At 15.1% G+C, this 137,631-nt stretch overlaps 21 protein-coding genes and 1 non-coding gene across 22 annotated transcripts in view, besides 287 other annotated features; 16 read left to right on the top strand and 6 right to left on the bottom strand. All coding sequences in view use genetic code 6, as the record gives it.

The window, feature by feature from the left end:
* Positions 1-208, bottom strand: part of IMG5_051500 (parkin coregulated gene protein, putative) — a gene marked incomplete at both ends in the record, with an annotated part of 1,104 nt that extends 896 nt beyond the window's left edge. Inside the window, 2 exons of the mRNA XM_004037410.1 lie at positions 1-47; positions 94-208. The exon at positions 1-47 is cut by the window's left edge and continues 120 nt beyond it. Coding sequence (XP_004037458.1) covers positions 1-47; positions 94-208 — 162 coding nt within the window. The remainder of the gene's footprint in view (positions 48-93) is intronic.
* A 126-nt stretch (positions 209-334) lies between these two features.
* Positions 335-382: a microsatellite.
* Positions 383-445: 63 nt separating this feature from the next.
* Positions 446-489: a microsatellite.
* An 87-nt stretch (positions 490-576) lies between these two features.
* Positions 577-629: a microsatellite.
* Positions 591-615: a microsatellite.
* A 90-nt stretch (positions 630-719) lies between the features above and the next one.
* Positions 720-759: a microsatellite.
* A 123-nt stretch (positions 760-882) lies between these two features.
* Positions 883-935: a microsatellite.
* A 5-nt stretch (positions 936-940) lies between these two features.
* Positions 941-973: a microsatellite.
* Positions 974-1,570: 597 nt separating this feature from the next.
* Positions 1,571-1,638: a microsatellite.
* Positions 1,639-1,871: 233 nt separating this feature from the next.
* Positions 1,872-1,914: a microsatellite.
* A 265-nt stretch (positions 1,915-2,179) lies between these two features.
* On the top strand, positions 2,180-4,482 carry IMG5_051510 (protein kinase domain protein; the record flags this gene model as incomplete). Its single annotated transcript, XM_004037411.1, has 3 exons — positions 2,180-3,305; positions 3,998-4,315; positions 4,358-4,482. Coding segments are annotated over 3 exons (1,569 nt in total), but the record flags the coding sequence as incomplete, so codon positions are not given.
* Positions 3,483-3,535: a microsatellite.
* Positions 3,692-3,846: a microsatellite.
* A 235-nt stretch (positions 4,483-4,717) lies between the features above and the next one.
* Positions 4,718-4,748: a microsatellite.
* Positions 4,749-4,807: a microsatellite.
* Positions 4,808-4,880: 73 nt separating this feature from the next.
* Positions 4,881-4,921: a microsatellite.
* A 105-nt stretch (positions 4,922-5,026) lies between these two features.
* On the top strand, positions 5,027-5,950 carry IMG5_051520 (hypothetical protein; the record flags this gene model as incomplete). The annotated part of the gene is made up of 1 exon (XM_004037412.1): positions 5,027-5,950. A coding segment is annotated over one exon (783 nt), but the record flags the coding sequence as incomplete, so codon positions are not given.
* Positions 5,897-5,950: a microsatellite.
* A 213-nt stretch (positions 5,951-6,163) lies between these two features.
* Positions 6,164-6,201: a microsatellite.
* A 4-nt stretch (positions 6,202-6,205) lies between these two features.
* Positions 6,206-6,277: a microsatellite.
* Positions 6,206-6,278: a microsatellite.
* Positions 6,208-6,288: a microsatellite.
* Positions 6,289-6,736: 448 nt separating this feature from the next.
* Positions 6,737-6,794: a microsatellite.
* A 126-nt stretch (positions 6,795-6,920) lies between these two features.
* Positions 6,921-6,956: a microsatellite.
* A 128-nt stretch (positions 6,957-7,084) lies between these two features.
* Positions 7,085-7,144: a microsatellite.
* A 243-nt stretch (positions 7,145-7,387) lies between these two features.
* Positions 7,388-7,427: a microsatellite.
* Positions 7,428-7,794: 367 nt separating this feature from the next.
* Positions 7,795-7,848: a microsatellite.
* A 125-nt stretch (positions 7,849-7,973) lies between these two features.
* Positions 7,974-8,021: a microsatellite.
* Positions 8,015-8,065: a microsatellite.
* Positions 8,066-8,155: 90 nt separating this feature from the next.
* Positions 8,156-8,236: a microsatellite.
* Positions 8,169-8,316: a microsatellite.
* Positions 8,175-8,247: a microsatellite.
* Positions 8,216-8,308: a microsatellite.
* Positions 8,228-8,323: a microsatellite.
* Positions 8,257-8,296: a microsatellite.
* Positions 8,324-8,873: 550 nt separating the features above from the next.
* Positions 8,874-8,939: a microsatellite.
* Positions 8,888-8,956: a microsatellite.
* Positions 8,891-8,958: a microsatellite.
* Positions 8,891-8,959: a microsatellite.
* A 678-nt stretch (positions 8,960-9,637) lies between these two features.
* Positions 9,638-9,665: a microsatellite.
* A 400-nt stretch (positions 9,666-10,065) lies between these two features.
* Positions 10,066-10,108: a microsatellite.
* Positions 10,068-10,108: a microsatellite.
* Positions 10,068-10,120: a microsatellite.
* A 492-nt stretch (positions 10,121-10,612) lies between these two features.
* Positions 10,613-10,688: a microsatellite.
* Positions 10,689-10,998: 310 nt separating this feature from the next.
* On the top strand, positions 10,999-11,600 carry IMG5_051530 (hypothetical protein). Its single transcript, XM_004037413.1, has one exon. The coding sequence runs from the start codon at positions 11,048-11,050 to the stop codon at positions 11,459-11,461; it is 414 nt and encodes a 137-aa protein (XP_004037461.1). The 5' UTR covers positions 10,999-11,047; the 3' UTR covers positions 11,462-11,600.
* A 341-nt stretch (positions 11,601-11,941) lies between these two features.
* Positions 11,942-12,013: a microsatellite.
* Positions 11,942-12,022: a microsatellite.
* Positions 11,962-12,027: a microsatellite.
* Positions 11,964-12,026: a microsatellite.
* A 604-nt stretch (positions 12,028-12,631) lies between the features above and the next one.
* Positions 12,632-12,794: a microsatellite.
* Positions 12,795-13,828: 1,034 nt separating this feature from the next.
* Positions 13,829-13,905: a microsatellite.
* A 23-nt stretch (positions 13,906-13,928) lies between these two features.
* Positions 13,929-13,974: a microsatellite.
* A 97-nt stretch (positions 13,975-14,071) lies between these two features.
* Positions 14,072-14,151: a microsatellite.
* Positions 14,074-14,141: a microsatellite.
* Positions 14,075-14,133: a microsatellite.
* A 46-nt stretch (positions 14,152-14,197) lies between the features above and the next one.
* Positions 14,198-14,236: a microsatellite.
* A 1,257-nt stretch (positions 14,237-15,493) lies between these two features.
* Positions 15,494-15,539: a microsatellite.
* A 404-nt stretch (positions 15,540-15,943) lies between these two features.
* Positions 15,944-15,971: a microsatellite.
* Positions 15,972-16,426: 455 nt separating this feature from the next.
* Positions 16,427-16,469: a microsatellite.
* Positions 16,470-16,907: 438 nt separating this feature from the next.
* Positions 16,908-16,963: a microsatellite.
* Positions 16,964-17,058: 95 nt separating this feature from the next.
* Positions 17,059-17,096: a microsatellite.
* Positions 17,097-17,133: 37 nt separating this feature from the next.
* Positions 17,134-17,180: a microsatellite.
* Positions 17,147-17,181: a microsatellite.
* A 295-nt stretch (positions 17,182-17,476) lies between these two features.
* Positions 17,477-17,541: a microsatellite.
* Positions 17,515-17,550: a microsatellite.
* Positions 17,551-17,983: 433 nt separating this feature from the next.
* Positions 17,984-18,023: a microsatellite.
* A 119-nt stretch (positions 18,024-18,142) lies between these two features.
* Positions 18,143-18,191: a microsatellite.
* Positions 18,150-18,195: a microsatellite.
* Positions 18,153-18,193: a microsatellite.
* Positions 18,196-18,274: 79 nt separating the features above from the next.
* Positions 18,275-18,332: a microsatellite.
* Positions 18,333-18,606: 274 nt separating this feature from the next.
* Positions 18,607-19,147, top strand: IMG5_051540 (nucleoside diphosphate kinase, putative; the record flags this gene model as incomplete). Its single annotated transcript, XM_004037414.1, has 1 exon — positions 18,607-19,147. A coding segment is annotated over one exon (519 nt), but the record flags the coding sequence as incomplete, so codon positions are not given.
* Positions 19,148-19,172: a microsatellite.
* Positions 19,148-19,189: a microsatellite.
* Positions 19,151-19,190: a microsatellite.
* A 327-nt stretch (positions 19,191-19,517) lies between these two features.
* Positions 19,518-19,565: a microsatellite.
* Position 19,566: 1 nt separating this feature from the next.
* Positions 19,567-19,621: a microsatellite.
* A 1,796-nt stretch (positions 19,622-21,417) lies between these two features.
* Positions 21,418-21,478: a microsatellite.
* An 882-nt stretch (positions 21,479-22,360) lies between these two features.
* Positions 22,361-22,385: a microsatellite.
* A 149-nt stretch (positions 22,386-22,534) lies between these two features.
* Positions 22,535-22,594: a microsatellite.
* Positions 22,561-22,650: a microsatellite.
* A 70-nt stretch (positions 22,651-22,720) lies between these two features.
* Positions 22,721-22,850: a microsatellite.
* Positions 22,721-22,852: a microsatellite.
* A 427-nt stretch (positions 22,853-23,279) lies between these two features.
* On the top strand, positions 23,280-25,392 carry IMG5_051550 (hypothetical protein; the record flags this gene model as incomplete). Its single annotated transcript, XM_004037415.1, has 5 exons — positions 23,280-23,367; positions 23,421-23,492; positions 23,689-23,799; positions 24,161-24,776; positions 24,879-25,392. 5 exons carry the CDS (start codon positions 23,280-23,282, stop codon positions 25,390-25,392), a joined length of 1,401 nt encoding a protein of 466 aa, XP_004037463.1.
* Positions 23,803-23,838: a microsatellite.
* Positions 24,113-24,159: a microsatellite.
* Positions 24,116-24,159: a microsatellite.
* Positions 24,118-24,157: a microsatellite.
* A 105-nt stretch (positions 25,393-25,497) lies between the features above and the next one.
* Positions 25,498-25,522: a microsatellite.
* Positions 25,523-25,531: 9 nt separating this feature from the next.
* Positions 25,532-25,575: a microsatellite.
* Positions 25,573-25,600: a microsatellite.
* A 283-nt stretch (positions 25,601-25,883) lies between these two features.
* Positions 25,884-25,920: a microsatellite.
* Positions 25,890-25,931: a microsatellite.
* A 1,438-nt stretch (positions 25,932-27,369) lies between these two features.
* Positions 27,370-27,418: a microsatellite.
* An 83-nt stretch (positions 27,419-27,501) lies between these two features.
* Positions 27,502-27,575: a microsatellite.
* Positions 27,510-27,552: a microsatellite.
* Positions 27,576-28,264: 689 nt separating the features above from the next.
* Positions 28,265-28,371: a microsatellite.
* Positions 28,273-28,353: a microsatellite.
* Positions 28,372-30,016: 1,645 nt separating the features above from the next.
* Positions 30,017-30,067: a microsatellite.
* Positions 30,068-30,088: 21 nt separating this feature from the next.
* Positions 30,089-30,147: a microsatellite.
* A 1,021-nt stretch (positions 30,148-31,168) lies between these two features.
* Positions 31,169-31,278: a microsatellite.
* Positions 31,170-31,290: a microsatellite.
* Positions 31,170-31,296: a microsatellite.
* Positions 31,170-31,301: a microsatellite.
* Positions 31,302-31,684: 383 nt separating this feature from the next.
* Positions 31,685-31,807: a microsatellite.
* Positions 31,779-31,807: a microsatellite.
* A 292-nt stretch (positions 31,808-32,099) lies between these two features.
* Positions 32,100-32,157: a microsatellite.
* Positions 32,120-32,148: a microsatellite.
* Positions 32,120-32,149: a microsatellite.
* A 702-nt stretch (positions 32,158-32,859) lies between the features above and the next one.
* Positions 32,860-32,923: a microsatellite.
* Positions 32,924-34,191: 1,268 nt separating this feature from the next.
* Positions 34,192-34,234: a microsatellite.
* Positions 34,235-34,981: 747 nt separating this feature from the next.
* Positions 34,982-35,086: a microsatellite.
* A 504-nt stretch (positions 35,087-35,590) lies between these two features.
* Positions 35,591-35,622: a microsatellite.
* Positions 35,623-36,220: 598 nt separating this feature from the next.
* Positions 36,221-36,255: a microsatellite.
* A 122-nt stretch (positions 36,256-36,377) lies between these two features.
* Positions 36,378-36,438: a microsatellite.
* Positions 36,439-36,709: 271 nt separating this feature from the next.
* Positions 36,710-36,807: a microsatellite.
* A 504-nt stretch (positions 36,808-37,311) lies between these two features.
* Positions 37,312-37,409: a microsatellite.
* Positions 37,317-37,359: a microsatellite.
* Positions 37,410-38,382: 973 nt separating the features above from the next.
* Positions 38,383-38,431: a microsatellite.
* Positions 38,432-38,502: 71 nt separating this feature from the next.
* Positions 38,503-38,559: a microsatellite.
* A 176-nt stretch (positions 38,560-38,735) lies between these two features.
* Positions 38,736-38,792: a microsatellite.
* Positions 38,741-38,806: a microsatellite.
* Positions 38,789-38,891: a microsatellite.
* Positions 38,892-39,878: 987 nt separating this feature from the next.
* Positions 39,879-39,934: a microsatellite.
* A 165-nt stretch (positions 39,935-40,099) lies between these two features.
* Positions 40,100-40,133: a microsatellite.
* A 255-nt stretch (positions 40,134-40,388) lies between these two features.
* Positions 40,389-40,481: a microsatellite.
* A 202-nt stretch (positions 40,482-40,683) lies between these two features.
* Positions 40,684-40,748: a microsatellite.
* Positions 40,749-41,098: 350 nt separating this feature from the next.
* Positions 41,099-41,131: a microsatellite.
* Positions 41,106-41,137: a microsatellite.
* A 274-nt stretch (positions 41,138-41,411) lies between these two features.
* Positions 41,412-41,469: a microsatellite.
* A 205-nt stretch (positions 41,470-41,674) lies between these two features.
* Positions 41,675-41,976, bottom strand: IMG5_051560 (hypothetical protein; the record flags this gene model as incomplete). The annotated part of the gene is made up of 2 exons (XM_004037416.1): positions 41,675-41,788; positions 41,839-41,976. 2 exons carry the CDS (start codon positions 41,974-41,976, stop codon positions 41,675-41,677), a joined length of 252 nt encoding a protein of 83 aa, XP_004037464.1.
* Positions 41,977-42,118: 142 nt separating this feature from the next.
* Positions 42,119-42,158: a microsatellite.
* Positions 42,141-42,219: a microsatellite.
* Positions 42,220-42,287: 68 nt separating this feature from the next.
* IMG5_051570 (hypothetical protein) lies at positions 42,288-43,222 on the bottom strand (the record flags this gene model as incomplete). Its single annotated transcript, XM_004037417.1, has 3 exons — positions 42,288-42,334; positions 42,445-42,749; positions 42,810-43,222. Coding segments are annotated over 3 exons (765 nt in total), but the record flags the coding sequence as incomplete, so codon positions are not given.
* Positions 42,351-42,436: a microsatellite.
* A 320-nt stretch (positions 43,223-43,542) lies between the features above and the next one.
* Positions 43,543-43,575: a microsatellite.
* A 188-nt stretch (positions 43,576-43,763) lies between these two features.
* Positions 43,764-43,816: a microsatellite.
* A 607-nt stretch (positions 43,817-44,423) lies between these two features.
* Positions 44,424-44,461: a microsatellite.
* Positions 44,462-44,475: 14 nt separating this feature from the next.
* Positions 44,476-44,505: a microsatellite.
* An 821-nt stretch (positions 44,506-45,326) lies between these two features.
* Positions 45,327-45,382: a microsatellite.
* Positions 45,383-46,249: 867 nt separating this feature from the next.
* Positions 46,250-46,339: a microsatellite.
* Positions 46,340-47,193: 854 nt separating this feature from the next.
* Positions 47,194-47,246: a microsatellite.
* Positions 47,247-47,421: 175 nt separating this feature from the next.
* Positions 47,422-47,456: a microsatellite.
* Positions 47,457-47,772: 316 nt separating this feature from the next.
* On the top strand, positions 47,773-49,002 carry IMG5_051580 (protein phosphatase 2 catalytic alpha isoform, putative; the record flags this gene model as incomplete). The annotated part of the gene is made up of 7 exons (XM_004037418.1): positions 47,773-47,898; positions 47,950-47,989; positions 48,029-48,246; positions 48,294-48,429; positions 48,558-48,673; positions 48,723-48,841; positions 48,927-49,002. The coding sequence occupies 7 exons, from the start codon at positions 47,773-47,775 to the stop codon at positions 49,000-49,002; spliced, it is 831 nt and encodes a 276-aa protein (XP_004037466.1).
* Positions 48,434-48,557: a microsatellite.
* Positions 48,436-48,513: a microsatellite.
* Positions 49,003-49,006: 4 nt separating the features above from the next.
* Positions 49,007-49,045: a microsatellite.
* Positions 49,046-49,497: 452 nt separating this feature from the next.
* Positions 49,498-49,583: a microsatellite.
* Positions 49,504-49,583: a microsatellite.
* Positions 49,509-49,582: a microsatellite.
* On the top strand, positions 49,582-50,778 carry IMG5_051590 (k506-binding nuclear protein, putative; the record flags this gene model as incomplete). Its single annotated transcript, XM_004037419.1, has 1 exon — positions 49,582-50,778. The coding sequence occupies one exon, from the start codon at positions 49,582-49,584 to the stop codon at positions 50,776-50,778; it is 1,197 nt and encodes a 398-aa protein (XP_004037467.1).
* Positions 49,913-49,953: a microsatellite.
* Positions 49,945-50,099: a microsatellite.
* Positions 50,000-50,079: a microsatellite.
* Positions 50,072-50,110: a microsatellite.
* Positions 50,160-50,240: a microsatellite.
* Positions 50,209-50,246: a microsatellite.
* Positions 50,209-50,264: a microsatellite.
* Positions 50,215-50,288: a microsatellite.
* Positions 50,438-50,505: a microsatellite.
* Positions 50,440-50,517: a microsatellite.
* Positions 50,452-50,517: a microsatellite.
* Positions 50,464-50,556: a microsatellite.
* Positions 50,551-50,591: a microsatellite.
* Positions 50,569-50,661: a microsatellite.
* Positions 50,725-50,770: a microsatellite.
* Positions 50,779-51,196: 418 nt separating the features above from the next.
* IMG5_051600 (ubiquitin interaction motif family protein, putative) lies at positions 51,197-52,695 on the top strand (the record flags this gene model as incomplete). Its single annotated transcript, XM_004037420.1, has 10 exons — positions 51,197-51,247; positions 51,312-51,434; positions 51,495-51,548; positions 51,596-51,662; positions 51,739-51,803; positions 51,864-52,029; positions 52,073-52,179; positions 52,261-52,364; positions 52,475-52,517; positions 52,573-52,695. The coding sequence occupies 10 exons, from the start codon at positions 51,197-51,199 to the stop codon at positions 52,693-52,695; spliced, it is 903 nt and encodes a 300-aa protein (XP_004037468.1).
* Positions 52,194-52,230: a microsatellite.
* Positions 52,372-52,478: a microsatellite.
* Positions 52,374-52,464: a microsatellite.
* Positions 52,385-52,458: a microsatellite.
* Positions 52,696-53,240: 545 nt separating the features above from the next.
* Positions 53,241-53,304: a microsatellite.
* A 1,166-nt stretch (positions 53,305-54,470) lies between these two features.
* Positions 54,471-54,505: a microsatellite.
* Positions 54,506-54,526: 21 nt separating this feature from the next.
* Positions 54,527-54,585: a microsatellite.
* A 94-nt stretch (positions 54,586-54,679) lies between these two features.
* Positions 54,680-54,837: a microsatellite.
* Positions 54,838-55,053: 216 nt separating this feature from the next.
* Positions 55,054-55,094: a microsatellite.
* A 245-nt stretch (positions 55,095-55,339) lies between these two features.
* Positions 55,340-55,379: a microsatellite.
* Positions 55,380-55,658: 279 nt separating this feature from the next.
* Positions 55,659-55,706: a microsatellite.
* Positions 55,707-57,742: 2,036 nt separating this feature from the next.
* Positions 57,743-57,777: a microsatellite.
* Positions 57,770-57,840: a microsatellite.
* Positions 57,813-57,864: a microsatellite.
* A 705-nt stretch (positions 57,865-58,569) lies between these two features.
* Positions 58,570-58,636: a microsatellite.
* Positions 58,571-58,625: a microsatellite.
* Positions 58,590-58,654: a microsatellite.
* Positions 58,655-58,756: 102 nt separating this feature from the next.
* Positions 58,757-58,801: a microsatellite.
* A 400-nt stretch (positions 58,802-59,201) lies between these two features.
* Positions 59,202-59,243: a microsatellite.
* A 269-nt stretch (positions 59,244-59,512) lies between these two features.
* Positions 59,513-59,622: a microsatellite.
* A 2,381-nt stretch (positions 59,623-62,003) lies between these two features.
* Positions 62,004-62,038: a microsatellite.
* Positions 62,039-62,782: 744 nt separating this feature from the next.
* Positions 62,783-62,887: a microsatellite.
* Positions 62,786-62,863: a microsatellite.
* Positions 62,888-67,642: 4,755 nt separating the features above from the next.
* Positions 67,643-67,734: a microsatellite.
* Positions 67,647-67,749: a microsatellite.
* Positions 67,750-67,777: 28 nt separating this feature from the next.
* Positions 67,778-67,816: a microsatellite.
* A 567-nt stretch (positions 67,817-68,383) lies between these two features.
* Positions 68,384-68,413: a microsatellite.
* A 70-nt stretch (positions 68,414-68,483) lies between these two features.
* Positions 68,484-68,540: a microsatellite.
* A 310-nt stretch (positions 68,541-68,850) lies between these two features.
* Positions 68,851-68,885: a microsatellite.
* Positions 68,858-68,908: a microsatellite.
* Positions 68,909-68,927: 19 nt separating this feature from the next.
* Positions 68,928-68,967: a microsatellite.
* Positions 68,968-71,279: 2,312 nt separating this feature from the next.
* Positions 71,280-71,313: a microsatellite.
* An 11-nt stretch (positions 71,314-71,324) lies between these two features.
* Positions 71,325-72,707, top strand: IMG5_051610 (hypothetical protein). Its single transcript, XM_004037421.1, has 4 exons — positions 71,325-71,551; positions 71,696-72,111; positions 72,179-72,322; positions 72,426-72,707. Exons 1-4 carry the CDS (start codon positions 71,443-71,445, stop codon positions 72,600-72,602), a joined length of 846 nt encoding a protein of 281 aa, XP_004037469.1. The 5' UTR covers positions 71,325-71,442; the 3' UTR covers positions 72,603-72,707.
* Positions 71,629-71,674: a microsatellite.
* Positions 72,329-72,389: a microsatellite.
* Positions 72,361-72,422: a microsatellite.
* Positions 72,708-73,139: 432 nt separating the features above from the next.
* Positions 73,140-73,190: a microsatellite.
* Positions 73,191-73,751: 561 nt separating this feature from the next.
* Positions 73,752-73,796: a microsatellite.
* Positions 73,797-74,484: 688 nt separating this feature from the next.
* Positions 74,485-74,520: a microsatellite.
* Positions 74,521-74,715: 195 nt separating this feature from the next.
* Positions 74,716-74,776: a microsatellite.
* Positions 74,777-74,795: 19 nt separating this feature from the next.
* Positions 74,796-74,843: a microsatellite.
* Positions 74,796-74,848: a microsatellite.
* Positions 74,814-74,848: a microsatellite.
* Positions 74,849-75,483: 635 nt separating this feature from the next.
* On the top strand, positions 75,484-76,800 carry IMG5_051620 (leucine rich repeat protein; the record flags this gene model as incomplete). Its single annotated transcript, XM_004037422.1, has 7 exons — positions 75,484-75,630; positions 75,711-75,807; positions 75,862-75,959; positions 76,007-76,291; positions 76,335-76,556; positions 76,621-76,686; positions 76,732-76,800. 7 exons carry the CDS (start codon positions 75,484-75,486, stop codon positions 76,798-76,800), a joined length of 984 nt encoding a protein of 327 aa, XP_004037470.1.
* Positions 75,637-75,688: a microsatellite.
* Positions 75,638-75,678: a microsatellite.
* Positions 76,801-77,285: 485 nt separating the features above from the next.
* Positions 77,286-77,331: a microsatellite.
* Positions 77,288-77,339: a microsatellite.
* Positions 77,307-77,347: a microsatellite.
* A 2-nt stretch (positions 77,348-77,349) lies between these two features.
* IMG5_051630 (hypothetical protein) lies at positions 77,350-79,171 on the top strand (the record flags this gene model as incomplete). The annotated part of the gene is made up of 4 exons (XM_004037423.1): positions 77,350-77,630; positions 77,685-77,780; positions 77,822-78,585; positions 78,669-79,171. The coding sequence occupies 4 exons, from the start codon at positions 77,350-77,352 to the stop codon at positions 79,169-79,171; spliced, it is 1,644 nt and encodes a 547-aa protein (XP_004037471.1).
* Positions 79,172-81,956: 2,785 nt separating this feature from the next.
* Positions 81,957-81,998: a microsatellite.
* A 393-nt stretch (positions 81,999-82,391) lies between these two features.
* Positions 82,392-82,448: a microsatellite.
* Positions 82,449-83,125: 677 nt separating this feature from the next.
* Positions 83,126-83,182: a microsatellite.
* Positions 83,126-83,191: a microsatellite.
* Positions 83,192-83,343: 152 nt separating this feature from the next.
* Positions 83,344-83,376: a microsatellite.
* Positions 83,377-83,426: 50 nt separating this feature from the next.
* Positions 83,427-83,506: a microsatellite.
* Positions 83,476-83,570: a microsatellite.
* Positions 83,482-83,554: a microsatellite.
* Positions 83,485-83,557: a microsatellite.
* Positions 83,490-83,544: a microsatellite.
* Positions 83,493-83,557: a microsatellite.
* Positions 83,571-83,629: 59 nt separating the features above from the next.
* Positions 83,630-83,674: a microsatellite.
* Positions 83,675-83,865: 191 nt separating this feature from the next.
* Positions 83,866-83,912: a microsatellite.
* Positions 83,873-83,921: a microsatellite.
* A 1,055-nt stretch (positions 83,922-84,976) lies between these two features.
* Positions 84,977-85,033: a microsatellite.
* Positions 85,034-85,386: 353 nt separating this feature from the next.
* Positions 85,387-85,445: a microsatellite.
* A 206-nt stretch (positions 85,446-85,651) lies between these two features.
* IMG5_051640 (ubiquitin protein ligase, putative) lies at positions 85,652-87,370 on the top strand (the record flags this gene model as incomplete). Its single annotated transcript, XM_004037424.1, has 5 exons — positions 85,652-86,192; positions 86,309-86,395; positions 86,451-86,726; positions 86,793-87,004; positions 87,057-87,370. The coding sequence occupies exons 1-5, from the start codon at positions 85,807-85,809 to the stop codon at positions 87,368-87,370; spliced, it is 1,275 nt and encodes a 424-aa protein (XP_004037472.1). The 5' UTR covers positions 85,652-85,806.
* Positions 86,194-86,281: a microsatellite.
* Positions 86,202-86,276: a microsatellite.
* Positions 86,737-86,771: a microsatellite.
* Positions 87,371-87,376: 6 nt separating the features above from the next.
* Positions 87,377-87,440: a microsatellite.
* A 663-nt stretch (positions 87,441-88,103) lies between these two features.
* Positions 88,104-88,168: a microsatellite.
* Positions 88,169-88,280: 112 nt separating this feature from the next.
* IMG5_051650 (methylisocitrate lyase, putative) lies at positions 88,281-89,564 on the bottom strand (the record flags this gene model as incomplete). The annotated part of the gene is made up of 6 exons (XM_004037425.1): positions 88,281-88,395; positions 88,452-88,704; positions 88,792-89,034; positions 89,075-89,223; positions 89,411-89,474; positions 89,513-89,564. The coding sequence occupies 6 exons, from the start codon at positions 89,562-89,564 to the stop codon at positions 88,281-88,283; spliced, it is 876 nt and encodes a 291-aa protein (XP_004037473.1).
* Positions 89,565-90,054: 490 nt separating this feature from the next.
* Positions 90,055-90,139: a microsatellite.
* Positions 90,062-90,136: a microsatellite.
* Positions 90,062-90,138: a microsatellite.
* Positions 90,064-90,200: a microsatellite.
* Positions 90,091-90,208: a microsatellite.
* Positions 90,092-90,193: a microsatellite.
* Positions 90,167-90,210: a microsatellite.
* A 149-nt stretch (positions 90,211-90,359) lies between these two features.
* Positions 90,360-90,384: a microsatellite.
* An 8-nt stretch (positions 90,385-90,392) lies between these two features.
* Positions 90,393-90,426: a microsatellite.
* Positions 90,427-90,932: 506 nt separating this feature from the next.
* Positions 90,933-90,987: a microsatellite.
* Positions 90,988-92,263: 1,276 nt separating this feature from the next.
* Positions 92,264-92,326: a microsatellite.
* A 1,513-nt stretch (positions 92,327-93,839) lies between these two features.
* Positions 93,840-93,901: a microsatellite.
* Positions 93,902-94,797: 896 nt separating this feature from the next.
* Positions 94,798-94,837: a microsatellite.
* Positions 94,838-95,058: 221 nt separating this feature from the next.
* Positions 95,059-95,105: a microsatellite.
* Positions 95,106-96,200: 1,095 nt separating this feature from the next.
* Positions 96,201-97,278, top strand: IMG5_051660 (hypothetical protein; the record flags this gene model as incomplete). Its single annotated transcript, XM_004037426.1, has 6 exons — positions 96,201-96,564; positions 96,643-96,744; positions 96,794-96,904; positions 96,956-97,006; positions 97,053-97,137; positions 97,184-97,278. The coding sequence occupies exons 1-6, from the start codon at positions 96,223-96,225 to the stop codon at positions 97,276-97,278; spliced, it is 786 nt and encodes a 261-aa protein (XP_004037474.1). The 5' UTR covers positions 96,201-96,222.
* Positions 97,279-97,419: 141 nt separating this feature from the next.
* Positions 97,420-100,045, bottom strand: IMG5_051670 (phosphatidylinositol-4-phosphate 5-kinase, putative; the record flags this gene model as incomplete). Its single annotated transcript, XM_004037427.1, has 5 exons — positions 97,420-97,683; positions 97,744-97,959; positions 98,084-98,172; positions 99,299-99,447; positions 99,495-100,045. The coding sequence occupies 5 exons, from the start codon at positions 100,043-100,045 to the stop codon at positions 97,420-97,422; spliced, it is 1,269 nt and encodes a 422-aa protein (XP_004037475.1).
* Positions 98,949-98,986: a microsatellite.
* Positions 98,962-99,017: a microsatellite.
* Positions 99,179-99,275: a microsatellite.
* Positions 99,180-99,276: a microsatellite.
* Positions 99,188-99,277: a microsatellite.
* A 2,123-nt stretch (positions 100,046-102,168) lies between the features above and the next one.
* Positions 102,169-102,215: a microsatellite.
* Positions 102,173-102,233: a microsatellite.
* Positions 102,234-102,680: 447 nt separating this feature from the next.
* Positions 102,681-102,714: a microsatellite.
* Positions 102,715-102,761: 47 nt separating this feature from the next.
* Positions 102,762-102,814: a microsatellite.
* Positions 102,815-104,401: 1,587 nt separating this feature from the next.
* Positions 104,402-104,441: a microsatellite.
* Positions 104,442-104,763: 322 nt separating this feature from the next.
* Positions 104,764-104,794: a microsatellite.
* A 2,872-nt stretch (positions 104,795-107,666) lies between these two features.
* Positions 107,667-107,721: a microsatellite.
* Positions 107,722-107,760: 39 nt separating this feature from the next.
* Positions 107,761-107,875: a microsatellite.
* Positions 107,775-107,892: a microsatellite.
* Positions 107,893-108,306: 414 nt separating this feature from the next.
* Positions 108,307-108,378: a microsatellite.
* Positions 108,338-108,405: a microsatellite.
* Positions 108,406-108,464: 59 nt separating this feature from the next.
* Positions 108,465-108,518: a microsatellite.
* Positions 108,519-110,050: 1,532 nt separating this feature from the next.
* Positions 110,051-110,077: a microsatellite.
* A 135-nt stretch (positions 110,078-110,212) lies between these two features.
* Positions 110,213-110,245: a microsatellite.
* A 2,102-nt stretch (positions 110,246-112,347) lies between these two features.
* Positions 112,348-112,386: a microsatellite.
* Positions 112,387-112,937: 551 nt separating this feature from the next.
* Positions 112,938-112,966: a microsatellite.
* A 260-nt stretch (positions 112,967-113,226) lies between these two features.
* Positions 113,227-113,282: a microsatellite.
* Positions 113,283-114,245: 963 nt separating this feature from the next.
* Positions 114,246-114,275: a microsatellite.
* Positions 114,276-115,353: 1,078 nt separating this feature from the next.
* Positions 115,354-115,985, bottom strand: IMG5_051680 (hypothetical protein; the record flags this gene model as incomplete). Its single annotated transcript, XM_004037428.1, has 2 exons — positions 115,354-115,396; positions 115,453-115,985. The coding sequence occupies 2 exons, from the start codon at positions 115,983-115,985 to the stop codon at positions 115,354-115,356; spliced, it is 576 nt and encodes a 191-aa protein (XP_004037476.1).
* A 520-nt stretch (positions 115,986-116,505) lies between these two features.
* Positions 116,506-116,583: a microsatellite.
* Positions 116,506-116,584: a microsatellite.
* Positions 116,585-116,976: 392 nt separating this feature from the next.
* Positions 116,977-117,055: a microsatellite.
* Positions 117,056-117,339: 284 nt separating this feature from the next.
* On the top strand, positions 117,340-118,044 carry IMG5_051690 (hypothetical protein). The gene has a single exon (XM_004037429.1). The coding sequence runs from the start codon at positions 117,451-117,453 to the stop codon at positions 117,913-117,915; it is 465 nt and encodes a 154-aa protein (XP_004037477.1). The 5' UTR covers positions 117,340-117,450; the 3' UTR covers positions 117,916-118,044.
* A 1,684-nt stretch (positions 118,045-119,728) lies between these two features.
* Positions 119,729-119,782: a microsatellite.
* A 251-nt stretch (positions 119,783-120,033) lies between these two features.
* Positions 120,034-120,086: a microsatellite.
* Positions 120,047-120,085: a microsatellite.
* A 2,560-nt stretch (positions 120,087-122,646) lies between the features above and the next one.
* Positions 122,647-122,741: a microsatellite.
* Positions 122,672-122,741: a microsatellite.
* Positions 122,742-125,407: 2,666 nt separating this feature from the next.
* Positions 125,408-125,446: a microsatellite.
* Positions 125,413-125,447: a microsatellite.
* Positions 125,448-125,673: 226 nt separating this feature from the next.
* Positions 125,674-125,711: a microsatellite.
* Positions 125,709-125,750: a microsatellite.
* A 3,340-nt stretch (positions 125,751-129,090) lies between these two features.
* Positions 129,091-129,130: a microsatellite.
* A 142-nt stretch (positions 129,131-129,272) lies between these two features.
* Positions 129,273-129,316: a microsatellite.
* Positions 129,286-129,337: a microsatellite.
* A 179-nt stretch (positions 129,338-129,516) lies between these two features.
* On the top strand, positions 129,517-130,050 carry IMG5_051700 (ribosomal protein-serine acetyltransferase, putative; the record flags this gene model as incomplete). The annotated part of the gene is made up of 1 exon (XM_004037430.1): positions 129,517-130,050. A coding segment is annotated over one exon (495 nt), but the record flags the coding sequence as incomplete, so codon positions are not given.
* A 1,490-nt stretch (positions 130,051-131,540) lies between these two features.
* Positions 131,541-131,599: a microsatellite.
* A 146-nt stretch (positions 131,600-131,745) lies between these two features.
* Positions 131,746-131,814: a microsatellite.
* A 125-nt stretch (positions 131,815-131,939) lies between these two features.
* On the top strand, positions 131,940-132,012 carry IMG5_051710. Its single transcript has one exon. It is a non-coding gene; the product is annotated as a tRNA-Phe (tRNA).
* A 14-nt stretch (positions 132,013-132,026) lies between these two features.
* Positions 132,027-132,102: a microsatellite.
* Positions 132,037-132,130: a microsatellite.
* A 315-nt stretch (positions 132,131-132,445) lies between these two features.
* Positions 132,446-132,505: a microsatellite.
* Positions 132,506-135,563: 3,058 nt separating this feature from the next.
* Positions 135,564-135,622: a microsatellite.
* Positions 135,623-135,933: 311 nt separating this feature from the next.
* Positions 135,934-135,997: a microsatellite.
* Positions 135,941-135,997: a microsatellite.
* Positions 135,964-136,013: a microsatellite.
* Positions 136,014-136,308: 295 nt separating this feature from the next.
* Positions 136,309-136,373: a microsatellite.
* Positions 136,332-136,412: a microsatellite.
* Positions 136,413-137,393: 981 nt separating this feature from the next.
* Positions 137,394-137,508: a microsatellite.
* Positions 137,509-137,631: the final 123 nt, after the last annotated feature.

Below are 137,631 nucleotides of genomic sequence, written 5' to 3' on the forward strand. Positions count from 1 at the left end.
TAATATTGGTTAAATTTTTAATCTTTTTGCTGCTATAGATGAAGAATCTTGGATACAATAAATATATATATATAAATATGTATAAATAGTTACTTCCTCCGCAACCTGCAAATTTAGCAGAAACATTTGTTAAATTACTTCTACTATTGCAATAATATGTTTAAGATTTTGTTGTATTAGAATTATAGAAAAAGCTGCTAGCGATCATATTTATTTTAATAATTTTATGATTTTGTGGTTTATAATTATTAACTAGAAAAAAAGGTGTTTTATTAATATATATACTTGAAATGAGAAATATATACAAATATAATTATGTAATTTAAATATAGAAATATATTAATATATATATATATATATATATATATATATATATATTATACTTTTTATATGATTTATTTATAAGTTTTTATTTTTATATATATATATTTATGATTAATATATATATTCTTTTATGTATTTTTTATTATTTTTTTTTTTTTTTATTATGTAATATAAAACAATCTATTTTAATTTTTACTTTCATTTAAAAATTATAAGAAATATATTAAAAATATAAAATTTTTAATAATTTAATATTCATATTCTTATATTTTTTATTTTATTTTTTATTTTTTCATTATTTTTTTCTTCTTTAAAACATTTATTCATTTTTTTAATAGCGCTTTTAATTTACTTTTAAGAATTACTTATATTATCACCATTTTTATATTAATTGTTATTATTAATAATTTTATTTGTATTATTATTATTTTTATTGTTTAATTTATTTTAATATAAATTTTAATTATTTTTCTTTTTTTTACTTTCTTAACTTGATATCGATGATGAAGATGATTATATCCTTTTTTTTATATATTTTTAATTGTCTTAATTATTCACAGAAGAAAAAGAAGAAGAAGAAGAAAAAGAAGAAGAAGAAGAAAAAGAAGAAGTCGAATTTTTATTATTTTTTTAATTATTTTATTAATTAGAAAAAGAGCTTTCTTAAGAAGAATAATTTTTTTTTTAATTTTTTTAAGAAGAGCTTATTTATTCCATATCCGAGCTTTATATATAATTAGAAGTTAAACTACTTTTGCTAGAAGAAACAGATTTTTTTTTTTTGTATTTTTATTAGAAATTTTCAGAACTAATATCACTACTTTCAGTTAAAGATGAAGAATTGTAATCTTATTTTTTGCTATTTTTAAATATTTTCTCGTCTTTTTCATATGATGAAGATTAACTTTTAATTTTTTCTCTTGAAGAACTTGATTCTTAAGAAGAAATGCTTAAATTTATAGGATTATTTAAATTTTAGGTTTTTTGATTATTTTAAATCATTTTTTGATTTATAGTCTTTTATTCGTATTCAGAAGATGTTATACTACTAGATGATGAATTTAATTTAGATTATTTTTAAAATTGCTTTGGTTTTAAATCATTTTTTAAATATGTTTTATTTTTTTAGTATTAAAAATAATTATTTATATTCATTTTTATTATTTTTAATATATATATTTTATATATTTAAAAAATATAAAATATTTTATTTAGATTTTTAACTTAAATTTTATTAAAATAAAAAATAAATATATATATATATATTTAATTTTACTATTTATAAATATATATATATATATGTATTTTTATATTATTAACAGATTATTTATATAAATTTTAAATATATATTATATTTTTTATTATCAAAATATATTTTTCTTAGCAATTATTTATTATTTCATTAATAAAGTATTATATTTAATTTATAATATTTTTATATTAGATTAATTAAAGTTTAATTAAAATTAATTTATTTTAAAAATACAAAGTAAATTTAAATAAAATTTTAAAAATATTTAATTTAATCAAATAATCAAACAAATAACTAATTTTTAACAAATAAATATTAATATTTAAAAAATAATATATATATAAAAAGAAAGAAATATTTATATAAAAAAATTTAATAATGGGATAAATACAAGGTTAAATTGGTTAACAAGATTTTCTCGAATTTGAAAAATACTACCAAGAACAAGAATAAACCTCCGACTAGCATTATGGAGAAGTAAAAATATTTGAAAATCTCTCCTAAATATAGCCTGAGAAGAAAAAAAAGCCTCTATTATACCAAAAATGCAAAAAATTAGTTTTAAAAGAAACATTATTCTAAGAACATCATATATTACAAAAAGAATAATAAATAATGTAAGAATTAAAGTGTTTAACATAAATAAACCACGATTAAAATACTACAAATAATATAATAGATGTATATGCATATTTTATATTATCTGAAGAATAATTATGCAGTAGTGTTTAACGCATGTAAATTATACTAGAGTACTTATAAAGGGACTTATAAGTAGAAATTAAAACTAAGAAATTATAGAATTAGAGATTTTAAGTATAGGAGATTTATATTATAGCTTTTTCTTGTATAAACGCATTGTCGAATTTGTAAAAATTTAATCTAGCTTATGGGGATTTGAATACTTTTAATATTTTAGTCTCTGAGTTTTTTGAAGTAAAGCTTTTGCATCCTTCTATCAATAAAATAATACCTTCTTATTTAAAGATGATTTCTTAGACAGATTTTTAGACTAAAGGAGTATATCTTTCTCCTTTGCTTGTAAATGCAGTTTTTAATAAAAATTATCATCCAGTACATAATCCATTTAAGTCTGATGTTTTTACTTTAGGGGTAATTCTTATTGAGTGTTGCTTTTTGAACTTTTGTGATGAATTGTATTGTTATGAAAATGGGGAGTTCAATTTGGGAGTTTTAAATGATTATCTTTTGAAAATTAAGGCTATTTATGGAAACGAAGTATTTTCGTTGATATAGAGAATGACTGTTTATGAAGAAAATTAAAGGGAAGATTTTATTTAGTTAGCTCAGGCATTCAATGTTTAAAACTTTATGAATTAAATACATATATAAATCTAATTAATGATGGATTAAAATAGAGGTTTAAATATTAATGGAGGGTATTAATTATAAATATAATAATAATAGTAGGGAAGATTAGGAGTAAGTTTGTATAAGAATGGTTAGGAGGAAGATGAAAGTGAGATAGATGAAGAAAAAAATAGTTTTTTAAATGAAAATTATAAAGAGTAGTATACTTTTTAAAATTTAGATTAAAATTAAATTAGCACAGAAAATTAATTGTATAATCGTGATAAAAAATTTTAAAATTCAAATAAGTTATTAAGTTAAAATGATAAAATTAATACTAATTAAATAAAACATTGTAATATTAAAAATAATTAAAATATTTGTAATAATATAAATAATACTAATAGCAGTAATTATAGTAATAATAGTTAATATAAAATGCCTGAAGAAATTTTTCACATAATAAATGAAATAAAAGATAATTAAAAAATAAATGTACCTTTATAAGATAATAATCGATTCTGAATATACCTCAAATGTAATAATAATTATAATAGTAAAATAATATTTCTTATTAGAGTGTATAACATTTATCAATAATAATAATAATAATAATAATAATAATAATAATAATAATAATAATATAATGTTTTAATTCAAAATCAATTAATAATAATAATTTATTAATAATGTTTCTAAATTAAATTCAAATTTATTATATTAAAAAGATAATAATAATAATTTTATTAATAATTAACCTTATTTCCCATCTAATAAACAGTCTTATAATATAATAGATTCATTATAAATTCCTTTTTAATAATAAATCCCTATTTAATAATAAATTCCTATTTAATAATAAATCCCTATTTAATAATAATAAGTTCTTTTATATTAATAATAAATTCCTTTATTAACATAAGTTCCTTTATAATAATAATAAATTCCTATTTAATAATTGGCTCAAAATTCTTAAAATATTAAAATTTAATAACATTAACCTTTATAATTATCATAATTAAAAATTAATAACACATAATAACTTCCAATTTAATAAAATCGTATTTATTTTTTTATATATTTATAATATTTTTATTAAATAACACAAAGATAATTATGAAAATACACATGAAATTTATGATGATAATTCATATTATATAGGCGAAAAATTAGATGGATTAAGGCATGGAATAGGTAAATTTTATTACGCAGATGGTGGATATTATGAAGGTGTATGGGTTAAAGGTAGAATGGAAGGTATGGGAACTTTATATTATCCTTCAGGTGCTTTAGCTTATATGGGATAATGGAAAAATGATTAATTTAATGGAAATGGAACTGTATATAATGAATAACCTGCTTAAATAGATGGAGATTTTGATATTAGTAATTTTGATAATTTAGGTGAGTTTTGGGATAAATATGAAGGTATTTTTTTATATATATGTTTTTTTTTATGTATAATAATAGGAGATTTTATAGATGATAATAAAGAAGGTTAGGGAGTTATTTATTTGTCTAATGGTGATAGATTTTAAGGCAATTTTTAAAATGATTTTGTACATGGATAAGGGACTTTTTATAAAGGAAATTAGGTATTTTTAAAAGGAGTTTGGGAATATAATCATTTAGTTTAATGATTTTTTGATGTTTTTATTAGTATTATATATTATAATTGTTTTTATATTTATTAATAATGATATATAAAGATTATATCATTTTTAAATATGTTTTTTTTATATATATCTTATTTTCTATTGTTATTATAATATTTATTTATAAATTATTTGGTTTTGAAATAACTGTATTTATCTATTTTAATATAGTTTTTTTTTTTTTTTTCTATTTTTTTTTATTCTATATTATTTATATATAAATTAAAAAACATTATTATATATATTTATTCAAAAAATTACTTATTGTATTTTTTTAATTTATAAGAATATTTATGTTATGAATTTTAATATTATTATTTATAATAAACAACAATAACGAATTTAATAATAAAATATAGAATTTATCTATATAAAATATTAAAAACCAACTAAAATAATAAAAATAATTATTTATTTATTTATTGAATACATATATATATATATATATACAATAAAAAAAACAGTAATTTAAATATAAAATTTTAATATTCCAAAAAAAAATATTATAATTATTAAATATAATAATAATAACAAAAAAATTATAAATTAGTTGTTTAAAATATAAATGCTTAAAATACTATTTTTATCTCTATTAATAATTTAATCTTTCCAATTTAAAGAAGATGACCAAAAAGTAAAAGTTGAGTTATATTTCGAATCCTTATGTCCTGGTTGTCGTGAATTTATAAATTCATAAATTTAAATAACATTAAATACAAAAGACTTATTAAAAATTTTAGACATAGAATTAGTGCCATATGGAAATGCTAAAAAAGATTCTTAAGGCAATATTACGTGCTAACACGGAGAAAATGAATGTTATGGAAATTTAATTGAAAATTGTGTACTTTCTAAACTCGAATATCCCAAAAATATTAAGTTTGTGTATTGTATAGAAAATAAAATAGAAGATAATTAATTAGATTTTAATAAAACATTACAAGATTGTTATATAGAACTATAAATAGCATAATAAACTTAAGGAAGTATTTAATAATGTTTGACTTCTGATGAAGGCAAATAATTAGTTATTAAGGCCGGAGAGAAAACTGATTAATTAAGTCCTAAGCATTAGTTTGTGCCTTGGATTATAGTAAATGGAATTCATAATGATGAAGAATAATAAGCCGCATAAGAAGATTTACTTATTTATGTATGTAGTATTTATAAAGGCACTATTAAAATCGAAGCTTGTGATAAAAGATTTAAATGGTTCAAGAAATACCTTAAAAATTAATCTTCTTTAGAATTATGTTATGATAAATGAGTAATATTTTTGTTTTGTTTTTTTGTTCTAATATATAATAAAAGAGTACTAAATATATTTAATAAATTAATAATGAATTTATAATAGTTTGTTTAAATTAATAAAAGTTATTTTTTTGTATAAATAAATAAAGTGAATTTTAAAAATAAATAAAATTATAAATTTAATTAAATATAAAGAAAAAAAAATAATTTTTTTTTTTTAAAAAAAAATATATATATATATATACTTATATATAAATAATTTATTTTATTATTATTAATTAAAAATTATATATTTTTTTATTGATTATACTATATATAGAAATAAAAATTATATAATTATTTCATTTTTTATTAATATGATGTTTTATTTTATTTTTTTAAATTTAAATAATATTTTTTTATTCAAATTAACTATTAGTTTTTTACTAATTTATTATTGTATATTATTTTATTATTTTTATTATTAATTTAGTTTTTTATATTATATTAGTTTTTGGAATTATCTAATATAATTTTCAAATAATTACTTCTAGAAGTTTTAATTGATTTATCATTTAGCAACGTTTTATAAATATTATTTTAATACATATTTCTATCTGTAGAAATTTTATGGCTTTTTAATAAATGATAATTCTTGCTTAGTTTTTATAATCTTTTATGTATTTCTTTTATTCTTTGATTATGAGAAGAAATATTTTTGGATTCATATATATATTTTTAACTTTTAATATCAAAGTTTTTCTAATTTTTTTAGGAATTAATATCTTAATTATTTTATTAAATAGTTATATTTGAAAATTCACATTTTTAAAACACTTCTTTTAAATTTAAAGAATAAAATCTTATTTTTTTATTTTAATTTTAAATAAAATTAGATTATTTTTTTCCTAATATTTTATTTTAATCTTATAAATTTAAAAAAATCGAGTTATTGTTATTTAAATATTATTATTATTATTATTATTATTATTATTATTATTATTATTATTATTATTATTATTGCTCATTTATTTTTTTATTTTCATAAAAAGAATCAAATATTTTGTTCTTATTTTCTTTTTCTTATTTTTATACTATATCTTAAAAATCTATATTCTTTTATCTAAAATCTGAACTTTTACACATTCTTTTATTTATTATTTTTTTTTTTTATTATTATTTTTCATTAGAATTGCTTTAATATTAATTTTTATTGATTAATATCTTTTCGTTAGTTATTTATTTGTCATTAATTTTTTAATAAACTTTTTGATAGATATGATATAGTTTAAATTTTTTATTTTATTATGGAAAATTTTATATTTTAAGTTAATTTTATAAATTTTATAATATTTAATATTTTTAATTTTATTATACATTATTTTCTTCCTTATTTTTTAAATAAGATATGGATTTATTTTTAATAATGTTGGAATTTTTTAAAAATAGTTTCTCTTTTTTTTAAAGCAATTGTTAATTTTGGTAAAAAAATAAGGTGTCATTAAATATATTTATTGGAACTTTATTATTATTTTTACTTTTATTATCTTATTTTATATTTGTTTAAAGTATTTTTTATTCATAATCTTTTAATATTTATAAATTTTCAAGCTATTATTTATTTATATATACATATTTTTTTATATAAAAATATTAATATTATTACTTTATTCTTTGTTTATTATTCCTATTATTCTAAATATTTTGTTTTTTTTTGTATTTCTTTTTCTTCATTTTATTATATAATATACGTTTGTTTTGTATAATCTAAATTCAATATTTTTTAAGACGATTTAAATGAAGAAGAACGTTCACCTTTATTTGTTAGAGTCTTTGAAGAATTACATTATGATTATTATTGTTATTATTAAATAAATAAAATATTTTTAGGATTAAATTATTATAAAAATTAATTATTTTTTTATATTTTTTCTATTTTTTATTTTTAAATTAAATAAAATTAATTTGTATTCTTAATAATAAAGTCTTCTCTTTAATTATACCTTAAATAAAAAAAAATAATATTAAATATAATTTATATTATTAAATTATTAATAAAATATTATTTTATTAAATAATTTATGAGAAATATATAAAATATAAAATATTAAATATGAAACCAATCTTATTTAAACTAGGATTACTAATTCAAAATATTTAAAGAATTTTCATCAAATATTGTTTAAATAAATAACTTAATTTAATATATGTATATATAGAAAATATAATATATTGTATAAAAAAAAAATTATATTAATTAAATATATTTTATATAACTTAAAAAATTATTATAAAAAATAAAGAAAATAAATTTTATATATTTTAATTTAAATATTATATATAAATATATTTATAAATCAATTTAAAATTTAATATATTAAAAAATAATATATTTGATATATTTTAAATATAATATATAATACATATTTAAATATATTAATCAATAAATATATTATAAATATTTTATAAATATTTTTATTAAATAAATTTATATATATTTTATAGAAATATATTTATAATTTATTTTATATATATTAAATATATATTTTTACTTCATATTTTACGAAATATATTTCTGCTTATTATTTAACTTAAACACTATGTTATCTTACATCTTTTTTTAGATATATTTCCAATTCTCCAAATATTTAATTTTAATCAATTACATTAATAATTATTTTTTTTTTCTTAAAGAATTTTGTTTTTATTTCATAGTATAATTAATGTCATTTTATATATCTTCATTTTAATTTTTTACTTTTTTTAATTATTTATCTTCAATCAATACCGTTTTTTAAAGTTCCACTTAACCATTTTTTATAAAATAAACACCATCAATACAATCTCCTTATTAATAAATTATTGATTTTGGAGGATATTTTTTTATTTAAAATTCTTTTAATAATTCATTCATTTATTTTGGAGCAATATTTTTAAGAAAATTAAAACTTTATAAAAAAACTAACTTTTCATTTATTTCTTATTGTTAGTGTAAACCATATAAGAATTCAAATTCTTATTTACTTATCATTAGAAAATGACTATCTTATAAACATACTATAGTAGTTGTTCTTTTTTATAAAATAAAAATATGTATTTAGATATATATAAATAAATATATATATTATATATATATATTATATTTATATTTATATTTATATTTATATTTTATTTATATTTATATTTTTTAAAAACAAATTACCTTTTTTCTTATGTTATTAATACTATCTCTCCAAAAGTATCTCCTTAATTATAAATATAATTTATATTATATTAATAATATTTCTTTTTTATTAAATTAATATCTAATTTTTCTTTTATACTATAAATATTATACTTTAAAAATAAATATTAATGAAAAAAAAAGAAGTTTTTATACTATTATAAGTCGTTTTCGAAGTTTTTATTATCAATAACTGCATTATTTATTTATTTTTGGGGAATTTTTATCTATAATGCAAAGTTCATAATAGCTTTTTGATTTTTAAGTTGTTTTATTAATCTTTTTTATTTTGTTCTATTAAAGTATTAAATAAAAATCGTGTTTCTTCTTAGCTTATTTAATTAAAAATTATCTAACTTATTTTTTTATATATTAAAATATACCAATATATTTATTTAATATATGATAAAACATTTTTTAGCTAATTCATAAATTATTATTTCTTTTTTTGATTTTCTATATTTTATTATTCTTTTAATATTTAATCTACATATTTATTATCAGGGATCAAGCAACACACTTAACCTTATTTTTTTATATATAAAAAAAATAAAATTAAAATATAAAAGAAATAAAAAACCTTTTAAAATTATATAAAAATCACTTCCTTCTTCTCCTTTTATTACGAAAAAATAAAATAAAATATATATATATATATATATATATATATTTAAATATAAAAAATAATAAAAAACCGAAATTAAAAACTTTATCATGTTTAAATAATTTTACATATTTAAAATGTTTAAGAAATTAATTAAAACAATTTTGAACGAATGAAATGTTGTTTTCTTTGAATAATTATAATTCGGAAATTTATTTTTATAAAAAATGAATTTCTTATATTGTTTTTTTATTAGGTTTTTGCATTATTTAAATACAAAGCTTTTTTTTTTAAATAAAATAAAATAATATTTCTATATATTTTTTTTACGTCTCCTATTTTTGGATTATTTTTTAAATTGAAACTCGCGTTTTATAAATAAAATTAGATTCTTTTTTATATTTTTTCTGATTTGGTAATTTAAGTAATATTGGATATATATTTTTATTATTCATTTTCAATTTCTTTATTATTATTATCATTATTATTATCATTATTATTATCATTATCGTTATCGTTATTGTTTTATTAATTGTTTTCATCTTCTTATTCACAAATGTTTTCAATATATTTTTTTTATTGTTCATCTTAAAGAAATTGTTTTTTTTTGAAAGAAATAAATTCTTAATTTATTTAATAAGTTTAGCTTTTATATCGATATATTTAATTTTGTTAATTTTCATTTACAAAATTTATTTATAATTTGTTTTATTCTTAAATTTATCCAATTTATTAATTATTTTATGCCATTTTTTCTTAATGTTATAAATAAATAAAACTTATAAATAAAAAATATTCGTTTATTATCAATATAATTTAAATTTATTTTTATTTTTTAAATAATATTATTTTTATGTTTTTAATTTTTAAAATAAAGTAGAAATAATAACATATTTTAATTATTTTAGAAAATAAAATTAAATAAAAAATAATATTATTTTTTTAAATAGTTAAGAAAATTAGAGTAAAATAAAATTAATATTATTTTTAAATATAAGAATTATTAAATTACTTATATATATATATTTATATGTATATATAAATAAATATTATTTAAATATTAAATATAATATATATTATTATATATATTTTAAAAAGAAAATTATTAGAAAATAAATATATTTATTTTAATAATATTTTACCTTTTTTATATATATAATAAATTGCCATTTATAATATTATAAAAAAAAATCAATAAAGATCAAATTTTTGGAGCTAAAAAATAAATTTAAAATAATTAATTAATTTAAATATATATAAATATTATTTAATATATCTATTTAATATCCAAATTTAATAAATAAAAAATATTTAATTGGATAATTAATAAAAAGATCGGATAAATATATTTTTTATTAATAATAAAATATAATAAAGCAAGCTATATAAATATATAATAAATATTAAATAAAATAAAATAATAAAAAAAAACAAAAACCAAAAATAAAATGAACACAGCCGGAAAAGGTGGAAAAGCCAAAGGAAAAACTGCATCTTCTAAATAAGTATCAAGATCTAACAGAGCTGGTCTTTAATTCCCTGTAGGAAGACTTTCAAGATTCTTAAAATAAGGAAGATATGCCTAAAGAGTAGGAAGTGGAGCCCCTGTATATATGGCCGCAGTATTAGAATATTTAGCTGCTGAAGTACTTGAATTAGCCGGAAATGCTGCCAAAGATAACAAAAAAAGTAGAGTTGTCCCAAGACACATTTTATTAGCTATTAGAAATGATGAAGAATTGAATAAATTAATGTCAAATACTACTATTGCTGATGGTGGTGTTTTACCAAACATTAACCCAATGTTATTACCTTCAAAAACTAAAAAGTCAGAAACTGGATAAGCTTCTTAAGATGTTTGAAAAAAATAAATTAATAGTTTATTTGAAAAATATAAAAAATAATAATAAACACAATTAAAGTCGATTATATAAATATATATATATATATATATTTATATTGTTTATTTATTTTTTAATTTTTTTTAATATTCATTTTTTACTTTTTTATAAAATAATAATTATAAAAAATATATATAAATGTGTATATTTTATATATATAGAATTTATATATTCTTTTTAATAAATATTCTTTTTTTAAAAAAAAACACAAATAAAAAATATAAAAAAATTAAAAATTTAAATGTATATATTAGTTAAGTTTTAATTTATAAATTAATTTAAATTTATTTAAATTTTTTTTAGTAAAGTATTTGTTTTACATAAAAAATTTTAGGATTTTATAAGAATAATGAATTAATTAATTTTATAGATAAAATTTCATTAAGATTAATGATAAATTTAAAATTTTATTTATAAATTTTAATATGAAAATTTTAATTAATAAATAATAAAATATTAAAAAATATATATAAATAAATATATAAATATATAAATATATAAATATATAAATATTTATATATAATATTATTTTAATATCATTAAATTTATTCATAAATAAATATATATCAAACAAAATAAATTATTATACCTATTTATATTATAATTATTTATTAATATATTTATATAATAAATAAAAAATAAAACAGTCCATAAAAGAAAAATTAAAAATATAATAAATTGTTGAAAATAAAATTTATATATATATACATAAAAAATAAAAATAAAATATTTTAAAAATGAAAGCTGATAGATTTATTTTAAAAAGAATTTACTTAGAAAGAAATTAATAGCGTGAATTTAAAAGTCATCAAAAAAGACTAGAAGAAATAAAAAATAATCCTACCGAATTAAAAAAGTAAATAAAACAAATCCAAACAGAATAAGAATCAGCAAAGCTAGTCATGAGAAAGCACAAAAATTCTAAATTTAAGAAAAGCTAAGAAAATAATAAGTAAGTGATTAAGCATTATTAAAAAAATAATGGATATAAATAATACTAATAATTAAAATATCAAAAGTAATAATATAATATAAATTATAGAAAATCAATAATCTTAAAGCGTTAAAAATAATATAAATAAAAATAATAAATAAGATAATGTAAAAAATTCTTAAACTATAAATAATGACAATAATAATAATAAAAAATTAAACAATAATAATAATAGTAATAATAATAATAATAATTATAATAATAATAATAATAATAATAATAATACAAATAATAATAATACAAATAACAATAATAATAATACAAATAACAATAATAATAATACTAACAACAATAATAATACAAATTAACTTAATAGTAGTATTGAAAGTATCCGAGTTAAAAATCGTAGTTCATTATCAAATAATGGCAAAACAATAAACTATGTTTCTAATAATATTGATATTAATAATAATAATATATCTAGATCTTAAGTAAATATAAGTACATCATATAAATTAAAATAAGGTAGTTAAATAATTGGAACCAGTCAAATTTTAAAAAAAAAGAAGATAAAAGAATACTTATAGATAATTTGAATTTAGCAAATCGAATATCTAAATTACCTCCAGTTATATCCGTTAAAAAATAAAACGATGAATATTAGAAAAATAAATCTTTTGGTGACAAAATCTTAAGATTTCATGTTTTAAAAGAAAAAAAGAAATCGAATATGAAAGATAAAAGAAAAAAAACTAATAGAAAATGTAATTGATGATGGTTTTGATTCTGATGACGATGAATTAATGAATTAAAGAGTACATTTATTAATGACTGTAAAAGATATTTAGTTTGTTAATTTTTACCTTAAAATAGTGAATATGAGAAGTATTTTTTGGAAATTAAAGCCGGAATTAGGTAAAGTAGAAGAACTACTCCTGAATTATATGATGATTTTGCGAAATCAGTCATAAATGAGTTTTTTTATTTGAAAGATTTAAGAAAATCCAAAATTATGTATATTGCTTTGTATTAAACTAAAAATGAGTATTTTTTTTTTATTATAAAATAATTTTTAAACATTTTTATTTTATTATAGAAAGGAAAAATTTTTAGGAGATTTTGAAATTGATCTAACTCCATATTTTATGGAAGGTATTTAGAAATTAGTTTCTTTAGAATTAAGAAATTTTAGGGAATTTTATAAAAATCCGAATCATGTTCCTACTGATATGAGAAGAAAAGGAACATTGGAATTTGACTTATTAATAAAATCTAAAATTAAAGAATATCTATTAGATTAATAATAAAAATAAACTAATTAGGAAGGATTAGATATTGATAAAAGTAAATAAAAAAATTGGAATAATATATGATTTTTTTTTATGAAAAAAAAGATATTATAAATATATATATATATATATATATATATATATATATATATATATATATATATTTATATATATATATATATTTTTTTTTTTTTGAAATATAAATAATTTAATATTTTATATACAATTAATTTTTTTATATATTTTAATATCAAAAATATTGCTTATAATAAATATAATTTCGTCTATTTTTTCTATAATATTTATATAATAATTATGTTTAAATCCTTTTTTTTATACTTTATAAGTTATATTTAATTATATTTTTAATTTAAATTATTTTTTATGTATTAATTGTATTTTTTATTTAAATTTATATATGTATATTATGTTTTTATATAGTGTTTTTGTCAAAGCATTTATATTTTTTATAATTATTATTTTTTAATTTTGTATTATTTTCTATAATTTTGTTTAGGTTTATTATAATTTTTAGAAATTAACAATTACATTTTCCTAATTTTTTTTATTATGAACTTCATTTCTTATACCTTATATTTATTTTTATGTTATTATTAGTAGAAGATATTTTTAACAATTTTTTAATTCATATAAATATATTAATTATCATTATAATATTTTTTTCCTGAGCAAAATTAAATAAATACAAAATAATAAATATAAAAAATACAAAGATACTATACTATATATTGTAAATACATAGCTTAAAATAAATTATAATAGACAATAAATTATTTAAATTATATTTCCCGGCTATAAAATACTAGTATTTTGTTGATATTGCTGAAATCAAACTCGTCTCAAGGCTTTTATTATTGTGAAATTTTCATAAGAGTATTATTATCAGAGGGCTTTAGTTTCCTTTGAGTTTTTCATTCTTATAAGTTTTTAAATATTGCCTTTTTTTTTTAGAGTACCATATGTTTGTTTATTATACTAAATAAATAACACGATCATTATACTAGACTTTTTAGGGTTATCTAGAATAAATATTATTGTTCTTATTAATATATTATAATTTTCATATTATATATATTATTTTGCTCTATGGATTGAAAGATATAAATAGTTTATTATTACTTACAAAAAGAAATATATCTAAATATTAAAAAATTGATTTTATTAAATATACAATATTTCTTAATTTATTTACTAAACTGTCTTTTTGTTTACGAGATGATAAATAATATTTAAAGGATTTAAAGAATATATAATTAAAAAATAATTTTATTTAGTGAAAAAAAAAACTTTTTCTATAAATAGAAAATTCTTTTATATTAACTTTTTTTTTTTTTTTTTTTTTTTGAGATTTTAATATTTTTAAATAGGTTAGGTTCAGATAGTTTTTTTTTTTTTTAAAAATTTTTATAATTACATAATTACCGAAAAAAATATATTTTATTATTATTTTTTAATTAATATTAAATATCTATTAATTCATTAATTACGAATAAATATAATTATCATTATTTAAATTATTATATAAATGTAATAAAAAGTAAGATATTTAATATATATATTATAATGTATTTAATCATAATATATATATGAAATTATTAAAATTAAATTAATTATTATATTCCATCATATATCATATTTTTAATAAAATGAAAAAAAAATCATAATAAATATAAATCTATTTCAAAAAAAAATATATAAAATAACTCGTTTTTTTATTATTAATAAAAGGAAAATATCAAAAAAATGTTTAAAATTTTAAAAACCTTAAAAAAATTTCAAATAATCTAAAAAAATTCATTATTTAAAAAAATAAAAGCTTATACTAATTCTCTAGTTAAGAATAAAAAAACACATTTTTAGACTAAAACTTTGGTTTATCAGAAAAAGAACAAAAAGACTTATTTGCACAATAAAGTATATCCGATGATTTTTATAAAAAATATATGGAGCTAAAAGAATAAGAAATATCGCAATAAAAAAACAAAAATTCAATGTCATTTAGTTATTAAGACTTTGGATTATCAGAAAAGGAATAAATAAATATGATATAATAATTAAAGGAATAGAATATAAATGTAGATAAAGTAGATATAAATCATAATATTATAAAAAGTGAAACTTTTAAAAATTAGGATTTCGGTTTTAACCAAAAAGAAAAAGATTTGTTAAAAAAAGATATGAATTTAGACGAAAACGAGGGAAAATAAAAAAATGAAAATAAAAAAATTATTTATCATCTTCTTCTACTTCTTAATATTAATAATTATAATCTAATTTAAATTAAAATAAAAAAAGTCAAGCTCAAATTGTTGAAGTAATAATCAAAATAGGTGTCGAACTTTATAAAAATATATAAAACGATAAACAATAGATAAAAATTTGTTAAGAAAAATAAATATTTTAAAAGAACATTAAAGTTAATATGATATTGAATATTTAAAAAATAATAAATTTGATTAGCTACAATTACCGATTATGAAGTTAAGAGAAAATTAAGAATAAGAATTTATTGAAGATTGTTATTCTTAATTAATTTAAATTGAAGAATAGAAAATTAAATAATTAAAAGATAATATATAAAACTATACTAATGTATTTATTATAGTTATAACAATTTCTATTTTATATTACATTTATTTAGAATAAGATAATTAAAAAATATAATAAAAGTTAAGTGAAACTTAAAATAATTAGAATAATATATAAAGTAATTGAATTTATATAATTTTATAAAAAAAAATAATAAATATATATATATATATATATGACTTTTATAATAAAAATTTACATAATAACTATATTTATTTTATTTTTGTTTTTTTTACACTATTTTTATCCGTTTTTAAATAATATAATTTACTTATCATTTTTATTTAGTATTTAATATAAATTTTATAATATGTCTATTTTTTATTTAAACTTAAAAGTATTTTTATTTGAACTCTTATTTAAATTATTCTTAAATAAAAATATTTAATAGATATTTTATTTTGTTTAAATTAAACAGAATAATTCTATACATAATTTTTTTTAATATAATTATTAGAATAGATTTTTTTTTTATTAATAATATCAATAAATAATTTTTATTTCATTAAATCTTTCCATAAATATTATTAAAATATTATATATAAAATTATTTTGATAAGATTTTTTATAAAAATATATTAAATTATTAATATATTTATTTTATATAAAATTAATAATATTTTTTATTTTTTTTTCTAATAGATATAATATGTATTATAGATGTTTTTTTAATATAAATAAATAATATGCATTTATTATATTTTTATTTAAATATTTATTAATCTATTTAAATAATAATAATTTAGATAAAAATTAATTTAAAATTAAATAAATAAAAAAATTTTCTTAAAATAAAATAAAAATATTATTATTTATAAATATATGTATATATATATATATATATATATTATTTATTTCATATTGAGAATTTTTTAAAGTTTTGAAATGAAATTCCGTTTTTATCTCCATTACACATTCTTTCATATATTTCTTGTATATCTTTTTCACTAATGTTTTCATCTTTATAGTTTTACATTAAGATTCTAAATTCTATTTATAAAAAGTTATAAATTAAACTATTTATATTTAATATATTAACCCTCTTTATTTAGATAATTTTTATCGACTTTTGAATGTCTTCTAAATATTTTTTAAAGGAACCTTTCTGTTGTATCTTCATTTATATATTATTCTACTGAATCCTTATTTATATTATTTTTACATTTAATAATTTTTTTACATTATTTTTATTTATTTATTTTTATTTATTTTTTTTAAAAAGAAAAAAAAAACCATGGCTTAGCAAAAATATTCTTCTGTTATTTAGTCTTTGCCTCTTGAATATTATTTAAATGCCTTTTCAATTAATTCCTTGAATTAATTTTTTGATTCGCCTGTTTTATCATTTGGATAAAATAAACTACTAACCATTTCAGAAATTATTGAAATTTTTAATCCTACTTAATCATTTTATCTAAATTCAAATGCTAATATTCTATATATCTTTTTGTATTTAAAACAAAAAAAATTTTTTAATATAATTTTTTTGTTAGTTTAAATAAAATATATAGAATTATATTTTTATTATTAAACACCTCTTTATTTGACATTTTTTTTGGCTATTTCATTGACTTTTTTTTATCAATTTTATCCATTTTATTTTATAATATTTTAATTATTTTTTTTTTAAAAAAAGAAGTTAATAAATATTTATAATAAAATAAAAAAAATTATAAAAATTAAATAAAAAAATCTTTATTTATTTTTTTATGTAAAAATTATATAATTTTGATTAATATAAGATAAATAAATATATTTGAAAAAAGAAAACATAAATATAAAAATTATAAAAACTACATTTAAATAAAAAAATATTTAAATATATATATATATATATATTTAATTATATAAATATATATAATCATTATTTAAATATAATTTTTAAGAATAGAATTATATTACTATATTTATGTAATTAAAATAAATCATTATAAGGTAGTTATATTATAAAAATATCATTTTGAAATTTATAAAATTATCATTTAATATTATTAAAAATGTGTATTGCTATTATTTTTAAACTTAAGTATTAATAATATTGAACAAACTCATAATAATAAAATTTAAAGTGAAAATATTTCTTTTTGTTTATTAAAAAATTATATAATTTTTTTTTTAAATCATTTATATAAAAAAAAGAAGAAATATAAATTTATACATTAAAAATAAAGATATAATTAATATAAATATATTTTATAAAATAAAATATAAAGAACAAAATGAAAAAAATACTTATATACTCATACATTTTATATAAAAATAAATAAATAATTATAATTAAAATAACAAATTTTAAAAACAAAAAAAAATAAAAAACAAACAAAAGAAGATATGTCCGCAAATAACGAAAGAACTTTTATTATGATTAAACCTGATGGTGTATAAAGAGGTTTAGTAGGATAAATCCTTTAAAGATTTGAATAAAGAGGCTATAAATTGGTTGCAATGAAATTCCTCTAACCCAGCAAAGAACTCCTCTAAGCACACTATGCTGAACTTAAATAAAAGCCCTTTTTCCCTTCTTTGATTTCCTATATGTTATCAGGACCCGTTGTTGCTATGGTCTGGGAAGGAAAAGAAGCTGTCAAAATGGGAAGATAAATGCTCGGATAAACCAATCCTTTGACATCTTTTCCTGGATCCATTAGAGGAGATTACTGTATTGATCTCGGAAGAAATATTTGCCACGGATCTGACTCTGTTGATAGTGCTAATCACGAAATTTAACTCTGGTTTAAGTAAGAAGAACTCTAAAATTGGTAACCTGCTAACCACGTTTGGATCTATGAGTGATTTATTTCAAGATTTTTTATGAAAAAAATAAAAAAAAAATAAAAAATATAAAATAAAATAATATTTTTTATTTATGTTTTGTTATTTTTTTTTTTAAAAAAAAATTATATTCACTTTTTTTTATTATAAAATTATTTTATTTTTATGATTATTTTTTTATAAAAAAAAAAAAAAAAATATTTATATTCAATGTTAGACTCAGTATATGTATATATATTTACTTATTATATAATAGTAAAAAATAATTATTAATTTTTATATTATAATAAGAATATTTATAGAAATTATTATTTATACATAATTTATATATTAGATCTTTTTATAAATTGTTTTTTTTAATTTATTTACATAAGAAGTGATATAATAAAATTATATATTTTAACTTTTTTTTAATTAAAAAAAAAAAAAAAAAAATTTAAAAAAAAAAAAAACAATTAAATATATAAATATATAAATATGAACTAATATAATAATAATAATATAAACAATATAAATTATTATGAAGACCCTTTTTAAATGAATTTAGTTTTATAATAGAATAATCAATCTAACGAATGTATAAAATTTGAGGATTTTTAATATTTATAAAATATTTAATATGAGAATATTTTCCCAGAAACGAACTAATAATAATTTTAATTTAATTAAAATTTTTTTTAATTGAATAATGTAATTGGGTAGTATTAATAAAAATAAAATAGTCTTAATATTATATAGGATAATTTTATGAATGATTTAGAATTTAAAAGGCAATAATAATAACAAATAATATAAATTATTAAATCAAACCCTTTAAACCTATAAAAAATAATATAATCTTAAAATAAATCTTCTAAAGAGGAAGAATTAACTATAGAATAGATATAGAAATAATCATATAAGAAAATTTCTATAGATTCAGCATAAAAGCTTTCTCTAAATGACTATTCACCAACAAATAATATAAATAATATCCAATAATAAAATAGTAATAAATAAATTGACAAAAGACATATATAAAATAATGTAAAAAATGTTTACATTAAAAAAATTTAGAATTTTCTTAATATATATAAATATGAAATTCCTTAATTGTAAAATAAATATAATTTATATATATAATTTTTTTTTTAATATGAATTTATTAAAAACAAGAGATAAATAAATTAGTAAAAAAAAAATATATAATAAAAAAAAATCAGTCAGTTCTTTTTGTAATATATAACAAAAATAATTGAAATATTCCAAAAACGGAGATGCTTCAAAAAGATCGAGATAAAGAAAAAAAATATATATTGAATTATTAGAAAAAAAGGTTTTTTTTTTTTTGTCTTTATATAATATTAAAAATAATATAAAGACTATTGATTTAACTGATTAAATTTAATAATAAATTAAAAAAATTGATTTTAATTAAAAATAACTTTGCTCGATATTTGAAGTTTAGGATTATGTATTATTATTAATATATATTAATTTTTTTTAATTTTTTTTTATATAAAATTAATATTTTATATATTTATTTTTTAATTATTAATTCTTAAGTTATAAATTAGATTAAACCCTTTGTTTAGGATAGAAATTATAATCTTTAAAAAATAAAAAATATAATTTAATAAGATAATACTGATATTGAATTACTTTAATATGTTTAAGACTCTATAAGAGTATAAACTTATAAATAAATATTTTATTTTTTTAAAAAAATAAAAAGTTAAATATTGGAAGTTAAGGGATTTTTAGAAAAAAAGCTATAAATATTCACTTTAATTTAATACTTAATTTTGTTTTATCTGATTATTTGATTTATTTGATTTTTTGTTATTAATCTAATAGATAAGGTTATTATATTTTTTTATAAAAAATATCCTTTTATTATAAAGAAAATGAAATGTCTATAACATATGCCTAAAAATTTAAAGATATGACTTAAATCTAAACAGAAATTGAATTGAATAAATTTAATTAAATTGAAAAATAATTAATGTAAAGTAGATTAAATATTAAAAAGTAAATAGCCAACTATATTTATTTCTTTATTTTTATATATATGTATATGTCATTTATTTTTTTTAAATAAAAAAGCCTGCTTGAAAATATTGTATAATTTCAATAATAAATTAAAAAAAGATAAGAAATTTTAGATATTAATTTTAATTTCTTGAATCCTTTATAATTAGCAAAATTTTATTAATATATTGATAAGGTTTTTTTAAACTAATATTTATTAGTTTTTATATTAAAAATTATAATAATAAAGTATAGAAAATATCCATAAACAAGGCTAAGGCATTTAAACAAAGAAAAATAAGAATATAATAATTAATAAATATATAATTAATAAATTTTATAATAATAAATATAATAATAATAGTTGTAATAGTAATAATAATTACTTTAAAACTAATTATAAATTTAAAAAATATAATAAAGTGAAGCAAATTTAAATTAATATGATGATAATAGTTCTTAGTTTTAATTTAATAATTTTAAAGAAGAATCCTATTACTATAACAATCAAAAGTTAGTTTTTAATAATTAATAATAATTTTGATTTTTTTTCAATAAACTTAAAATATAAGCAACTATATTAATATTTACAAGTTTAATAGAAAAAAACATTCTATAGTATTATATAAATAATAACTAATATAATTTTAATTATATAAATTTAATTTAGAATATTATAAAATTTATTTAAAATTTTAAACTTATAAAAACAATTCAATACTTAATTATTTTTTTCATTTAATATTTATTTTTTGTTACAAAAAAAAAAAAAAAAAAATTAAAAAATTATAAAAAAAAAAAAACTGTTAAATACAATAAAAATACACTCAATTAATATAATTTATATTAATATGTATTATTATCAAAAATAGGGATTTATAGATTTAACTTTTGCATGTATTGAATTATGTTTTTAAGTAACTTATCATTATTTTAAGGTGCGATTAAAAGAACAATTGATGTTGGCTTTTTGGTTTAAGCTGCTTATCCTAATTCCATTCTGGATTTTACAAAAACATATGGAATATCTTTTCCTTCACAAATTAAAGGAATATGACTTAAAACATCAGGTGGGGATATATCTGCTGCCATAATACATACTCTTTATTTGTTTTATTATTTTTTAAATTTAATATAAAATTTAATATTTATATTTTTTTTAATTATTTACCCTGTAGATCCTTTTCTTATTGCCTTTACTACTTCTTTTACTCCTCTTTTTATGTTTTTGTTAGATACGGCTTTTTTTTATTTATTTTTATTTATTTTTTTATAGCATTTTTTATAATTTTTAGTTACATTTCTTGGTTAATTTTAATATTTTCTTTTCAAGTTTAGGAGGTGCTATTGGGTTTGCTATTGCAGATACGTATAATTAAACTTCTTAGTCAGACATATTTATTTGCTATTTTATAATTAATATATTTTATAATATTAAATTAATTTTTTAATATATTATATATATATTTTATTATTTATTTTTTATATTTGTATTATTTTAGCTCTTTTTATATTTTAATTTTATTTTAATTTTTATTGTTTAAATAAATTAATATAAAAAAAATATTAATATATATACATGTATAATTAATTAAATATGTAAACTTAAATAAAATAAAAAATATATATTTTATTTTTTTCTATTTAAATATTTATTTTTTTTAAAAAAAAGAATAAAATATTTAATTATTTTTTTACATAATTAAATATTAAAATTTTTAAATAAAAAATAAAAATTAACTAATATTTTAGAAAATAAAATATATTTTTAAATTTTGTGCATTTGGGGACAAATTGTATATAAATAAATTTCAAATACAATTTTTTTTATATTTAAAAAAGAATTTAAACCTATATAAAAAAAAAATACAAACAGAATATTTTTTTATAATACATAATTTAAAATCATTTATGTTAAATAAAGACAAAAATTCATAAAATATAAAAAAAATTGAGACAATAAAATATATTTATTATATTAAAATATATAATTTTTTTTTTATTAAATGAAAATACATATATAATTATTTTTATATAGTTATTTTTTTAATCCTTAATTTCATTTTTTATATAAATTAACTTAATTAAGAAAAAAGAAATAAAATAATATAATATATAGTTATAAAAAAAAAAAAAAATTAAAAAATATATTAAAAAAAGTAATATGAGTTAAAGATATTACTACTAAAAATATTACAGAAGCCGATCTAGAAGTCATAAAAAATATTATGATTAAAATTATGATTATAAAAGTAAATAAATAAGAAAAAACAAATTATACATTTATTTAAATATAAAAAAATAGATTATAATGATAATAATAGAAGATAATATGCACCAGTTTAAAAAAAAAAAAATTATGACTATTATAATTAAGGTACAAAATATGAAAATAATAGCCGAACAATTGACGATCGATATAAAAATTAGCATTTTCATTTTATAAAATATTATCCTTAAAATTAATTAAGCTATAGGCGATATTCATATAATTATTATAATGAAGATAAGCACAATTTTAATAAAAAATATGATTCAAGAGAATATAAATATTATAAAAATAATTATAATAGATAATATGATAATGATAGGTACTATAATAGGGATTAAAATTATCGTTATAGAAATGATAACCATCATAATCATGATAGAAAATATATAAGAGATAGTATAGAAAGAAATAAGTAATATATATATATATATATATATATATATATATATATTAATAATTGGCAATATATTAAAAAAATAAATATAATACGACTACATATATTTTTTAAATTTTATAAAAAAAAAATATGTATATAAAATATTTTATTTATTTATTTTTATCTAATCAAAGTCATTATTTAGAATAAAAAAAAATTAATTATATTAAATAAATAATAATTTTTTTATTTTTTATTATAATATATAATAAGTCATTTTGATAAATATAATAACCATACAAAATACAGTACTAATCACTAAATAAAATCAAAAAAATCAAGTTATAGTAAAAAAAAAAAAAATCAAAAAAAAATCAAAAAAAAAAAAAAAAAAAAGCCAGTCATAGTCGCTCAAGTAGTAGCAATAGTAGTAGTAATTCGTCAAATAATTCTGCCCAAAGCGATTCTAAAAACCGTTCAAAAGACGCCGGTCATTACAAATATAAGAAAGGTGAAACATTCGATAATGGTCGATATATATTAATAAAGCATTTATCCGATGGTACATTTGGTAGAGTATTTGAAGTGGTAGATAGTCATAATAACAATAAAACTATCGCCTTGAAAGTGATTCGAGCAGTAGATAGATATGTGGAAGCTGCATAAACTGAAGGTGATATAATTATGAAAATAAATAAGATGGATCCAGAAGATTAATATAGGATAGTTAGATTATATAATACGTTTAAACACTAGGAGAATTTTTGTATGTGCTTTGAAAAATTAGGACTTTCTTTATTTGATTTGTTGAAAAAGAATAATTATGTGCCATATAAAATTTAATATGTAAAGAGCTTTTTTAAATAGATTTTAGAAAGTATTGGATTTTTGCATTTATTGAAACTTACTCATACTGATTTGAAGCCTGAGAATATACTTTTAGTATCCTCTGAATTAAAAAAAAGTGAAATTAAATGTGGAAAAACATCTTCGCCTTCTACTTCTTATTAATCGTAAGAAAATAACAATAATTATAATAATAATAATAATTTTGGAAGTTCTTTAAATAAAAGTTAGGCAAAAACTCAATGCTATTACGAACCTGTGAATGATAGAATTAAAATTATTGATTTCGGAGGGGCAACATTTGAAAATGAACATCATTCAGATATTATAAATACTAGATAATATAGGGCTCCGGAAGTTATTTTAGGATGTATGAGATGGAATGAAATTAGTGATGTGTGGTCTATTGGGTGTATTATTATGGAACTTTATTCAGGAGAATTATTGTTTCCAACGCATGAAAATTATGAGCATTTGGCCATGATAGAAAAAATTAGTGGGCATATACCAAAGTGGATGGGGAATAGAGCAGAACATGATCATTTTAGCTAAAATTTTAATGTTAGTGACGAGTATTTTTCAAAATATAGAACACATTTTGATTGGCCAAAGAATGCGTCGAGTCGAAAAAGTATTGAAAGGGTTAGGGAATTAATTACAGTTGAATAAATTATTAAACCAGAACATTATTTGTTAAAGGATTTGGTAAAAAAATGCCTAATTATAGATCCTAAATAAAGAATTTCTTGTCAGGAAGCATTAAAACATTCATTTTTTTAATGATATAATTTGTTTTTTTATTATTAGAGTATTTTATTTTTTTAGGCTTTTTATTTTTTCTTTTTTTTTTTTTTTTGAAAAAAAAGTAAGGATTTTTTTTTTTTTTATAAAAAAAAAAAAAAAAAAAAAAAAATCAAAATAAATATATTTATATATAAATATATATATATATATATATATATATATTATTATTATTATTATTATTATTATTTAAAAATATATTATTATCTAATTTAATTTTATTTATATTATATTATTGTTATTATTAAATAATATAAGATTTTATTCGAATAAGTCTATGTTTCTAATATAAAAATATAGTAATTAATTAAAAATGGTAAGATAAATTAATAATTTTATTATATAATTTTTAAATTTAAAAAAAAAAAAATAAAAAAATTAGTTTGATTGAGTAAAACTAAAAAAAAAACAAATTTTTTAATTGTTGTTTTTTTCATATAAAAAAATAAAATATTTATTATGTTTTTTTACAATTTTTTTTTTTTCATTACTTTTTATTTTTTATTACTTACTTTAATTTTAAAATTATACTAATAAATTATTTATAATAATTTTAAGTTTATTTATTTTATTTTTTTAAATGTATAAAAATTTTCATTTATTGTTTGTTTATTTTTATTTTTGTTTTTGTTTTTTTTGAAAAAAAAATAAAATAAATTTATTATCAAACAAATAAAATAATTTAAAATAATATATTTAGTTTGAATTAAATTATAAAAATATGTAAAAATAAATCATTCCTCATTTAAAATTATAATAAGATTATTTGATTTAAAATAAAATATCTCAATAAAAAACTAATAATAATATAAACATTACATAAAATTGAAAACTAATTAAAAAAATATAAATTCCAAAAGAATAAAATAATAAATTATTTAAAAGTGCAATTTTTTGTAGTCCTACATCTTAAATTTCTAAAGAATAATTTAAGTTAAATTTCGAAAAAAAAATAAACAAAAGTTATAATAATTTGAGAAATTATTGAATATAATTTCTTAGAGAAAAAAGACTTTTTCACTTTTTGCTTTTAAATCTTTGGAAAAAGAGGAATGTCCTTAATTATAACCTATTTTAAATTAAATATAAAAATAAAAAAAATAAGCTGGCTCTTTGTAAAAAAATAAAATAAAAAAATTAATTTAAAAAAAAAATAGTTTTGTAACAGATTTATGGCCTGAAAGTTCAATAAAATAATTTGTGTTTTATTAAAATATGAATGATGGGAAATATTTGATTAAATAAATGGCTTAAAAAGCTTTAGAAAATTATAGATTTAAATAATTAAATAGATAATAAATTTAAACAAAATAATATTTTTTAAGTAATAAAGATGTATATTAAAATATTGTTAGGGATAATGTCAAATAATAATAAGAATATTTAAATTAATATATATAAAAAAAGAAAAGTTAAAGCTTATATTAAGAAAATAAATCAATAATTAATATAAGTAAATAAAAAATATAAGGTATCTTTGATGATATAAAATTGGTTAATAATAATTTGAAGTTTAAACAATATAAAAAGTATTTTATTTATTTTAATTTTTATTATTTTTTAAGTTTTTTAGATAAATTAATTAATAAATAAATAACTTGGATGATATTATTATTAATAAGTTGGTTAAAAATAAAAAAGATTTTATCAAATAAAAGTATAATTTATGAATTTAAGAAAGAATACAATTATGCTTTTTTTTAATTAAAAAAAAAAGAATTGTTTATTTTCAGTTATTTTTTAATAAAAGAGTTATATTATATATATATATTTATTTATATATTAACATATATTAAATAGACCTAATATTCAAAAAAAAAAAAAAAAAAAAAATTAAAATATATATATGTATGTATGTATATTGTAGTTTTTTTCTATGGAAAAAAATAATATATATATATTAAATTTATTTATATTTTTTTTATTTTAAATTAAATAGTATTAATATTTCATATTAAGTTTATTCTGAATTTAAATAATTTTTATTCTGAATTTAAACAATTTTTATACTTAAAAAGAAAAGTCTTTTGTAAATAAATCTAAATTTCGACTATTTAAAAACATTATTTATTAATTTTTTAAAAAATAAACTAAAAAATAAAAATAAATATTAATAAAAAAATAACTTATATAATAAAAAAAATATAATCAAATATTAATAAAAATGCTTTCTGAAAGTGAAAACGATATATATAAAACTTAATTAATATCAAAAGAAATAAACCACGTAGATATAAAAAATCTAGATTCAATATTTTTATATGAAAACCACATGTATATATCTTTAGTTTAGGAATTAAAAAAATGGAATGAAGATTTCCATAATTTCTAAGATGGAAAAATAGTTATAAAAAATCCTCAATTTAGGTATAATTTAACCAAAAATTTGTAATAGAATTTAAGGGAAATTGTACTCACTAAAGATAGGAAAATTTAACTTTTATATTTAAAGTAAACTTATGATTGGTATATGGAAAAAATACGAATTTTTTTTAAAAAAATTAAAGAAAAGAAAACATAAAGACCTAAAACTTCTGTTTAAAACACGAATTTAAACTAAAACCCGAATCTAACAACATTATAAAGATAATATTAATAAGAAACAGAAGATTATGAGAATAAAAACAGGTCTAAATATTAAAATATAGAACCAGCTAAGGATAGAATTAAAGATTTTACAACTAAGGAAATGACATTAATATCTAATAGTACACGTCCAAATACAGTTGGTATTGGAATATAATCAAGACCTTTTACTTAAAGTACTAATATTCGACCTTTAACTAATTATGGAGATTTTTTTAGATAAACATGGAATTAAACAAATTTTTCATAATTTAAAGCAATATAAATAAATAATATTAATAACAATAATAATGATAATAATAATAATAATAATAATAATAATAATTACATTAACAATGATAACAATAATATCAATAACAATAACAATATTAATAACATCTTAATGCCTCCTAAACCTGCTTTTTTTTCAGATATAAATAATATATGTAGTTATTAATAAAATGAAATTCCCTAAGGGGAACAAAGGTCTGTATATTTAGTTTATAATCCTAGTAATAATTAATAGGAAATCAGATTAGAAAATGAATGGATGATATAAAGAAATAAATACGTATAAGATAAAAAAGAAGTTGAGGAAATATAAGGGATTATTAATAATTGGGCAAACAATAAAAGTGTTTTTGAATAAAACATTAATTATAAAAATTAAGCAACATCTTTAGGAAGCTGTTTTTAAGACATCAATGTGTTTGCTAAAAAAAAAGAATATACCAAATAAGGTATTTTAAATAAGGAAGATGATAATTATATATAGGGCGAATGGAATAAATACGTTGAAATTATAAAAATGAATAATGAAGAGAAGAACAATTATTAATAAAAAATTAAATAAAAAGTTTCATAATAATAAAGCTTATCTTAGATAATAAAGAGTAGAGAAAATTCCCTTTAAATATCTAAAGATGAGGATAATATAAATTTAAAATAATAATAATAAGCAACTACTGAGTTTATATAAAATAATATATAATAATAAGTAGAAGTAGAAGAGGAAAAGAAAGATTAAAAATAAGTTTTTGATTTAAAATTTTAATATTTATAAGATTTTTAATTATAGGACAATCTTTTTGGAAGCCCGGAGTTAATTATTGATTTTGAAAGATAAATTAAATCAAGGAATATTTAAAGAATTAGAAAAAATAAATAAAATTTAATTTTTTCTTCTACTTTTTAAAATGAGAATAATAATCTTCTTTACGATTAAAAATTTTCATAGACTAATACTAAAAACTTAAAAACGGAAAATATTTTGAAAAATACAGAAATTTAGCAAAATTAGGTAGATTTAGAAGAAATTTTAAGAAGAAAAAATGATAGTTTATCAATTTATTATAGAAAAAAAAAAACTCTGTATAAACCTTTTTCAACTTTTTATTAAAAAATTAACTTTTAGGACTTCAAGAAAGATTAAATGGAAGAAACTAGTAATATTAAGTAAGCTTTTGCAAGAAAAAACTTCAAAATTTAAATGAAATCTATCAATTTTTCAGTATAAAAGCCTTAAGATTTACCCAAAAGTCAATTAACATTACCTGTGGCGGGTTCTTAGTTATTTACATTTGCCTAAAAAGAAGGAAAAAGTAAAAAGAAAGCTTAATCTAAGACTACTGAAAATAACAAAGAAATATAAAAAAAGAAAAAGTGAAAATCTAAAAAAGCTTAATAAATTAAAAAAAAACATAAAATAAATAATCATTTATATATATAAAAATATATCTATATATATTAAAAAGTTATATATTTTTTTTTCCCATAATTAATAAAAAACTCCATAACCTAAAGTATTAATATGCATTAATTACCGAATTATTATATATATGTATATTAATTAGTTTTGTAAATAGCTTTATTTTCTTTTTTTTCATTCATATTTATATTATGGTATTAACAGTATATTATCAAAAAAAAACTTTTTTTATTTTTTTTTTTTAATAATAATTCCATTAATAAGAAAAATAAAAGTACTTTTGGATTAAAATATATTTTTAATGAAGATATTTTATATAGTCTATTGAATTTTAATTAGATTTATTATTGTATTTTATCAATTACATTTTTTATTTTATCTTATTTAAAATGAAATTTTTTAAATTTTATTTTATAAATTATTTATATTTAAGTGTTTATTTAATAAAGATTATATATATTTAATATTATTTAAAGTTTAAAAGTTTATTTATTTATAAGTATATATAAAAAATCGGGAATTAAAAAATTACTTATGTCGTATCGTATGTATATATTTATTTATTTATTTATTTTTTTAAAAAAAAAATTAAAGGCTGACTTTATTAAATTAAAAAATAGTTTTATAAGTATAAAAATTTATTAAAATAATAAAATTAATTATAAAAATGAATAAAACCATAACTTAATAAGCATTTAATCATATAAAAGACTGTATGGGTAAATCCGCTGAACTTCACGCGTGTGCAATAATACGTCTTTGGTTTTATTCTTAAAGTAAATGGACATACAGCGGTATATAAGGATTTTTATGTTTAGGGATAGACAAATCAATTCAAAATCAAACAAATCAGGATGAATAATTAACATTTTATATTTTCGATACAAAAACGTATGAGGCTACATTTAGATTTTATTTATATAAGAATTTTTGTGAGTATTATAAATAATTAAATGAGTATTTTTATTATTATCAGATTCCATATAGTAAAAATTGTTTAATAGGATTTTCGTTTTAGAATTAAGAAGAGGGTTTTTAAATTTGTAGAAGTCTTGATGGTTTAGCAAATATATATATGAGCTATTAGGCATTTTAAGAAAAATAAAATAATTCATAAGAGTTAATGGGAGATTATGCTATAGAGGAAAATTTAGAAAAGGAAAGATAAAGAATTTTTAATGCAAAATTAACAAAATAAGAGAAAATAATATTAAGAAATGCGGGAATATCAAAATCAGAGTTTATAAAAGATGTAAATATTAAAAATATAGTTATTTAAGAGTTTTTAAAAGTTTTATAAAAAAAATAAGAATAATACTAAAATTAATTAAAATAATAGTAATATAAAATATATGATGAATGTTAAAAAGATAGTTTATATTTATAAAATAAAAATTTAAATAATAATGATTAATTAGATTTGAGATAAAAATAATAAAATAATATGTCAAAAAAAGTTAAAAATAATTAAGGATAAATAACAAAAAATAATAATATTAATATAAATAATAATATTAATATAAATAATAATATTAATAATATAAATAACAATAATAATATTAATATTAATAATAATATTAATAATAATATTAATAATAATATTAATAAATAATTTTAAATTACATATTTTCCTCCTTTATTCAAATTATTAGATAATAATAAAATATTTGGATTTATCAACAGTACTTCAATAAATAATAATAATAATTAAGATAATAATAATAATATTTATTTATAATTATTTAATAATACATAATATGTCAATAATAAATATTCATTATTATATGAAATAAGAAATAAAAAAATAAATATTTAACCTTCATTTATAAGTGATAATTAAAACAATTTTTTATAAATAAATTAAAATGATTAATTAAGTTTGACTGTTTAACTATCATTAGCCAATAAAGAAAGACAAAAATAATTAAAAAAAAAATATCAAAATGATTATGATTAGGAATCCCCTTGGGATAGTAATGAAGATTGATTTTTTTTTTATTCTAATTTGTATATAATAAATATCTATATATATAAATTTTATTTATAATATTTTTTTATTTATAATTAAATATGTATATGTATATATATTTAAACATTATATATATATTTTATATATATAATTTTTTTCTTTTTATAAAAAAATATAATTAATTTATATTTTTTTATTTTTTTTCTATTATTAAAATATTATTGCTTTTTCTTTTTATATATTTAAATTAAATTTAATATTTACTTACATATATATATTTGATTAAAACTAATTTTTAAAAAAAAAATTATTATAAAGTATTTAAAAAAAACAACTTATTTTATTTTTTAACTTTATATACGTAAAAAATTATAAATGCTATTTTTATAATATTCATATAAAAACAAAATAAAATAAAATATAATATTTATTAAATTTTTTAAAATTAAATAAATAAAATAGAAGATAAAAAATAAAAAAAAAATATAAAAAAAAAACAAAAAAGCATATGAAAAATTATCAAAGCTAATCTTAATTATCCGATCGTACATTAAGCGTAACCAAATAAAGGACTTTATAATCACCTTAAAACATCTTTTATAAATCTAATTAATAAAAACAATATCTATAAAGCGTTCCATCAAACAACTAATCATAATCTTATTATTTACCTTCTTAATCTTCCTAACTCTAATCACCTTAATCGCAAAGTATATTAGCTCATCATGCTTAAAGAATACAATTAGTAACATCTTAATAAGTTTAATAATAAGTACCTTAAATGTAAATATAATAAACTAAACAAAAGAGTACTACTGTATTAAAATCTTAATAATCAAAATCATAATAATAAATAGTACTTTCTCCTTAAAAAAGAACTATAATTTAAGCATCTCCTCAAAAAACTAGAACTATTATTCAATAATAAGTAATACCTGTAATCTAATATTCACCTGTAAGAAATAATAACACTAAGTTAATTTAATAATAAATTCCTATATTGTAGTAATAAATTGTTTAGCCTAGAAATAATCCTATTGTTAATGTATAAAATACAAGTCAAAGTAATTTAAATTAATCCCAATATTAAAGAGTAGAAGTTAGTGAAAATACAAAAATAGAATAGTTTTCTGCTAATGACGAATTATTAATAAAAGAACTAGAAGCCTATAAAAAAAAATGCTAACATTTAGTACATTATTATAGAATATATATATATATATATATATATATATATATATATATATATATATATATATATATATATATATTTAATAGGAAATACATATATAATAATATTAATAAAAATCTTTTTCTACTATGAATTACTCGGAAACTTAAATTAATAGTTTAGTTAATGAAAACAGTCATTTAAATTAAAAATTAAATGAATAAATAAAACTGTATTAAAATATAGAACATTAACTTAATTAATTATAATAATAATACAAATTTTAATAATAAAACGAATAATAGTCTAGTAATTAAAAAATTATTGAGATCAATCTCTAAATGGATAATATGAAATCTTTAAATGACCAGATGAAGGCTTAAATTGCTTTTTTATAAAATTAATTATAATAATAAAAAAATGAGTTTGAAGAGAATCTAAAAAGAACTAAAAAAATAATAGAAGATAGCCAAAATTTAAACTTCTAAAATTTTGGAAACCGTATTTAAGAAAAAGAGAAAGAAATAGAAAGATTAACTTTAATAATTTAAGAAAATGATAAAAACAAACACTAGATAATATCTATATAGGAATAAAATAACCGATTATAGAGCGATAATAGCCTAAAAGATGAAAAAATTAGCCTTTTTTCAACTGAAATATAAAAATTAAGGGAATAAATAAACAAATAACACTCAGAAATGTTAAAAAGTTCGAGTTCTGAATAAGAAAAATAAAGACTTTAATTTTTATTAGATGGTAAAAATTAAGAAATTGAAAACTGGAAAATATAATATTCTTAAATTAATTTATAATTAGAGGAATAAAGGAAGAATTTCGCGAAAATTTTTTTAATGGAGAATCGTGTTTAGGAAGTCGAGGGAGTTTTGGAGAGAAATAAAAGACTTTTGGAATAAAAAGATGAAGAAATTAAAAGAAATTTAAAACAAATTTAAGATTTGAGAACCGAATGTGAAAAAGGAAGAGTTTTTGAAGTAGAAAATAATGAATTCAAAATTAAAATAACGATGCTTTTGGAAGAAATAGAAAGAGTAAAAGTATAACTTTAACTAAAAGGGTAAGATTATGACAAATAGTAACAAATAATTAATAAATTTTAGATCTAACTTGCCCAAGGTAGCTAGTTTGAGATGCAAGCGAGTTAATAATAGTAGATTATTTAATAATATTAGGAAGAAATAAGATCTTTATAAGAATAATTAAGTAAATATTAAAGAGAAAATGTTTAATTTTCGAATAAATGTATAGAATTTGAGGGATAAAATAAATATTTAATGATTTAGATTTCGACTTTTTAATAATAATAATAAGAAAGTTAAAATAAAGTGACTTAATTAACAAAACAAGTATAAGATTTATAAATAGTAATATAGGATTTATAAAATAATATCTAATAATTAAATATTTAAATAGAAAAAAGAAAAATCGAATATGAGAATTTAATAAGAAATAATTAAATACTATAAGATGAATATGATAATAAAAATTAATAAAATATTCAATTGGCAAATATTATTAAATAACTAGAAATTTAAAAATCAGAATTTGAATATAAACACTCGTCTTTATTGAATATTTAATAATTATATGAATAATTGAAAATTTCATATTCCGAATAAGAATTAAATTTTATCAATTTAAAAAAAAATATGATGATTTTGAATCTATAAGATATTCTCTAGAATCCAAAATTACACTTTTAGCTAATGAAAATTAAAGAAAAGATTCCATATTATAAGCTAGAATGTAAGAAATAGAGTCTTTAAATTAAAAAATTTATTCACTTTAAAATGCTTAAAATGAACTCAATAGTCTTTAGTAGAGAGTATAGTATTTGTTGACAGAAATTGATAGGTTAATGGAAGAAAATGCAGATTATTTGAAAGAATTGTAGGTTTGGAGATATAAATATTCAGAGTTCTCACCACTAGAATATGAAATTTAAAATTTGTAGTCGATGTTAGTGTTAGCTTTTGTGGAAATAGAAGCACTTAGGGACGGTAGGGAAAAGGTAGAATAAGAAGTTAATAATTTAAGAAGTTCGTAACTTCTATTGTATAGGAATTGATTATATTTATTAGTTTAATTATAATTTTATATTATCAAAATATATTTTTTTTTAAAAAAAAAAATTAAAATATATATAAAAATAATATTATACATATATATATATATAAAAAAATAAAACATATAAATATATATATATATATATATTTATATATATTTATATATTTACATATATTTAATTTGTATTTTCTCTATATAAAAAATTAATTATATATTTTTTTTTTAACAATTAAAAAATTAATATATTTTTATAAACCAAATTCATAACAAAATGGGAAATTAATTAAATATTATGGAAAGTAAGAACTTTATTGATTAAGATTTAAATAATATTGAATAAAACTTTTTATTATAGAAATAAATATTAGACTCTAATTTAGGTCAATTAATAAAAATATATAGGAAAAGAAAAGACAATTTAAAAAAATAAAATTTTATTTTCGAAATTACTAAAAATTTGGATAATAAAGTTTAGTTTGGAAATCTTTTTTCAGAATGTTAAATTAGAATTTAATTAAAAAATGAAAATCTTATAAAATTTATAGGTTATGATTTTTTTTAATAAAATCATGTCTTTGGTAATTTATAAAAAGCCTATTTATTTTACGAATTTCTTTTTCATAGTTTAAACCAAGAAATTAATATAAGAAAACTAAATTAAGTATAAAACAAAATCAAAATATATATTAATATATATATATATATATATATTGTAAATTTTCTAGCGATTTTTCGAAGAATAGGAACTTTTTTATATTTTGAAATCAGTTGTTAATGCATGTTCTTTTCTATAAAAAAATTAAATTTATCATGGTGATTTAAGACCTTAATATATATTATTAGATACTAATGGTTAAATTAAAATATTCGATCATGGTTTAATTCATCCTTTAAAAAATTCGTATTTAAAAGCTTTATAAAATTAAGAAAGAGTATACTTAAGTCCTTAAGAACTATAATATTTATAATAATAATAAATATAACCGCCTTTAAATAAATATAAATAGGATATTTTTAGTTTAGGTATTTGTATTTTAGAATGTGCTATATTAAAAGATCTATCTTATTTATATGATTGGGAAAAATTCCAAATCAATTATTAGGAATTAGATAAAAATTTATTAATAATTAAAGAAAAATATTCTGAAAGATTATGGAATTATTTATATTAAATTTTAATTTTTGAAGAACTTAATAGACCTGATTTTATAATTTTTGAATAATAATTAGGTTAAAATGTAAAAAGTTCAAATTTTATTAGTATTTTTGAAAAATCAGTTGATAAAGATGCTTTTAATATGAGAATTCCATAATAAATAATAATTAAAAATAATAATAAAAATAGTTTAACAAGAAATCATTCAGTATCAGAAAGAAGCAACAATAAGATTATTAGATAATAATCACTTAATAATATATAATAAGTAAGATAAATTTAATAAACATAATAAATGCAGAAATCTATCTAATATTAATAATAATAATAATAATAATAATAATAATAATAAAAATTATAATAATAATAATTTTAATAGTTTTAATAATCATAATATTTTAATTAAAATAGTATATTATCTCCAAGTAGATAAATAAATTAAAGAATATGCGAATAAGTTTTATCTCCTGTTACTTATCAATTATAAAATAATAATAGAAAAAGCTTTAAATAAAATTTTATGATTCGTTAACAATCTGCGAAATAGTTATAAGTTTCTAATATTAATATAATTGATAATTCTTAATAAATTTTATCACCAATAAAATAATAATAATTATAATCAATTTTATTTTCTAAATTATAATTATAATAATAATAATAATAATAATAATAATAATAATAATAATAATATTAATAATTATAGTAATAATAATATTTATAATCATAATAATAATAATTTATTCTTCCTTTACAAATATAAAGTTAATTATAATATTAATAAAATAATGATTTATAGCCTTTTAATTAAGTATAATAATTTCCTGAATTATAAAAAACTATGAATTATGATACATTATAACCATAAAATATCAATAAATAATAGAATTTTCTTATTTAACCTATGGAGAATTAGTTATAATAAAAAGGAATTTTTTAATAAGATTTTAATTTTAAATAAGGAAATGTTTTATAAGAAAAATAGTAAAATAAAATATTAGAAACATCACATTTATAATATAATAATAGTATTTAAAATAATATTTAAAATTAAGAAAATTTTAATAATTTCTAATTTTAATAAAAATCATAAAAATAATAATAGTCAAAAATTGATAGTTTGAGTTTAGAAGAAAGAATCTAATAAGCTTTGGAAAAAAGTAAATAAACTAAATTAAGAAACTAAATTGTTAATAATATTATAAATGAATCTTAATGAACTTTTATATAATATCTTTGGCATTTAAAAATAAATATTAATATAATTATTATATATACTTATTATATTTAATCTATAAAAATAAATATTATAATTATTTAATAAAATTAAAATATATATTTACATATTTCTAATATATATAATATTATTTATTAAAGAAAAAAAATTATTTTTACATATATTTTTAAATATAGAAAAAAGTAAATATATATACATATAATTATTGTATTTAAATAAATATTAAATAATTTATAAATATAAGAATATATAATAATATTCCGATTTTTTAATTTCCTTATTTTATTATAGTATCTAATGAAATAGATATGTTATAATATTTATTTTACACACTTTTACTATTTTAATTATATTATATTTTTTTATTATTCATTTTTCTATTTATATATTATTTAATATCTTATTAATTATATTAGAATTTACATTTTATATTTTCGCATTTGTTAATTATTTCATTTAATTTTTGAATTTCTTTTTATTGTTATAAAAAAAACTAATTTAGTAGTTTAAAAATATGTCATTTTATTTTCCTTTGTTTTTTGATTTAAAATTCTTATAGAACTTTATTTTTTATTTTTGTAATTATCATTATAAATAGTCAGTTTATACCTTAATATTGTTATTATGATATTTCATAATTTCTATTTAAATTTTAATTCAGAAAAAAAAATTAATTACTAGATTATTATTTGCGCTTTATTAAATAAATTTGTATTATTATTATAATTATTTAAGATAATGTTTTTTATATTATAACATTAAAATTTTAAAAAGCTTTAAATGAAATATTTTTAGTATATTCTTTATATAAATTATAAAAACTTTATTTATTTTAAAAAGCAAAATTAAAAATATATATTTAATATAAGAAAAAGACTAATATAAATTAATTACTCATTTAAAAATTTCAATAAAACTGATAAAAATTATTTTATATATGGAATAAGATAAAATTAAAATATTAATATAATTATAAATAATCTTTAAAACATTAATTTATTTTAATTGATTAGAGGTTTATTATATATTATATTTAATAATATTTACAATTCTGTTTATTTTTTCTAAAATATATAAAATTTTATTTTTAAATTTAATATTATTTTATTTTTGAAATTGTATATTATAATTATTATTATTAAATTTTAATAAAAATATATATTTAAAATAAAAAATTTACTATATAATATCTTAAATAATATATAAAAATATTTATATATTTATATATATATATATATGTATTTATGTATATATAATCAACACATATTTATATATATTTTTAAAATATAATAATAGAATATTTTTATTTATATATGTTCTTTTTTTATATTAAAAATATGTTGTAAAGGCAAGGACGCACACGGTTGCATTCGAATATCCTAGTTTGAAAAAATGAGGTTCGACTCATCACCTAGACCTCTAATATTTTTATTATAATTATTTATATAAATATTAATTTTAAATATTTTATAATATTATATTTATAAAAATTATTTTTATAATAGATTTTAATATTATAATAATTGATTTACTTTAAAATATTTTTATTAAATTTATTAAAATTATATATAAATGATTTATTTTAAATTTTAATAAAAATGGATATTATAGTATATCATAAATATATGTTATATAATTTGAATATTTAATTTGCTGCATCATATATATTATTACTTTTTAATAATTTTAAAAAAAGAATATTATATAAATTTATTTTTTAGTATATATTATATTAAAAAAAATATAAGATTTATATATATATTATTTATATTTAAAATTATATAAAAGGCTGTGACGCACACGGGTGCATTCAAAATTCCTAACTTTGAAAAAAATTAATTGAGGTTCGACTCCTCACAGAGCCCCCAATTTTTTAATTAAAAAATATTTTTACTAAAATTGCAAAAATTTATTATTTTTACTATATAAATAAAACATATGTAAATGAAAATTTATTTAATATTTGTATATTTTTAAAAATAAAATAAAATGTTATATATATATATATATATTTATTAATAATTATATTCTCTATATTATACTTTCTTTATTTATTTTTATTGTTTTTTTAATAAATAAATATATAAACTTAATCATTTATTTAATTAAACAAAAAAGATACAAATTGTTTTAAAATATAATAAAATTAATTAATTATTATTAATAATTTTTTTGAAAATAGTAATATATATAATATATTTATAAAATATTTCTTAAACAATAAATATATTTTATAAAAACAACATATATAATTTCAATTAATATTATATATATTTTATTTTAAAAATTATTTTATATACATAATTTTTTTTTTTTTTTTATTACATTTATTATTATAAAAATATAAGTTATATATAATATATTTTATCTTAATAATAATATAAAAGGCTGGGACGCACACGGGTGCATTCAAATTGCCAACCTTGAATAAAATTGAGGTTCGACTCCTCACTTGGCCCCCAATTTTTATTTTTTTATTAAAATATATATTTAATTAATAATTTTTTTTTTAAATATTATTATTATTATTAATATATTAATTTTAAATTTATTTTTAAAATTTAATTTTTCTACTTATATTATAATATTAAAAATTATTTTATATAATTTTAAAATAATTTATAATATTATATAAAAAATGTAAAAATATCAATATATATATATATTAATAATTACATTCTATATATTATATTTTTTTATTTTTTCTTATGTTTTTTAATAAATATATGTGTAAACATAATCATTTAAATATTTTTTTTTTAAAAAAATTTAATTATTTTACAGTAAAACTATATTATTTAATTATTAATAATATTTAATTTATAAATAGTAAAAAATTTTTCATAAACAATAAGTATATTTTATATAAACTTAAATATAATTTCAATCAATAATATGTGTAATTTTTTATATATATATATTTATTATATTTTATAATACATTAATTAATATAAAATTTAAAGGTATATACATTATATTTTATCTTAAAATTAATTAAAAGGCTGAGACGCACACGGGTGCATTCAAATTGCCAACCTTGAATAAAATTGAGGTTCGACTCCTCACTTGGCCCCCAATTTTTATTTTTTTATTAAAATATATATTTAATTAATAATTTTATTATAAATACATATATAAAATATAATATTTTTTATTAAAATTCATAAATTTAAATATTTAGTTTTTAAAATATAATAATATTATATATAATTTATTGCTGTAATTATGTAAAAAGATTTATTTAATAATATGAATAATTTTTTTTATAAATATAACTATAAATATAAGTATTAAAAACATTATTATTATTATTATTAATATTTTAATTTTAAAATTATTTTTTAAATTTAATTTTTCTACTTATATTATTAATATTTATTAAATAATAAAAATAATATTAAATTAAATAAATATAAAAAAAATATTTATTTATATATATATAAATATATTGTATATATTATATATTTTTAAAATATTTATTGATTTTGCTTTATAATTTTTTATTTTAATTTAATTAAACTAAATAATTTTTATATTTATAAATTAAATTTAATATTTATTTATTTTTTATATAAAGAGAAAAATTTGAATTATTCATTATTTATATTTTCTTAAACTTATAAATATTGTTTGTAAGTAGTAATTAATATATTTATTTTTTTTGTTATTTTTCTGACAATTTTTCTTTACAAATCAAATAATTCTTATTAAATTAATTATTTTATAAAAAATATATATTATAAATTTTGTTTTATATTATTAATTTATTTCTTAATATTTTTTTATATATAATTAATATTAATAAAAAAAAAATATATAAAAAAAAATTATATTTAAATATTTTCATTTTTCATTCAAATTAAATAATTTGATTTAAATAAAAAAAATATTAAATATTTAATTTTATAGTATTAATAAATATATTATTTTTAAACAAATAAAAATAACATATCAATAAAACAGATAAAAAAAACATTATTATCAAAAAAAAAAAAAAAAATATGAAAAATTATTAATATAATAAGCATTAACTAGTAAAGAAAATAGTAATATATAGTTGATAAAATTAAAAATAATATAATATAAATATATATATATATATATTTATTATATTTAATTATTTTATTCTTTTTATTAAATTATTTTAATCATTTATATTTTATTACAAAATTTATCAAAATATTTTTTTTTCTTATTTGTTTAAGTATAAAATTAAGATATTAATATATTAAATTTTTTTTTAACTTATTCATATATTTATTAATATTTTATTGTATAAAATGCATATAATATATTTTAAATTATTATATTTATTAAATAATATTATTAAATATAAATATATAATATTTTTTTATATATGTATATTTTAATCATTCTTAATTAAGTATTATTTCAATTTTATCATGTTATCCTTTTAAAAGTATTTATCCTTAAAAATCTACTACACCTTATTTTTTAGCTGCTTTTAATGTACCTACTAGAGCCTTATTTTTATAATAATATATTAAATTTTAAAAAATATAAAATATTATACTTCATAATATTATTAAGCCTTTTCATCATCAAAAAGTTATCCGAAAGGAACCGAAAATTTTCCTAAGGTATTTTTTTTTCCTAATCTTTATATATCTTTTTTAAGCTCTTCTATTTCGTCATTTATTTTATCTTACATTTATTTTTAAATTTATATATAATAAAAGTAGCGGATTAAAGATAATTTTTATTTGTTAAAAAAAATAAAAAAATGAATAATTTTATTTTTATTTTATTTAAAAATAAAAATAATATGTAAAAATTTTTTAAAAAAATAAAGTATTTTTTATTTTAATTTTTTATTTTTATTTTATATTTTAAAATAAAGAAAAAAATTTTAATTTATTCTTTAAAAATAAACAAATAAATTTTATTTATATTTAAACTTTTTAAAAATAAATTTTTGATATAAATAAATAAAAATAAAATTAATGAAAATTTCTATTTTTTTCATTAGATTTTCATAGAACGAGAACCATTAACTTTACTATTATTATCTATATATAAAATAAAATATAAATATAATATATTAATAATATATATATATATATATATATTTATTTATATTTATTATATATATTTATATATATATATATATAATTTATACTCGAGTTTTTATTTTTTTGTTATTTTATAAATTAATTAGCCTCCATCTACTATTAAATTTCAAGTTCTTTTTTAACATTTTAATATTTTTAAAGTAATCTTTCAAGTTCAATTGATCTATTTTTTCTTTATTCATCTTAACCTGCTATAATTCTTTATTTTAAAGCATTTAATTCATTTTATTATTTATTTTTTAACTAATTTAACTGATTTTTAATTTTCTAATCTCTAACTTAAAGCCATTATTAATTTTCTTATTTTTCTAAATAATTTCTTTTTTCTTATACTTAATGCGCTTCAACATAGCTATATTTTTAAATATAATAAATAAATATATTTATATATTATAATATTATAAGTATTTACTTTTTTTATTTGGCTAAATTTTCTTCTATTTTCATTAGATTTAAAGCTTCAGCTGATTACTTTGGTTTATAAGGTACTACCTTTTAAAGTTCTTCTTATACTTAAATATATTCCTATTATTAACGCTAAATAAGTTCTTATTCGATTTTACTTGCTTCTTCATTAAATTCATTCATTTTTTAATCCCAAAATGCATTAAATTGATTAAATTCTTCTAAATGAGCTTTTTCGATTCCTAATTTTTCATTTATGTGTTTATTTTTTATTTCCTCTTTTCTTCTTTTTTCTAAATCTAGTTTTAATTGTTTTACTTTGTTCCTTGCTTGTTCTGCTTCTATGTATTTGCCTTATTTTTCGCAGTTTATTTAATGCTCGAATATTACTTCTATATATTCTTCTAATTCGTTAATGTTTTGGGGTTGTCTATTTAAGATTTAGGAATCGTCTTTTTGTTTTTTTTGATATTTTCTATTTATTTATTTTTTACCTTCAAATCCTTTTTAGCTCATTTTTTAATTTCTTTGTTTTGTTTATTTATTATTTATTTATATATTATTATTATTTTTTTCTTTTTTTTTTGAAACTTAAAATAATAAATATATGTAATTTTCATATATATATATATTTATCTTTATAAAGAAAGTGTATATTAAAATTCATTAATTTTTTTTATTATTTTTTAAATAAAAATTATATTATGTTTAATATTATTTTTTTTATTATTAAAAACATATTTTTATTTTTAGTTTTTTATATTTAAGTTTTTAAAAAAAATAATAATTGTATATAAAAATTTAATGTTTTATATAATTATTAATAAAATATAATATTTTTAAATTTAAAAAATAAAAAAATATATCATTATATCATTAAATAATAATAGAAATTTTATTATGTTTTTTTAAATTAATATTTAATATATAATAAATTAAAGGAAAACATATCATTTATATATATTATTAATAAATCAAATTTTTTTATTTACAAATTAAATTTCTATTATTAATTAATTTTTATTTTTTATTATTTTAAACAGAAAAAAAAAAAAAAGATAAACAAAAAAAACAAAATACTCCAAAAAATGCTTTTAAACAACAAAGAAAATATATAAAGTCAAACCCTATTATATCTTAAGAATTACTAAAAAATAAATTTAATATATTTAAATATTTTAGTAATACTAAATTTATTTTAAAATTAATGCTATACATATAGTAAAAATTAAAACAAAAATTGGTAAATCAAAAATTTAATATAAAAGAAAAATAAAAATAAAATAAAAAAGAAAAAATTTTAATTCTATGATACAAGACAAAAATTATAATATTAATTAAATAGATTAATTTAATTAAATTTAGAAAAATAAAAAAAAGTAGTATATTAAAAATAATAATAATTAGATTTAATAAAATTAAAAAATACAATATTTAAAAAAACTGAATATATTTTTATTAAGTATTTAATAAGATTTTTGGATAAGTAATTTGAAAACTTTTGTAATAATAATTATATTTTATTATAAAAATAATTGTTTTTCTTAATTATTTTTATATTATTTTTGTAATAAAATAAAAAAAAATATGTTTTATTAAGAATATTTTACAAAAAATATATTAAAAAAATAAAATTTCATAAATAATAAAATTTTATAATTAAAATTTGTAAAATATATATATATATATATTTATATATATATCTTTTTTTTTATATAATAAAAAACTAGATAGAATAAAAATTATTTTATATATTATTATTTAAAAAATACATTTTTCTATAAAATAACATATATAATAAATTATATATTTATATATATATTCTGATTTCATTATATATATAAAATCATTATTATATTTACTAACCTTATTTTTTTAAAGAATATATTAATCAATAATAAAAATGGATTAATAATAATTAATTTTATAAGAATTAGATGAAAATATTTATTGTATTTATAATAGAAAAATAATATAAAGTAATTTTTTATATAAGAAAGACCATAAACAGTCCATATTACATTAGATTTTCATAAATCTATTCCGTTCAAAATAGAATCAACAACAATAGAATTTTAAGGAAATTAAACAATATTAGATGTAAAATAAAGAGTTTTAAATAAACTGTAAAAATAATTAAGTGGAGGATAAATAGTAATAATATAATATAGAAAAAAATAACTTAACAATACTTTATTTTTATTTATTAAAAAAAAAAAAGCTTATTTTTTGTAAAGATACATTTATGCCATCTCCATTTGAAAAAATAGGAGATTTATAATAAGTAAAATATATTATTAATAAATACAGAAGATATTAATTAATTTTTCTATTTTATTTAAAAGTGTTTTGGTACTTAAGAATAAGGATTAAAAAAATTAAAATTAGTTGTTTCTAATGAAGTTGCTTGGGGATGATATTATAATATTTTATATATAAATTTTAAATAAATAATTATTAAAAATAAATATTTATATATATATATACATATATAATATATAAATAATTAGTTTAATAATATTTATTTATTTATTTATTTTTAAAAAAACCTTTTAATTTTTTTGTTTTTAAATAAAACCTAATTTTTTTTTATTTAATCATTTATAAAAAAAAAAAAAAAAAAAAAAGTATAACATAAAAAAATATTTAAAATAAAAAAATGCAAGAAATCTAATCAAAATAAAAATTATCAGCTTAAGATGGAGCTCATTTTTTTTATACTTTATCATTTTTAACAGCTACAAGTTTAATTTAAAGTAAATATGATTAATAAAAATGTGAAGTTAATTTAAATTTATTAGTAGATTTAGTATTTTATGGTTTAATTATTTGGGCTACTTATTAAATTATTACTATTTTGCCAAAGTATAATAATATAGCAATTAAAGCGTTTTTTAGGTTCATGCATATTGTATTTGCTGTTTATATGCTTAGTATTTTTATTTATGCTAATTTCTTATATTTCAGTGATAAATATACTTCATCATAATGTTAGAAATATGCTCCTATTATGTCTTATTTCTTAGTTTTGTTTTTAGTCGTGGGATATTTCATTCTTATTATTTTCATAACTTCTATTATGTCTATGATATTTAATGGATTTTCTAAATCTTATTAACATCCTTAAGAAGTTGATGAACTTTGAAACAAAATATATATATCTAATAAATTATTGTTATTTATATTTTTATTATTATTATTTTGTGAAATTTTTTTTATTTTCATGTTTTAAATTATTTACTAATTTTATTCTCTTTGTTTTCTTATATATTATTATTTTATTATTAAACAATAAATAAATAAATTTATTTTTTTAGTTAAAAGATATGAAAAACATGAAAGTAAAATAATAAAATGAATTAATGTATATAATAATAAATATAATATATAAAACAAATTATAAAATTATATATTATTAAAAAAAAATATGAAAGAAAATAAAAATAAATATTTATATATATATATATATATATATATATATATATATTTTATATATATATATATATATTATTTATATTTTCATATATATATATATATTCAAGAATTTGTTAATAAAATATAAAATTACAAATTATATTTTTATTATTTAGAAAAAAAACAAATTCATTATATGTAAAATAGTTTGTCGAATATAGTTTATTTTTAAAAGTATATAAATTATGATTTTTTTAGTTTTTAAAATTCTGATTTATCATATATAATAAAGGCTAACTATTATTAATTAAAATTGAATAAAAAAGTTTATTTAAAAAAGTAATTCAATCTTTTTTTCAAAGTAAAATTTGAGTTATAAAAATATGTATAGATTATAACTGATATTTTCTTAATATAAGTTTTTAATTTATATTAATATACTTTTATTATTCAAATTATTTTTATTTATATAAAAAGTGGAGATATAATTTTTACAATAAATAAAAATAATTATTATTTAATGAAAAGAGGAAGTTTTGGGAACTGAAGATACTTGTTTTAGAAGAATCCTAATCTGAATTTTTTCGATAAAACTCGAAATATTTATGAGTTTAAGAACCATTACTGAATTTAAGTAATTGAAAGGAAAAAATTAAATAAATAAAATAATTATAGATAATTTAAAAGAAAATTCTTAGAAATAAAAACAAATTAAAGTGTTATAATTAAAATTTATATGAATATTTATTTCCTTTATATAAATAAATAAATTTATTTAATTGAATAAAAAATTAAAAAAGCAAATATAATAAGAACGGGGAATGTTTAATAAAACAAAATTAAATAAATAATAATATATATTAAAAAAATTATTGATACAAATTTTAAATTTTATACCTTAAAATAAAATTAAATATAATATATATAAATACATTGAAATGATGAACTTGTTTCATAATAATATAATTCATATTTAAAATAAATAAAAATAATTATTTAATATTTAAAAAATTATTATATTATAAATAAAGTTTTATTAGAAAATTAATGAATTAATATAAAGGAAAAAAAATTAAATTTTTTATTGAATTCATTATTATAATAGGTTAAAATTTAATCTTCTATTAATTTAAATAAAATTAAAGATAATAATAAATTAAAAAACTTTTTTTAACAAAAAATAATTAAATTAATTTAATTATAATATTTATTTTTATTAATTTTTTTTTATTTATTTATTAATTGCTAATTTAAGTATTATTTTTATTAATTGAAGTAATTATCATATTTTATTTCTTTTATGCTATTTTTTTTTTATAATTAACAATTATTAATATTTTTAAAAATTTAATTAAAACTTTTTTTTTTATTGGATTATTTTGTTGATTTTAATGTTTTCGAATTTAGATAAATAAATTGAAAAAAGTATGTAATGTAAGCTTTTATCTGAAGTAGAAATAAAGTAAATATGCGATAAAGTAAAATAAAATTCGACAAACTGTTTATATTTATATATATATATATATATATTTTAATTAAAATATAAAAATGTTTAGATGAAAGAAATATTAATATTAGAATAAAACTTATAATCAGTATAAGCGCCTGTAATGGTTTGTGGTGATATACATGGTTAATTTTATGACTTATTAGAATTATTTAAAATAGGAGGTTTAGCGCCTGTATTTTTTTTATAAAAAAAATATAAAATAATTATTATGTTATATATATAGGAAACTAATTATTTGTTTTTAGGAGATTATGTTGATAGAGGTAAAAAAATAGATTAAAATAAAAATTTATATAATAAAGGATATCATAGTATAGAGTGTATTACATTATTGTTTTTATTAAAATTAAGATATACAAATAAAATAACTATTTTAAGAGGTAATCATGAAAGCAAATAAATAACTTAAAATTATGGTTTTTATGATGAATGCGTAAGAAAATTTGGGAATTATAATGTTTGGAATTATTTTACGGAATCTTTTCATTTTTTACCAATTACAGCTTTAATTGAAGGACAAGTAAAAAAAAATATATATATTTTCTTTAAAACAAAAAAAAATTAAAGATTTTTTGCTTACATGGAGGACTTTCACCTACTGTAGATAATTTAGATCAAATAAGATAAATTGACAGAATATAAGACATTCCATCAGAAGGGTCTATGTGTGATTTACTTTGGTCAGATCCGGATGATAGAGCAGGTTATTTATATATATATATATATATATATATATATATATATATATATATATATATATATATATATATATATATATATATATATAGTTTATTTTTATTTAATATATATATTTTTTTTATATAATAATAGGATGGGGTATTTCGTCTAGGGGAGCAGGATTTACATTTGGATAAGATATGTCAGAATAGTTTAATTATGTAAATAATACTAAATTAATTGCTAGAGCTCATTAATTAGTTTTGGATGTAATTATTTTTATTATAGATGCTTTAAAAATATTAAAAAAAAAAAAAGGGATATTAATAAACACATGAAAAAAATGTTGTAACTGTTTTTTCAGCTCCTAATTATTGTTATAGATGTGGAAACTAAGCTGCCTATATGGAAATTGATGAATATATGAGAATTACATAGTATAATAAATGTATATAGTTTTTTAAATATTAATTAATTTTTTTTTTTTTTAAATATAATAAAATAAAATATTAATTATAAAAGTATTTAATTTGATGCATCTTAAGAAAATGAAGATACTGTTGTTTTAAATAGAAAAATTCCTGATTATTTTCTTTGAAATTAAAAAATATAAAAAAAATAATATAATAGAAAATAATATACAGTTTATGAAGAGACATTTTTTTTTAGTTACTTTATTTTTTTTAATTTATATAAATGAAAGTATACATACATTTTATATATTTTAAATAGAGATAAAAAAATTATTAATATTAATATATACGTATATATATAATTTATATATTTTTTTTTTATTAAAATTATACCTTGTTTTTTAAAATACTTTTGTTTTTATAGACATTTTTTTTTAAAAAAGATATTGTTTATAAATTTGATTTATTTTTTATAATATTATTATATCATATTTTGTTTTTTTATGTTATATTTGCTTTTTTACTAATTAGAAAATACAAATTATTATAGATAATATTAAATACATAAAAACTTATATAAAAAGCAACGTAAAAAAATTTTTTTTTTGAAAAAAATAAAATAAAATAACTCTATCCAAATCTAAATAAAATATTTTTTTCTTAATAAAAAAATGCGCTATATATATAAAAGAAAAAATAAAAAAATTAAAATTAATAAAATATAAAAATAAAAATAAAAAAATTAAAAAAATAAATAAATAAAAATGTTCTGGGCCTGTACTTTAAAAAAAGGATAAGATTACAAATACGAAGAATAAGACGATAACATATTACTTCATATATCAAACGCTGCTCTTGGTTTAAATGCTACTTCCAATAACTCAACTACAGTATATGCAAAAGTAGAAGGCAAACAAATAGTATTAGCTCACTTATAAAAAGGAAAAGTAGAACACACAGTACTTGATCTTTATTTCAGGGCAGATTAAAAAGTATCTTTTGGTGTATAAGGAGATTCGGAAGTTCATTTAAGTGGATATTTTGAGCCTTCTTATGATAGTGAAATCGAAGAAGAGGAAACTGAAGAAAGTTAGGAAGTTAAAACTAAATAATAATAAGTTAAATCTTAAGAATAAAAAAAACCTATAGTACAAGAATAAAAGTAGGCTTAAGAATAGAAGAAAGTATAATAAGAACAGAAACCTTAAGTATAAGAATAAAAGAAAACTTAAGTAGTAGAATAAAAGAAAACTTAAGTATAATAAGAAGTATAATAAAAACAATAATAAGAAGCCGCTTAAAAAGCTAAAGCTGCCTTAGAAAAGAAAAAATAAGAAGATTCAGATGATGAAGATGATGATGATTTTGAAGATGAAGACTTAGAAGACTTAGAAGATGATGAAGATGAAGATGATGAAGATGATGAAGAGAATGAAATCGAAGATGAAGACGAAGACGAAGATGAAGATGATTTCGATGATCATGTAGAAGATTCTGAATCAGCTGAAAAAGATAAAAATACTGTTTCTAGTTTATTGAAGAGAAAACCTTAAGGGGAGAATGAAGGAGATGAATAAAATAAAAAAGCTAAAAATAATTAAGGTACAGCTGTTAATAAAGCTTAATAAAAACCTTAATAATAATAATAATAAAAACCTTAATAATAATAATAATAAAAACCTTAATAATAATAATAATAAGTATATGAAAAAAAACCTTAATAATAACATTAAAATAAGAACTTCAGTGGTAATAAGAAGTTTGGTGGTAATAACTAAAATAAGAAATTTGGTGATAATTCAAATAAGAAGTTTGGTGATAACTAAAATAAGAAATTTGGTGATCATAAATAAAATCATTAAAATAAAAATGGTGGAAATTGGAAAAATAAAGGATAATAAGGAGGAAATAAAAACAAAAACTTCAATAATAATAAAAAATTTAATAAAAATAGATAATGAAAAAATATTGATTGAATATTTTTTTTTTTATTTAATTTTTTTTTTTTTTTTTTCTAGGTTTATTAAATTTATTTAGTTTATTTTTATTTTTTTAAGTCGTACTAAATAAATATAAGGATTAAAAAAATTTATTATTTATCTTTTTTTTTAATAATGTATATATAAATATAATTAATTAGGCATTATTTATAATTTAAATTATTAAAATGTATTTTATTTTTCTTGATTTTTTAAAAAATAAATCTTATAATTTAAAATATTCAAATTAAATATAAATAATCTTTTATTATAATAGAATTTTTATAATTTATTTAAAAAAATAATAAATAAAAAATAATTAAAGAGAAACAAAAAAATATAATTAATATATATATACTTATCTTAAAAAAATAATAAAAAAATATTAAAAATAAGTAAAATGAAACCAAATATGCAATCAATGCCATTAGGAAATAATAAACCTTCTATAGTAATAATAAGCTATAAAAATAATATTATATTCTAAAATAAAATTGTTTAATTTAATTTATTAGCTTGATAAAGAAACTAAAATAATATTAGATAGTTATGAATAAGAATTTGGATCAGAAGATTCATAAAATAAACCTAAAAAAACTCCTCCAATATTTGTTAGAGGGGGTGTTTAAGCAGCTGATGTATTTTTTTTTTTTAAAAAAATATAAATTTATATATTATTTTTTTGATAAAAAAAAAAGCAAAAAACATTAATTGAAGATAAAGATAAAGGAGCTTATTATACACCTAATATGGTAATTTTTTAATAAATATATTTCGAAAAAAATTATATATAAATAAGCAATACTTTTAATAAACACAAGATGAAATTTTAGAATAAAAATAAGATATTTAAAAATAAAAAAAAGGTAATATAATTAATATATAAATTTATTTTAAAAAAGCTTTAAATATAAATATATGTACATTTATACTTAAAAAAAGATGAAAAGACAAGATATGTAGTCGATGAATTTTTTTGTTTATTAAAATAAAAAAATGATAAACAAGTAAATAATATATATATAATTAATATTTTTTTGTTTTATTTATTTGATTTATTACAAAAGCAATTCTAAAAATAATAATAAACAAATAAAGAAAAAAGCATTCCAATTATAAAATAACTTGAAAAAAGAGATTTATTTAGAGAATCTTTTTATGATACAATGGATAATTTAAAAAGATATTAATCTCATGTTTCTAATGAACACAATAAATAAAACATATGTTTATGTATTTTTTTTTTAAAAGTTTTTTATTTTAATATAAAATATAGAAAATCTAGAATTGTAATAGGATGAAACATTCCTATATTCTGTTTTTAATAAATTTGGGTAAATATAACAAATTAAAAGAAGGGCTATATATTTCCCTGAATAACTTGTAAATTAAAAAAAATATATATATATATATATATATATATATATATAATATTTTTTTTATTAATAAATAATCTTAATGTAGGAAGCTGAAATCATTTGTTATATCAAATACGAGGATTCTAGTTCAGCAAAGAAAGCACTTGAAAGCTTATTATAATAGAGACATTAAATTAAAATGACTGGCAGGTATAAAATTATAAATAATAATATATATAAAAATTTATATATATTTATATAAATATATAATATATATTTATTTATATTTATAAATATATATATAAAATATGTTTTTTTAGATATGGAGAAGAGCCAGAAAGTGAACTTGCTAATCTATATTAAGTAAATTATAAATAATTAAATATTCAAATAATATTTAATTTTATTTTTTAAATAGATGATTTCTTAACAAAATCAATCATCATCGTTTTAGTTTCAATATAGAATATAGTAGCCGGAAATAATATTTTAATAAATATTCCATTAAAAAGGACTGAAAATAAAGAGAAAGAAGAAATGAATATGCAAATATAAAAGAAAAGCATATTCCAATATCATGAATAAGGCCTTGAAAAAATAATTCATTTAGAACCGCCTTAAAATGAATTCATAAGGCAATTGATAGAAAGAACAGCTAAATTAGTTACACAAGTATTTATTATTTTTATTTATCTTATTTATTATTATTTTAAGGAAGGATTTTGGTTCGAAGAAATATTAAAAGAAGCACAAAAGAACAATAGAGAATATTCTTTTATTTTTATAGTTCTAAAAATTAAAAATAAAAATTATATATATATAATTTATTAAAAAAAAAAAAAATTACAAAACAATAATATAAAAAAATAATAAAACTTATAAAAAGAATAATTGCTATGAACATTAATACTATAAATGGAGACTATATTCTTATTCACAAGGAGATGATGACAGATAATGGAATATGGACCCTTTTTTGTTTTCTATAAATGGTCCTATATATTATCCTCCATATACAGAAGAGTTTAAAAAAAATTAAAAAATAAATAAATTAAAAAAGAATATATATCAATAGAAAAAATAAAAATATATATAATATATATATATATATATATATATATATATATATATATATAAATATTATCTATATTTATTTTAATATATTTTTTATAGTTTATAAAAAGAAAGAGAAAAGAAATTATCAAAAAGAATTACTTAAGGTTTATAACCTATTTCTTTTGTTAATAAAGATATTTTAGATACTGCATTATATAATTTAAACACTACTCGAACTTCTATAGCTGAAGCCATGATAATAGTAATGGACTTACATACTAGTTCAGCCGATGTTGTGAATACTTTATATTAATCTATTTATTTTTCTCGATTTAATTGGAATTAATTATTAGCCAAAATTTATTTAGTTTCTGATGTTTTACATAATTCTTCATAGACTTCCAGTAGTTTTTGGTCATATAGGCTTTTTTTAGAATGGACTTTACCTGATATATTTGAAATACTTAATTTTGCTATGAAAAACATAGAAGAAAAAGAAGAAAAAAATATATAGAATACTTTCAAAGAAAGAATATTGAGAATTCTTTAATTATGGAATGATTGGGCAGTTTATGACTCAACTTTTTTATTAGGTCTTGAAGCTTTATTTTTATCTGAGCCTTTACAAAAAATCTAAATGAAATTATAAGATACGTCTACTAGTTTAAATTTTAGATTAAAAGTGTATTTCGAAGGACATGTAGTCTAAATTCCTAAAGATAAATTAGAAAGAGAATGCCATAATCACGGTGTAAGTGCTAGAGGATCTATTAAATAGATGTTTAATAGACTTTTGATTATCGAAAATTATAAATTAATTAAAGAAATGATAAACAATGGGGAAGAAGTACTATAAGGAGGAACTTTGGAGATTGAAGAGGCTAAAGAATAGATTGTAGTTTTTAATAAATAAATTTTAAAAAAAAATGACTTTAGTAATTTCACAATGAGTGATTTGAAACTTTATACAAATATAGGCTTAAAATTATTGAATTTTATTTAAAAAAGGGCTGGTTATTTAAAAGATGGTGATATTGAAGGATAAGACTTGGATAAATTTGATGAACTTTTATATGAAATTAATACAAATAAAAGCGTATTTTAAAGTGTTAAATTTCAAGATGTGAGTGATGAGTAGTATGTAATTTAATATAAAGATGATGAAATTAATGGAGTTTAATTAAGTGAGTAAGAATTAAATGATATAAAATAAGGTGTTTACGAAATTATATCAAAATATGATATTAAGTATTTATTTAGTAATAGTAATAATGATAATATTAATAATAATAATAATTTGAATTAAAATTTAAATAAAAATTAGAAGATATATTAAAATTAAAATAAGTGTGAAAATTAAAGTTAATATTAAAATCCTAATTAAAAAGAAAGTAATATTATTGATATATATTAAAAAAATATTATAGAAAAAGATATATAAAACAAAGACAAAAATATAGATATAAAAGATAATAATAAAAATAATAATAATATATAAAATAAAATAAATAATAGTAATTAAAGTTAATCATAATAATAATAATAATAATAATAATAATATTAATAATAAAAATAATAATAATAATAATAATAATAATAATAATAATAATAATAATATTAATAATAAGTTGATAATAATTAATCTTAATCTAGAAATATTTAATCTTCTGTTGGTTTTAAATCTGGAAATTAAAGAAGAAGATCAAGAAGTTCCTCAAGAGAAAGAAGAAAAAATTATTAGCATAAAAACAGATCAAGAAGTAAATCAAAAGGGAAAAGTCATTCAAAAAATAAAAATTATTAACAGAGTAGTAGTAACTAGAGAAAAAATAAAAGGTCTTATTCAAGTTCATCATCTTCATCAAATTCATCATCATCATCAAGATCGAAATCCAGAGATAAGGTTTATTTACATATTTTTTAAATATATATTTAATTTTTTATTAGAAGAGAAGAATTGAAAAAAAGAGATATTGATAAAAATTATTTTTTTTATTTTTTTTATGTATTTGTTATTTATTTTTTTTAATTAAAATTATATCATATTTTTACTTTATTTTTTAACATTAATATTATTTATTTTATTATAAAATAGAAATAATATTAATTTTATTCAATTATTGCAAAAAAAAATGTTATTATAATTAATAAAATTTACTTATATTTAATTTTTTTTAACTAGAAATTATTTGATTTTTATACTATTAATTAAATAGTAAAATTTTTCTTAAATTTAATTCAAAAAAAAATAAAAAAAATAAAAATATAAATGGATCAAATGTATATTTTCTAAAAATAAAAGTATTAATAAATAATATATTGTACTATTTTATTTCAAAAACATCTTTAAAATATATTTCAAACACATTTTTTATTTTTATTTTTAGAAAAACTCTTAAATATTCATTTTTTTTTTGTTATTTTTTTTTTTTTTTTTTTGTGTAAATGAAATAAAAAAAAAAACAAAGTAAAAAAAATATTAAAATAAATAAAAAATAATCAATGTAATATAGTTTATTAAAAAATAAATCATAATCATTATATTCTTAATCAATGTAAGGAACGACAATAAATCCCTTACCCTAAAAATCTTTTATACGAATACGTCCCAAAACAGCCTAATCTTATAAAAAAGTAATTAGTTTTTACAAAAATACAAATTTATATAAAGTTGAGGATGATATTTTTTTTAATTCAAATAATAAAGTATAGTAAAAAATGCCTAAATATATGAACTTATCTAAGGCTTAATCTGCTCATATATTAAGGAATAATTCTAATATGACTTTTACATAAAATAATAGCTAAAATATTTAAAAAAATTCGAGTATAAATTAAAAATTTTTAAATACAAAATAATTAAGGTATAACTTTAGTATTTATTAAAGCTTAAAAGATAATATTTAGCCCAAAAACATATAAAAATACATCAACAATGTTTCTCATATAAAAAGTTTATCTATATTTGATAATTACGAAAAAAATAAGCTTATGCATAATCTATCTTAGAAAGAAAAAATTCTAAAAGAAAAATTAAAAAGTAAATTAAACATAATAACAGAAAAAAGATTATAAAAAGAAAGACAAGAAAGAAACAAATACTATGAAAAATTATAAAAATAATAATATAAAATAAATATATAAGAACTAGAAAAAGATAAATAAATTTTAAATGATTATGCAGTTAAAGGACTTAATAATTTCATGAGTTAAATTGATTTGTATAATTTATATTTTTGTGGAAGAATTGTTGAGAGTGAATAAATATCTAAAAGCTTACTAAAAGTATGTAATTTTCATTTATTATTTAAAAATAATCAGGAGATTATGTAGAAATTATAAGAGAATAATATTTAATAATAAAAGGGAATTAATAAAATTTAAATTCCAAAAAATATTTCAATAAAGCTATAAGTTAATAGAAATAAAGAAAACAAAATTCTTAAAGAATTTATTAAAAATTAAAATGATGATTTAACAAAGAAAATAGATACTAAATTATAAGAAGGGATCTAATTTATGCAAAGTAAAATTATTTATCCGGAATTCTATTAGAAATTAAATATTAATATTAATTAAATTAAAAACTATTTAAATAAAAATAATTCGAAAAATGAACTTTTATTTTTAGGTTTGTTAGAATAAATAATATATAGGTTATTTAACAGATTTTAAAAAAATAACCTTTATTAATAAATTGTATTGATAAAGTATATTTATATTATTTTTTATTTTTATTTTTTTAATATATTAGTATAAATAATCAGCTTTACATTGGGCGGCTAAAAGAAATTTTATTAGTTTAGTAGAACTTCTATTAAAAAATAATATAAATAAAAATTTAATAGATTATAGGGGAAAAACTGCTTTAGATATAGCTAAAGAATTATAAAGTATATAAATTATAAATTTACTAAAATGAAAGTCTATTTTTTATTTTGTTATACGAATTGGGAGATTATTAATCAAATAAAATAATTTATTAAAGTTTTATATTATTATTAATATAAAATTGATATATTTATATTATATATAAATAATTTTAATATTAAAAATATAATAATATTAATATATTTTTTATTATATTTTTAAGATTTTCGTTATTTATTTAAATAATTATAATAAATTATTAAAATAGAAACAATTTTATAAAAATTAAAGAAAATTAAAAAAAATTAATAATTATTATAATTTAAAATAAAATATAAAATAATATTTAATATCTTACGATAATATAAATTCAAAGATATTAATTAATTTTTTTGTTAATAAATAATAATAGAATGATATAATAAAGGATATATTATAAAACAAATAATAAAAAATTATTATTAAATAAAAATGCTTTTTAAATTGTTTTGAAAATATATAAAGAAAATTAATTATATTTAAATTTACAAAATATTCTATTGTTAAAAATAGAAAAATGATAATATAACGAATATTTTTAAATGTTTATATTAATATGAAATAAATATTATTAGATTATTAAAAATAATATAAAGAAAAATATATTATATCAATTATATAAAATATATATATATATATATATATATATATATATATAATAATAATATTTTTTTTTTTTATTTTTTTATATATTATTTAAGTATTTTTATTTTTTCTATTTAATTTTTCTTTTTTTTTCTGATTTTTAAATATTATAAACACTTTTTATGTTTTTTTCACTATATTAGTATATACATTTTATTAACTTTACATTTTTTTTAACTAATTTTAATCCTTCTATAATAATTATTTATTATTATATCATTTTTAATAAAATAATTTAATTTTTATATCTTTTTCCTTCATTTATACTTTTATAATTTTTTTAAAAAAAAATTATATATAATTATTACTAATGTTCATTAATCAATAATTTTGTTATTTTTTTAATTAGATGATTTCTCCAGTTTTTTATAATAATTAGATTTTTATTATTTTTTTAGTTTAACTATTAAATTATATATTTAGATAATGATAATAGATTATGTTATTTTTATTACAAGTAATATTTAATCATTCGATGATGATCTATACGATTTATGCAAATATACCTTAAAAAAGTAATTTCAAATAATTTAAAAACAGATTAGTATTTTAGGACAACTTTCTTTAAAAAAAATCAATAGTCTAAATTAAATCCTTCAGGATATCTTTGATGATTTTAGAGTTAACTTTACTAAATGAAAGAAAAAAAAAGAATAGCAATTAAAAGATTAAATAATTTTGATGAAATGAATTGAATAAAATTAAATTGACTTATAAATATAAATATATAAAAAAAAGACAGATTAAATTAAAACATTTTTGATTATAAAACAATATAAAGATAAAAGATATAAAATATATGAAAAATAATATAATAATAATAAGAATATAATAAAATATTAATTATAATTATATATAATATTATAAAATAAATTATATATATAAATATTTAATTAAATTTTTTATTATTTAAAAATAAAAATTTAAAAATTTAAAAAATGTCTTTTTTAGATATATAAAGTGTGTTTTAATAATTTTAAGAAAAGTATTAATAATATAATAAATTTTTATTTAATAAAATAAACTTTATTTTAATATTAGATAATTATGTGAATAAATATGGATTTAAATAATTAAGTAAAAAATTAAATATATAAATATATAAATAAAAAAAAGGTAAATAAAGTATTAAACCTCTTTATAAAAATAAATTCTTATTGAAAATTTTGGTTTTTAAATACTAAATAAATAAATATATAAAAAAATAAATTTTTTAATAGGAATTATATATAAAAATCATAAAACAATTAATTTGATATAATAATTTCAACTTAATTTTCAAAAAACTCTGAATTGATGATTCTTAAAGTAATAAAATCAAATAAAATAACTATAAAATTATATATAATAGAGTTAAGATAATCAAACATATATAAATCATTCTGAAAATATAGATTATTAATAAATACAAAATGAATTAAAAATTCCCTAAATCGAATAAATAATATAAATTATAAATAATATAATTACAAAAATATAGGAATTATTTAAAAAATCTAAACTTCCAATAATCTTTAAAATTCCAGAAATAGGAAGATTATAAATAGACGCGAATCGAAATTTAAGTTTTATTTCTGAAAAAAACATCCCCCTAATAAAAATAATTTAAAATAATAAAAAATCGAATTAATCTCCAAGAAGAAGTCCTCATATAATAAAAACAGAAAGAAGTTTCGAAAAAAAACAAATAAAAATAAATTCGCCTTTATTATTAAAAAAATAATATTCTCCTATAATAAACAAGCATGAAAATTAAATAAAAAATTTAGAAAAAAATTAAATAAAAAGTTTAGAAAAAAATTAAATAAAAAATTTAGAAAAAAGTTAAATAAAAAATTTAGAAAAAAATTAAATAAAATTGTCTGATTTAGCTTAAGAAGGAAGATTTTTAATAAAATCGCATTTAATAAAATTTCCTTTAAATTAAAAAAAAGAATAGGAAATAATTTTAGATTAACAATAAAGAACTAAAAATGTACCTGTTTTTAGTTTAAAGGAAAACGAAGTTATTTGTATGAGAATAGGCAATAATTTTTCACCAAAAACTAAATTTTGGTATATTGATGATGAAGATAAGTGTTTAAAAAATATTAAAAATGAACTTTTTAATGAAAATACTGTTTGTGATTTTTATGTTAGTTTTTTAGATGAAATTGCATTTTTTTAAAAAAACGAGATAAAGTTAGAAAAAAAGATAAGAATGAAAAATATTTCCTAAAAAAATTTTGAGAAAATTGTTAATTAATTACCAATTTTCGAATATGAAAGTTTAACTGATAATTTTTTTTAAATAAATTACTGCAATATAAATTAAATAAAGAACCGAAAACTCAAAATATAATTTTAGAAATTAAATAAATGTTTGTTTTAGCAAATAAAAAAGCTATATTAGAATATATTTTATTAAATAATGAAGAAAGAAAAAGATTAAATATTTGTTTTTATTAAGACTGGGAAAAAAAAAATGAATTAAAAAGAGATTTTTCATATTAAAATAATAAATTAATTTATATATAAGCTTTATTAGATAAAGTATAGTAAAATCGTAAAATTTAACTAAAATGGGAAAATGATACTTAACTTATATAAAAAAATGAAGATTTTATATAAAAGCTTTAAAATAAAAATAATAAAATCTTTTATTTAGAATAGTTTTTTTAATAAATATATAATGATATTTAATTTTGGGAATAATAAATTATTCTTTTTTGGTAAAAAAATTAAGGATTTTCGAAGTTTTTTTTGGTTTAAATTAAAGTTTTTGGTAGGAAAAAATAAGATAAATTTGTGAATTTTTTCAAGAAATTTTTTTAAGAAAAATTCCTTTATTTACACTTGAAAGTGCTTTTTTAAAGTATAATAATTAATAGGAAATTGGGGTCTTTTTTTTAAATGAAAATAAAATATTTATTAGATTTTTAGTACTTTTATAGTTGTTTTTTAAGCAAAGTTAAGCTTTATTTATCAACGAATAAGCCGATTTTGGTAAAGAATAAACTAGTTTTATTAATTAAAATACCTTTGGGAACAAAGAAGGATTTTAAGAATAATAAGAGGAGTTTTTGGAAATCGAAGAAGGTCTTTTTATAAATATAAATAATAATAATGAAGGAAATAAAAGTCAAATATTTTAATGTAATCTTTGAAAGGGAAAAAATAATCTATGCTTATATAAAAAAGGAATGTTTTTCAGGAATATTAATAAATTATTTATGAAATAATATAGTAAAATTTAGACTAAAATAGACTTATTATATAGAAAATATCGAGTTATTATAAATAATTACAAAAAATGAAGAAAAATATATCTTTAAGAAAATAATAAGAAGATTAATTAAAAGAAATTTATAATTTTTTCGAATATTATTAAACTGTAAAAATAAATGAAGAAATTCCTTAAAATTTTATAAATAAAGGAATTTTTAATATAAACTAATAAAAAATGAGGAATTTTTTAATAAATAAATGCATAAAAAATAAGTATTTTTATTAAAAAAAAATAATAAATATAAAAATAAGATTAAATATATTAAATAATATATATATATTTGCATTTTTTTTATTATTATTTAATATATATATATTTGTATAGGAATATTATAAATGAGAAATTATAAGATATTCTATTATAAAATATATAAAATTTAAATAATTAAATTGCTAAATTAAACTAAAATATACCTAAAAATATCGATAATATATAAAGTTATTTAATTTTTGAGAATATATAAGTGTAATATTAAGAAGAAGAAGAAAATCAAATACTAATTTAATATTAAAGCATACTAGGCTTATTTTTTGGTTTAATATTTGATTATAAATGTCTTATTTAAGTTGATTTTTTGAAAAAAATATATTAATTGAGAAAATAAATATTTTTAATTTAAAATACAATTACTAATTTATAAAATAATCTAAATACAATTCGATAAAATTTAATTAATAATCTTATTAATGAAAAAAATTTACTTTAAATTAAAATTAATGATTTCTTAGTAAAATATTATCGCTTGTTTGAATAAACATAAGTAAATACAATTAATTTTTTAATTAAAGATATTTAAACTTAAACTGATATAATATATTAACCTTTATAATTATTAATTAATGAAGAAAAGACATTACTTTTATAAGAAGATTAAATTTTAAGTATTCAGTATAATATATATTCTTAATTATTTAATTTTTATTAAATAATAAATATTTATATATATTTATTTATAGATAATAATCCTTTAAAAAATATATAGTTATATAAAATATAAGTTCATATAGATAAATTAAGACATTTTTTAAATATACATAGTTTTTTTTAATAAAATTATATTTGTTGGATGAAATTAGCACCTTTCTTTTAAAAAATAGATTTTCATTATATTAAGGATAAAATTAAAGATATATATCATGAAAATAAGGAACTATTTATATATTTCAAAGGATAAATTAAAGGAAATAATATATAATTATTATTAAAAATTATTGTCTAAATTTAAGATGAATTAGAAGTTTTTATTAAAAATGAATAACTCTTTGAAAATTTAAATAATAAGGCTTTAAAAAAAAGACATTGGGATGATATTTTTGAGTTTTTAGGTTTTTGTTTTTCTAATGTTAGTTTAAAGAAAATATCCGAATTTAATTTAGAAAAAATTTAATAAGATAAAATCTAATAAATTAGTTAAAAAGCTAATTTCGAGCTTTTAATTGAAGATAAAATATCTAAAATTAATAATTTTTTATAGAATTTATATTTAAAGGAATTTTTTTTTCTAGAATAAAAATAAAATTTCGATGAAATTGAAGAAAATCTTCTTTTGATTAAAAATATTAAATAGGAAAAAAATTGTGACTATTTTTTAGAGGAAAGTAAATTTGTTGAACTTTAATTATTTTTTCTATATGAAAATTTGAGAAAAATTGTTAAAATTTAAGTCCAAGTTTAAAATATGGAAAAATTTATTTTTTAAAAAAATGATTTTTTTAAATAAATGCCATTAGAAAGTATATAATAATTAATATATTTTATTTTATTTTATATAATTTATTTATTTATTTTATTTATTTTATTTTATTTTATTTATATTTATTTTATTTTATTTTACTTATTATTTTACTTTACTTTTTATAAAAAAGGCTTTTATTTTAAAAAAGTATGCTAATAAATTTAATATATTAAATAATATTTATAAGAAAATAATTATAAAGCCTAAAGTTTTTCTGATTATTTAAATAATAACCCTTTATTAATTAAAGAAATATGCAATGATTTAAAAATAATCAAACTTTCCTTAAAATAATACTTACTTTAAATAAGAAGTAAATACCCTCGTATGTATTTTTTAGAAGACTACTAATTATTAAAAGATATTTAATATATATTTACGAATACACATACATCTAATTTATATATATTATTTAGTGAAAATAAATAATATATAAAAGGAATTTCTAATATTTAAAAAAAAGATATTTATTAAAAATGTTTCGAAAATACTATTTTTTTTTAAGAATAATTGAATACTTTTACACTAGATAATGTTTTTCCTTTAATAGATTTTAATATTAAAAATACTTTAATTACTTTTATGTAAAATCTATTTGAAAAAACAATTAAAAATAAAGACTATTTTTTAGAAATAATTACATAAGAAGAAATAATAGATTAAAATATTGAAAATATAAATAATGAAAGTGAAGAAGATGAAGAAGAAGAAGAAAATAATTAAATTTTAGGAAAAATAACTGTATATATACCTTTTTAAATAAAAATGTTTATTTTTTACACTTTGATTACTTCCTAGATAGAAAATTCTATATAAAACTAAAACTTTTAACTTCTAATATAAAATTTATTAAAGTAATATTAAAAAGCAATAAATTACTATAAAAAATAAAACATCAATAGTATTCTATTTCTATAAACTTAAAATTTATTAACCGCAATAGTACATTAATTAGATATTATAAAGACATTAGAAAATGAACAAAATATAAACACAGAAGATTTTATATGGGAAAGCCAAATAAAGTATTATTATTAAGAAAAAACAGCAAATATTTAAACTTTTGGTATTTTATAAGAATATTAATATGAGTATTTTGGGGAAAATAATCGTATATTTATAAGTCCTTTAACTGATAAGTATTTAAGGGCGATTTCAGGAAGTATTTCTTTGGGATTTTTTAATGTTTTTTAAGGAGAGAAGAATTGTGGGAAGAAAAGTTTATTAATAGAACTTAGTTTTTAATTTGGTGTTTTTTTATAGTTTTATGGTTTTTAATAAAAAAAAGAAACGGAATAATTAATAAACATACAAAATTTAATAAAAGGATGTTTTTTGGGTAATTTTTGGGGGGCTATTTGGAATTGTTAATTGGCTAATTGGGAAATTATAAAAGATATTTTTTTATGTGTTTAGAGTGCTTTTGGAAAGGAAAAAGAGGTTGTTTTTTTAAAGGAAAACTATATTTTTATTGACTAGTAAAGGAATTTTTAGACTTAGATTTTTTTAGGTTTTTCTTAAATTAAGTAAAATATCTGTGAAAATTTTTAAGGATTTTTTAGGAATATTTAGGTTGTTTTACCACACAAAAAGTTCGTGTTTGAAAACTTAGTAAATGCGAATTTAATAGGCATTGAAGAATTCGAAAAAAATAAAGTTTTGGAAGATTTAAAGGAATTTCGGATTTAAGAAATAAGTCTATAGGAATTTAAATAGTATATATGGAAAGTTAAAAAGAAAAGAAAATATATAAAATTTAATGATTATATGGATATTATTTATAAAAAATAAAAAATTAATAATGATTAATTAATAATTTAAGAATTTTTTAAGTAAAATAAAGTTCCAAAAAATGAGTTTTTAATAAATAAAATGAAAAAAATAATAAAATATTCATTATTTTCTCAAATCATTTTTTATGGGGAAAACTTTAAATCTATTTTGACTTCTTTTCTTTTATTTTATTGGCCATAATTTGATTATATTTATATTCCTTTGAGATTTCTGGATGATTTTTTTATTTAAAATTAAAAATACTTAAATAATAATAATAATTAAATTAATTAAAACTCTGTTTTTATCCTAGAAGGCCCCATATATGAAAAAACATGTTTATTATAAAATTAATACTAATATGTTTTCGAGGTTTAAAAAATCGAATAATTTCCGCCTTCTTTTCTTTTGAATTTTTAGCTTTTCTATTGTTAAAATTAAATCGTTTCTATTGAAGAGCTATTTAATATTTTTAAAGAAGATAAAAAAAATGTCTTAAAAATAGAAGAAATTGATTATATATATTAAATTATAAAGGAAATACATTAGCCTTTAGTAAATTTTGTAGTTTAGAGTAAATATTTTAACGAGAATGTTTTAAATTCGAAGTTTATGAGATTTTTAAGTTAATAATTTAATATTTGTATACTTTAGAAGATAAATTATGAGAAGCTTATTTTAAAAAATTGCATTTTTGTGTATTTATGGGCTTTTGGCGGGTTTTTAGATGACGGAAAAAAATATTAATTTGATGTTTTTTTAAAGGAAATTATAATAAGGAAATTCAAAGAGGTTAGTTTTCCAGAAAAAGGAGTACTTTTTGAGTACTATTTAAAGGATTTTTAAGAATGGGAAAAATGGGAAGGAAAATCAAGCTTTTTGGAGTATTTTATTTTTGGGTTTGTGGAATTTCCTGTTGTTATTTTTGGTGGTTTCGGGAAGAGTTTTTAGATTAAAAAAATAATGAAAAATAAATAGGATTTGTGTCAAAAAATAATAAAAGTAAAATATTTTTAGTAAAAGAATTTGGTAGAAATATTAAATAATAATGAGAATATTTTGAGAAAAAATATAAACGAAAATAAAAGAGTCTTAATATATATAGATGATATAAATTTAAATTTAAATGGGGAATTAATAAATGAGATTTTGGAAAAAAAGATGTATTTTTCAATGCAAAAAAAGATGTATTTTTTAAAAAAAGAAGGGTTTTTTTAAAAGAAAATGATAGGAAGTAATGTTTAGTTTATTTTTGAGTAAAGTTCTCATAAATTTAATGGAAAAAAGTTAAAAAAATACGAATAATTTTAATGAGAAATGTTTTAAATATTTAAATTTGTTTTTTTTAAAAGAATTTGATTTAGAAGAATTAAAAAGTGTTTTTAATATTATTATTTAAAAGGAAGTTTTTTAATAAGAAGTGAAATATTATTTAAGGAAATTATTTTTGGGAAGTATTTAACTTTTGGAATTTATCTAAGGGAAGTTTTTTTTAAATTATAGTCTTTTTTAACCCAATTTTAAATAGGTTTTTTTTATTTTGGAAAATTTAATAAACTAATTTAAAAAAAGAACAGATTTAGTATTAATTAATGAGATTAAAACTTTTTGGGTAACTTAAGCTTTTTTATTTTTCTCATCTTTTTTAAATACTTTTGAGGATAAAATATACTTATAGAATAATATTATATATAAAATAAGTAATAATATATTTCCATTAGAATTTTTAGATGAGAACTGTTAAAATATAAACTCTCATTATTTTAATATTAACATATTTTAAGAAAAAATAAAGTCTATTTCGTAAAAAAATAATAAGGAAATAAAATTAGCACCTTGTTTTTAATTTGCAAGTTTCTAATTATTTGAAATTTTATAAAATTCACATATTTGTTATATTTGTGAATATTTTCCGGTATTTTTGAAAAAAATTGTGTAAATTTCTTGTTTATTAAGTGATTTTTAATTTTTTAATTTGAAGGATTTGAAGGATATTTAAGGAAAAATATAAAATAAAAGTGCTTATTTGTTTCTTTATTTTTAATTTGAAGATTTTGAAAAATTAGTGGATTTTTTAAATGTTTAAAAAAAGAGAAAAATAAGATTTATTATTGTATTAAATTAATAAACTTTAGTTAAAATTAATGCAAAATATAATAAGCTTTTTTCTTTTTTTACACCTTTTTCGCTTTAAGAATTTTAAAACGAAGATTTTTCATTTCTTTAGTAAAATTACTTATTTGAAAAAGAATAAAGTGTATTAAATTAAACTTCGTTTAAGTAAATTTTATTCCCTTTTTTTGGGAAAAATATAGAATTCGAAAAAAACTACATTATTTTTTTAAAAAAACTGACTTTTTTCTATAGAAAAAAATAACTAAAATTTACTTAAAAAAAATCTTAATTTTAAAATTTTATAAATTTAATGAATAATTTAAAATTTTAAAATTAAAAAATAGAATAATAAATATAAAAACAAAACAATTCCATAAATAATATATAATAACAAAAAGCCTAAAACTAAGAAAAAATCAACGAAAAAAACATACAAATTAATACCGAAAAAAAAAAAATGGAATAAATAGAAGAAGAATTATTAATATAAAAAAATTTAATAGAATAAATCTAAAATAAAATAAAGAACTAAACAGAATAATAACTAGAAAAAGTCAAAAATTAATAATAAATAATACTATAAATATCTAAAATATAACTTGAAGTTTTAAAAAATATGCAAAATCCAGCCAGTCCGATTAGACTAATAATGTAATCTTTATGTTATCTATTATACCCTAATCCAGTCGAGAAAAGGAAAAATTTTATAACTTAAAAAATAGAAACAGATTGGTGGTAGGCTTCTTTAAAATTAATAGAAGATTATAATTAATTTTTTAAAAAAATTTAGGATTACGATTATAATAATATATAAGAATATACAATAAAGTTAATAGAAGAAGATCTTTAAATTAATAATTAATTTATATAGACCGTTTAAAATATTAGTTTAGCTTGTAAATATATAGTGGAATGGATATATGAAATATGCTAAAATTTTTATATTAATAAATAATGTAAATAATATATAAGAGAATAGTATTTTAAATAAATATTTATATAGATATATATAAATGTATATAAATATATATATTAAAATATTATTTAAAAATATAAATATATATATAAGAATATATTTATATACATATATATATTATTGTTTTTTTTTTATCTATACATATATATATAATATTCTTTTATTATATAATATTTCTTTCTATTTTTTACTCTATCTATATTTCATTTATTTAATAAGGTTAACCTTTATTCGAAGAAAGAGATCTTTTATAATCATAATTTGAAGAAATATTAAATAACAAATATTAAATTGAAAAATAATTTAATTAAATTTTGAATGAAAAATTAAATTTGGATAAAATTGATGAATTTTTTAATGAAAAATTAGAAAAAAAAATATTTAAAAATAAATAATTCTCGTAAATATTTAACAAAGCAAAATTTGCTTTAGAAATTATGTAAGAAGACTAAACTAAAAGTTAAAAATATATAGATAAACAGTTTAATTTTGATAAAATAATACATAGTTCAATATTTTTGTCTTTTTTTTCACCTTTAAATTATTAAGAAAGAATTTAAATTATTAATTAAATTCCTAATTTTTAACTTATAAAGGAGTTTAAACCATTTAAGGATAAATTTTAATTATAAAATGAATTTTTTATATAAAATATAGATTCTTATGTATATATATTATTCGATCCTTATTTTATTTCTTTTTAGTTTTTGAAAAAAATGTATTAGAAATAATAATAAGAATTTTTTGTAGTATTATAAGAGAAAGATTTATAAAAGAAAGATGCTTTTTTGCCTTTTTTTAAAAAAGAAATTTTAGAGGATAATATATAAAAAAAAATATATATTTGTATATAAAATTTAAATGAGAAATTTATTAAGGAAATTTAAAGAAAATTTAAGAAAATTTAAATAATAAATTTTGAACTAAATGAAGAATTTTTGTTATAAAAAATGAAAAAAATTTAAATAAAATAATATTTTGGGGAATAATATGGAATTTTTAAAGAAAAAAAGATAAAATTGAAAATTTTATAAGAAAAAATTAAGAATTTAAAAATTTTTTAATAGAAATTTTTAAAAATGAAGAAAATTTAAAAAAAAGATTAAAATTTTTTATTTTTTTAAGAAGAAGAAAAAAATTAATTTTTTAAAGATTAAAAAATGGAAAAAATCAATTATTAAATTAATTTTTTTTCAACGAGAATTTATTAGACTTAATAATTAAAAAAAAAGAAAATATTAAAAAATAAGAAAAAGAAATCATTTTAAAATAAGAAATTTAATCTTTTATTTAAGAAAAAGAAGATTATTTTAAAGAAAAGGAGCTTTTTTTAAAGGAAATTTCTTAAATTTATTTAAATTTTTAAAAAGTATCTAAAAAAGCGTTCTCTTCATTTAAAATATTTATGATTTTTTTTCAAAATTAAGATTTTTTTAATGAAAATATTTTATAATGTTTAAAAAAGAATTTTTTCGAGTTTTTTTCTTGTTCTTTTTTTACTTAAGATTTACCAATTTTTACTTATTTTTTTAAAGAAAAATAAATACATTTTAAATAAAAACTTTCGAATCTTTTAACCTAAATCCCATTACAAATTCCTATATTTTTTTTAGAAAAGGAAAACTCTAAAAATATTATTTAAAATTTAACAAAAATTTCTTAACAAAAAGAAAACATTGACCTAATAATAATAAGAAATGAAGAAACTTTAAATTTAGATATAAAAAATGACTAAACATATTGGTTTTTTATAAAAATAAACGATTTTTATATATAAGAAAGTGTTTTTGAAAAAATAATAGATAAAATAATATTATATTAATTTTTTTCTATATAAGATAAAAGTTAAAATTTTAGACTGTTTTTATCTTTTAAATAAAATAATAATAAATTCCAGTGTAAAACCCTTAATAAAAAAATTAAATTTTTAATGAAAAACTCTTATAAAATAGCCCTAAATGGATAAGAAAAAAACATTCAAAAATAAATAAAAACATGCTTATCATAAAATTGTTAGAATCTTATTTAAACTGAATCTTCATTTTTTAAATAATTCTGTTATTAAATTGCTTTGATCAATGCTTTTATTTAATTTAGAAGTACTGTTTTTTAGTCTTTTTATGTTCAGAAGGAATTTTTTAATTAATAGTTTGGATTTTTAGTTTATTTTTTGTAATAAAAGATGAATTTTAAATAAGATTTTGGCAAAAACTTTAAATAGTTTTATAGTTTTTTTACTCTTTTTGAATCGTTTGTTATAGATTAAAATGAAAAAAACATTCTCTTTTATTTAGTTTAGAAAATAATGGATTAAAATGCTTTATTTGGAATTAATTATATAAAAAAATACTTTTTTTGTTTTGATTTGTTCCATTTTAAGGATAATAGATATGCATAAAATTAAATATTAAAAATAAAAAATTAATAAGAAGATGATAATTTTATTAATAAATTACTTTAAAAAATACCTAAAAAAATGATTTTTTTTAAAGAAAAAAAACTTAATATATTTAAATAAAAAGATATATAAAATAAAAAAAAAGGAAATATAATAGATTAAAATGACAAAAAAAACTGCTTTTTAAACAATAATTTATAAGAAGAAATAAGTAAATTCAATTTTTTAGTTAGAAAAATAAATAATGATTTATAGTATTTAATTATTATTTAAAAAAAATCAAATAGTCTTTTAGAAAATAAAAAATTATAAAAAATGCTTTTTTAATTAAAAATATAAATGACTCCTTAAAAATGGTTAAAAAAAACTGCTTTTTAGAATAAAAATTTAACTTTTTTTTTAAATTAATTATAGAATTAATATGATTTTTTGTAAAACTTAATTAAAAAATAGCAAATAAATAAAATAAATCTTTCTTATTTATTTTCTCCTTTAAATTACATAAAAAGTTTACTTAAAAATTAAAATTAATTAAATGATTCTTAAGTTTTTGTACTTGAAAATAGTAAAAATCATAATAATTAAATTTTTATTATTGAATAATTATATGTATATGGTCTTTAATGGAATAAGCAAATAAATTCTTTTATTGAAAGTTAAAAAAATGTTTGTTATTAAAATAATTATTTCATATAAGAAAATACATTAAAAAATAATTAATTATTATTTCCTTTTAATATTATTAATGATTTTGAACTTTGTATTTATAATATAAAAGAAGTTTAATTTTAAAAATATATTAAAGTTCCTTTATATTTTACTTATGATAGTTAAAACTAATTAAAAAATAAAGAAAATTTTATAACTTATGTATATTTACCTTTTCATTAATAAAAAATATAGTCAAATAATATATTACTTTATGATTTTTTTTTGTTTCTTATTATAGATTGATATATTTATTTTATTTTAAAAAATAATGTTTATTTATATATTTTTTATTTATTTTTTTATATTATAGTTTACTAAATTTTTTTATTTTTTTTTAATTAAAATAAATAAAAGGAATATAAAAATAAAAAAAGATATATTTTAAATAAGAAAAAAAATATATATATATATAAATAACAATAATAAATTAATTAATAAAACAAACAAAAAATGGCAGAAGAAAGAAAAAAAGTTCAATCACATCGTTTTTATGAATAAAAATATCCTAAAGAAAACGATCTTGTTGTGGTAAAATAAATAAAAAAAAAAAAAAAACAAAAATAAAAACAAAAAGCAAAAAATAAATAAATAATTTAAAAAGCCAAAATAAAAAAACAAATCATTAAAAAAAAGGTAGAAGTTGCAAAAGTTGAGGAAAACTGTTGTTATGTATAATTATTAGAATATAATCGTATTGAAGGTATGATTACACCAAACGAAATGACAAAATAAATGTAATAAAGCATATAAAAAGTACTTAAAATCGGTAGAACCGAAGTAGTTTAAGTATTACGTGTAGATGAAGAAAAAGGTTTTATATATATATTTTTTATATATATGTATATATATATATAAAGATATATGTAAAAATATAAATATATAGTTATATATTTATTTATACATTTTATTTATTTATTTATATTTATTAATTATTATTGTTAATATAAATAAATAGGATATATTGATTTGAGTAAAAAAAAAGTAAGAAATAATTAAGATGCCGCTTGCTTAGATAATTATTCTAAAGCAAAAACTGTAAATTCAATTTTAATTACTATTTGCGAATCTGATAAATAAATTACTATAGATGAACTTTATACTAAAGTAGTTTGGCCTTTAAGTAAAAAATATAAGAGTGCATATGAGGCTTTTAGAGCATCTCTTAATGATAATTAAGTGATTAATTAATTTGATGTATCAGAAGATATTAAATAGAAACTTTTAAAGGAAATTTAAAGAAGATTGGCGCCTTAAACTTTAAGAATTAAGGCCGAAGTTGAGCTTAGGTGTTATGGATATGAAGGAGTTGATGCTATAAAAGCTGCTTTATTAGCCGGAGAATCTAAATCGCGTAATAATTGTTAAGTCGGAGTAATCAAATTAATTTATTTAATATTTAAATTATTTAATTTTTTTTTTTATTAATTATACAAAAAAGTTTGAAATTGTAGGATCTCCAGTATATGCTGGTACTATAAATACTTAAGATAAAAACTTAGGTTTAGAAGTTATAAAAGATGCCTTAAAAGCTGTAGAGGAAGTAATTTTAAGTAAAAACGGTTAGTATAAATTAAGAGGAGAAGTAAATTATAATATAAATATAAAATATATATAAAAGATTATATAATAATAAATATTATATATATATATATATTTATATATATATTTATATATATATATATTAGCCAAAAATATATGGAGATAAAGCTTAAGATGATTTAGAATTAATAGAAAAAGCTGAAGAAGATGACGATGAAGACGAATAAAAAGAAGGAGAAGGAGACGATGATGATGAAGAATCTGAAGAAATTGAAGGTATGGGAGATGCAGATGACGACGAAGAAGAATTTTAATAATAATGAATAAATATATATATAAATAATTATTTAATTATTATTATAAAATAAAATAAATATTATTTTTATTTATTTTTTATTTTTATATTAATTATATTTTAAAAACTATAACTATTTTTTTTTCAATAATTATATTAAATTAATTATATAATTATTAAATTTTTAATTAGTTTTTATATTTAAATTAATAAAAAAAATATTAAATTTTTACTTTTTTTTTTTTTTCTGTTTATTAAATTTGAATAAATAATAATACATATAATATAATTACATTAAATAAAAAAATGCGATCAAATAGCTAACATACTCCTTATTCGTTAAGATTAATAAAAAAATAAAATTTTAAATCAGAACCGAAAAATTAAATAAATAAATTAAAAGAATAAGAAAATAAATTGAAATATATTATAGAAAAAACATAACAATAGAATAATGTTTTAAACAATATATTTTTATTTTATTTAAATATTAAAATAAACATAGACAAATAATAATTAAATTAATAAATAAATAATTAATGAAGTATTTATTTTATAATCATTAATATATATATATATATATATATATATATATATATATATATATATATATATACGTATATTTTATATTAAATTAAGATAAAATTAGATATTTCAGATATCCAATGTTGTAAAATTTAAACAGAAAATAAATCCATAATTAATTAAAAAAAAAATACGAATTATCCTATTATTAATATACCTAAAAAATTTAATATATAATAAATAGAATAATAAAAATTTCAAATTAAAAATTAATAAAATGAAGAAAAAAAGTATAAATATTTATAAATTCTTTAAAATATTAATAATTAAATATCTTTTCTTGATACATAAAGCAGAGAATAATTAATGAAAACATTTGAAATAATAAAATTTAAAATTAAAAATAAATCTTATTATAATTTTATTTTAGAAGAAAATACTTTTATTCTTAAATATTTAATTTATCTTTTATATGAATAATTAGAATAAGTTTTTTATTTTTAAACTTATTCTTAAAATCATTGTTTTTCAAATATTTAAATTGATAATTTATAAGATAATACTCCATTAGTATAATAAGTATAAGAATATTAATTTTAATATGAATAATAACTTATTTTATAATAAGAAATTTAAAAGAAGTTTTCATAATTAAAAGATTAAAATAAAAAACTAAAGGATTAATTAGAAAACTAAACATAAGGAATAATTTCATATGATATTTCTTAAAATAAATTTTAATAATAATTTCCAAATAATGATATTATAGTCGAATAAAACATTTTAAAAGAACAAAATTTTTAAATAATTTCAAATAAAGATTCTTTACGTCAAAAATACAAATAAATAATAGCTTAAAATACTCTTTTGTAAAAAAATAATAAATAGAACGAAGAAAATATCGAAAAAATAAAAGAAATAAAAAAAGAGAATATATAAATAAAAAAAATATATGAAAAATACGAAATGGAATTATTAAATTAAGAAAAAGATTTTATGAAAAAACAAGAAGAAATTATTTTTTTAAAAAACTAAATTGAAAAAAAAAATTTGGATTTAAAAAAGAAAAATGATTTTTTAGAAAATTAAATTTATTTAAAAAATAAAGAAATTGAATAATATTAAACATTAAATTAAATTAATTAATAGAAATTTGATTAATTATATATATAATTTAATAAATAGACATATGAAGCATTTATTTAATAATTGAATAGTATAATTCCTTAAATCGAAAGTTTAATTTTGGAAGAAAATTAAAGCTTGCAAATATAAATGGAAAGCAAAAAAATTATACTTTAGTTTTTAGGAGAAAAATTTATTAATTTTATTGAAGTTATATAAGAAAAATATATAGAACTTTAATATTAATAAAAAGATTTTCATTAAAAAATATAATAATAAGTTAAAAATTAATAATATAATTATATATTTTTTTATAAAAAAAGCTCTAAAAAAGAATAGAAAAATAAGATGATATTTTATATTTTGGAAAAATTATTTTAAATATTTAAGAAGTTATAAATAAACATTCGTCAATTTAATTACCTACTTCTTTAATGTTACTTTAGTAGGAATTAAATATTAAAAATGTATCAATTTAAAAAAAATAAAAGAAAATACGTTAGAATAATTATAAATAAAAAACGATATTAATAATTATGAAACTAAATAATATTAAATAAGATGTAAATTAATATATATTTATATATAAATATATATATATTTATTTATATCTATATATTTATTATTTATTTTTTAGAATAATTTAATTAAGAAGACTTATAAAATAACATCTAACATTTAGATTTTAAAGTTAAATAATTAACATAAGAAAACCTTTCACTATAAAATTAAATTAGAATTATTATAAATTATAGTTGTAATTCAAATATAAAAAATGAAAACATTTGTTTTTAATCTTAAAATAATTTATAGCAAAATACTAAATATAATAATAATTTAGGTATAAATATAATTTAAAATTTTTTATAATCTTTCTTTTTCTAAGAATGTATTGATTAATAATTAACTAAAACAATATATTAACAATCAGAAGAAAACGAAAACTTTCTATAAATCTTACTTTTATAAGCAAACACATTATAAAAATTCATTAGTTTATGAAAAATTATATATTTTATTATTATTTAAATATAAATTAATAGATTATTTAGTGTTTTATATTTAAATTTAATTTAAAAATTATATAATTATAAATCATAAATAGTTTATTATGTATATTTATTATAATAATAATAAGAGAATTATAAGTTTAAATAATTTATATTTTTCAACTATAATATAAAAATAAATAAATTACGATTTCTTTTATAATTAAATTAAAAAACAGTTTTACAAATATATTAAATATAAAATAAAAAATGAGTAAAAAAGTTGCATCGAAAGAAGTTAAAAAAGTAGAGGAAAAACCTAAATTAAATTATGAAGATTTAATACTTAGAAATTTAAGTAATGCAAGATTGACTTTAGATAAATAAGGTTATCAATTTGTTAATTTAAATTTAGCTGTAAAAAATATATTTATATATATATAATATATATATATATATATATATTTTATAATATTTACATTTTTTATTATAAAAAGGAAAAATCATTAGATTCTTTAAATATTGTTTTCTAAAATTATAAAGCATTATAAAATATAGATTTACATGGCAATAATTTATCTGATATATCAGTTTGTAAATATTTTATTTTTTAATATATTTAAATTAATAAAAAATAAAATAATAAAGTATCTAGTTTACCTAATTTAATAAGACTAAATGTTAGCTAAAATAATATCAAAGATATGAAAGCTCTTTAAAACGAAGAAGGCTTTAGAAATTTAAAAGTATTTTAAATAATATTAATTAAATATTTATTACTTTAAAAAATTAGTACTTGAATTTATAAAAAAATCGAATTAATGAACTTTTGACTCCTAAATGTCCTAATTTAATGCATTTAAATTTAAATGAAAATAATATTGATAAAATGGAAACTTTCGAAGGGCTAGAACCTTTAAAAATTTTAGAATTAAGAAGTAATAGAATATCTTCAATTTAATAATTAATAAATATGCCTAAATTATAAGAATTATATTTAGCTTAAAACAAAATTAAATAAATTGTAGGTATTGATTCTTTAGTAAGCCTTTAAAGATTACATTTAAGATAAAATAATGTATATTTAATATATTTTTTTTATCATTAAATAATAAAAAAAGATTGAAGTTTTTGAAGAAACTTTTCCAAATTTAGAAAATTTATAATATTTAAATTTAAGAGAAAATAAAGTTGAAAAAATCGAAGAAATTAATAAACTGGTTACTTTGCCTAATTTAAAAGTTTTAATTCATTCTTTTAATCCTATTATTAATAAAAATGCAAATTATTTATTTGAAACTATTAATTCTTTATTAAAATTAGAGAGAATTAATAAATTATAGGTTTTTTTTAAAAAAAATATTTATATAATAAAATATTTTTATTTTATATATATATTTAAAAAAGATTACAAAAAATATTAAACTTAATGCATTTGCATATGCTGAAGATAAATATAATAAAGACTAATAGGTATTTTATATATACAATATTTTTTTTATTTGTAATTTTTTTAAGGAAAGAAAAAGAATAGAAGAAGAAGAATTGTTAAAATAATAATAAGAAGAAAATAAAGAAGAAAATTGATATTTTTTAAAAAAATAAAAAGCAATATAATCATAAAATACATATAAGTATATATAAAATAATTTTAAATTTAAATAATAAATCTAATATAATAATTTCTTTTATTTTTGTTAAAAATTAATTCAAAATTTATATTAAAAAAATTAATATAGTAAATAGTAATTCAAACAAAAAAATTATAATTTTTATGTTTAAAAAAATTATATTATATTTATATTATAATATATTATTAATATATATATATTTAATTTTGTAAGAAAGTTATTATATTATTTTTAAATAATAATTTATTATTTCTAGTAATTAAATTAATAAAATAATAATAATAGAAATATATATGTGTGTTTAAAGTATTAATTATTTTTTTAATTACTTTGTTAGCTTAATAAAAATCTATTTTATCCAATTTTTTTTTTTTATTTATTTATTTAATACTAAATATACCATTTAATTTCATATTTTAATATACAAAAAATTAGTGATTTATAAAAAATTAAAATTAAATTAAAAAAAAAATTTAATAAAAAAAAATAAAAAAATTAATAAATAATGATTTCAGCACATACCTAATCAAGATTAGCCAATGTTTTTCAATCAATCAGTGATGGTGAATAAAAAACTGAAGTATTTCGTTAAGTTTTAGCCGAATAAAAATCGTTTGAGCCCTATGCTTCTTTTTGTAGGCTTGATATTGGTAAAAAAGGATATTTAATTTCTTCTGACTTATAATAATTCCTCTAATAAAATTAAATATATGCCACTCTTAATGAAATATAAAATATAATATTTAACCTTAGTTCTACTATAGATGGAAGATTAGCTTATTCTAAGTAAAATATATATATTTAAATTTATATATATGTATATATATGAAAAAAAAATAGTTTTGCTGAAGGTATATTACCATAAGAAGATCGAAGATTAAAATAATTAGTAAATTTAAGAGAAAGTTATTATATAGAGGATGGTTAAACTTTACCGTAAAAAATAAATAAAAAAAAACATAAAAATAAAAAAATAGATATGAATCAGAATGGGCATTAGTTCGTGTTTTCGAATAAGAAATTAAGAATTTAAGAAATACTGAAAATCTAAAAAAAATATTATAAAGATCTTTAGATTTTAATAAATTAAATTGCTTTAATTCCATAGATAGATTAGGCTTAGGTTATTTAGATATTCAAAGTATTGATGAATTTATGACTTCTTGTGATTAAGCTTTAAATGAGGAATAACTAGTGGCCTTATTCAGAAAACTAAGAAGTAGTAACTGCTAAATTACCTATACTTAATTTGTCTAAATTATATCTTTAAATAATGAATAAAATATATAATAGTCTTCTCCTTCTAAATTATCTTAATATACTCCTTAAAAAAATGATTCACATAAAAAAGATTTCCTATATTAAAGCTATTTGTAAAGATCTGCTAGTCTAGAAAAAAGTAGAAATATTAATAATTTTTGCTCATAATAATTAAATTAACCTCGTAATAGATATTCAAGCACAAATAAAAAATAAGAAAATAGTTTATATAGAATTAATAATAATGGACTTAAAGAAAGTTCCTTACTTTAAAATAAATCGCCTTTAAAATAAAATGAAGAAGAATAACTTGTTAAAGCTTTAAAATAATAAATTGTTTTAGATAGAGATTTAGAAGACTTGAAGAATTAACTAGCTTTAAGAAGAGATTTTAATATTGAAGATGCTTTCAGAATTATTGATTAAAATGGTAGAGGATTTGTTTCTAAAATCGAGTTTGAGTCAGCTTTAAATAAAATTGGTAATATTTTTTTTTATATATATATAATACATTCATATAATATTATTTTCTATATTTTTTTTTAAAAAAAAATATATATATAGGAATTTTTCCAAGTAAAAATGAATTGTTTTTATTTTTCTAAAGATATGATAAAGATAATGATGGTTTATTATAATATAGTGAATTTAATGATTTAATAAGTCCATAGAATTTCGAATTTGCGTATTTGAGTAAAAGCAGAGAACCTTTATATTGTGATCCTGAGAATGGGTTGTTTAATTTCTCGACTGAAACTAGAAGGATTTTTTAAAAATTAATGAATAAGATTTTCTTGAGTGAGGTTGAAGCTGAAATCATTAGATAATAATTAAATATAAGACCTTTATTTTCTGTATATAATGCTTTCTAAGCTATTGATAATTTAGATAGTGGGTTCATTACTTTGTAAAACTTTAAATAAATACTTAATGATTATGGAATTTTCGTTTGTAAAGATGATCTTAAATCTTTGGTTAAAAGATATGACAAGAATGAAGATTTTAAAATTACATATAAAGAATTTATTAATGAATTAATGCCAAAATCACCACTTAAATAATATTGAGAAAAATACTTTATTTAATTTATTTATCAAATATTTATTTTAATATAAATTTAATTTATATTTGAGTTAATTTTCATAAAAATAAATTTGCGTGTATTATTAATTTCAATAAATAAGAAAATATATTTAAATTAAAATATAATGTTTTTTTTTTTATTATTATTAAAAAAAATAAATAAAAATAATAAAGTTTCTTTATTAAATATATTAGATATTAAAAAAAAAAATTAATTTTAGTTATTTATAATATTAAATATAATTTTTTAAATATATAATAAAATAAAAAAATATTTATAAAATAATAATAAATATCTTTTTTTTTTAAAATAAAATAAATAGATTTATTTATTTTATTAAATCGAAAATTTTATATTTCTTTTATTTTTTTTAGTAAAATGGGTAATAATTAAATGTATTAAAAAATTAAAAATAAAAATTTAATATCCAGTAATTAATTAGATTATATACTATCATATTTAAAAAACGAGGGGTATTAAAATATTGACTATTTAAATGAGGGATCATTTGGTTTTGTTTTAAGAGCTTATAATTAACACTTTAACAGATAAGTAGCTATAAAAATAATGAAATATGAAAAGAATGATTAAATAGAAAAGAATATCATTTAACAAGAAATATGTTGTCATTAAAAATGCTAATCATATCATGTAGTAGAGTTAATTTAATAAAAAATTGTTAAATAAGGTTAAATTAATTTTTGTTTATTTGAAATGGAATATTGTTAAGGTATATTATATTTATTTTTTTATATAAAAATAAAAAATTAGAAACATTACTAAATTTTTTAAATCGACAAAGATTAGAAAATATATAAATAGATATAGAAACAAAATTAAATATTGTAAATGATATTCTTAAGGGATTAAATTTTGTACATAAATAAAATATTATACATAGAGATTTAAAAGCTTCTAATATTTTAATGAATAATGGAATAACTAAAATATGTAATTATTTAACAAAAGTAAAATTTAAAATAAATTTTTCTTATTTTTTATTTTTTTAAAAAAGCTGATTTCGGTTTAACTAGATAGTTGGATTCTGAATAATACTTAGAATCATAAGTTATATTAAATTAATTTTATTAGAGAAAAAATTATTTTTAAAATAAATAGAAAGGGACAGTCTTATTTGTTGCACCTGAAGTTTTATAAGGAAAATATAAATAATCTGTAAAATATAATATATATATATATTTTTTTAATATTATAATATATAGGCTGACATTTTTTCTTTAGGAATTATTTTATTGATGATTGATAATTATTAAAATTTTAACTATGAAGATAAAAATAGTGGGCTAGGGAAGTATTATTTTAGTCATTTTAATTAAGGATAGATTCCTGAAAATTTAGGTTTCTAATTTGATTCAATTTTACTCAAATGGGCTTAACATATGATATAAGCGGACCCAAAAAATAGATTTACAGCAGAAGAATATTTAAATGAAATATTATAATATTCGAAATAAAAAAATATTAGTTTATATGATAGCTAAAGAACCATTAAAAAATTTGTATGGAAAAGCCAAAAATAAAGTACAAATGATGAATTACTTAAATTATCGAAGCAAATTTAACCCTAATCTCAAATATAAACACTTATATTAGATTGCTAGTAAAAAATATATTTAAACTTAAATCTTTTATTCAAAGAAAAAATAAAATAAATATAGGGATAATTAATATTTTAATGACTAAGGATTATAGTAATTATCATAATCTTTTATTTTTCTTAAATAAATAACTACATTGAGTTTAGATTTTAAGTATGCTATTTATATATTTTTATATATATTAATTATTAATTACATAAATAAAGTGGTAATAATTAGTTTAGTGATAAAGGCTTATAATTTTTAAGTGAATCTTTAAAAAATTTAGATTAAGTTAAAATCCTTATTTTAGATTTTTAATTTAATAGAAATTTTACAGATGAAGGATTAATTAAATTATTTGATTCAATTTATTTTTTAAATAAATTAACTTAAATAAATCTAAATTTCGAGTATTTTTTTTTTGTTGTTGCCTTAAATATTAAAAAAATAATTAAATTATTAGTTCATGTGAAAATATTACTGATATTTCGTTAATAAAATTAAGTTAATCTATAAAAAATTTAAATGAATTAAAATATATCGACTTTAATTTTATGTAAATAAAATTTAAAGTTTATTTATTTATTTTTCGAATATTTTAGAAGCAATAATAAGTTCACTAATGAATGTTTTTTTAATTTAAATGAAAGTATAATGAAAAACTAAAATTTAAATACTATTAATTTAAACTTTCAGTATAAATAACTAATAAATCTATTTTATTTTATTTTAATTAAAAAAAAAAAGTAAAAATAAATTTTTTAATGACGATGGTTTAAAAGATTTTTCAATTGCAATTTAAAATAATTCATAATTATAAACTTTATTTTTAAATTTCTTGTAATATATATATACATGTATTACTTTTTAACGGCGTTTTTATTTTATATTATCTGTATTTTTATTTTTTTAAAGAACTTAATCAAAATAAAAAAAGGCCCATAATTCATTTTTACATGTCTTATTTTTTTTTTTACGATTGTGTTTTTGGAAAAATAAAAAAAATTAAAGAAAAATAAAAAATGTTAAAAAGTAATATATTATATATGCATTTTTTTTATTGTTTATCCTTTATTTTAATATTAGTTGGAATATTTAATTTACTAATAATGGTGTTATTTAATTAGCTTAATCTATAGGCTAATTGCAAAAATTATCAACTCTAAATTTAGATTTTGGGTTTAATTTTTTAGAATTTTTTGTTTAATTAAAATTAATTATAGATTTAATACAAGCTTTACAGATTAGTTTTTATAAGAACTATCTTAATGTATAATTCAATAAACTTTTCTTATTAACTTATAGCTTGACGTTGAGTAAATATTATTTATATTTATTTTTATAACAATATTTTTTTTTAAATAAGTGGGAATAATAAATTTACTGATTTAGGATTAATTTAATTTGCGAATTCTATTTAAAAAATTAATAATTTATAAAGTTTATAATTAGATTTTCAGTAAACAAAATTTTATATTTATTTATTTTATTTTATTTTTTAAAAAAAGTTCAAACGAAAAGTTCACTGATAAAGGACTTTTATAAATAAGTAATTCAATATAAAACTAAGAAGCAATTGAAGTATTAAGTTTGGATTTTATGTATATATATATATATATATATATATATATATATATATATATATCATTAATATATATAAAATAAGTTCAAACGAAAATTTTACAGATGATAGTATTTCTTAAATATGTTATATTGTTAAAAATTTTAAATAATTAACCCAATTAAGTTTGATTTTTTAGTAAAATAATAATAATATATATATAAAATATTTATTTATTTAAATTTTATATAAATAAAGTGCGAATTAAAATGTATCAGATTATTCATTTAATAAATTAATAGAATCTCTAATTTATTGTAAAAATATTAATTTATTGAACTTAAATTTCTAGTATTTTATATTATTTAATTTTATGTATTTTTTTTTTAAGCTATAGTAAAAATATAAGTAATTAAAGCCTTTAATAATTTAGTTTTGCATTAAAAAAACTCTTTAATTTAAACAAAAAATATCTTTAATTTTAGTAATAATATATAACAAATTTAAATTAAATAATTTATTTAAATTATTATTTATAAAATAGGAAAAATGATATTTTAATAGAATATATTAAAAATTATTGAAATAGATTAGTATATAAGTCAATAGATAATATTAAAAAAACAAATATTTGCAGTTATAAATAATAAATTAATTTCAAAAATCAACTATTATTAAATTTAATAATTAAAAACTTTAAATATTTTTAATAATTAAAAAAATAAATTAATAAAAATATTTTTTATATATATTTATTTTTAAAAATAAAAATTACTATCAAAAACATATTTTTTATCAAAAGATTTTTTTATTATCAAAAATATTTTATTATTATTAAAAAATATAATATAAAAATGTGTGAAAGGATATAAAATAATTTGAAAATGTCCAATATATAAATTTTCTATAAGATATTTAAAAAAAAGAATTATTACTATATTGATTTTTAATTATATAAATAATATAAGATATTTAATGATATATTATTTTTTTTAAATAAAATTTATATAAATATAATTATATATATAATTAACACTTATGTATCTAATTTAATTTTATAAAAAAAAATTATATTATAATAATATCAATTTTAAAAAATATTAAGGATATAATTATAATTAATTTAATTATATTATTATAAAAAATTATTATATAAAAATTATATATAAAATTAAATTAATATAAAAGAAATTATAAAAAATTAAATGAAAAATATAAATGAGAAAAATATCTAGAAATATATAATATTTAAATAATAATTGTAAATATGAAAATTATTTATATAAAATAAATAAATATTATAAATAAATTAAATATATTAAATTGCATTAAAATATAATTTAATTAATAATATATTAAAATATATAAAAAAAGAATAAAATAAATAATAAATTAATAATTTATATATTTCGATATTATTTAATTATTATTATTTTTTATATATACATGTTTTTATTATTCTATATAAATAATAAATACAAATACATATTAATTAGAAAAAACCTATTTTTAATAAATATATATATATATATATATTTACATATATAATATTTTATATATAAAAATATATTATTATTATTCAAATCTAAACAAAATATATTTATTAAAAAATGGATTTTTTAGGTTTTGAAAAAAAGGATAATAAAAAGGAATTTCTAACTAAAAAAAAGAAAGAAAAAGAAGTAAAATAGCATGAAAAATTATAAATTTTATCAGCTTCTAAAATACAAACATTTATCAAAAACAAGTTATAGAACATAAAAAAAATGCGAAATCTTTCTGAAGATTTTCTTAAGAAATAATAAGATATAAATTTAATAAAATAAAAACTGACATAATAACAATATAATACTATATGTAACCAGATTTTTTATAAATATCCAGTTTTTTTTGATGTTTTGCTTTATATTGATAATTATAATGTTAATAGTCATAAATTACTTATATTAAGTATTTCAGAATTTTTAATAAATGCAAAAGATGAGTCTATATTTATATAATTAAAAGAAAAATATTCATATGTAATAATAAAAATTAAACAAAAAAAATAAATATATATATTAATAATTTTATATTTTATATATATATATATAATTTTTTTTAGATTTATAAGTTAATTTGCTTAGTATTGTATTTGTTGAAAAAATCAAATTTATTGTAGAATGATTTAGAAATATTTAATTAAATTTTGATAATTTTTTTAAAAAAATGCAAATAATAAAATTTCAATATTTTAATCCCTTTAAAATATTATACTCCTAATTTTTAAATAAAAGGCAATATTAAACTTTTAAAATATGGTATTTTTAATTATAAATCTAAACATAATGATTATATATTATTATAATGTTTAAATGTTAATGATAGTATGAAAAAAATAATTAAAAATGATTAAAAAAAAGCATATTTAGCGTTTTAAATTATCTCAAACAGCTAAATTAATATAAATTTGGAAAATCATTTAAATTTAATTAAAAATAGGATTAATAACTATATTTATATATGGTAAATGGTTGAACCTTTTAATATAAATTAGAATGAATTATAAAATTTTGCTTTTTAATTTATGAATGTACTATAAGATTTAATATAATAACATAATTTTAGATAATAAAATGGCTAATAAAATAAATATAAATAAAAAATAGATTAATAATAAATGGAAATAGAAAATATTTAATAAAATTTATAATTTTATAAATAATACGATTAATAATTAACTGATATAGATTTACTTTAATTCGGAAATCAAAAAAATATTTAATTATTTTGTTAATTATTAAATTCTTAAATTCCATGTATTATTTTTTTTTTCAAAAAAAAATAATCATTTATTTTTTTTAATTTTAATTAGCATATCCTAATTTAATTTAAATAAATTCACTTGAAAAAATTAATTAAATTTGTTAACTTTTTCTTAATATTGGAAAAATTAAAAATCAAAATTAACTGGCTTTGAAAATTAAATTTGCTTAATCTTTTTAACTTCTAAATACTTTGTTAAATATATTCTAATTAATGGTAAATAAAATTATTTATATATATATATATAATATATATATATATATATATATATTTATATATATATATATATAGAACTTTTAATTATCTATATTTCAAAACTATTAGAAATATTTGGGTAGTGTAGTTGAATTATTTTGTCTTTTATATAAGAAAAAACTAAGTTTAATGGATGACGAGGAGTTTTTTTACTCTTTGGGTTTAAATCCTACCTCTATAATATAGAATAACTCTATAGAACATTTCGATTTAACCTAGACTTAATAATTGGTGGAATTTTTGAATACATTTGCTTTTAAACTATTATATTTAGAACCTTAATAATGTTATAAAAGATGTGAGAAGAAATTAGTAAAACTTTTAAAGTAATTATATTGTAGAGATTAAAGAAAAAAATTCATTAAAAATTGGCTTTTAGACTGCGAAGAGACTAAAATGTTAAGTTCTTTTCATTTTCAAAGAATAAATAATGATAATTATTTCCTTAGTAAGCTTTTAAATAATATGCCGCATATATTTTCTTTTGAAAAAAGATATAATAAACTATAAGAGTTTATTTTGGAAGATTAAAAAGGACAGGATAGAGATCCTTTTGATTTCTATTAAGATGTAGATAATGAAGATGAAAATAATGTCGTTTTTGTAAATTCTAAAGTAGTTAAAATTAGAAGAGGGAAAGAAATGGAAGATGCTTTTTAAAAATTTAAACATAAAAATATGAAAGCTTTATATAAAATAAGCTTCTTAGATGAACATGGATTATAAGAAGCAGGAATAGATGGAGGGGGTATTATAAAAGAATTTATAAATTCAGTTATAAGGTATATTTTTATATATTTATATATATAAATATATATAAATATATATAAATATAAATATATATATATATATATATATATATATATTATTTTAATAATTTTTATTTTTTAATTAAAAGTTAAGGATTTAATATTGAATATGAATTGTTTATAGAAACATCTTAAAGAACATTAATGCCAGCACCTAATAATAAACATAGATTATAGTATTTATATATTTATCAAATTTTATTTTTATTATTTTAAAAATAAAAAATTTAGAAAATATTACTTTTTAGGATCTATAGTAGGAAAAGCAATATATGAAAATATTCTTATATAACCGGTTTTTTCGAAAGTTTTTCTTAATTAAATTCTTGAAAAACCTAGTACTATTGAAGATCTTTAATATATAGATAATAGTTTATATAAAAATTTAATGAAACTTAAACATACATAAGATGATGTAAGCTAATATGGACTTACTTTTTCTATTGACGACGAATATAATGGAAAAGTTGAATTAAAATAAGACGGATCAAATATAATAGTGAATAAGTAAAAAATAATATAATAATAAATTTATATAATTATAAATATTATTTTATATTAAAAAAAATATAGTGAGAATAAATACGAATATATCAGTTTATATGCATAATATAAATTAAATTTAATGAATTAAATTGAAGCTGAAAATTTTAGGCAAGGATTTGCTTCTGTTATTGATTAAAATTGGCTTTCTATGTTTTCACATGATGAATTGTAATTAATTATTTCAGGATAATTTACAGCTTTTGATGTCGAGGATTTAAAATAAAATACTAAATATTAAGGTATATATATATAATATACGTATATAAAAATATTTAATATAAAATTTTAAAGGTTACAATCAATATGATTTAATAATTATTTTCTTTTGGGAATGCTTAAATGAATTTTCAGAACTTGAAAAAGAAAAATTTTTACATTTTGTAACTAGTTGTAGTAGACCTCCTACTTTAGGATTTAAACAATTAAATCCTCCTTTTTGTATTTGTAAATCTATTGACGATTGGAATCCTTAACATCCAGAAAAACTACCAAGTAGTTCTACATGTATGAATATTTTAAAACTTCCTGATTATTAAGACAAAAGTACATTAAAGATAAAATTATTTGAAGCAATATTTTCAAATAGTGGATTTGATTTGAGTTGATAATAAATATATATATATATATATATATATATATTTATATATATTTATATATATATATTTATATATATATGAACTATTATTTTATTTCATTTTTATATATTATTTTTTTTTAAATTAAAATTTAACTATATTCTTTTAAAAAAAAATTTTTACTTAAAAATAAAATATAAACTAACTAAAATTCATTATATTAAATAATTAATATTTAATCAAATTTATAATGATAAATCGTCCAACACAAAATTTAAAAAATGTCATGAAATTATATAATAATGATTTAAGAACTGAAGAAAATGAAATTTAAGATTAAATACAAAAAATCGAACAGGAAATTTTAAAAAATTAATGCGAATTAAAATAAGCAGTCTATTGTATAAAATAATTCCTTAATTTTGAAATTTACGACCATTTAGAATAATATCATGGAATACATGAAAATTCTTCTGCTGATTGGTATTATAAATCGACTGATGTATGGGCAAAATAATATGGTATTATTTTATGGGATAATAATAGTTTAAATGTATTTAAGAAATATATTTATTTAATTTATTTTTTTATTCTTTTTAGGCAACACCTTAATATTGGGCTAATGGATGTAAAAAATGTAATGAGCTTTTTTAAGAATTTCATGATGATATTACTCCTATTGATAATATAAGAATTAAAAGTATTTAAATGATAGCAATTTTAAAAAATGATTTAAATGATTAAAAAAAAAGATAATAAATTGAATAATAATAATATTAAATTAATAAATAATAAGAATAATTAGATTAAAAATAAAATGATATTAAAAAAAAGAAATGAATTATTTTTTTAAAAAAATAGAAAAAAAAATAAAAAAAATAACTTATTTATTTGTTTAAAGATACATATCTATATATTTATTTATAATATATAAAAATTATCATTTTTTTTATATATGTAATTCAATTTTTTTATTCTAAGACATATTTGGATAAATCCATTCTTTTCCTGGTGTATAACCTAAAGTTTCATATAATTCTTTTCTAGTTTACATACTTAAATATAATAATATAAAATTATAAAACAATAAATATTATTTAAATTAATTTACTTATTTAAAGATTTTTATTAAGTTCCGTCATTATTTAATTATTTGAAAAAATCATCAACAGCTTTCATAGCTACTCTTAAAGTAGAAACTGGATAAATTACACAATTATATCCCCATTTCTTAAAATCATCAATATGAATATAAGGTGTTTTTCCATACTCAGTCATATTAGCTAATAAAAAAGGTCCTCCTTTAGGTCCATATCCTTTTAAAGCTTAAGCTACTTATTAAAATTCTTCAGCAGATCCAAGTCCTTTTTTTATAAATTTTATATATATTAGTTTTTAATTTTTTTTTTTCGTAGATATAGTAAAAATAAAAAATTATATATATATTTTACCTTCTGGAAATATCATATCAGCTCCAGCATCAATATAAGCTTTTGAACGAGTTATAACAGAATCTAAGCCTTCAACTGATCTTGCATCTGTTCTAGCACAAATAATGAATTATCCATTTGAGCATTTTAAACTAGTTTCTGCTGCTATTTATACTTTTCTGACGAAATCTTATTATGAAACAAGGCTTTTACCATCTAAATGACCACATCTTTTTGGAAATATTTAATCTTCAATATGTAATCCTAAGTTTTGTTTAAATTAAATATTAAATTTTTATTATACCTGATGCTCCTGATTAAAAATATTCCCAAACTGTTCTTGCACACATTTCTCCTTCTCCAAAACCAGTATCAGCATCTGCAAGAACAGGCAAACCAGAAGACATAGATACTTCTTTAATAATTTTACAAAATCCATCAAAAGTTATAAGTCTAAGTTTTATATATATTAAAAAACATATAATAAATATATATTATATATAAGTTAATTTATTTTATTTTTTTATATATATCTATTTTCACAAATATAAAATATAAATAACTTTGTTTAATGCTTTTGTTTCGAGTTTTATTAATTTTTAATAAAAATATATATTTTATTAAAAAATTTAAATTTTACCCTATATCTGGAACTCCTGAAGAAGCGGTTACTGCAGCTCCTGATACATATAAAGCTTGGAATCCTATTTTAGTTATAGTTTTATAATATTTTTTTATATACCATTATCTGCTGCAATTCGTCCAACCATACCATTAAAAGCACCAGGAACCATTATGCAATTATTTGTCATTAATTATCTAAACTTTTAGCAATTGTTTATGAAACTCATTTAATATTTTTTTAAAGATAATATACTTTATTTTATTAAAATTTTATTTTATTTAATAAAAAATATAGATATTAATATTTTTTTTAATTTAATTAAAGAAATACATAAATAATATTATAATATATATATTATACTTGGAATGTTTTTTAAAATAAAAAATAATATTTTATTAATATCAATAATATATAAAAAGATTAAAAGAATTTTTATTAAAAAAATAATTATTGCTTAATAAATAATATAATTATAAAAAATATATAAAAAAAAAATTAATAATTTATTTATATATTTTATATATTTTATTTTTTATTAATTCTTAATTTATGTAAAAAAAAATTAATTTTTATTTAATATTAATTATATTAAAATTTATGAAAAATATTATACAGATAATTAATAAAATCTTAAATTCTTAAATAAAAAAAAAATTTTGATAAGAAAAATATATAAATATAATAATAAAAATATAAATATATAAATATATAAATATATATATAAATATATAATAATATATATATTATAATCATAATTTTATTTATATATATTATAATTAATATTTATATAATATAATAATATATAATTATTATTTTTTTATATTTTAATTTTATTAATTATAAAATTAAAAAATAAGATTTACATATTATAGTATTTATTCAAATATTAAATATATATATATATATATATATCATAATTTAAACAATTTACACATAAAATTTCTTTTTTATATATTTTATTTTAAAATAAATAAATAAATAAATAAATATATTAAACATTATTCATTTTTTTTATTCTTTTTATTATTCTTATGTATTTTTATCTTACTTATTTAGTAATTATTGAAAAACTGCTACATTATTCATGGATTATACAAAATTTTAATTTTTAACAGTAAAACATTTATTTAAGCAAACTTTTTCTTAATCACTAATATCTTCACTACTAAATGAAGATAAAATGCATTTCTAAGAACATGCTTCGTAAATGTTATTTAAAGATATTTAATGCATTCCTATAATAGAAGCTTTTTATTGTTCTTATTATTGCTATTTACTACTTCTCATTTGATTAAAATACTCCTAAGCCATTTTATTTGTATTATATATATATATATATTTATTAAATATTTTTATTTTTATTTGTAATTTTATTTAATTTTTTTAAAATATATCTAGAATATATTTAGTTTTATTTAATTTATATAAATATATAATAAAATTTTATTTAATTTAAATCAATTAAATACTGAATTTTTAAAAATTTATTTATAAATATTTTTTTATTATTTAGAATTATAAGTATTTATTGTAAAACATTTTTATTTATATTTTTAATAATTAATTTGTTATTTATTATTTTTATTTATATTCAAACAAACATATTTTTATACAAATAAATTTCTTTAAGAAAAAAAAGTACAATATTTTAAATGAGTTTAGATAATCTTAAATTTACAACAAATTGTTTTTATTAATAAGACAATTATAAATCAAATAAAAAATATTAAATTATTTAAAACAATTGCTTTAATTAGCATAAAAATTCTAATCTTTTTTTTTAAACTAAGAAAAAAACATAGGAAAATAGAAATATATATAAATAAATAATTAATCATCATTTACGAAAAATAATCATTTAAAAAATTCTACATCTGCATTTGCTTTTAACAATATTTTTACAAATTGTAATAAAGTCAAAGATAACAAAAATTATCAAATATAAATTAAATTTAAAGATATTAGTTTAAATAAAAAAACAATTCCCTTTTTTTTACTAATTATACAAGCAAGAATGTAAATAATGAAAATTCGAACCTTTTATAATCAAATTAAACTACTTTTTACACTTCTAATCGACCTCATACTACTTATAATTCGAAATGTTTTCTAAACAATAATACAAATTAAGTCTCTTAGCATCTTTGTGTTGAGAAAATAGAAGAAGAAGGAAATTAGTTGAAATTAAAGAAATAATCAAGTTATTAAAAAAGCAAGGAAATTTAACTCAAAAATTTTTTCGAGAAAAAATTCTAGAAAAAAAAATCTGAGTTTCTTAATCGGGAAAATATATTATTTTCAGAAGAAAAAAAAAGTCTAATTTAAAATATTATTAAAGTATTTTAAAATGAGAAATAAAATTTCATTTTATAAATGATAGATATAAAAAAAAGATAATAATAGTATTTATTTTAATTTCAGAATATGTCTAAAGTAATAGAAACGAGATAAATTTAATTACTTGTGCATTATACACTTTTTTTAGCAAAATCTGCATATTTAATTAGTGATTATAATAAGTCTTTCTTTTTTTTATTCTAGTCTAAAAATTTGACAGAAATATCGAAAAAATATAGTTTTTTAAAAACTAAAATTTACATTCAAATGGGAGATATTTCAATTAATCTGTAAAAATACGAAGAAGCTGTACTTTTTTATAAAAAAGCTTTGGAATATTCATGGTATTACAATTTACAGCGTAAAGAGATAATATGCTATGATAAACTTGGTTTAAGTTATTTCTATTTATAAAAAATTGAATTAAGTAGTTATTATCATAAAAGATCTTTTGAATCTTAATACGAAATTAAATGTACTTATATTAGAAATATTTCATAGGAAAAAATACATGAAAATTTATCAAAAGTAATATAATATATATATATTTATATATATATATATATATATATATATATATATATATATATATATTTTAAAAATTCTTAGTTAGAATATGATTTTTAAATAATAACTCCTATGTTATTGGTTTAGACATAACTTCCTGTTTATTATTTTTTAGATAAATAATAGAAAGAAATAAAGATTAATTAAATAAAATATGAAATGAAATAAAAAAAAATTAAGGACATTTCTATTTAAGAAAAAAAAATTAATTAGTTTGAAAATGAATATAAGAAATAAAATGAATAAATAATAGATAATAAATTAAAAATATTTAATACTTGCTCTGCAGAAAAGCTAATACTTAAAATTTTTGAAGAAAGAGATTTTTTATTTGAGACTGAAACTCCAAAATATACATAAGAGTTTATTGATAATTAATATAAATTAAATAAACCAAAACTTAAAATAGAATGGTAACCTCCTAATATTAGAGAAAAAAATAACACATATTTAAATTTAGGACCTATTAAACATATTAAAGCTAGTCAAATTGTATTTGAAGATATTAAAAAATACAAACTAAGTTTAGATAAGTAAATATAAATAATAACTAAACAAAAAACATAATTGGAAAGTATTTTTGATAAGATAAATTATAAAATGAAAAATATAAAATATGATGATATGAAAGTTAATTAAAGGGTTTTTTTGTAACATATGAGTGATTAGAAAAATAACTTAAATCAAAATAATAAAATTAATTAGATTATTAAATAATTAAGTAAATGTTACTAGAAATTTCAATATATTTTATAATATTATGTCGATTGAAATTTTATTAGAGTAAATTAAAATTTTGTTATGTAAATTTTTTTTGAAAAGTAATATATATTTAATTAATAAAAACTTTTATAAAATTATTTTATCATTATTATTTAATTATAATTAAATATTATATTTTATATAAATTAATTGTTTGTATATTAAAATTTTATATTAGAAATTTAATTAAAAATAATAAAAACATTAATATTATACTAAATATAATAGTTATTATATATTAGGTTAACTTTATTAAAAACTTTCTTTTATTTATTAAATATTTTAATATAAACTATTATTAAGTCTAATTATCTATTTTTATATTCTAATTATTAGATTATAAAAAATCTACCATTTCTTAATCTTAGAAACTTATTAAATTATAATCAAAAGTATATTATTTTATTCTTATTACATTATTTTTATTTTTGGTTTAGTAATAATAAATAAATTTTTAATTTTTATTAAAAAGAAGATATTTAATCTATTCTAAGCATTTATTAATAATAATTTATGTCAATATGCTTATATAAATTATATTAAGCATAATTAATATTAGATATAATCAAAACTATTTAATTTATTTAGGCTTACTTTATTTTTAATTTAAATTTTTTAAAAAAATTCTTAATTCAATTTCATTTAGATAATTATTATTATTTTTTATCTTATAATAGTTTGTAATATTTTAATATTATTATTTTATTTTAATTTAATTAGATCTGAAAATCTTTTTAGAATTGCTTTCTTTATTTATTATATAAATATTTTTACTTATTTCTTTAATTATAATATTTTATTCTTAAATTTAATTTTTTTATTTTTTGATTATAAATTTTAAATTATAATTAAGTAATTCCTTATCAAATTTTTATTTATTTATAATTAATACAAGAAAAAATCCAATTTCCATATAAGGCTCTTACATAAATCCAATATATTCAGTAAAAACATAAACAATAATTCTATAATATCTACTAATTAATATTTTTTTTAATCATTTTCTAATTAAATATCCAAATTTAAAAGAAAATTTTGAATATTCTATAGTATCAATAATGATTTCTCTAATTAAACTTCTTTAATAACCGATTTATTTAAGCATTCTTCTTATAAAATCTTCCTAATCCTAAATTATTATCCTTTAAAAGTGAATTTCTATGTATTTAGAAAGTTTCAAAACAGTATTCCTATAAAGATATTTTGTAATAAAATCAAAAGGATTTTGCTTTTTTTTATATTTAATAACTTTATCAATATAATGAATTTCCAAAATAATTTTTTTATATTAATTTAATTAATTTTCATTAAATAATTGTTTCTCTTTATTACATTTTTTGACTGAAAATAGTAATTGTGAATTTTATGTGAAAAAACATATCTTTTATTATATATAATTCTTAATTATTAGAAAAGAATCTTAAAATATTTTTATGATTTTTATATTTTATTAATTGATATTTGTTGACTTCATAATGTATATTATATTATATATTATCTATAAATATTCATATATAAATGATAGTAATTTGTAATGTTTTGTAATCTAAATTTCATTTAGAAATTATTATTAAATAGTACTTTAGATTTTTTATATAATTTTTGGAAAATTGCATTAAAATATTTCAATATAAATAAATAAAAGATTATTTAGAAAAATAATCAATAATCATGTTTTTATATAAATATTTTCTTATTTTTAAGATAAAAATATACTTCAAAATTATTAAATATATAAATATTAATTTATATTTAAAAATATTAAATTATAATTAATATAAATTATATAAGAAAATTTGTACTTTATTTTATTTTTTAATTATTAAAACATATATTTAGAATAAAACTTATAAATAATATAAATTAATTAATATTTTTTTTAATTAGAATTTTATTGTATATATGTAAAATATAATGATAGATTTACATTAAAAATTATTAATATTCATTGAGTATAATGGATTTTTTTATAAATATAAAAAATTATATTAATTATATTTTAAAAATAAATAAATTAATTTTTATTAATATATAATTAATTTTTTTTTTGTTATTCTTAACAAACTCAATTTAATTCTATTAAAAATATATAAAACTTTGAAAATAATATTCATATATTAATTTTATTATAAAATTTTTATTAAATACTTAAATATAAAAAAATAAACACTAAAAATATAATAATTTACATTTTTTCTTATAAATTTTATTTATATAAAATTTATACTTATAAATATTATTTTTATTTTACACAAATATTTATTTTTATTTATAATTAATTACCTTTTTTTTTTAATAATAAAAATAAAAGTTTAATTACATGCTTCATATATCTAAAATAAACTTCCCCTTTAAGTTTATATAATAAAAAATTAAAATACATACAAAAATATAACCATAAATATAATATTAACAAAAATAAAAATTTGCCGATTATAAATTAAATAATGATGTAGAAAATTATAATCATGATTAATAATAAATATAAGATATTTTACAATAATCTCTTGATCCAATGGAATTTAAATTAATAGATATAGAACTAGAATATAAAAAAGCTCTGTAGTTTTATAAAAAAGGGAAATATAAAATATCCCATGAGTTTTTTAGAAGATCATTAGAAAACTTAAACAGATAAGGCTAAAACGAATAATTCTAACTAATAGTTTTGAAAAAGTCTTATATTTTTATTTTTTTAATAAAAAAATAAATGTTTTTTAAAATATAGATTAGCCTCAAATCAAATAGTATTAAAAAGATATTCGGAAGCCGAAAGCACACTCGAATAAATAATTTAAATTTCCTAAAATAAAGCATTACCTAGTAATATTATATACACTGAATACAATAATTTATTTTTACATTGTATGAAATCTAATTTAAATAAAGTAATTTATTTGTAAAAAAATATAAATAATATTTACTAATATAAATAAATATACATTCTAATAAAAAATTAAATAAAGGCAATAGTTTTAGGAAGAGCACTTTTAAGTGAAAAAGAAAAATAAAATATTCCAAAATAATTCGAATAAATATTCGCTTTTAATTTAGGCGTATTTTTTTTAAAAATAAATAAATATATAAATTAAATAATTTAGACTTCGTATTTATTGAAAGGCAATTTTGTCGAAGCTAAGTAAAAGCTTAGAGATTGCATTATGTTAGACCCAAATAACTTATTAAGAGGGTATGCTCTAAATAATTTAGCTGTTGCTTGTTGGTGGCATAAACATCCAAATTTTAGGGATTTAGAGGATGCTGAAGAAAGTGATGGTGAATAAGGGGATGAAACTAAATATCATAATTCTTAATTAAAGCTTAAGGAATCTGATTATAGTAGTGAATAAGTAGAAGCTGATTTCGATAATACTATTCCTTTATTCAAAAAGGCTTTGTGGTATATTTAAAATGTGAATGAAATTGAAGATAAGGAAAAATAAAAAGATTTGAATATATTATTAGATTAAGATAATATAATCCCGGAAGAACATTAAAAATTTGTATTTTTTTTTTTATTTTATGAAAAAAAAAAAAAAAAAATTATAATATTTTTTTTTTATTAACAAAATAATATAAAGGATCCAACAGAAAACTAAATACTATTAAAAAATAAATAATGTGGAATTCCTTTATTAAATATCTAAGAATTTTTATTTCATACATGTCCTGATTTAAAAACTGTAATTTATTTAATGTTTTTGTATATATTTATTTATTATTAAATAATAGGATGCTATGTTTTGGTTTAAATATGGGCTTAAATTTTTCGAATAGATAGATCCTGTAAATATTGATAGATTTTTAATTACTTTAGGTGTTTTTTGTAATAATTACAATGAAGTATTTTTATTTTCTTTAGTAATGCTTTTTTTTTTTATTTTTTAAATAAAGCATGGAAGAGCTGAATAGTTATTTAAAAAAACTTTAGAAATTATAGGAGATGTAAGGCTTATATATTTTTAAAATTATATTTTTTTTATTATATTAGAATGATAACTATAATAAAGTACTATGTCTTTAAATTTATGGAAACATGCTTCTTAAAAATTTAGCAAGAGAACATGAAGGACAATGTAATTATATTTTTTTGTTTTATAAAATTAAAAAAAAATAATAAAGAATTAATAGCAAAAGCACATGAATTATCATAGTAATTGCCATTTTGGTTTAATAAAATTAATCATATATGTATTCCTAAAATAGAACTTTAATGATTATTATTTAATAATGAAATATATATATATATATTTATATTTTTTATATTTATATAAAATTAATTTTATAAATAAAAAAAAATGATAAATTTGTTTTAAAAAAAAATATTAAAAATTAAATTATAATAATTATTTTTTTTTTCAATCAAAATGACATATTCTCCATGAATTAGGAATTGTGTTTTCAATTTATCTTCTTTCAAAAACATTATATTTTTTAATATCTTATTTTAATAGCTTATCATGAAATACAAATTAACAAGTAATTTAATGCCAAGTATTAGCACGACTATTTAAATGTTTATCCAATGAATAAACTCTTGCCATAACAACTGAAATATCAATAAGTTCATCATATAAAGTAAATGGTAAAGGCCTATTTTTCTTTATTGATGTCTTGAATATCTTTTTTTTTATTTTTTTATTTAAAAAAAAAAAAAACAAGAAATTTAAATTAATCTTTACATCATATAATGGGACTGATAAATGCTTCATTAATTCAACTTTATCATGTTTTTTATATGCATTAAAAACATCAAGGTATTTATCTCTGGCTGTTTCATGATATAGGTTAGGCTTGAAGTCTTAAAATATTGCTTTTGTTGAATTCAAAGCAATTTTATTTTTAATGTAATTTTTTATTTTTAAATGAAGTGATTTTTAATGTAATTCTTCAAAGTCCTTTTATTAAAATTAAAAAATGTTAGATGCTAAGCTTTTTATATTAATTTTTTATTATAATTGTATTTTTTAAATACTCAAAAAACAAATAAAAGTTAAATTGAAAATTATAAATTTTAATTACAATTATAGTCCCAGATGAAATTTTTGCTGAAATTTATTCTAAATTTTATTTTGCAACTTTTGATGAGCCTGATCCTGGTTTTATCATTTCTTATTTTATTTAAATTTATGATATATTAATAATATTATAATTCAATAAAAGATATTATAATTTTTTTTATTGGAATTAATAAATTAAATTAAAATATTTTTTTTTTATTTGTTTGTATAGAAACTCTATTCATATATTTATATATATATATTATTATTTATTAGATTATTTAATAAAAGATAAAAGTAAATATAATATGATTTTTTTAAAAATAAAATAAAAGCTAAATTAACTTATTAAATTTCATTTATGATTTCAATAAATAATATAATTACTTAAATAAAATATATTAATCTAAATTATTTATAGATAAAGTATTTAATTTTTTTTCATTCGTTTTCCTATTATGCATCTTCTTATAAAAGTAAATTTTTATAATTTTCTAAGAAAGAAGATTATGTTTTTTAAATATTATTTACACAAGTTTCTATTAATTATATATTTAACAAATAAATAAAAATTGATTGAAATTTTTAAATACCTATACAATTTTATTATAACTATGTTATATTATATGTATTATTTTTAAAAACTTAACAAGTATTTGCACATATTTTTGATAATCGTAAAGCTAAATTAACGTAATCTTAAACAATTATAAAATTTAATTGTTCTTCATCTAATTATGGAGGTTATTATTACATATTTAAAATAAATTTTTTTATTTATATTTATTTAAACAAAAATGATAAAAGATATAAATAAATAATATTAATAATTGTAAAATTTTAAAAATATGATTTTATTATAAACAAATATATTAATTAAATAAAAAAAAATAAAAAATATAATATCAAAAAAAAAATATTATATTAATATTAAAAAAAATTTATTTCATTAATATGTATAAATATATTGTTTTATAAATAAAAATTATATTTTATCAAATAATAGTTAAAAAAATCATAATGATCCTACAAAATTATCATTTTCAAAATAACCTTCAACTTATTTTCCATCTGAACTACAATATATACCTTTACCATTCATTTTATCCTTATAAAAAATATATACATATATATTTATAAATAAATTTAATATAATATATTAATTATGTATATATAATATATATATATTTATATAATATATATATATATATATATTTATTTTTATTATTTTTTTAACACACTTATTCCCAATCTCCTTTATAAAATGATTTATCTGACCATGTATATATTCCTTTCCCGTACCTTAGTCCATTCACAAAACAACCTTCATAACTATCTCCATTTGCAAATTTATAAGCTCCTGTTCCATTTTTTTTTCCTTCATTCCTATTTAAATTTTTTTAATTTATAAAGCAAATATAATAATAAAATACCATTCTCCTTCATATATATCACCAGTCTGCATTTCCAAAGTTCCTACTCCTTATTTTTTATCATCTTTCCATTCTCCATCATAAATATCTCCATTGGCATACTAATATGTCCCATTTCCATTTCTCATATCATTAAAAAATTCACCTTAATAAATATCCCCATTCGCATAATTCATATTCCCACTCCCATTAATAAAATCATTCAAAAAGTTTCCTTCATAACTTGATTCATCTTAAAATATAAAAATACCTTATCCACTTTTCAACCCATTTTAAAACTAACCTTCGTATCTGTAACTATCTTTTACGATCTAAATTCCAAACCCATTAACTTTATCATCCTGCCAATCCCCCTCATATACAGATCCAGAAGGATAATAATAAGCTCCTTTTCCATGTTTTTGATTTTTTAACCATTACCCTTAATATTTTCCCCCATTTGAATAAAAATAAGTCCCTTGTCCTTATTTTTCCCCATTTACCCATTCTCCTTCATATCTTTCGTTTGTTTTTACGTATTTATAAACACCATAACCATGTCTTTTATCCATATTGTAAGTTCCATCATAATAGCTTTGATTTTAGTATATATATATTCCTTTTCCGTTTTTTTTCCCGTTTTTGAACTACCCTTAATATTGTTCTTGGCTTTGATATATATATGTGCCTTCACCATGCAATTAGTCGTTTTGCCATTCACCGTAATATATGTCGCCATTCGAAAAATAATATACGCCGATCCCGTTTCGAGAATCGTTTGTTAACTGACCTTCATATTTTGAATTATCCTCGTATTCGTGGAATGCTATGGAGGGCTTATATATGTTTTGGGTTTTGATTTTTTGTTAAATGAATTATTATAGTAATTGGTCTTTTTAGTTAACTAATTTATAATATTGTTAATCGGAGTTTTATGCAGAAGATATATTTGTTTAGGAAAATTTTTATTAATAATTTAAATTTTATTACATTGATTTTATTTAAAAAAAAAATAAATGTTTTTTATTTTTTTTTTATTTTTTAAAATAAATATTATTTATAATATTTTTTTTTATTTTATATATAAGTTCTATTAAAAATATTTATTTAATTTACTTAATTAATATATTGTTTATATAATTATGTTTTTTAAATTATATTGTCTTAAGTTATATCATTACCATTAGAAATAGAATATTATCAATCAGTTTATGAATTATACTTTTTTTTTTTAAATAAAAAATTATGAATAAAAAAACAAAATACAGTTTAATTAATTTCTTATCTATTTTTAAAAAACATAGACTAAAATTAATAACAGAAATATATTCTTTTAACATATAGGAATTATTTTTCAAATTATTGTTTATTTACAAGCATCTTCTTCCAAATAAGATACCTACCTGAATTAGAATTAACTTATAAATAAAAATATCAAATCAAAAAATTTTTATCCTCAAAAATTTGAATTAAGGTTTCATCTTAATCATCTAAATAAGTAATATCTTTAATTTTAATAACTTTGCTTTAGAAAGTGAAAATCATCCGATTTAATAAAGTTGAAATTCTATATACTCCCATAAATTTCATAGTATAAATTAAAGAATTACTATTATTTATTTATTTGATTAATTATATAAATTATATATCCTTTTTATAATAATTACATAATATTGAACAGTTTTCAATGTTTTAATTGAATTTTTATTTGTTATTTATTTAGAAATATAAGTTATACCATTTATTTTTACTATATTCTCCTATATTATTTTTAGAAAAAGCTTTAATTTAGTTTATATATATTTAAACTTTAAAAGATGAATAGAATGTTTTTAAATAAAACACTACCATTTGAAATAAAAAAGTAACAAGTAATCTAGTAATGTGCTTTTTAAAAAAAAAATTAAATGTTTTTGCTCTATAGCTTAAAATGGATTTCTCAGTCGAAAAAATTCTCCGTGGAATATGTTCATAGGAAACATTTTTAATTAATCGTTTAGAGAATAGTTTAAGGAAGATTTTTTAGTTAAAGTTTTTCTTTAATTAATTATTAAGGTTTTTGTTTATGGTTATTTCTACATTTATTGCTTTTAAATGTATATAATATCGTAAATTATTTTAAATTTTATTTATAAAATTAACTAATATAATTTATGTTATGATGCTTTTTCTTTTAATTATAATTATATTTAATTTTATAGGTATTTTTTGTAAAATGTATTCAATAATAAAAAATATGGTGTAACAAACAAAAATTAATACTATAAAACTTTATTACTTTTTAAATATATTAATAAAAAGAATTTATTATGCTTGAATTTTCAAACTTATTTAAAAAATATTATAATAAATAAGAATTGTGTAAGAACAAAAAGTTCTGTAAGCTATTTATTTAGTCTATAATTTTAATAAATTAAAAATGCATTCTTTATAATTTTCAAAAGAAATTTTTTAAAAATGTTTATATAATATTTAAACTAATGAAATATAATATTTTTTATATTAACAAATTTATTTTTATTTTAAGTAAAATTAAATATGTATTTGGTTTAATTAAAAAAAAATAGTTGTTGTTAAGAATGTAGAAATTAAATATAAAAGTAATATTTAATAAAAGGTAAAAGATGAATATTTAAATAAATATATAATATTTTTATTCTTTATTTGTAAATTTATGAATTTTATAAATCTCCATAATAAATATGAATTTAAAAAATCATATAAATTTATAAATAATATATATTTATATAAAATAAAATTATTAAATTTATTATTCGTTTAATTTTTCTAAAAAATACTGAATTATTATAAATCTTTATATTAATTTTTGTTAAAGTTAGAAAGTTAGAATATTTAAGTTTTTAACAAGAATAATCTTTTTTTAAAAAAAAGTTTTTTTTAATATTTTTTCATAAAAAAAATAGTATTATTGAATTTTTTAAATGTAATTTGAATAAAATCAAAATAATTTTTTCTTATATTTTAAGGTAGTGTAGGGTCTATTTTATAAATAAAATGAAATGAAAGCAATTTTTTTTGAAAGAAAATGATTATTTTAGTTTATTTTATCCTTATAATAGTGTTTATGATTTTTTTTTTTTATTTTTTTTTAAATAAATAAAAAAATAAAAATAAGAATATTAATTAGGCAAAAACTATGTAAAAAGCATGTGGTGCTGTTTTAAATGGGAAATATTTAGTTTTAATATAACAGAAATTAGAATAACAGAAAATAAAATAAGATATTGATTTTTTTTCTCAATTTTTAATATTTAATAAGTTTTCATTATCTTTAATAAAAAAAATATTTTTAAATTCAAAAAAACTTTAATTAAAAAAAAATGATATTGTTTTTTAAGAAAACCACGATTCAAATTCTATATATTTAATTTTAAGTGGAGAATTCGTAGTTATAAAAAAATTTTATAATATAAAAGATGAAGAAAAAACTATATAAAAAAATATAAAATCAGATATCTAAAATATAAAATTAGTACGAGTAATATAAAATATATAAAAAAATAAAAAAATAATAAAAAATAATAGATTTATTTATTATCTAAACCCGAAATTTTCGGAGAAGAGGATATTCTTGAAAAAAAAAATAGAAGTTTTTCAGTTTTATGTGAATCTTCTTCTGGAGAACTACAACAAATTTAAAAAAGTGATTTTTTGGAAAAAATAATGCCTGAATAAGGTGCTAGAGATTTTATTTTTGAAAGACTTCTAAAAAAAAATGCTTTAATGGAAAAAAGAATTTAAAATATAAAATAGTAAATTTATAATTTCTAGAATTATTTTTATCAAGAAAAAGATGTTTATGCTTTATCGAATAATAACATAAATTAATTAACATATAATTAACTACAAAATAATGAATGTAAAAAATTAGAAGAAAAAACAGAAATATTATAATTAAAAAGCTTATAATTAATTAAATAAAAATCTGCTTCTCCTTTGAAATATGAAAATAATGTTGCTTGCAATTCTAATTCTTCAGCCATAATTAATAGAAATACTAGCTAAAAATAAGATTTTGCTTCTCTTTTAAAAATCGATTTTCCCTTTAAATATAATTCTCCCTAAAAAAATTGTAGTAGTTTAAAAGATAGTTCACCTTTAAAATTCAATTTATCTCAAAAATTTGGTTCATCTTAAAATTTAATTTGCTTTTCTCCGAAAATTGCGACTTTCTAAGATATCTAAAAATAGTAATAAGAAGAAAATAAACATTTCTCTATAGACAATAAGGTTGAAAAAAAAAGAAAAATTCACTCTATTTACTCTCTTGATAATAAAAAGAGTTATAATTTTATTAAATCACCTTATAAGGTGATTTAAATAGATATAAAAGATTCATTATCTATTGGCTTTAAATAATAATTAAAATTAAGGTTTTATTAATAATTTAAAGAAAAAAATATTAAGTCTTTATAATAACATGTAAAAACAAAAATAGTTCAAAAAACAACTTAAAAAATAACAGATGGATAATTATAAGCTTTTAAATTTAATAAAATGAAAAAAAGAAGCTAAGTGATAAATTACTAGGCACATATAAATGGACTTAATTATTTAAAAATAGGGAAAAATAAATTTGATAGTTAATAAAAAAAGCCATAATCATAATAAAGTATTAAAGCTGTAATAATATTCTTATTTTATTTAACATTTATTTATTTAAAAAAAAAAGAATAAATCGATAATAGAATAATAATTTGCTTATAACATATAAAAAGCTTTTTTTAAAAAATAGGATAATTAAACTCCTTCATTAATTGAAATTAGTGAAAATTAAAACAATATAAATTACAATTTTTAAAGAAGTTCAAATTAAATTATTAAGTCAATTAGCTTTCATAATAATTTGAATTAATAAATTCTTTAGAAAATGCATTCTTAAAATTTTACTTAAGAAAAAAATTAATAATATACTAATAGTAAAAAATATATTAAATTAAAAAATATGCTTTTAGTGAATGATAAGTTTTAGTAAAAAAAAAGTTAAAATATTTCACTTAAGGTTAATGTTGATTTTATTAATAGTAATAAAAATTTTTAATAATAACTTTATTCTAATTATAATATAGGAAAATAATATAATAATGACTATTCGCCTATTCAAGCTAATTTTAATAGGTCCCTTTATAAAAAATAAAGAAGTTTATATAAATTTGAAATTTAAAATTAATAAAATACTTAAAGAGTCGATAATTATAAAAAGATATTTACTGATAAAAAAAATATTTAAATCAAATAGAAATATATAATTAAAAAGACAAAGTTATATAAAATAAATGAAAAAAATAAATAAAAAAATATCTTTATATTTTTAAGTTAATAAAATAATAAATATAAATAATAAATTTATCTTCTTTATAAATTAATAAATGAAATATTTTTTATAAATAAAACTTTATTATATCTTTTAAAAATATTATTTTTAATTATAATCTTTTTTTATAAAATCTTTAATAATATAAAAAAGAAATTAAAATCATACATATCAAGAAAAAAAATGATTTTTAAATAAATATAATAAAAAATTACTTTTTATGTTTAATATAATGTTTATATTCTTTTCATTTTTATTCAAATAAAATAAATAAAAAAATCATAAACTTTTCATATATGTTCAAACTTAATTTCAGATTTCAATTGTTTTTTAAAGACAATTATTTAATAACTAAAGTCTTTTTTTATTAATACTACTGTCTTATTTAAAGCTATGAGGCTCCTTTTTAAAAAAAATAAATAAATAAGAAACATTTATAAGAGAAAAATCTACACATAAAGCACATATTATTTTATATATAAGGTGTAATGAATATCATACTTAATAAATCCGCCAAAATAATTACAGAAAATGGCAATGCTAAACCCTTTTTTAGGTAAGATTTCAGAACTGTAGAGCCGTAAAATAGACCCTAAAGAAGAGTTAAAAGCAAATAACAAAAACTTAATTTCATCGAAATCAAAGGCGTTTAAAAATATACAACAATAACTATAGCCAAAAATAAAAAAAACTTATGAAATTGCTTTTTTTTGTTTCTGCCAAAACAATCCAAAAACAAAACTAATAAAAATTGGAGATAAAAGCAATATAAATATAGAAGCTAATAATATATAGTTTTTAATTGAAAAATTGCTTAATTCTTTCACAAATATCTGACATTAATACATTATAACAATATTAATACCTGACCCATTATTAAAATAATTGAGCATAAACACACTGATTTTTTATATTTCAATTAAATAATTTCTCCATAAAATTATTTAAACTAGACAATCATTCCAGTTTATGCAAAACTAAAATAAATAGAAATGCTAACCTCGAATATTAAACATTTATATCTAATATTTAATTAAAAAAAAAAACCAAATGAAGCTCCTATATTAATGAAATATAAATAGGCTTTTAATTATTGGGAAATTAAATTGTTATTTAAACCAGTTATAATCCCACTTAAAAATTTTGAACTGAAAAAAAAATAAAGCTTGTTAATTGACTTAATAGTCAATATTAAACTCGAAAAATTCATAAATATTAATGATTTTGCCCTAGTCAGTGCATATAAAATTTTCCCGCTTGAAATAGAACCTATAATTGCTCAAAAAGGAACTGAAGTTTCAAATAAAGAATTTACTTGTGATTATTAGGATAAATAAATTTCAAGTATTAAATATAGTTCCTTGGGCAAGGGATATAATACTTATTTTATAAACGTATAAAAAAAGCTCATTAGCATTAATTTATGGTTAATATATAAGAAAAATATAAAATTTATATTTTAATAATAATTCATTTATGTATATGTATTTATATATATATATTAAGTATTTTTAATATAAAGCATTTATTAATTAAATATGTTTATTATAAAAAAAAATTTGCAATATTAATTTTTATAAAAAAAAAATTAAAAAATTAAATATAAAGAATGATTTTATTTTTTTAATAATTTTTTAAATATTAATAGATAATAAATATTATTAATAAGTTTAACAAAAATATAATTATATAAGAATTATTAACTATTCATTTAAAATTTTATATATTAAAATATATTTATTTATTTTAAAATTTTGCATTTTTTTATTTCATTTTTTAAAAAATTGTTTTCTTTGATATTTATATTTAATAAATAAAAATGGAAATGTAATATTTTTTATAACTAATAAATTATAAATATAAACATATTTAAATTAATTGAAAATATAAAAATAAAAATATTTGCATTAAATTTTAAAATAAATCAAATAAATATTAAATTATTGAAATAATAACAAAATTACTTATTATTTATTTATATAATAAATAAAAAAATATTTTTTTAATAATATAAGTTTATATTATAACATTAATAATTTTTTGTTTGAAACATTTACAATATATTAAAATAATAATGATTGAAATATTTAATATATGTATTTTATAATTTTATTAATTTATTATATTTTTTAATTGAATTGAATAAAATTTTAAGATTAAAAATTAGGGTTAAGTTGATAAATTATAATTTAAAACTATATTTAGAAATTTAATAATTTTTTTATTTATTAAATATATAATTATTATTATAATTTAATTTAAAAAAAGAATAATTTTTAAAAGAATTTATTATTTTTAATTCTATTTATGCATTTAGTATCAATTTTTATGTTTAATAAATAAAAAAAAAAAAATTAATATATAATTGACTAAAAAATAAAAAAATATTATAATATGATAAATATTTTTTTAATTTTTAAATATAAAATTATAAAAAAAAGAATATTTTATAAAATCTGCATTTACTATTATTATTAAAAATATAAAATAATATAATATTTAATATTACACATCTTATTGATGATAATAAAAAAAAATTGTATTTAGATATTTTTAAATTTAATTTTATATTTAAAATAAATATAAAAGGAAGAATTATACAAAAAAAAATAATAATATCTATGATTTTAAAAAAAAAATTTTAAAGATTCAAAAAAGTTTGTAAAAATAATACAAAATATTATTTATGTTTATATAAATTTTATATTGTAATTAAAAATCAAAAAGTATATGTATTAAGTAAAGTAATTAAATTGTTAAAAATAATAAAATCTAAAAGAAAAAGATAAATAAAAATATAAATATATAAAAAATAATTCATAAAAAATTTTATAATAACTAATTATATTTCTTTAATAATTATATTTATATAAAAATTTAAGATTATAAAAAATATTATATATATAAATAATAATAAATTCAAAGTATGATATTATATTATGATAAAAAAATTATATATATATAAGTATATATAGATAAATATATATAAAATATAAATATATATATTAATATTCATAAAAATATATATACATATATAAATATATTTTTTATATAATTATATATATATTATTTAATTATTTATATTTCTTAATAAAGAAAAAAATTATAATATTATTTGTTTTTTATTATATATTTTTTTTAAACGTGGTTAAAAATTATCAAAGAATAAATAAAATTAAAAATTATAAATTATATTTTATATTAAATAACTTTTTTTTTTTGTTTTTTAATAAAATAAATATATTTTTCACAATTATCATTTTTATATAAAATCATAATTATTTTTACTTTAATATCTTATTATAGTATTCATTTTGTATTATATTTAATTTTTATTAATATTACGTTATAATAAATATAGTTTATTATATTTTTAATGTTTGGATTTAATTTTTTTATATAAAATTTATAATTAATATTTTTTTTTATTTTTATTTTATATAATTAAAATTAAGTATTATTAAAAATGTTAATTTATTAAAGTTATTAATATAATCAATATAAAATGAATTTAAATTTTATTGCAATAATTATAAAATAAATTTTAAATTTTATTATTATAATATATAACTTTAATTATTATTATATAAAATATATTCATGAAAGTATATTTTAAATTATATAACTGATTTATATTTACATTTAATTTTTTTATTCTTTTTTAAATATAATCTAAAACTTTTTATAAAATAAAAATAAAACTTTTTTAATAAATTATAGTTTATATTTAATATTTTTTTTAATTTTAAATTGCTATATCTTTATATTTTATTTTATTTTTTTTAAATAATTTGTCTATTTTAAAAAATAATTTAAATTAGCTTTTTTTATATAATTTATTTTATTGAATATATAAAATTTGACTAAATAGAATAATAATAATATTAAAAATCTCTTTTGCCATTTTAAATAAAAAAACTAAAATTATTATATATTTTCTTATTTTAAATCATTTAAAAATGTTACAATATAATCTTATATATAAACCATTTATACTTAGACATATCATAATTTTATATTTAGAAATATTAAATAAAATCAATTTTCATACATTTTAATATAAATCATTTATTATTAGTTAAAAAATGAAATAATATTTATATATAATACTTTTATATTTATTGTATTTTTTAAAAAAATAGTTTAATATTATTCATATACATATATAAATTTTTATTTTTTAAAATAAATGAGTTTTTAACTTTAGTAAATTTTATAATCGCCTACGATTTTTTAATGAACTAAAATAAAATATATATTATTAAAATAAATATGATACTGTCTTAAAATTATATATTAAAATTATTAAAATATAAAATTGTAAGAATAATTTATATTAATTAGTCCACAGTATCTTTTTTATAATATAAATATTTTTTTTTAATATACATAAAATATATTTATAAATTATAAATGAAAAAAATAATAAATTATTGAAGTTTTTGTAAATTATTAAAAGTAATAATTTGAAAAATATTTGAATTATATGTTTCTAATACATTATTTTTTTATAACTATTTTATTTATATTTTTTTATTTTATTAAATCTTAGAATAAAGTAAATAATTATTTTATAAAGTTGTAATAATTATTTTTTATTTATATATTTATAAATATACTAATTATACAAAATGTTTTATTTTCATTTTTCTTATCAAAATTTTTAAAAAATAAAATACATAAATGATTTGACATTTTGAAAATTATTTTTATTTTGATAATATTTATTTTTTCACCTATAAAATTTAATAAATTTATAATTTGCTTTTAAAAAAATATATTTATTATTTAAAAAATGGAAATAATATATTATTATTATAAATAGCATTTAAATAAAAAGAAAGATATTTATTAAAAATAATGAAGATTAATTTATAAAAAAAATCAATATAAATAATAAAATATAAATAAATTATGAGTATATGAATAAAAATATTAATTAATCATATATTTAAAGTTAAAGAAAATAAATTATATCGAAATATAGAAATATTTTTTATCTATAAAAAACAAAAATATTATTTTTTAAATTTTAATTTAAAAAAAAGAAAATAAAAAATGCAACTAAATAAAAATAACATAATTTTATAATATGAAAATTAGTCAATATATTTACATATAAGCCAATAGAAAGATCCTTAAACTTTCATAAAATTAATCAGAAGCATATTTTAATTATAATAAAACAATTTTTTTTTAAAGGATATTCATTCAAGTATTATATCACTTTTTATAATAATAATAAAAAAAAAAAATTAAAAAAAAAAAAAAGATATAGTATACGATATTTAAATTTTTTTGACATTAGATAATTAATAAGGAACATATTAAATTATTCCTTCAAATATTACATATAATTTATAAAAGCAAAGTTATTTATTTTTTTTTGAATAAAAAAAATAAATTTTTTTTTTTTTTTTTTTTTTTTTTTTTTTTTGAATAAAAAAAATAAAATATTTTTTTTAAAAAAAAAATAAATAAAAAGATTCTTTTAAAGCATTAGAAATTCAAAATTCAAAATAATAAATTTTAAACCAAAAATCAACTAATAATAACATTTCTTAAGTAAAATTAAGTCATTCAGTTTCTTATACAAACCATCCTTTAGATGAATTAAACAAAAGCAAAATAATTTAAGATTTCGAAGCTTTTATACATGATAATTTACCAATGAACTATTATTTTGTTCTTTTTTTTGATATTTATGAATAACTGAAAGTATATTCATAATAAATATATAAATAAATAAATCATTATTTCCCTAATCATAAAATTTATTTTTGCTTGTATCCTTCTAAAAGATCTAAAGGACCTTTTGCAGATTCTGATCAAGTTTATTTATTAAGCCTGTATTTCCAAAAAGAAATTATTTTTGAAAAAGAGTTAAGTTTATCATAACCTATTAGTAATGAAATTTTAGATATTATTACATAAAGTTTAACTCCTAAAAATTCTTCGTTTATAACTCATAATACATAGTTTGAAAATGCATTTATTACTTCATAACCTATAATGCCTTTACAAAATATCTTTAATTATAATGATGAATCACCTAAATAGTAAAAAAAAAAAAATACAAAATATTTAATATATTTATGTATATATATATATATATAAAGTTAAATTAATTAAGATAATGTATTTAAAATTATTGAATTTTTGAATAGTTAAAATATTCGGGAATGTTTTAATGATGAAGAATTCAAAGAAATATTGAAATTAGCAAGAAATAAAAACTTGAATTTATTTAGTGCTTATGAAAATTATAAAATTTTTAATGATATATTTGAATTTTAATAATCTATTAAATAAATAATAAATAAAAATAAAAATTTAAATAACAAAATGGAAATGAGCTTTGAAAATAAATAACTTAATTCTAATTTAAATAATAACAAAAATAAAAAATTTAAATAGTAAACTTTTTTCTTTTTTTAAAATTTTTTAACTTTATAAAAAAAAAAGAAATAAAAATTAATGGAATTTATTTAATTAATATGGCCTACGTAAATTTTTAAGAGAATTTGATAAAGAAAATTATTTAACTCCAGAAGAATCTAGTGTAATTATATGGTGTTCTCATCCTTCTAATAATAATTTAGAATTTAAAGAATTAGTTTAGAGTTTATAAAATTATTCAAATCCTAAAGTAATTATTATATATATTTTTTTAAAAAATAAAATAAAATAAAGTTAATTCTAAATGCTTTGAAAGAATATGGAAATTAGTTTGGTTAAAGAATTATGAATAAGTATTTTCTAAAATCAGAAGTCGATTATATTAATAATAATAAAGAAAATATATTTTCTCCTGTGTGTGGAGCTTTTAAAAATTTAAAGTGTTTAGGAGATATAGATTAGTTTTTATAAATTTTAATTGAGAATTTAGAAGTTTATGAAAATTAAGACAAATAATTTTTTGATGAAAGTCTATTAAAAGATTCTTAAGAAAAAAAGTTCGAAAAATCTCCAAAAGAAACAAATAATAGTGTTTAATAAAGATAAGACCAAAATGAATATAATAATAATAAGGATGCTTATTCTTAAATTGCTTAAAAAAAGAAAAATGCAAGAAGAAATACATTTAGATTAGATTTAAATGATGCATCTAATAATACTAAGTAATTTTTTTTAAAAAATAATATTTTTTTACAATATTTTTTATTTTATAGTACAAATAAACTAAAAAAATAAGGTTCTATAGTTAAATCGGAAACATAAGGAAGTTATGTTTAGGATGTAATTAATAAATTTCATCAATACAGAGATTAGGAAGACTTTGATAAAATATATGTATAAAAAAAACATATTTATCAATATTATTTATATATATTTTTTTGTTTAAAAGTATGAAAATTTTCTAAAAATTTAAAATTTATAGTATATTAATGAAGAATAAGAATAAATACTATAATATTTATATAATAATCGATATCCTGAATTGATTAAACTTTTAAATTAAATTAATAAAGATTAATCTCCGCTTTAGAGTTATTAAGAATAAATATTGTATTTTTTTTATAAATATATTGATTTTTTTAAAAAATAAATAAGATAAATAATAGAATAAAATAAATATATTCAAGAACAAAGTGGATATATATCACCACTTAATTTTAGTCCTTTAGCTAAAAATAAAATTACTAAATATTAATAGTTTAAAAGTGTTTTGAAGTATTTATATGTAAATATCATATTTAAATTTTTTTGTTGGATAACTAAAACTCTTTTAATTTTTTAAAAATAAAGGAAAATGAATAAAAAATATCATAAAAAGAATAAAATACTTATAATTATTTGTATATTATAGAAGACATTGCAACATTAGCTTGCTTTGAACTTTATTTACATAATTAAGAATTAGAAGAATTTTTGGAAACTCTTAAATTGATTGACAAATTGAATTATTTTAAAAAAAAATTGGTAATAAAATTAAAAGCTTTTTCTTTTTTTTTAAACAAAAAATATAATTGATAATTTTATAAAGTACTTATATAAAAATAAATTAAGAATTATGAAGAAATAGAATAATTTGATGATATTGTAAAAAAATAATATGCTATCTTGTTTTAATTTAGAAATTATTTAGAACCTAAATAAATAGATGTTTATGAAAAAGTTAAGTTTTTTAAAATAAAAAAAATAAAATAATAAAAAAAAAGATTATAAGAGTTGGTGACAATGGTCTTTTAAGCATTTATCATGAATTTAAATAAAAATAAAATAAAAATGAGTTTAGAAATAAAATTGTTTTATATTCAAAATAAAGAGAATAAGAATTAATAGAATATGAAAAATGTAATGCATAAAAAGGTGGTTCATAAGCATAATCAGCTTAAACTAATATGATTGAAATTTTAGATGCATTTGTTGATAGATTTTTACAACATATTTAATATGTGGACATTTTATATGAAGTATTTTTTTAAAATAAAATATTTATTTAATATAAAAAGTTAATTTAAAATGAAAATTAAACTATTTTCTCAGTTTTCGATGTTTTTTAATATACCAAAGATAAATCAGAATTTATTTAAAATTTGAATTTAATTTATAAAGCTTATTATTAAAGAAAAATGTAAGAAGAAACAAATAAAGCAATTAATGAATTAGATATATCTTAATTTTAGGTATTATTAAATTATTAAATGTTTTTAAAAAGTATATTTTTCATAGAAAGTAAAATTATAAAATAAGCTTAAGTTTGAAAACTTCTAAATTATGATTGCATTTAATTAGTATTTGGAAAGTGCAAACTTTGAAGATTTTAAAGAAAATCTAAGACATTTACTTTGATTATTTAAAATAAATATTTTATTTAATTTTTTTTTTTTTTTTTTAAATAAATATTTTTTTATAGTTAATATTTATTTATTAAACAAATTTTACATATTTATTATATAAAATAAACTTATAAATATATTTATAAAAAATTATATTATTTTTTACATATTTTTTATCTTTTATAAATAAATATTTTTCATTTAATTTTACTTTTAATTTTTTATAATAATTTATTTATTACTATCCTATTTGTGCTTTAAAAAAATAATTAAATATTTTTTACTATTATATTAAGATGACTTCATTTTTCGAAGAATCTTATAATTTCAAATCTTTTTTTTTTATTTTTTTTTTTTAAAAAATAAAGTATTTATAATACTTTTTTAAAAATAATTTTTAAAGTTTTAAGCTTAATATTATTTCTATTCTAAATATTTTATTATATCTTTAAAATTTTATGTTTTAGTTAACTTTTTCTATATATATAAAATTAAAAATTAATTTTTTATTTTTTTATTTCTAAAACTTTGTCATATTATTTGCATAAAGAACTATATTTATTTCTATTTTAATATAAAAAACTTGCATCATTAAAAACTATTTATTTTTCCATTTTTACTAAAATTAATAAATCTTAGAATTATTTTCTTTTGTAAAAAAAAATAAAATAAAATAAAAAAAAAAATGTATATTTATACTACTTTTATTCATCAGAAATACCAAAGTTTTAGCAATATTTTTCTATATTTATAGAACTCAAATTAAATGAATTAATATAATTTTATTGATCTTTTTTTTTCACATACTCATTATTTTTTTCAAAATTTTTACAATTTTATTAAAAAGTTACGTTTTTTTTTTTTTTTATCAATTAGATTATTTTGTTAAATTAATATTTCATTTAATGATTTTTTATTTATAGAATAATTATTTTCATTTTTAAAATCATATTATGTTAAATTTTAATTATTTATATGTTATTTTAAATTTGAACAGGACTAATTTTATTAGACCCTTTAACTAGATTACCTTAAATTAATTGTTATTCTAGATAAGGCTTATGCATAGGAAGATAATGCAAATTTAACTGCATATTAATTAATTTTTTAAGTTTATTTATTCTCGTTCTCAATTTAATAAAATTAATTTGCTAAATTGTTTGCTTCTATTTTATTATTAATTTTAAAAGGAGATTTTTATCGATTTTTTAATATATTTTAATTTTCCTTAAGAACCATTATTTTAACGATTTAATAAAATTTTTATTAATTTATTTTTTATGTAAAAATATAAAATTTATTAAATATAAATAAATAACATATATATTTTTATTTTCATTTCAAGAAAATAATGGCCAAAGTCGTAATATAAATTATTGCAAAAAATACAATCATAATTTTAATTTATTTTTCTAATTTTTAAACATCTTTTTTAATTTAAATATCTCCTATCTAACTCAAACCTTACTCATTACTATTAAGGTTAAAAGTCCTTCTTTTAGTGACTACATTATTATTATTAGTATTTTTATTGTCTTCATCAAAATCCTAATCAATATCTTAAATAATCTAACTTTTAATTTTTTCGATTTTATAAATATTATAATACATATTATTACACGGAGATAATTAACTTTTTGCATCATTTTCATCTACATTATTATTAATATTGCCAATATTAATTATTTTATTTTTCATATAATCATTAAATACTTTTATATATACTGGCAGTATTTTTTCTTTAGCATCTTTTTATTAAATGTCAATTGTACTAGTTTATATTTACCCAGAAACCCATGTATTTTCTATAAAATGTACATAAGTATATTATTTTAAAGAAATATTAAAAGCATCTATTTACTAAAATATTTATCTTATTCTCACCAAAAATGTTTCTCCTTTAGGAACTCCACTTGTATAGACTTCATTATTTAAAATAATTGTATTATTAGATATAAAAGAAACTTTAATAACTTCTTTTATATTGGCTTATTTAGGCATTAAAGGAATGTTTGATTTCGGGAGAGGGTGTATAAAAGCTAAAGTCCTTTCACTTGTTTCACAAAAGTTTAGTATATTAAATTCTGTTTAGTTTAAATCTGTAAAATATTCGGGTATGGGAGGTTCGAAAGGAGTCGCAGTATAATCAAAATCTGTAAAAAGTCCTTTTTTGATGTATTCTATGAAATCATTGTGACCTTAGTAAGGTCTTTTGTCGCTCCATAATAAAGAAAAAAGTACTCTACAATCAATTTCTTAATTTTCAAAATTAAAGTTATGGTCAATTACACAGTATTTGAATTTCTCTAGGTTTTCCATTCTTTAATAGATAGCTTGTTATCTTTGTTCGATTTTCATTTTTTGTAATTCTTCTTAATTACCAGTTTGGGCCATTTATTATTAAATTTAAATTTTTTATTGTTTTTCTAATAAAAATTGACTAAGTCTTTGTTGGTAGGAGTCAAATATTATTTAAGATTATTATTAAGAGCTTTTTTGGAGAAAGTTCTCTATGTTTCTGTTAAGAAAACTTTGTTATAAAAATCTTATGTCTATTAATAACTTTTTTTTATAAAAAAAATAGTTTTAATTAATTAATATATAATGTCTTTTTAAACTAAATATTTAATTGTTTGAGGGTCTATTTATGTGAACTCTTTTCTTACTATTAAATAGAATGATTACGATTTAAATACTCCTTAATATCTTATTTCTGATTCGACTACTATTTAACTTTTATCTATATAAAAAATTTGCTGTTTTTCCGTTGCTTGACATTTAACATTCATAAAAGGAATATAAAAAACAAAATTAATTTTGTTTATTACATAGGAAACTTCTCTTTAACTTAAATAAACCCAATTTTATATTAAATCATCATCGTTTTCTTCGGTTTTAATGTAATTTTAATTTCTATATATAATATATATAAAATAAATTATTATATATGAATATATATATTTATAATTATATATACTTATATATAAATATATTTTTTATTAATATATATTCATTTATAAAAAATTATTTACGTGAAATATTTCGGTGGGGATGGCAACCAATTTTAAAAAGATATATCTTGTTATTTTAGTTTTTCTTTTAATTAATACTCTTAAAAGTTTTTATAAATATTATTATTTGAAGCATGTTAATATACAGTATCATCAAAGAAAGCTTAATAAATATCACTTATGGTGACACCATTACCTGTTAAGTTTTCTTTTAATAAAATATATTTAAAATTTCCATTTTAGTTAAGAATATTTTCAATATTAAATTATCTTTATTTAATTTCATCTAAATAAATAAAAAAATAAAATTAAAATAAATAAAAAATATATATGCATACTTTTATTTAATATATTATTTATTATATAAATAAAGGAAAAAAAATTAATAAAATATTATATTTTTAAATAAAAATAAATTATAGAAATATTTATTTATATAAAAAATATAAATTACTTTAATTTTATTTTAAATATTATTTCTTTTATTTACATTCTATAATAGGTTAAAATTCATTTTATTAAATCCCTTATTCTTTTTTCAATCTACATTCCTCATTATTAATAATTTATAAATTAAAAGTTTTAAGAATAGAATTATAAGCATCATCCCTATAAATAAAAGAAGTAAAAACTAAAGACCCTTTAACAGTATCAATTTAAATTACATTATCAATATAAAAAATATTTTTTTTTTTCTTAATAATTTAAATATCATTTTTCGGAATTTCCAAAATCGTTTCACTAAAAAATAAATTATTGCTATTAAAATAGCTTTAAAAAATCAGCCTTTTATTAGTAATAAATATTCTTCCTTATAAATTGATATTTTATACAAAAGCGCATGAAAAATGATGCTTTAAGATTTCTCCCTCCCCCCATGTAGTTCTTTCTTTTAGAAATTCTTCATATTCTATAAAGTTTTTCACTTTAGAATTCGGCATTTCTATCATAGATTTAAAGTCAGTCAATTTTTCTTTAGGAATTATGATATTACTTTTATTCTATTCGTCTTTTATCATACTATTTTTTATAAAAGATTCTTATTCAATATAATATTTGTTAGTTTTTTCTTCTTCTATATATTGCTCATCATTTATAAAGCTTACATAACTGTTAACTTACTAATCTTCATCTTCAAAATTGAACTTTTTTTGTAAGTAAGAATATTATTAATGATCAAAGAAATGAGTATATTAAAATTAAGTTTAAAAAAGTTCTTCAATATTGGTTATACTTTCTTTATATAAAACTTAATAATGGACATCGCTTTAACATAAATTTTAAACGTACTATTAGATGATTCTTTTATTTGAAATATATTCATTTTAACTAACCGATTCTTAATGCTTGCTATACTCGAATATATTATTTACAGCTTGAAGAGATATTTATTACATTTAGTTTATTATTTTTGTTAAACAGCAATTTATTCCACACCATTCTTTCTTATCTTTTTTTTTATTAGAAAGATATATATATATATTTTCTTTTTTATTTACTTATTTTATCAAATTCTGATAATATATAAACAATACATTCTTATAATTGTTTAACTGATTAGTCCATTTTCTGCGTAATCATTTATAAATTATTTGGCTGGTTTATTTTTATTGATTATGTAATTAAGTTAGGGGATTTATTTAAACATTGATATTATTAATATCTATATTACTGCATTTAATTCAAAAACTATTAGTATTCATTACTTATATTATTGTGATCTTCTATAGATTTTTCTAAAGCAGAAAAAACTTATTAATGATTGTTTTTTATTGTTTCTAAATGAATTTATATTCTTCTAATTTAATTTTCTAAAACTTGATTTTAATTTAAAATGATTTATATAATTTATTAGATAGTTTCTATCAAAAATTTAAATTTTTGTACTGCTATATTCCCCATAAATATTTCGATTTCATCATATACCTTATTATCAATTTTAGAAATTACATCACTCATATTTTTTTACGTTTACTCGTAACTGTCTTTAAATTAAATTAAAAATTTTATAATTGATTATAACTAGTTTTATCTATAATTAGATTGTTTTTATGCCTTTTTTAATTATATTTATTTTTTATATTTTATAAAATAAATACATCTTATATATATATAATGCAATATTAAGAAAAATCAATCATTTATTATTATTCATTTATGGGAATAGTTTTATATAGAAAATTCGGAAATATTTCTAAATAATTTATTTTAAATAAAAGTTAAATTAAAAAATTATAAACACTTAAATATATTGTTTTTTACAATTCTAATTTACTTTAAGAATTTTATATTAAAAAAACTCCGGATTAGGCAGAAATTTTGGAATTTTGAAATCAAAATACTCATTTTTCTTTTCTTCTAAAAACTAAGCTTATGCCATAAAATAAGTAGAATAAGCCTATACATGTTAAATAATAAAATCGATAAATTTCATAATAATTCCAAGTAATAGATCTTAGTTTTTTTCTAAAAAATCTTTTATATTAATTCCAAGTGCTTTTTTGTTAGTTTCAGCGAATTCTCCTAATGTAAAATAATTATTTTCTTTTTCTTTCAAAATATGATAGCATTTTTAAACTTTTTCCCATCGAGCTTATTTCTCTTTTACATTGTAAACTAGATTTGGATCGGTAAGACTGTCTTAGCAATAATCGATTAAATTTGAAACCTCTTTGGCTTGTTTTTTGTAATTTTTTTAGGCGTTTTATAGTTATTTCTCTGATTCAAGAAATTTATCAATAGATTTTTTTACTAATTCAAATTGAACATATTGAAATTTATCGATTTTTTCGTTTAGCTTTTAAACATACTCATTTGTTTTTTCGTAAAAATATTGTTAGATATTTTTTTGGTCTTTATAAAGTTCATTATAAGCTTTGTAGAATAAATAAAATAAGCTTTATTCATTTATTTATTATTCGAAGCTATTTTGAATTATAACGTTTAATTAATTTTCTAATAACTTATATATTTTTTAGACTAAGTTGACTACATTTGAAGAATTTATACGATATTTTTCTAATCTTTTTTAAATATTTTTATATACAGATTCATCTAATAAATATTTATTTGTGATTAATTATTATGTTTATTATTAGTCTAACATTAATATTTTTTGATTTTCTATTATAATTATATTTAATTTATAAATTAAATTAATTAATTAATTAAATTTATAATATCATATAAAAATAATTAATTAAAATATATATTTATATGTTATTATATTTATATATATATATAAAAATAAATAATTTAAAGTAATAATATTTTATATATAAAATAAAAATATATAAATATATCTATAAATATTTATATTTATTTTAATTATATAACGATTATTAATTTATTTAAATAAATATAATATTATTTTTTATTTTATATATTTCTTTATTTAGACATAAATAACTACATACTACATATATATAAATATTATTAATAATATATATTTTAATTATTTATTATATTATATATTAATTTATTTGTTACAAATAATATAATTAATGTAATTTTTAATAAACCAAAATATTATATACTACAATTATATATAAATTTTATAAAAAATTAAACAAATATATATATATTAGTAATAATTTTATATTTAAAATATTTATGTATAACTAAAATAATCATTAAATATATAATTTTTCAACTTTCTACAAATCTTTACAATTCATTTTGATTTTTTTTTTTTTCATTTACTTTTTTTAAGTGTTACTTAAATCAAATTCATTAAAAAGCTATTTTTTTTCAGTTTATTCTATATTATTAATATCAGAAAAGTTTTCTATAGAATTTTCAGATTCATCTTTATCTTTTTAATTAAACCCTTCTTTATTTTCACATTCAGTACATTAACATAGTTTTGAACACATAACCCCATTCTAATGACAAACACAGTATTTTTTCTAACAATGGGAATTTTTACAATTACAGCCTTTTATATGGGTATTATTAATAATTACTGGTTAAAATGCATTTTTAATTCTTTTCTTTTTTTAAGTATAGCTTTTTACCTTTCTTCTTCGAAATTCAAAATGTTATGGCAATCATCACATTTACATTCACTTGTACAGTATTCACCTACAGCAAAGCAATCACAATATCTTTTTAGACATTTACTATTTCTACAATTACAAGATCTTTAATTTTCTTCAGTTTTTTCTTAGATTTCTTTTATTACTGGAATTTTTTTTTCTATTATTTTATTATTTTAATTTTATTCAGGTTCTTTCTTAAGTTAATCATCTATGTCTTCTTTTTTTTTATTATATTATTATAAATTTAAACTCTTTCTATTTTTTTATTTATTCTGATTAATTGGTTATTTTTGAATGTTAGGGTTTATGTTCTCCTAGCATTCTTCGTTATGGTTATGGTTTTCGAATTCGACATTGTTTATATTTACTTGGTTTATTATATCTTCTAAATTAAAATCCATTACATTTTTATTATCAAATTAATTATTTTCATAATCCAAATTATAATCAGGAATTCTTATTTTTTTAAAAAAATTAAAATAAAATTGAATATAACTTTTTTTTTACTTTTATTCAATAGATTAGAAGTCTCTATTAGAATTTTTTTTTTCTTTTGTAAAAGGAGTCTTATTAAATATTTATTAATTAAAAAAGTCTTTTTAGATACTATTATTAAATTAATTATTAGAGTATTAGTATTTGCAATAAGCCTATTATTAAGAATCGAAATTTTATTGATTGAATCTTAAAAAATTAATATATATATTTTTTTTTATTTTACCTTAAGTAATCTATTTATTTATTTTTCTAAACTAGGTTGTTTGATGAAAGCATACATAAGTTTGTGAAATAGTTCGGGAGCCTTTAGGGTGTCCCAATGTCTTATAGTTATTCAATATTACTGGAAGAAAAAGCGTTATATTAATTAGGGTTATAATTTTTGTTTTTTTAAAGATTCTTTTTTTTGAAAATATGTGACATATTTTTTTGTTTTGTTTATTTTTTTATATTATTATTATTATTTTTTAATTTTTAAAATTTTTTGTTTTATAAATTAATTAATAACAACAAAATTTTATATTTAAATCTCTTTTTAAATATTTTATAAATATTTTAATTCGTTTACATAAAATATAATTAATTATTCAATCATTCATCCAAATAAATATTATTAAATTATAATTATATTTTTTAAAAAGTAAGTTTAAATTTTAAAAATTTTATTTATTTAAATTTCTATTAGTTTACATTAAAATAATGTTTATTTAAAAATTTCAAAAATAAAATAACATGAAAGATAAAGTATTATAAAAAATTTACAAATAAAATAAAAATATTTATATTATTTGTTAATAATATAATATTTTTTATATAAATTAAAATAATTAAAACTGAAAATTAATTTAAAATTTATATTTCTATTTTTATTCAACGAAAAAAAATGCAAATTTTTATTTTTATAAATTTTAAAAAGAAAGTAATTTATTAAATAATTAATTTATAAAAGATAATATATTAATTGAATAGTAAATTCAACTTAATAAATTATCTATATAATATTATTGAATTTGTGTTTTACTTATTGATAACAAAATGCACTAATTAATATATAAAAATATTATTTTTGTAATATTATATTAAAAATAAAATAAAAATTCATGAAAATTAATATTTATATAGTCCTTATTTATTTTAAGATATCAACTTTTTAAATAATTTTTTTAGAAAAAATAAATAAATTAAGGTTAAATATACGAAAATCAAGATAATTTTTGAAAGTTAATAGTTAAAAAATAATATATATTCAAAATAAATTTAGAAAAGTAGAAATGAAAAAATATTATATTATAAATTTGATCAAATAAAATATTAGTTAAATATTAAATATTCAGGTATTATAAATAAATAGATTAATTAATAATATAATTATTACAAAAGCTAGATATATTAGATAATAAATAGTTACAGAAACATTATAAGCAATAAATTTAAATAATTAACTAAGTTAAATATAAATTTACATCAAATAAAATTAATATAAGAATATATTTTATTAATTTATTTTTATAAAATAATATATAATATAAATTAATTTAATTAAATTAAATGTTATAATATATATAAATAATAAATTATATTTTAATTAAATTTAATCTTATTCTGAATTTATTTATTTTTATTACAATTTTATTACTTTTAATAATGTAATTTTTTTGATAAAGTGATGAATAATATTATACGAATCGAAATTTATATACAAAACCATTTTAAGTGATTTAAAAATTAAAAAACAATATATTTACAGAAATTGCAATTTAATTAATTTTTTTTGTTTTAAAAAAAATAACTTTATACATTCATAATAAATAAATAGGATTTAAACTTTTTTAATAAAATAATATTTATTAAAACTTTTAAGTGTTTATTTTCCATAAAATAAATTAATTTAATTTTTATTTATATTTAAAGTCCTTAAAATATTAATGATTTATTTTAATATAAGTTTTCATAACTTTTAGCTTTTTTAGTAAATTTAACTTCAATTAAAATCGATATTAGTATATATAAATATAATCATTTATATTTAATTAAAAAAATCATAAATTGTATTTAAGGAGTTTAGATTCTGGTGAAAACAGTGATTTAAGCTACCTTATGAATTTCGCTTATAAGAAGTAAAAAAATTAATATTTTTGTTTATTTAGATGACATTGATATTTAAAATGGATAAGACAAATATAATTTATATATTATTCTATTAAATATATATAAAGACAATGTTATATGTAGATTATTTTAAAGTAATAGATTCATAATTATATCATAAATTATAATAAATCCTATGTTTAATAATTATAATAATTTGTATTCAATTATTTTAAAAAAATAAAAGAAAAAATTAAATATTTTGTATATTTATTACATTTTTTTTAAAACGCTTATTTGAATAAAAAAATACAATTATAAAAATTTTATAAACAAAACAAAAAATTCTAGATTTCAAAGAGAATAACTATAATATGATATTATTTATATAAAAAGGTTTAAGCTAAAATTATCTAATTTAACTTTATACAATTATTTATAAAACAAGTTTTTAATTTTATTTATCTTGATCTTTTACAATCAAGTGAAATTACTTATAGTAAAAAATATGATATATTTTCAAAAATATTTACTATTTCTGCTAATTTTAATTATACTGAGTTTCTAATTATATTTAATGTCATATATTATTGCCCTCAAATACAATAATTAAAGGTCCTTTATATTTTCGATTTCTTTATGTAAATAAATATTTGGCTTAAATAATATAATTTAGAAAAAGTTCTTAGATACTTTTGCTTGAAATTAAAATTTTCATTCTTATTATTATAATTTTCTTCTATATCTTTCATTGTTTATCTATTTTTGGCGATCTTTATGTAACTTTTGATAATTTAAAAAGCAGAATTATTTTATTTCTAGAGTGATTTATTAGTTTTTGAAGTATATTCAATTAATTTCTAATTTTTTTTAAAAAAATATACATATTTGATATATTTAAATAATTAGATATTTATCAAATTAAAAATGACTAAAATCTTTAGTAATTAGTAATAATTTAAACAATTTTTAATATTAAAATAATGTATTTATTATATATATGAAAATTACTATGAATTTTTCTAAATGACCTTCATTTTTCTCTTTGTTTTATCTATTTCTGATTTTTTAGAAATCTGTTTGTATGAAAGCTATTTAATTCCATTATAGGTTATTAAAACAACCTTATATTGTAAAGTAGTCATTTTATTAAGAAAAAAAATTATATTTTTTAATATAAATATAAATTATTTCATATCAAATATTTTTAATTTATTATATAAAAAAGTTAATAACAATCAATAATATATTTTATTAAAAATTTTCTAAAAATATATTTTTAATATATATTAAAATATAATAAATAAAAAAAAATAAAAAAGTTACATAAAAAAAAATGGAAAATAATCAAGATAATTTTGCAGACGATATATAAAGCATTAATTTTTAAGTTGCGCTTGAAATATTTAAAAAATAAGAAATTTAAATAGCTGGTAAAACGGAAAATTTTGACCTTTATTTAATCGAAAGATTATTTCCTGTTTTACTTGAAGGACTTGAAAATCTAAGTCGATAAATTGAGTCACATCATGAAAAACCAGAAGAAGCCAGAGACAGATTTAATCCTTGTATATATTTAGGATAATACTTAATGAGAAATAATCCTTTACATAACGAGAACAAAAAGGATTAATTATAATACAAACAAATTTATGAATATGTTCGTTATGAAAGATTTAAAAGATAATTCGAAGAAAAAAAGCAAAACTTACTTAAATTATTTATGAAATCAATAAAAAAAGATTAAACATATTGCGATTAACATGAAATGAAATAGTTTTTTTCCGAAATCGATATTAAACTTAATCAAGATAGATAACTTGTGGAATTTGTTTGTTCAAACAAAATTTTAGGAAAAATGAAATAAAATGTCAATTTTGAATGCATTTTAAATGAATTGACTAAATATGCGGCTATTCATAATCTTGAAATTAATTCTTTCGATGTATTGTTTTGATTATTTTTACATATAATTATTTATATATTTTTATAATTATAAAAACTTTTATAAATATTTTTATTTTTAATATTTCAAACTTATTAAATATTTGTTAAATATTATAGCAATATTTTCCTTTGATTTTTTTTTTTTTATCTCTTATTTTATTATTATTATAAATATGTTTTTCATTTATAATGTTTCAAACTTAACAAATATTCATTAAAAATTAACTTTTTTTTTTATTATTATTATTATTATTTTATTTTTATTTTTATTTACTTTAAAATCACTTTCTTATTATTACTGACTTTATATGATTAAGTTTTAAGTCAGAATATCAAGATGAGTTATTTCGATATTTTTAAAAAATTATTGAATTATACTATTTAACATTATTTTTATTTAAGAAAATTATTCTTTGTTTTTTAATAATAATTATATAAGCTTTATTTAAATATCGTAATTATCTTGGTTTCCATTTTTTATTATTTCTTCGAAAAAGCAAAATATTATTTATGGAAAATATTAATTATAAAAATATACTTAAAAATTACTATTATAATTAAAAAACTATTTATAAAATATAATTTTTTTGTTTAGTTTATATAAAATACATATTATTTTTACTTCCAATATTATATATAATATCTCCATAGATATGGTACTAATTTAAAAATTAATTTTATTTTCCTTATATTTTATTCCAAGTAATATTAAATAAATAATCAAATTGAATTATTCGAAATTTATTTTTTGAAATATTTAATCCGTTTTTATTAAATAAAAAATACATTTAAAAAAATGCTTGTTTTCTTATTATTAATTTATTAGTTCATAATTTAAAAAAATTGATATAAAATCATGTGTGTATTCTTTCATATTTTCAAAAAAAATTGCATAAACAGAAAATATTTTCTTATTTTGAAATTATATTAATTCAAAAAAAGGGCAAAATATATTTTAAAATAGGGATTTGATGTTTAATTCATTTTAATCTATTTAGTTTATTAAATTAAAAGTATTTAAAATTAAAAAAAAAAACTTTAGTCATATTTACAAAAAGAAAAAAATGTTTTGTAAAGTTCTTATATTTCTTTTATAATTTTCTCATTTTTTTAAATCGAAAAATATTTATACATTTCATTAATTGATATATTAATTTAAGCTAATTTTTTATAAATTGAAAAAATTAAAATAAATCAAAAATTTACTTTTTACCGAAAATAAATATATAATATATTTCTAAGGACATACAGAGTCTTATATTTAATTTAATAAAATATTCTATATATAATTAAATATCTAATTATTTTAGAAAATCGGGTTAAATAAGAGAGTTTTCAATTATTTCTTTCCATTAATTAAGTTCATTATTTAAACAAAAATGAATTATTTTTGAAATTTCTTCAGTATTTTTTTAGCTTTTAATTATATACCCTGTAGCTTGATAAAAACTAAGTTTTGCCTCATTTGATAAAAAATCTAGTTTTTCATAGTAGTAATTTTCAAAAAATTAGATACGAAATTCTTCCGAAAAATTATTTGAGCATTTTTAAGAAATGATTTAAAAACATTTTACTGATATTTCCTTTTTTATATTATTGAATTTTTAAATTATAATTATAAATTTACAGAAATCCCAGGATAAGGGTCATTGATTAATATTAATAATTTTTATAATACTACATGTAAAAAAGGTATATTTTAAGAAAGAAACCGGTTATATTATGTTAATAATTTGATTAAATTACTAATTATTATAGATTTACATTCTTTACCTTTTTATGCTTCATTCATTTTAATTAAAATCTTTTTTTTATATAAAAAATTTAATGTTTTAAAGTTTTTAATTACATTTGTAAGTTTAAAAATAAATTCATTAAAACACTATTCTTAAATATTTAGTTTTTTACTCAAATCTGTAAATGTTATTTAATTAAAAATCATTTAAAATTTTTCTATATCAAATTTAGTTTTATTAATCTTTATATATAAAAAAGAAATATAAAAAATATGGAATAAATATAAGATTTAAGGAAATATATATATATATAATAATATTTAATTTAAATTATATAATTACATATTTTTAAAGTTTATTGATTATAAATTTCTCAATATATATCCAATTTGATTAGGCTATAGTTAGAAATAATTACTTTGTTTAAATTTAATTTTCTCCTTTTATTTTATATAAGCAAAGTTTAATTATATTATCAGTTGCAAAATCAAAATTAAAAAAACTTTTTTTTTTACCAAATTATATAATTATATTTTCAAAAGATTAGATAGATAATTGTAAAATAGTATCTTATTATGTCAATTCACATAAATTGATTAAAATATAACATCCTTTCTTTATATTTTTTTATAATTATTTAATAGAATTTTATTATTAATCTTATTATTAGTATGCGATTAAATCTTTTTTAAAAAACTCATTTAAAAATAGGGCTATTTCATATTCTTTGTCTATAAAATATTTTTGTTCTTCAAAATCTATAAAATTCTAAAATAAGTAAAATAATTTATAATTAATATCTAAAACTTAAACTATTTTTATTAAACAAGTCAATATTTTTTATATCAAAAATGTTTTTTCTTTAATAAATCTCAATAATAAATCTATCAAATCAGTTTAAATGATAAATTATTAAGGGATATAATTTAAAAAAGTACTAAAAGTATCTAAACAAGCCTAAACTAAGCTATCTTTAAAAAAATTTTCTTATCTTATTTTAATATATATATAAATAAAGATATAATATTTTTTTACTTTAAAAAATTAGTCAGGACATAATAAGATAATTAAAATACATATTTAAAATTAACTTTTATATAGTCTTAAAGTTGTTAAGTATTATATTAAAAAGAATATTATTATAAATTAAAAAATGCTTCTTAGCTTTAATTTATAATTAACTAAAATAAGAATATGAGAATAATTGATATATATTATATTTTTTAAATTTAAAATAATACCAAAGTATTTTTAATAAATTAAATGTATTTTCACATAAATATTAATTAGTTCTAGATGCTTAACAAATATCAATTATAAAGTTATTCATTTTTTTTTTAAATTCGAATTTTAATATATTAACAATAATACTATTACATTTAGTTAAAATCAGTTTAATTTATATATTTAAAGTATCTAAATTTATCATAAAACCAATTAAAAAATTTATAATTTAAGATTGTCCTTGTTCATTTAATTTTAACCAATTTAACTTTTTTTATGCATTTTTTTAAAAATTAATTAATTTTTATTTACTTCTAATTGTTTTTCAGCTACTATTAATGAAAATAATTTCGTTTAATATTATTATGAATTTTAAATCAAGAATATTAAATTTTCGGCAAATAAGTTTTCTTATTACATATTTTTTAACCAAAAATCATTTGCGAGTAAAACCTAAAAAATATTTATTTTTTAAATTTTAAATAATAATACTTTCTCAGGATCTTGTGTTTCAAATAATAATGAAATCTCATCTAATTTCTCGATTTCTTTTAAAGTAAATTTACCTTCTAAAATTTATTAATTCATTAAAAATATTAGACTAATGCTTAATAACTATAAATTTATTTCTGATATTTAAATTTTAAATATTATATATTAAAAATATTTATATAAAACCTAAAATTCTTAATTTTACCAAATATTAAAGTTTTAAAAATATACATACTTAAATTAAAAAAAAATAATTAAATAACTATGATTTTTATATAAGTAAAGAATAGCAATTTATAATTTATTTAATAAATATAAGAAAATATGAATTAAAATTTTAATTATGTTTTTATTTAAGAAATTAAGTATATTAAGTTTTATTTTATTAATTTGTATAATATATTTACATCGCTGATAAATAAATATCATATTTAATGATAGAATAAATTATAATAGTAATAAGATATATAAATATATATAAATATTATAAAATATATAGAATAAGAAATAATAATTGAATGTGTAAAGAACTTAAAATGTAATTAGGTAATAATTTATTTCTAATATAAAAAATTATAATCAAATGTTTAAAATAAAATTTAATATTAAATTATATTTTGCAAAAAGATATGCATTTAAATATGTATATATAAACATTAAAAATAAAATATAAAATATTAAAATTAAAAAAATTAAAATACTAATAAAATATATAAATTGAATAATTTATATATATAATTATTTAAAATATATATATGTATATTTAGAACCTATAAAAAAATATATAAATATAAATAAATTATTATAATGGAAAAGAAAAATAAATCAATATTAGAATTAAAAGAAGAAATACAAGTCTAAGATAAAATAAAGCTTAAGCTTATTAACTAATAATACTCACAAATAATTTTCGATTTAATAATAAAAAATAAAGATTTTCTTAAAGAAACTATGGTTTGGGTTGATAAATATAAAAGTGTTCAAGATGCTATAAATTTTATTTATTTTTGTAATTAATAACATGAATTAAGAAAATAAGCTGTCTATATAATCATTTATGATTTTGAAGTTATTGGATCTTTATCTTTTGTTAATTTAGATTTAGAAAAATAAAAAGGAGAACTGGGATATTGGTTAAGTTAAGAATATAATGGATAAGGAATTATGAGCAAATGCATTTAAAGCTTTATTGAATATGGATTTAAAGAACTTAAATTAAATAAAATTATTATAAAATGTATTGAAAAAAATATAAAAAGTTCTAAATTAGCAGAAAAATTATGCTTTAAATTTAAAAAAATGTAAAAAGAAGGTTTTGAAATAAATAATATTAAACATAATGTATTAAAATATGAATTAATTAAAAATCAAAAATAAAATATTTGAATTTTAATATAAAACAAATATATATAAAAAAATTACATAATTTTACATTGCAGTATTTAATAAAAACCAAAAATTAACAAAAAATATATAAGAAAAAGGAAAAAAACCTTGTTTTTAAATAATAGTATATTATGTTTTTAATTATAATATACCTTATATTTAATCAAATAAAAAAAATACATGTAAAATTTATCAATTGAGAATAATATAAGAAGTATTAAAAAGTGCCAAATAAGAATTAAATTAAAAATACAATAAAGCCTATATAATCTTAAAAGAAATTTCTAAAAATAATAAAATTCTAAATAAAAGCAATATTTACATTAATATTAATAATGCTATATAAATATGAAGAGATTGTGAATAAATAGATATAAAAGACTAAAATTAAGAAGGAAATCTATTATATAATGATTATTATATATGAAATTTAAGGTTATTAGGATATGAATATAGAGGAATATGGTTTTTTAGATTCTTTATTGGAATTATAAAGATAATATTCTGAAATGGAATTTGATTGGCTTTTTATTATTTAAATTCAGAAAATTCTGATTATTATTTATATTTGTGTTAGGGTATATGGAAATCTTTAAATGAGGAAAATATTAAAAAAATAAATAAATTATTCTATGTTTTAGCAATAATGACTAAACAGATTTAAAAGAGAAAATATATGAAGAAAAAAAAGAACTTCCTTTAAAATTTTTAAAATTAGACTCTCATTTCTTTTGCTCAGAAATTTATTTTTAAGAAATGAAATTAATAAAATTTAAGCAATCATTGAAAACTTAATAACAATATAATTAATAAAAAAACATTAAAAACATGCGATTTTTGTAATTAAAAGCTTTATTTATTTTTATAAAGACGATGATTAAAAGGCGTTTTGAATTAAGGAAGAAAATATATAATTTAAAGAAAGTTTAAAAGAATTTTATTATATAATTAGTTTTTATATAAAAAAAAAGGCCAGATTCTTCAGATTTTTTTTTTTTTATATTGGAGCTGATTTTATGAATTTCGAGTATCTTTTTTGTAATCTTTTTTAATTTTTAAAGGCCAAACAAAATAAAAAAATAATAATTCATATTAAAATATACTAGATTTAGAACGGAAAGATAAAATGCTTTATTTTAAATATCTTAAATCAATATAGTTAACAAAAATAGGATATGCTTTTTAGTAAGCTTAAAATGAAAAAAATTAGATAATATGTTGCTAATATTTAAATTGAAAATCCTAAATTTTATAAATTAAGAGTAATATAAATTTGCTTAAGAGAAGTTAAAGAATAAATAACAATATTTATATTTTACAAAAATTATATAAATATAAATATTAGAATAAAGAAATTAAAAAAAATCACTTTTATAAGATGAAAATGATAATTTTTGTTAAGGTTTTTATTAAAAAATATAAGAAAAATATATAAATTAAAATAATTTTAAGAATTTTAATCAAAAAATTATATATTAAAAATTTTGAGGTTAAATTTAATAAATATTTATAAATAAATAAATTAAAAAAGAATTGAAAAAAAATAAAATATAATACATTAATAAAAATAATACAATAAAGAATTATATTATTATTAACTAAAAATATATGAAATTTAGATTTTTTTTAAAAGATATATATAAAACGTCTATCATATATATATTTATTAAGAAAAATTTTTTAAATATATATTTTATTTAAGATATTAAGAAGATTTACAACATAAAAATAAATATTTATTAATTATATTTATATTTATATTTATATTTATATTTATATTTATATTTATATTTATATTTATCTATTTTTAATGTGAATTTAATAAATAATTTAAATAAATAATAATATTATTAAAATCACGCATATATGTTATGTTTCTAATTTTTTTAAATTTAACTCGGAAGTAATATAAACTATTATTATAAAGCCTTTATAGCTCAGTTGGGAGAGCGTAAGACTGAAGATCTTACGGTCCTCGGTTCGATCCCGAGTGAAGGCATTTTTTTATTTTTTTTTTTAAATTAAATATTAAAAATATTTTTAATTATAATTTCAAAAAAGTATTTTTTATTAATATTAAAAATATTTTATTACAAATATATATAATATTTTATTAATTGTATATCTTTATCTTTATATATATATTTATTAATTTTATCCAATAATAATAAAAATAAAAAACATGGAATAAGTAATAGAAGCAATAAAAGTATTAACGTCCACGTAATAATAAGATAGTGAAAAAATAAAATTAGCAGACGAATATTTAAAGTAATTCGAAAGAAGCAAATAAAGTTGGGAAATATGTATTTTAATATTAGTATAAACTGAATTGGATCCTGATATATATTTTATGGCTGCGAAAATATTAAAAACAAAACTTGAATATGATTTTGGACAAATAAACGATTATGAATCAAAAGTAATATCTGAAAAAGTCGTAAATATAATAAAAACACATAAAAAATAACAAAAAAGTACGTAAATATAACTCGCGGAATGCCTAATTTTGTGTTTTTTGCATTAATATGATAAATGGCCTGATTTTGTAGATTTTGTGAGAAACTCCTTTTATTAAAATGAAGATTTGGAGAATTATATTTTCCTAATTTATGAATATTTTCCTGATATTGTTTTTTCAGAAACCCTTGTCATGGATGATAAATATAGAGATGATATGGTAAATTTATATGTATATATTTTTAATATTATATTAAAAGATTTAATATTTCAAAAATAATCTACAATCAAGAATTTTAAATGAGTTAAATTTGATTGCGCAAAGTTAAAATTTATCATAAAATATTTAATAAAAATTATTAAAAATTATGGCTAATTGGATTGATTTTAAAACTAATCCATAAATTCTTTCTTCTCTTTTAGAAAACAAAGTTTTTGATTTAGCCCTTTCTAATGTAAAAATTAAATACTTTAAGAATATTGTACTAGAAATATTTTAGCTGTTTTAAGATAATTTAAAAATCCTCAACTTTTATTAACTCATAAAAATCTCTTTTTGAAAATCGCTATAAATATTTTTAATTATATAAATGACTGTAAAGAAGCTCATAAATAATAAGATGAGGAATCTATAGACAATTACGTTAAAATTTTCTCAAAATTCGGATAGAGGTCCATGTCTTAATTTTTAGAAAATAATTTGGATAATGCCTCTGAGCATTTTTTGGCTTTTATGTTGGAGTTAATGAGTTATTAACTTTCTAATTACTAGGATATGTGTTAGTTTTGGTAATAATTTATTTAATAAATAGTTAATTTGAGAGATGAAGGGCTTAAGAAGATTCTTTTGGATAGATATAAGTCTTTAATTGAGTAACTGTTAAAATTTAGTGTTGATTTAATATCTTTTGATGAGGAAAATTTCCTTTTATATCAAAGTAATAATCAAAAGTAAATTAGTAATATGAGTGATACTTTCGAAATTTAATAAGAATAAAGATATATATTGAAAGGTTTAATTGGAGATTTGTCAAAATTAGTTGGATTGGAAAATGTACTTTTTTATTTTGCAAAATAAATGAATAGCTATCTGTGTGATTTTTAAGATTTGAAAAAAGTTTCAAAACTAGAGAGCTATTTATGTGCTGTTAATGAGTCTATTAATAGTTTTAGAGGTGAAAAAAGTAAAGAGTAAATGCAAGAGGATTTAGAAAATCTTAGTTCGAAAGAAAAATAATATATTTTAGAAATAACAAATTTCGTACTTTAAATAAATACAGATTAAGTCAGATTAAATAGAACAATTCTTTCATTCATAATAACAAGTTCTTTTATTTTAAATAAAGACTAAAAAGCATGTTTATTGGCTTTTAATTTGATTGTAAAACATATTGAAACTCCTTTATTATAAGAAATATCAGAAAGTGCATTCGAAACAGTATGTAATATATGCCCTTTGTTCGTTTAATAAAACATATAGTCTTTTTTATAAAATATTTTTTAAAAAATGCTTTACAACTTTTAAGTAATAACCGGAATTTCAAAGGCTGTATGTGCAAACGATTAGTACATAAAGGATTTTTTACTTTAATTGTGTAAACCTTATGCACATGAGTTGGCTCTTTATATATAATTACCCTAAGAAAAATAAAAAGGGGAAGAGGTAATTGAAAATTTAAAAAAACCGTTAAAAGCTTTAAAAAACATAGTCCAAAGTGTTCCTTTGAGGGAAAAAAAAGGATCTTTTCCCCACTAACTTTTGGCTGAGATTTTTAAAGAAATATGGCCTGTTTTGAAACATATAATTGAAAATTTGAAAAATGAAACTAGACTTATTGAAAATATAATCTCTTTGCTGAAATAATTTATAGATAAATTAAATGAAGACTTTGATATTTTCTATCCAGAATTCATTCCTTAAGTAATAGAGCTATATAGATAAACTAATTAATCTGGATGTCTTTATTTGGTTGAAAAAACCATCAAAATTTTCTAAAATTATCCTCACTTTGAATCTCTTTTGGTTTAAGCCTTTGAGTAGTTTGTATAAATTACTTTGTAATTAATTCCTAATTATTAAAAGGTGGTCGATAATCCAGATATTACGGAAGATTTCTTTGGATTTTTGGGCAGATTTTTGAAGTATTATCCTGATATTATTATTAATTCTAAATCTTTAGAGTAAATTTTGAATTTGGTTGACTTATCAATTGGTATTGAGCATCATGAAGCTGCTAAGTCTCTTTATACATTTATAGAATATATTTATCTTTCCTTTACTGATGAATAATAATCGAGAATTAAAAATTCATAGAAGTAGTTTAATTAGTTTAAAAATTATTTTTAAGGAAATATTTGTAAGTAATATACTACTAAATTAATTAAAGCTTTAAGCGATGTACCAAGAAAAGAAATAAGGGAATATATTTATGATATTTTTATTGCTTAGTCCTAAACTTTACCTGAATAAAGTAGTTTGTATTTTAGTTAAATTTTTGAAACTTTACCAAATGATATTTTTACAGTTTCTGAAAAATAAAATTTTATTTAACTTGTTAGCTTGATTAGTACTTCGAAAAATCTTGAAGATGAATTTATTGATATGTTAATTAAATTGGGATATAGATTTAAATAATCGTTAAGAAGAAATAATTGATTTTATTTATTTATTTGCTATTTTTTATTTTATTTAATTAAAATTTAAAATAAATTGCATTTAAATTTTTCAAATAGGAATTTTTAAAAAATTCTAAATATAATATTTAATTTATATATTATATAAATATAAAATCTTTCTTCATTAATTATATAAAAAAATTAAAATCATGATTTTTAATTTATAAATATATATTTTTAAATAAAAATGTGAATAAAATAAAATTAAAAATAAATAAAAATTGTATTTATTTGATTATATAAAATTTAAATATGAATTGATAATAATAATAGTATTTAAAATAAATAAAAAATTAAAATAATTTAGCATTTACAAATTTAAGAACTAAAAATTTGATAAATAAATAATAATAGAGATCATATTATATACACTATATTAATATTAAAACAAATATATAAATAAAAATAATTAGGTAAATATTTAATAAAAATAAAAACTTGTTAATAAATTTAAATATTTTAATAGAAAATAATACATTGATTATTTTTTATTTTTAAATTTTTAAGAGTCTAAGTTTTTATGTAATAAAAATATAAATTTTATAAATTTAAAATATTATTTTAAATGTTTGTTTCTATGGAATTTTAAAATTGGTTGTTAAAATAATAACTATTATTTAATATCATTAAGAGCACATAATATAACAATTTTTATTTATTAAATGGTATATAAATAAAATATTACAAAATCGATATTAAAAGTAAAAAAATTTATAAATATTTTTCTGTGTAAAATAATTATATTAATAATCTTCTTTTTTCGAGTTTTTATTCTTTTTTTTAAAAAATATATTTATTAAATAATAAAAAGATTTTTAAAAAATAAAAAATTTAAATTAAATAATAAATTATAAATAAAAAATATAAATGAACTATTTTTAAAAATGCTATTTATTTATATTATAAATAAAAAATATTTTTTAAATATTAATTTTTATAATTAAAGTAATTTTTATTTATAAAAAATTCTGATTAAAAATAATAATTTTAAAACACATTTAGTAATTGAAAATATAACATTTAATTAATATAAAATTATAAATATATAAAGGGACTAATTGATATTATTTATTAAAATTATTACTTTATATCAAGATATATATATAAACTTATATATTATATAAATCTTTTGAAATGTTATTATTATTTTTATGCAAGAATATATTTATATTAATAATTTATTATATATATATATATAAATAAATATATATTTATATATATATTTATATACATAATTTTTTTATATATATATATATATATATAATTTAAAATAAATAATTATAGATAAATTACAGAAGTATTAATTTAATAATTGAACAAAAAATAAAAAATTAAAATTAGAATAAAAATTATTTATATATTATTTATTATATTAAATAATTAGTTTGATCTATCATAGTTCTCTAGATTAAAGTTAAATCGAATTTTTATTATAACTATAATGTATACATTTCATTTATAAATTATTTTCAGCCTGTAAAATACTTAAAATTTGATTAAATATCTTTATTAGCAGCTGATGTGAATAAATTACTTAATTTACAGTTTTATCAATTATTTATTCTTATTTATTATTATTTAAAAAGATTAATTTTTAAGAAAACAAATAATTAAAGTCATCTAATACTTAATTTTATTGCAAAAAAATTACTTTAAATAATATTATTTCATAGTCTTTACCCTTTTAATAAAAAAACAGAATAGTGATAAATTATTATTTACGTTTTATCAATTTTTATTTTATAATTTAAACATTTCATATTAGCTGATTTATGATTTAGATTTTGCTATTTTATTTAATATAAATTTATATTATTTTATGTTAATTTTTTGTTTAATAGTTTAGTTTTATTTATGTTTTATAGTCTGTAATAATAAAATTAAAATTAAATATATGACAAAGTAAAAATACTTTAAAATCAAAAATAAAATTTTCCTTTTTATAAAAATGCAAATACAGACTAAAGACTAAGAAATATAATAATTAATTTTTATCACTAAAAAAAAGAATAATAATATAAATAGAAAAAAAAATGAAAAATATTTATAGGTTTAATTAAAAAAATAATTAAAAAAAAATAAAATGATCATTTTATTTATAGGTAATAAAAAAAATAGAAGAAAATAAAATAAATAAATGTAAAAATTTAATAAGTTCTTAAAAAAATTAAAAATCTATTCACCATCCATCAGCAAAATTATGAAATTCTTATTTTTAAGGTATTACCTTTTAAATTTAATTAAATTACTATTATTATTATTATTATTATTATTATTATTATTATTATTATTATTATTATTATATTTTTTTTTCTTATTCATTTTATTTTTATTTTTATTATATATTATCTATATTATTTATTTCTTCAACTATTTATAGATTTATTTTTTATCCTTAGTAAGATTATTATTATTTATCTAGTATGATATAAGCAGAATCAAAATCTTAACAGTCTATTTAAATGATATTATTTTATTTGCT

This window comes from Ichthyophthirius multifiliis, assembly GCF_000220395.1.
Source record: "Ichthyophthirius multifiliis unplaced genomic scaffold scaff_1120509250154, whole genome shotgun sequence".
Classification (NCBI taxonomy): Eukaryota; Ciliophora; class Oligohymenophorea; order Hymenostomatida; genus Ichthyophthirius; species Ichthyophthirius multifiliis.